The sequence below is a fragment of the Labrus mixtus genome, chromosome 11 (genome assembly GCF_963584025.1).
Source record: "Labrus mixtus chromosome 11, fLabMix1.1, whole genome shotgun sequence".
NCBI classification, from domain to species: domain Eukaryota; kingdom Metazoa; phylum Chordata; class Actinopteri; order Labriformes; family Labridae; genus Labrus; species Labrus mixtus.
In genome coordinates, this window is record NC_083622.1 from 11135363 (window position 1) to 11279541 (window position 144179).

The 144179-nt window shown below is 41.6% G+C and overlaps 6 protein-coding genes and 1 long non-coding RNA gene across 9 annotated transcripts in view; 2 read left to right on the forward strand and 5 right to left on the reverse strand.

Moving 5' to 3' along the window:
• Positions 1–326: 326 nt before the first annotated feature.
• Positions 327–95792, reverse strand: gabbr1a (gamma-aminobutyric acid (GABA) B receptor, 1a). 2 transcript variants are annotated; one of them, XM_061049989.1, is made up of 25 exons: positions 95407–95792; positions 94948–95000; positions 90320–90406; positions 89963–90027; positions 86101–86239; positions 78126–78311; positions 75812–75829; positions 66669–66829; positions 58366–58500; positions 48335–48505; positions 45680–45781; positions 45336–45401; positions 44945–45136; positions 37684–37929; positions 34503–34566; positions 33444–33521; positions 23134–23284; positions 17784–17916; positions 12290–12406; positions 10811–10921; positions 8601–8694; positions 6960–7087; positions 4145–4273; positions 3062–3205; positions 327–2417 (listed from the first exon to the last, which is right to left on the reverse strand). In XM_061049989.1, exons 3-25 carry the CDS (start codon positions 90396–90398, stop codon positions 2133–2135), a joined length of 2994 nt encoding a protein of 997 aa, XP_060905972.1. In that variant the 5' UTR covers positions 90399–90406; positions 94948–95000; positions 95407–95792; the 3' UTR covers positions 327–2132. The 2 variants fall into 2 exon arrangements, with proteins under 2 accessions (XP_060905972.1, XP_060905971.1); XM_061049988.1 differs by lacking the exon at positions 94948–95000.
• On the forward strand, positions 66816–98438 carry LOC132983613 (uncharacterized). Its single transcript, XR_009674855.1, has 3 exons — positions 66816–66955; positions 78196–78325; positions 98308–98438. It is a non-coding gene; the product is annotated as an uncharacterized LOC132983613 (long non-coding RNA).
• Positions 96401–104538, reverse strand: sh3bp5la (SH3-binding domain protein 5-like, a). Its single transcript, XM_061049991.1, has 6 exons — positions 103725–104538; positions 102682–102744; positions 102147–102275; positions 99862–100026; positions 98809–98982; positions 96401–98571 (listed from the first exon to the last, which is right to left on the reverse strand). The coding sequence occupies exons 1-6, from the start codon at positions 103965–103967 to the stop codon at positions 98026–98028; spliced, it is 1320 nt and encodes a 439-aa protein (XP_060905974.1). The 5' UTR covers positions 103968–104538; the 3' UTR covers positions 96401–98025.
• A 905-nt stretch (positions 104539–105443) lies between these two features.
• Positions 105444–108754, reverse strand: mgat1a (alpha-1,3-mannosyl-glycoprotein 2-beta-N-acetylglucosaminyltransferase a). The gene is made up of 3 exons (XM_061049990.1): positions 108550–108754; positions 107247–108182; positions 105444–107052 (listed from the first exon to the last, which is right to left on the reverse strand). Exons 2-3 carry the CDS (start codon positions 107877–107879, stop codon positions 106354–106356), a joined length of 1332 nt encoding a protein of 443 aa, XP_060905973.1. The 5' UTR covers positions 107880–108182; positions 108550–108754; the 3' UTR covers positions 105444–106353.
• A 2413-nt stretch (positions 108755–111167) lies between these two features.
• rnf183 (ring finger protein 183) lies at positions 111168–117745 on the reverse strand. Its single transcript, XM_061049992.1, has 3 exons — positions 117535–117745; positions 111553–115762; positions 111168–111459 (listed from the first exon to the last, which is right to left on the reverse strand). Exon 2 carries the CDS (start codon positions 115718–115720, stop codon positions 114761–114763), a length of 960 nt encoding a protein of 319 aa, XP_060905975.1. The 5' UTR covers positions 115721–115762; positions 117535–117745; the 3' UTR covers positions 111168–111459; positions 111553–114760.
• A 1301-nt stretch (positions 117746–119046) lies between these two features.
• Positions 119047–132848, reverse strand: dhx16 (DEAH (Asp-Glu-Ala-His) box polypeptide 16). Its single transcript, XM_061049987.1, has 20 exons — positions 132637–132848; positions 132262–132494; positions 131799–131988; positions 131635–131691; positions 131235–131489; positions 130891–131124; positions 130075–130266; positions 129309–129419; positions 129004–129119; positions 128672–128882; positions 127161–127259; positions 126271–126423; positions 125900–126040; positions 125286–125448; positions 125029–125147; positions 123997–124064; positions 122664–122826; positions 121868–122029; positions 120160–120333; positions 119047–119846 (listed from the first exon to the last, which is right to left on the reverse strand). The coding sequence occupies exons 1-20, from the start codon at positions 132832–132834 to the stop codon at positions 119718–119720; spliced, it is 3168 nt and encodes a 1055-aa protein (XP_060905970.1). The 5' UTR covers positions 132835–132848; the 3' UTR covers positions 119047–119717.
• Positions 132849–136063: 3215 nt separating this feature from the next.
• LOC132983611 (lysosomal thioesterase PPT2-like) overlaps positions 136064–144179 on the forward strand; it is an 8205-nt gene continuing 89 nt past the window's right edge. The window contains exons 1-8 of one of the 2 annotated variants that reach the window (XM_061049993.1): positions 136064–136432; positions 137299–137452; positions 138726–138821; positions 138981–139088; positions 140789–140872; positions 140976–141060; positions 141770–141824; positions 142010–144179. The exon at positions 142010–144179 is cut by the window's right edge and continues 89 nt beyond it. In XM_061049993.1, coding sequence (XP_060905976.1) covers positions 136274–136432; positions 137299–137452; positions 138726–138821; positions 138981–139088; positions 140789–140872; positions 140976–141060; positions 141770–141824; positions 142010–142153 — 885 coding nt within the window. In that variant the 5' untranslated portion in view covers positions 136064–136273 and the 3' untranslated portion in view covers positions 142154–144179. The remainder of the gene's footprint in view (positions 136433–137298; positions 137453–138725; positions 138822–138980; positions 139089–140788; positions 140873–140975; positions 141061–141769; positions 141825–142009) is intronic. The other variant, XM_061049994.1, reaches the window with a different exon arrangement.

Sequence of the window (144179 nt, forward strand, 5' to 3'; positions counted from 1 at the left end):
ATATGAAGCTATGAGCTAACCAAAGTGTGCTAACATTAGCCTGCTAACAACAATGCAGGCCACAGGTGATTACAGCTCGAGCAAAAGACAATGTTGTCCGCCTCTTATGCTTAATGGTGCTTAATTATGGTGCGTTCTAATTCATAACTCGTGTGAACGCGAGCGGAGAGGGGTTGGAGGAGAGCAGAGGCTTCTATAGCAAAGCTGCAGCCAAACAAAAGATTGTTTTAGTTTAGTGCTGGTGCTCAAGGGCGACATCTACTGGATCAAAAAGTCGCACATCGTTCCTGTAAGTGATGCGAAAAGTATCCAAAAACAGAAATATACCCAATGAAAAAACAATGATTTTATTTATGTTACCCATATATTTGCATACACATACTCTGAAATATATCAACATTTATGATCTTAGATATAGTGAATACAAATATCCCCAAATCCATGTATATTTTCATATATGTGCAAGATAATAGAACATTTTCCTAAATGATTTCTGCATTCATATGTTACACTATCTGATCCCGGTACTGCACAGTTAATAAATATGGCCTATTTCATTCATTTCTGTCCTGGCTGGGACTGACCTGCTCCAAACCCTGAGCTAACATGTATTAGACTAACTTAAAGTGGAGTAACCATAGTGACGTTCAGTTTAAAGTGCACACTGAAATATAGAGATTTTAAAATATCTGACAAAGTATTGTTTTTTTAACCTGCTGATAAACCTGTGCAGGTATCATTGCTTTGATAAAATCTGGATATAGCTCATGAATGAAATAGTACATCCACATTAACTGCTGAATAAATACAGTATGTCACATTTCTGTACGTATATATCCTCCTTTGATACATTTACAACTTATCCAAAAGGCAAAAATGGGAAATAAGAGTACAAAAAAGGGGAAAAGAAGCATCCATCCAGATTGTCTGATATGGAGAAACATAAAAAAAAGATCCCTTTAAAATAAGAAAAATGGCGATCACAGAGTCCCATGTATAAAATCTTGAGGAAAAAACTGTGCTTTCTTTGAATATTTACAGAATTAGCCATCGTAAAAGCACCTCATCTCACGGCTCTGCTGCAGAGAAATGTAAATGGTCTTTCATTTCAGGAGGCAGAAAGTAAACATTCTTGTTCAGACAAAATGGAGAGAAATTTAAGAATCTGCTGCAGAGATCATTTCTGCAAAAACACATCATCAGACGCAGGATGAGGGATTTTAATTGATGGCTATTCCTGTGCTCTTCTAATAAATAGATACAACACAAATCTCAAAAAATACATTTTAAAACATTATTTTCAAATGGCAAAACTATCAAAATTGTCCTCGAATGCGAGCAAGCTTCTCTCCTTTAAAAATGGGGCTGGATTTTTTTTCAGATGCAGTGTTGTGCTGAAACAAACATCCTGCAAACAGACATGCCCAGCTCGATGGCCTTTGATAATTATGGCTGTTTGGTAATGCACATCACCATTTATGAGCTGCTGATCAGAGGAAAAAAACTGTACATTGCTTTGTCCCTTTGTCGAGTTTTTTCAGTTTTCACAACTCTCCTGAAAAAAAAGTAAACAAATAATTCAACAACAACTCCATGACAAAACAGGTCAGAAATTACAGAACAATATAAATCACGACTGTATGTGCTTGTCTAGTCAACAAACTCCAGCGACGAAATGTGGAGAGCAAAAGACACCAACACAAACTATTTCCTTTTTCTGATTCGACGGCTCCACAACGGAGCGAGAGAGGAACCAAATGAGGGAGAGGAACGATGAAGAGACGGGTCTTTTCACTTGACCTCGAGTGCTGCGAGTCTGAGATGTGCTTGTGTCCGCGTAGTTGCTGGGTTGAACACAGTGAGATCAAAGCTGTGAGGGCGGCGTTTTCCTGTGAGATCTCCTGCAAGAAGCTGCCGAGTGGAAAGCGCTCCTTCGTGAACTTTCTTCTTTGTGCTTTCTCGTCGTATTTTTTAAAAAACAGTGTCACTACACCGCTGTGCTCTTCAGCCAAACAAGTGAAAGTCACAGTGTGTCATTGTGTTTGTGTCCCACCTGTGCACTGTGCCACTGATTCCCCCCCCCCACACACACACATACACACACCCTCTCCTCCCCTGCACCCGCTCCCCGCCTACTTGTACAGCAGCGGGATCTGGCTGTTGTGACAGTGGTTGCGGCTCATCTTGCTGTCGGCCGGGTACAGGTTGGAGGAGTTGGAGAAGGAAGGAGGGAGGGAGTGATTGTCCGTGGTGGGGTTGGGGTAGCCGGGCGGGGGGAGCAGAGACTTGGGGTCCGGCTGGGAGGAGGGCGGAGGAGTGTTGTGGTTTTGGTTCTGGCCTGAGGAGGGTCGGCGGCGGTTGCGTAGAGCTTGACGCTCGGCCAGCTGGTTACGAAGCGCTGACACCCTTTCTTCTTTCTAAAAGCACAAAGGAAATCATCTTTTTAAAATAATGAAAGGGTGACATTTAAGTCCCACATCCCCAATTCAGAAGTAGTCTTTGCAGAAGTGAAACAGTCTATCGAAAGATTAACCACCTGCAACCAGATTGATATTTAATTAGTTGGTTGGTCATTTGAAGATTCCAGCTTCTCAAATATGAGGATTTAATGATTTCCTCATGCAGGATACCTGTCCTTTACTATCAGTTAATAACTTTCTGGGTCGATACAAAAGATTTCAAAACTTTTCAAGAGTGTGATGCATGTTCTAAAGCAACTTAAGTAAATACATTTGCAAATAAAGTTGGCAGCACAATGATGCACAGCAGCAGCAGCAGCAGCAAGAAATGGACGAGTTACAGCTCAAGGCTTTTTTAGATGTTAATGTTAAGCGTAATAAGAAACATCAGAGTGCCAATTTCACTGGTGGTGCGGCCCAGGTTCGAATCCAACCTGTGGCTCCTTTCCTGCATGTCATTCCCAACACTCTCTCTCCCTGATTTCAGACTCTATCCACCCTATCTCTCAAATAAGGTCACAAAAAGCCCCCCCCAAAAAAATAAATCTTTAAAAACAATGATACTTGAGTTTGTGAATGTTATTAAAAAATAATGTCCTCACCTCCTGGATGATCTTCTGCAGCTCCCTGTTCTCTCTCTCCAGCTGTCGTGATTTCTCCTCGTCGTTGTTGTTGGTGGACGAGCCGGTCTTCAGAGTGTCCTGCTGCTCCGACTGCCACTCCCCGCGGGTGATTAGACGCCGCATCTGGACCGCCACAGGAACAGGAAGTCAATAACCAACAAAGACAGGCCTGAGAATACAGCGTGCTGAAGGAATAATACATCTATTGAGATATATATGCTACATATTCTTTAGCATGTGGAGCCCTTTCAGCCAGATCTTTTTTTTTTTTTTTTTTATGTCTAAGAGTGGACAAAGATTTATTTCACTATAGTCGACTTTAAAGTGACAAAAACACATTTTCTTTCTTATTCTGGTGACATCTTTGGAGCTCAGTGTTGCTGCTGTGCGCTTCCAGAAAAAGATTTTTAAAAAATCACACAAATCTTACATGTATGTTTTCTCTTTTTCCCCTGAGATATTCTCATTTTAGTGAGGTTTAAATCTCTGTAGGTGGCGCTCTTTCCTCTTTCTAACCAGACCTCAGCAGTGCTCATGTGCACTACCAGGCTCGTCTATTCCTAAAATAATCATCAGAGCTGCTGCCAGACATGCAGCAAAATATCTCACTTTGTTTGTGCCAGGAGGATTTTTTATTCTGACACGAATGTTGACAGCAGCTACACATCAAAATGCTTCTAACTGTACCGACGATTACCAAAACATTAAATGAGGAACAGATGAAAGATCATTATTTTTATGAACCTAACTTTTTTTCATGTTAAGTTACTTGATTTCTGTTTCTCCTATACGTGTGTCTTTTGAGCTCTAAGAAGCTGCTGTCCCTCGAATAGGATCAAAACATTCCTTCTGTCTTTCTTCATATTTGAATCAAAGCCAATCCTGCAAGTTTTATGAAGCAGAACTTTGACACATAACAAAATAACGTGTCTGAACTTTATGATATCCGTGCACCAAGCATGACACACAGATCTTTCTTTTCCTTGCTTTTCAATACAATATAAGTGTTGTTTTTATTGTGTGCAGCCGTTTCTTAAAGGTGTCAGTGAAGAGTCGGAGCACCTTTGGCACAAAAAGCACCACCAGGGTGATGTAGGCAGAGAAGACGATTGCTAGAGAGGCAAAGGCAAAGGAGGCGTCCTGCTGTGAAGTCAGGATCATAGTGACTGGAGCCGTGATCAGACACAGCACCTGCAGAGAGAGAGAGAGAGGGAGGGGGGGGGAGAGAGGGAGAAAGAGAGAGAGAGGGGGGGAGGGAGAAAGAGAGAGAGAGGGGGGAGAGAGAGGGAGAGAGAGAGAGGGGGAGGGAGAGAGGGGGAAGGGGAGAGGGAGAGAGAGGGGGGGAGAGGGAGAGAGGGGGGAGAGAGATGGAGAGAGAGAGAGGGGGGAGGGAGAGAGGGGGAAGGGGAGAGGGAGAGAGAGAGGGGGGAGAGGGAGAGAGAGAGGGGGTAGAGAGAGAGAGGGGGAAGAGGGAGAGAGGGGGAGAGAGAGGGAGATAGAGAGAGAGAGAGAGAGGGAGAGAGAGAGAGAGGGAGGGAGATAGAGAGAGAGAGGGAGAGGGGGAGAGAGAGAGGGAGAGAGAGAGAGAGAGGGAGGGAGATAGAGAGAGAGAGGGAGAGGGGGAGAGAGAGAGGGAGAGAGAGAGAGAGAGGGAGGGAGATAGAGAGAGAGGGAGGGAGATAGAGAGAGAGAGGGAGAGGGGGGAGAGAGAGAGAGAGAAATGAGAGAGAGAAAGAGAGAGAGAGGGAGAGGGGGGAGAGAGAGAGAGAGAAATGAGAGAGAGAAAGAGAGAGAGAGGGAGAGGGGGGAGAGAGAGAGAGAGAAATGAGAGAGAGAAAGAGAGAGACAGGCAGATAGAGAGAAAGAGACAGACAGACAGATAGAGAGAAAGAGACAGAGAGAGAGAGGCGGCAGGGTGAGGATTGTCGGGGGGTTTTTAGAGGAGAGGAGGGGGAGAGTAAAGGAGTATATGAGAGCGAGAGTATGAGAGGGGAGGAAAATCACATCCATAAAAGCATTAGGCATCTGTTTATCATTCCGAAGAGGGCTCCCGTGTGAAAACAGCATTAAAAAGTCATGAGTGAAGTTGCGACGGCGTGCTGACAATCACCACGTTGTCATCTCGTCGCAGCCTCGAGCTCACAGCTTCGCGACGAGGAAGGAGGTCCCTTTACGGACCCCATTAACTATTGACATCGTCATAAAAATGAGATGTGTGTGTATCGTCAAATAAAACAATAACATTAGACTTGTGGCACATTATGAAAGCACGGGATGAAATGAGCACACGGGCCGCGTTCACCGCTCTCATAAACAAACTACGAGTAATGACGATCGATGATGAATTCTCATATTGATGGACGACGCGCGTTCAATCCATTTATTATTACATTGCAACAAAGTGTTAGCTGATGAAAGTCCTCACGCCTCCTGTGACTTGTATCCATAAAATTCTGTCAGAATGGACGTTAACGACTGAAAACAAAGACGGGGAAATGTTTGCTCGCTTTGGATCAAAACAGAGAAAACTCTCATGGCTGTTAATGCGTCAGAAAGCGTTCTCCCGAGACATTTGACATCAATTACAAAGTTACCCCGTGTCGAGGGTGTCAGGGAACGGCAGCGACTGTTCATCTAAAGTGGCTGAAGTGAACTTAATCGCAGCTATTCCCGTGTAAAGTGCATCCTAGGTGCGCCCGTTTAAGATGATTCACCTGCTATTAACAGGCACAGACAAATGTTTGACAGATGGCAGATTTAACCACTGTACTTCACAGACTAAATGGGTTTTTTTTTCTTCACTGATTCCTCCTATAGGGCAAAGTAACATCTTTATAAACTGTGAATCTTCTTCGCAATCTCTGTCGGCCCAAACACAGATTTCTTCTCATATACATGCTCAGGACTGAATCATAAATCCCCAGCACTCAGGGCCCTGCAGCAACAGTAACAGTTTTCTACTCACCCTTTTTCATGTTTTATTGATTTTATTTAACATGTTCTTCACCAGAAAGTCCCCCCCCCCCCCCCCCCCCCCCCGGGATCAAGATCTCATTTCATAAAGGAGACCTGAGATACGACTGTCAGTATCACCGCACCACGGGCACAATAAGCGTCAGAATTTATGATTCATACAAGACAGCAGCGTGTGCTGGCAGTGTAATGATTTGGACAGAAATGCGTTCAGGGATCAGCATTTTAGAGAATAAGAATCTCACGGCGTACTCGTAGAAAAGGCTTGAATATTTCATATATACGAGCCCATCTGTGTGTCGTAAGGGTAAAACTGATCATTATACCAACATGTCCTTTTCAATATTTTATACCAGACTATCAATGTTCAGCACATCTCAAAGGTTGTTTATATTCTGTTGTTCCCACAATGCACTTCTTCTTCTTGGTGTGATGATTTTACTGACTTCCTCCATTGGAAGTATTTCAACGTGTTTTCCTGTCACATTTAACCAGTTATCTGCTAAAATGAGAAAATAAAACACACCAGAGCGGCGCTGAGAGAGCATCAAGTTATTTATAAACTCCATTAACTTTTACTGCAAAGAGAAAAGCCCTTGAGAATGAAGCTTTCAGGATCTTGCAGTGGAAATGTCTCCTAACTGGTCAGTTTCCTTCTTCTCTCTGGAAGTTGCTTCTTAAAAGCCAGAAATCACAGCACCAAGCAAAGTAAGCATGAAGCATTGATTAACCCCCCCTAATGATATACTACAGTACTTTTGTTCTATGGGGCAATAAACCGGTACTTATGCCACTTTAATGTTGTTGTTCATGCTGCAGAAAGCTCTTTGCAGAGAGCTGCAGGACGCAGAAAAACAGGAGCATGATGGTGGTGTTGTGCTTTTTGTTTTTTTTTGTGACTCACAGCGACGTTGTAAATAGCCATCCCCACAGCCCGATGGTCATTGATCTTCTCAGTGGAGACTGACTTTGTCTCGTAAGCCAAAAAAATTCCTAGAAGCAGCAGCAGACCCTTGTAGCCGTAAACAACACCTGCAGGAGGAAACAGGGAGAGAACGCGGGTAAGACGAGGAAGGAGTGCAGCCATGTCTACATGACAATGTTGATTACATTATATGATGTGTTTGCAGCAGCTGATAGAGTGAAGCACAGTGTATGTACACAATGTAGAACTAAAAAAACAAGGGGGGGTGTTTTATTATTTTTAAGGACTTAAAGATTGAGAGATCAGGGGGGCCGGTAGCCTAGTGGCTAGTGTTCACGCACTATGTGCAGGGGCTGTGGTCCTCCGGGTGGGCAGCGGGAGTGGAGAACGAAATACAGGAAAGGGGCCACAGGTCGGACCCGAACCTGGTCTGGCCGCTTGGTTGACTACAGCCTCTGCACATGGGGGCGTGCACCAGTGCACCAACCACTACGCTACTGCCACCCCAAGAAATGAGGGCTTTTACTGACACCAGATAAATGAGGAGTTTCTTTGAGCTGCTAATCAAGCAAAGATACTCCAGAGGTTTCACAGACTGACAACATGAGAGGTCAAAGATGAGGATGATGTGACTTATTTCAATCTATAGAAAGAGTCATTCCTTAAGGTCATGGTCTTGTTTGCTTTTGTAACCAGCTAAAAACTACTTAAAAGAGCTTTGACACATACTGTATTTACACTGAATTTACCACGTTGTTGTCTTTGGCGCCACCTATAGGCAATGTTTATACAGGCTCAGAGAGCTGATGGACTCTCAGCATTGTTACCCAAAAAATCCTATCTCTCTCAACAAGTGTAATACTTAATTACTAGAGTACTTCAGAACGTACAAATCAATCTCATTATGGGATTTGTATAATCATCGGATCATGTAAATGGCAAAACATGGCTTTAAGAGTAGGAGACAGTAACACTGTGAAGAGCTCGATGCAGCCGCAGAGAGAGTGAGTGTGAGTGAGTGCAGTGGGAGAAACTAAAAGTGTACTACAATAGATGGAAGAATATGTTAAAAGCCTGTCAGAGGCAGGCAGGCTGACAGAATAAAGAGAATATAACAGTGACAGAGAGGGAAGCAGAGGAGCAAAGAGAAATGTGTGACGGAGTAAGTTGGACACTTCTTCAGACTGTCCATTGTTTCTTTACACCGCCTGATATTAAGGCACCATCTTTTCTTCTCTCTGAAAGGAAATGCTACGGGGCAATGGCCCAGTTTGTGACCCACATTATTTGAATTTCAGCACCATTATACTTTCATAAGAGCTGCCACGCTAAGAGAGACAGACATGGAGGGAGAGGGAGAGCGTGGGCCGACAAAAAGAGTGGGAGAAAAGAGGAATCAAACGTAAGGGGGGGGGGGGGGGGGGGGGGGGAGAGGGAGGGTCTGAGGGAGGAGGCTGTGATATGAGACCTGTTTAATTCACAGTGAATGAAAGTGACGTGTTTGTGAGTGTGAATATGTGTCTGCATATGTGCATGCGTGTGACAAAGCACTCATAAACCAGAGCGGGGAGAAGAGCGATAAAGAGACAGATTGAAGTAGGAGAGAGTTGAAACCAGTACCGAGCCATGTGTTCATTTTCTCCGAGCTGCAGTGCTCCAACAAGGGCTGAATCAGGACATCCTTATCTTCTTTAGGGGCCTCTTTAGTGAACTTCTACTCACACGGCAGACGGCAAGACGAGGGTAGAGAGGAGTGGAAGGGTTGAAGAGAGATGGAGGGAAAAAAGAGAGAAGAGGAGATAATGAGAAAAGATGAGACAGCCTGGCAAGAATGCTGAGTAAGCATAAGCCGTACAAACTGCACGCTTGATCCCCTCAAGTAAATAGGTCCCTCCCGTGAGTCAGATATAGATGACTCTGACTTAAAAGAGTATCAGATATCCAATAATATGAAATATAGCTTTTTAAAGATTCAATTCAAGGTTGGACTGGAGTCGATGCAGTGCAGATAAAGGCTGATGAGGACGATGCAGCTTTCTGTTACAGCTGAAACAGTGCAGCCTACATGCATGGAAGTATATGATTTGTACCAAATCAAGGTTTACATGACGTTTACATGATATTAAAGTGTCTTTCAAATCATTAAAACAGCTACACATAACATCACCATGCCAACAAAAGACCCCATGACAGTGAAAAGCATCAGTCACAGTGCTAACACCGTTTCTCAGCAGGTCCACATACAGCAGCTCTGTGGAGTGTTTTAACATCTTTCAGCTTATGTTTTAGAGGTTTTTTTTTAAGCCTGCCACTTTACTGTTACCGTTCACTTGTTCTGTCTTCAGTTTTTTTTGTTTTTAAGTTGTCGCTAGCAGCCGTTTGCTCTGATAATTCACTGTACTCTCGCTACTTAGCAGTAAACAGCAAACGGAAAAGTTAGCATCTAGCTCGTTAGCCTAGCATTGAGCAGCATCTAAGGAAAAGCGGGCAAAAAAATCTGGTAACAGTTGGTGGAGAGATGGAGAGAAAAAGCAGAGCTAAGAGGAGAGTGATTATTCAGCCTGAAGTTATCAGTCAGATAAAAAAACGACTCAAAATCAAAGCTCTCTTTGTAATTTCTGATTAAGCTAACAGGCTAATGTTATCATTGTAAAGGTGACACTTCTATAATAAATTAGCTACATGAGCTATTCAAACATCTTTCATACTATAAAAAGTTTTATTGTTTTATCTGTATGTGTAAGATCATTGGCTGGCCACTAGAGGGCAGACAACTTTGAAAACAAGCAGACCATGTTAGCATACATGACTTAAATGTTTCCTCCTTGTCCAATGAGAAGTTACAGCATTTATTTTGGGTTGTTCTTACTACTCGATCAATCTTAGTTGTGTACTCTCTCTCTCTCTCCAGTTCTACTTTGATCTCCACCAAATCTTGACAGAAATATCTGTCTCTCAAACTTCTAAATGTAACACTATTTCAACCAGATAGTCTGGTGTTTTTCAAAATAGGGGTCCTTGGAGGTCCCAGATACTTGGGGGGAATGGAACAAAAATAAATTTACAACATCATATGTGAAAATGACATTTAAGAAAATGTGTTTGAGATGTTTTTAATCACTGCATATTACATTCTGTTCTAATATTAATTGATGGTAAATCAAAGATTACAAAAGACTGCGTACAAAAAAAGTTATTGAATTAAAAAAACATGATTATTAATTGTTAATATAAAGAAGAAAGTCCTTGGCTTGGCAAAGTTTGAGAACCCCTGAGCTAGTCCATTACAGTACCTGCGTAACAAGCCTACATTATATGTGCTGTAAATCCAAAACAATGGGCAAAAGGGACCTAAATATACCAAAGAGCTGGAGACTTTGTGAGTTAATGGGTGTTTTCTTTTATGTAAATGGGTGTGTCCCTTTTCCCGATCGTTAAAAAAATGAAAATGTGGATAAATGCAAGACTAATTAAGTTATTGGGACCTTTGAAAGATACATTTTTTATGAGGCAGGGAGTTGATTCAGATTTGCTGCCACAGTCAATGCCTCGGGGTACCTTTAGAGGTGCTTATAAGACAATCAAAGGCGAATAAAAATAATTATTCAAGTCATAAATGTCAACGTTATAGCACTGCTGTTCAGACAAACACATGCTCTTTCTTTTTGTTTCACACTGGGGTCTTTGGTAATAAGATAAATCGAATTAAAGAACATTTTTTCAAACAACGTCTCATTTCTGTGTAAGTGGCTGGTTAGTCGCTGCATAAATCGGTCTGTGCAAAAAGGGCGATGACGGACAAATGATCTCATCTGTCTGTCGTACTTTACCTCATCGGTAACATGCAGAGGATCCACAATCTGCCAGATCATGAGCGACAGGAAGTCGATAGACAGCAGCACTCCAACTGTTGCGTAGAGTTTCCATGGCTCCAAGTGTTGCTGTGCGAGCAGACACACACACACACACACACACACACACACACACACACACACACACATTCACAACAATCATCACTATCCATGGGCATCATGAGCCAGTCCATAAACAAAGACAAACAACCAGGACAAATAATACGACGGGCGTCCTTGTGATTTCTGGCTGACTGGGCGTGAGATGTCTTCTCAATGTGTGTGTGTGTCTCAGAGTGTGTGAGTAAAAGTGTGTGTGTGTGTTTGCACGTGTATTTTAGGAGCAGTGGAAGTTTGTGTGTGTCTGGGAGCTATATTTGTGCTGCATCCTCAAATCATCATTCATACACTCTGAGATGACGCCGCTCATGTGTGGACTGTTCCCGAAGCGACTGATATAAACTGTATTCTTCTGCTTAAGTTAAGCTATAAAGGAAGCAATGCAACCGTAGCAGAAAACAAGCAAGGCAAAATGAGCTCTCCCGCTGCGTCTTTCCACACGCCTTTTTTTTTTTTTCCCACCACGCCGGCTTACTCCCAGCACCTCCGACATAGTAACAGCCGTTCAAGCGTAGAATGACTAGAACTGAAATATAAAATAAAGAAGAAAACACATTACACAGTCGTGAGCGCCTCTACACTTGAGTTGCATGAAAAATGATTTGAAAGGCATTCATTCTCTCCTCCGTGTGTGAAAGTTTCTTTAAATAATCGCAGGGAGACTCGCTCTCTGGGAAAATGTCCTTCTGTGGACACGACGGGACATGAAAGTCAACTTGATTCGATGTGCTTTGGCTCAAATAATAAACCCCCCCGAAGGATGGATTTCTATATAGAACTTTAATACTCATCCATATGCATACATATTCCATAAATGGCTTAATCTCTTATTCTTCTGATTAGGTCTTGGAAATTTCCACAACAAATCGCAGACTGGCACTATCTTGTTGGCTCCAGGATACACTATTTTTAAGACGAAGCACACACACATACAAAAAAACACACACCCACTCATAAACACACCAGCATATAAATAAAGCTGCTGACGTGGGTATCAGGGGCTTGGTTATTTGTTTAGCATCTGCATGTTTCTCTGCATGCATGTGTGTAGGTGCATGTGCTTCATGTGGTCATGTATTAAGCACAGAATCTGTACATCTGGCGTCCTTATCCCTGCACTTTCCGGTATAACCTCGCCGCAGAGAATGATGCAGAGCTGCCCTCTTAGAAGCTTATGTTACTAAAAGCCCTGCGAAGTTTTAAACAGAACTCTTTTTTATCAGCCGGCACCACACATGCTGCACGGCCCGTCCCTCCCTCCCTCATTTTCTCTACTCCCCTGAGAACGCTGAAGACTGAGAGGCTTATCCCTCATGCCCTCACACTCTTCCTCCCTACCTTCTTCTTCTCCTTCTTCTCTTCCTTCTTGGTGAAGAGGGTGTGGACCCACCATATCTTGGTGAACATGCTGCCGTACGCCAGGCTGAAGCCGAGGCCGAGGAGCCACAGGCGGAACTGGAGGGGAGGAGAGGAGGAGAGGAGAGGAGAGGAGAGGAGAGGGGAGGAGGAGAGGAGGAGAGATGAGAGGAGAGGAGGAGAGAGGAGAGGAGGAGAGGAGGAGAGATGAGAGGAGGAGAGGAGGAGAGATGAGAGGAGGAGAGATGAGAGGAGAGGAGGAGAGGAGAGGAGGAGAGATGAGAGGAGGAGAGGAGGAGAGATGAGAGCAGGAGAGGAGGAGAGATGAGAGGAGAGGAGGAGAGGAGAGGAGAGGAGAGAGGGAAAGGAGGAGAGGAGGAGAGGGGGAGAGGAGAGAGGGAGGGGAGGGAAAGAGTAAGATGTGATGAGAAAGAGAGGAGAATTTTAATTTAAAAATACCTTCATTCAAGGGCTTAGGTCAATCCAGTCAATTTTATTTATTAATGCAAAATCATAACAGAACTTATCTTAGGGCACTTTTCATATAAAGCAGGTCAAGAGAGTACTCTTTATATTATTATTAACAGACAGCGGACAATTCCCACCATGAGTGAGCACTTTGCTACACACGTCCTTTTACAGAAGGATAGTGTTGTAGTCAAGACCAGACTAATCGAGACCAAGACATACCCGAGACCAGAGCGCTCCGAGACCAAGACATTTAGGAATTGAGACCAAGTCAAGACCAAGACCAAGACCAAGGCAGGGCGAGACCGAGACAAGACCAAGACCATAAATATCAATGAGAAATCGTCATCTTGTGTGCAGCGGGCGTGTCACTCAACCGTAACAGAGGGAAGATTGCTTTCCTTTAGAAAGGGCGTTTTCCTTCTAATCACAGCAACAACTTGGGAAAATCGCCTTTCAGTGGTGGTCTTGACTGGACTTGATTTAACATCCAGAGTCTGCCCAGTCCAAGAACAAGACAAGACTAAGTAAAAATGCTTTTGATTCCAAGACGAGACAGAGACCTTCAAAAAGTGGTCCCGAGACCGGTCTTGAGACCAAGAGAACTACAGACAGAAACTATGAGCAGAACCAGGATCTCTGGATGGATGACTCTTGGAGAACTGGAAAAAATAGGTTTCAGTAAAGAAAAAATATATATGATAAATTAGCTCAATAAATAGTATATATATATATAAACCTATTAATCAACTTTTTCTGAAATAAAAATCCAATGAAACTTGCATTTTTAGCTTCCTTTACATTTGACAATAAATCAATCTGTCAGTCTGGAAATAATGATGACATTGGTTGATACTTTCCCACATTATAACAATGACAAAAAAAAGCATCACAAAGAATAATTTTTCCATCTCTGCCTTGATGTTGCAGAAACTCTTCTTTAACTTGTGTTGATTTTCATTGACAGACATGATAATCTCCTATTTGCATCTTTACTACAAGGATCTGTGCTTTACTGCAAGTGATGTTTTATTCAAGCACCTTCAAAAGAGAATTGTTGCTCTGAATAAAAAAAAGCATGTAGAGGAGATGGAAGTATTTCAGTTTCCAGGTCTGAATAAGTCTGCAGGTTTTCCTTTGAGTCAGAATACATCCCCAACAACTTCCACCAACAACGATTGCAAACCGTTCTGTGCACCTCTCGCAGCAGCTCCTTAAGCTCAAAGCTCTGAGCGCATTGTAATAAAACCTGAAGGTATCTCAGATCACAACTATCAATATTTCCCAACTCCTCTCTCTTTTTCATTAGGATCTGAGGGGAAGAGAGATTTCAGTAAGAAAATCAACCTGAAACTGGAAAAGTAAGAAGGACAGAAATAGGATTGTGAAAAGTCTCCTCAGGGGAAATTAAGCCCTTCCCTTTCATTAAACTACAAAAAAGACCGAACAAATATCAAGATGTATTCTCGCATTCTCCTATTAAAGCCAGAAAATTAGAAAAGTTTGCATAATTGATACTCAGTCACAAATCCAATTTGTGATGTTTAAAGGAGAAGGAGATGAAAAGAGGAGAACGAGAGGAGAGCCAGATCGACAGCTAGATTACTGACAGACAGACAGACAGACAGACAGACAGACAGAGAGACAGAGAGACAGACAGACATAGAGACAGACAGAGAGACAGGCAGACAGACAGAGAGACAGACAGACAGACAGAGAGACAGGCAGACAGACAGACAGAGAGACAGACAGAGAGACAGACAGACAGACAGACAGACAGAGAGACAGGCAGACAGACAGACAGAGAGACAGACAGGCAGACAGACAGAGAGACAGACAAACAGACAGACAGACAGACAAAGAGACAGACAGACAGACAGACAGACAGGCAGGCAGACAGACAGACAGACAGGCAGGAAGGCAGACAGACAGACAGACAGACACACAGACAGACAGACAGACAGACACACAGACAGGCAGAGAGACGGATGGATGAATGGATGAATGGACGGATGGACAGACAGACAGACAGTCAGACAGACAGACAGACAGACAGACAGATAGACAGACAGACAGGCAGAGAGACGGATGGATGAATGGATGAATGGACGGACGGATGGACAGACAGACTGATAGTCAGACAGAGACAGACAGACTGACAGACTGATAGTCAGACAGACAGACAGACAGACTGACAGACTGACAGTCAGACAGACAGACAGACAGACTGATAGACAGACAGACAGACAGACAGACAGACAGACTGATAGTCAGACAGACAGACAGACTGATAGTCAGACAGACAGACAGACAGACAGACAGACTGACAGACAGACAGACAGACAGACAGACAGACAGACAGACAGACAGACTGATAGTCAGACAGACAGACAGACAGACTGATAGACAGACAGACAGACAGACAGACAGACAGACAGAGAGCAGGAGCCAGGCAGAACTGAGCATCAGAGGGAATAACTGGACAGGGACAAAGAGCAGTGAAGCGACAGAAATGGAAATCTCTCTCTCGCCTCCACAACAAAAAGGACTCAACATGGGTGACAGAGAAGTACTCCCACTCCTCATTAGTGCTGGGATCCCACTGCTGTTCTATTCTGGCACCCAGCAAATCCTGTCTGAACCACCACACACCAAAAATACACCCAAATACTTTAGGAATTATTTCAGTGTTTAAGCTTTCCCCCGTCTTTCATCCACTATGAGAATTAAAACATGAGTGATTGTTCTGCAGGTGTCTGCCCCCCACAGACAAGAAAATCAAAACTGTCAGGAGAAGACAACACCTAAAAGTAGGTTCGCTTAAAGAGAGAATCAAATTTCACAGTAGGGAAGCTTTTCACTTGAAATGACAGATGTACCTGCAAAGTGCAACATTTGTGGGAAAAATAGGATTTCTAAAAAAAATCATATTTCAGAAGCTTTTGACAGAAGTATTCAACTTTTGGTTTCTTCATTTAACCCTCCCTGATGTGCAGTCATTAAGAGTCAATGCTGTGCTGTGTAACTTTGTTTTAAATTCTCGTGAAGATTCTCAACTTCCAAAGACATCCAACGTGTCAGGCTGACTTTAGAAAAGTTTGAAATGAGTTTTAAATCATAAACAGGACTTGTAGAAAATTCCACTTGTATATCGAACGGTGCAATAATACAAAACCTGTGGGTTTATATTTACACATTTCCCTCAAACGTCACAGAGCTTTAATTAAGAGCTGGAACAAGATGAAACACCATATGTTCAGGATGTGACACCGGCACACACCCTGGCAGACGCTGATAACCCCAACCTTTCAGCTAATTACGACCAAAATAAGAGGAAGACTGAATATTAAAGTCCAACGGAAATTAGTTTTCTTCTCGCTACAGCAAAACAAAATTTATTTGAATATTGCATAAAACCCAAAGGAAAAATAATTACACTTAAAATATTTTGTTTTTTTTGATGACCTTCATGAGTTCAAGACTTCTGACCGTACAGCTAATCAACTGCTACACAAAATAACAACCAGACAGCAGCCTGCTACTTAGCGTTGTTGTACTCGAAATCTGCCTAGGTCTCAAGACCGGTCTCGAGACCACTTTTTAAAGGTCTCGGTCTCGTCTCAGAATTGAAAGCATTTTCACTCGGTCTCGTCTCAGAGAGGGCAATGTGATTAGAAGGAAAATGTCTCTTTCTTAAAGAACAAATCACTTTAAATCTTTCATCATTTTATTTTCAGCCATGGTTACAGCCAAAGCCTTCTCTGTGTTACAGTCTGGATGAGTGACACGCCCACTACACACAAGAATATGATTTTTCAGTGATATTTATGGTCTTGGTCTTGACCTGGTCTCGATCCCTAAATGTCTTGGTCTTGTCTCGGTCTAGGAGCACTCTGGTCTTGGGTCTCGGTCAGTGTGGTCTAGACTACACCACTGCTAATCAACATGATTGAACAAACGTTGAATATGAACCCTCAGCAGATTTCTTACTGAAGTTTTCTTTGCATCTAGCAAACTAAAACAAAAACGTACTTCTGGTCCTGCTCCTTAGCTTCTTGATTAAAGCGATAGGTCTGTATTTTTGAAGTGGGTTATGTGAGGTTCTAATTATAGTGAGTGTATTAGCCACAGAAGATGCCGGTCGGCATGGCCACTATATTAAGAAACCAGACGGAGCACCAGCACAGAATCTAGGCTACACAGACGGGGCCATATGTGCCATGAAATCGAGCTAATGTCAAGAAAAACTACCTAAACATCGATGACAAGCTTATTGATGATAAGTGTACACTGTGTCTAGACATTTTCAGCGATCAGGTTTCAGGTTGAGTCTTAACACTGTAGACTAAGTGCACAGCAGGCGGATCAACACATACCCTATGAGCTGACGTCGTGCTAAAAGCAAACAGGCTCGCTGATGGTAAAGTAAAGCACCGAAAAGATGGTTAGCTGCAGCACATTAAAACAGAGTATGAATAACTTGTAAATTCAAAGAGAGTCTCTTGGATGCTTGTCATCCTTACTCGAACAACACACTGCACACCCCGCGCCTGGGAGCGACGGCAAAGTTTATTTTCCCCTTTCATTTTCTGCAGCTGCTCAGCCTGCAAGCTGCTGTCAATCATCCAAACGTCCTTTTTAAAAAAAAATGAAATCATTCTAACAACATGTTTAAAAACACTTCATTTTTGACTGCAATATGATGAAATAATTTGTATTTTAGTTGAGCCAAGATATGGAGTAAGAATTTGCAATTTAAGTTCTTGATTCTGGTAAAGAATAGGAAGCAATCCATAAAATGTAGAAAAAAAAAAAACACTTCCATATTTTTCTTGTGATGACATATTGAGCTGTTTTGGTAGGAGAATCAAGTCTTAATGTTTGCAACACCCAGTCTCTACTCTTCATCCTGTTCTCTGGCTCTTCTCTCCAACCCCCCCTCTCCCCTCCCCCCTCTCCCTTTCATGTCTGCCTCTCCCTCCCTGTCGATGTCTCTTTCTTCTGTTACCTGGCAGACGACGGGGAACTGTGAGCGGAGGACGTGGTGACCGTCAATCCCCAGCGGGAACACTGCAGCCAGAGCCATCATGCAGCCCACCGCTGTCATGTTGTTCAGGTACGGCTGGGAGTTCTGGATGTAGCTGAAAGAGAGGGACGGATTCACACAGGAACACACACACACACACACACACACACACACACACACACACACAGAGAACACACACGTTTAGAAAAACACGGGTAATTATGGTTTCTGCTTAAAGGTAAAATTTGTGAATTTGTCTGTGTGCTGGTGTTTTTGCTGTCACTTAGAAATGTCATCAACTGATGTTAATTGCCTCCTGATGTTTTTTTAAAAATAAAAAAAATGTATTTTATTCTTCCCCTGGTTAAGACAGTCTGCCAGTTTTCTGACACACTACTAAACAAAAGGTCCAAATATGGAACACTGGTCCCCCCGGGGGATCTCCTCAAACGTGTGACTGACAGTCATTAGTTTAATTAGTGTGAAGTCATTACACTAATGACTAGCACGGGTGAAACATCCACTTGTTAAACATTTTATGGGTTACATTTCAAGTACAGTTGAAACTTTGGCTTGTTCCAGCTTCTTGACAAGTAAAAAGGTTTGAACATTTTCTTTTGTCATTTCTGGGAGAAGATAAAGAAGAGTCTTTGGAGATTAATAGGACTTTCACACTTGCAGAAATCTCCTGAAAGACTCCTGATATTCCCAGGAGGAGCTGTATGTATGTGTGAACACAAACAGACACATTTTTCACTGGGACTTCACCCGGAGTTTCTCCTGCCAGTACCCATAGCCAGTAGCCAGGATTAAGTCCTGGAAAGTGTGTGGCCCGGGTTTGAATCCATCCTCCCTTTTCTGCATGTAACTCCCCCAATCTCTCTCTCCCGGATTTCTGAGTCCATCCACTGTCCTGTCTCTAAATGAAGGCATAAAAAGCCCAAAAATAAATATATACAGTATATGGTTAAATGCTAGTATTGAAATGTCCTCAACACTCCATATTTGACCTGTGTGTTCAACATAATCTGCACCCACAGACTGAAGCTCGTCCTGCAGCAGTATATATGCTACCGTTGAGCTGCCCTTTTATTGCCCTGAGGCCACAATACTTATTTAGCGTACAGCCTCACACTCATGCTGCCTGCATACAAAGACACATAAACGTACACACACACACAAACACACACACACACACACACACACACACACACACACACACACACACACACACACACACACACACACACACACACACACACACACACACACACTGGCCCCAATCCAACCTTTGATACCTCTGAAAGCCTTTAATGCTGTTACACACCATGAATATATGATGTATACCGCGCAGCAGGAGTCTTCGTTCTGATGTGAGGGTCTGCTTTCTTCCCTTGTTAGGCGCCATGTCTTGCGGACGCTTTGAATTATGGGCGATGGAGGCTATTATGAGAGGGGAAATGCATCTCTTTCTGTAGGTTTTGGGGGTTTTCCTGAACACCTTTTTTTTTTTTTTTCTAAAACACCCTCTGCTCCTCCTCATCCTCCAGGTTATCCCACCTTTCAAAACGAAACACCATGACAACCGTATTTTACAGACGACTTTGCACCTAATAGGAGCTAAGTGTACGATTTAAGTTATATCATCTGTTGGAACTATCTCAGGTAAGATGTTAGTAGAGAGTAAACTCTGTCCTAAGTCAAAACATCCGTCCAAACAAGGCTGTGTTAGAACTTATGCAAAGCTGGTGCAACCAGGTACTGGTTCTTTGGCTGCTTTCTGCCCCTCTATGTCAAAAAGGTTTGCTGCAAACTGTGAGAAAACCAACTACAGCTGCCCACTGCAGCTCAAAATAATGTAACGAGGGTCTACTATATCACTTAAGTTGCAGGCAGAGCAGCAAAACTCAAGCTGATTAATAACACTACAAGCTTCTCATTTCATGCATTCACTTATTTTTGCTTTATAATTTAAAGGGGACATATTGAACATATATTTGGGTAACCTGAGTGTCTACTGACCCACAAAATGTGAAATCAATCCATCCAGTCTTTTGTTTGTGGTCTGCACAAGTCTTACAACACAGAGAAAAATGCTCAGTTTCAAATTTCCTCTCCTTGTGATGTCAGAGTGGGATTCTGGTTAAAAAGAAAATACCCTCCCTTCCCCTGGTATCTCCACCCATGGACGCACCCCCAGCCTAGAGCAAAACTTTTGAGCAGTTCTGCCATTTTTATTCTCGCTACAGAGGAGTGATGTCTACCAGGAAAACTCAGGGGGGGGGGGCTCATTGCATTTAAAGAGACACACACACCAAAACGGAGCGTTCTGAGAGAGCTGGTTTATACAGGGTCACAAACCTCCTCTGGTGCTTGATTCATTTTATATTTTGACCAAAGCACAACAAAGATGTTTCATTTAGACCACAGTGGATTATTGAACAGGTGTATAATATGTCCTCTTCAAATCATTTGTTTTAAAAATGTGCATTACAGCTGCTTTAATTGGTTCTGTCGTGTTTCAGTCTCAAGTCTGTGATTGTGTTAGACTCCTCTTGTTCTTAACGTGAACTGGTTATGTATTTTGTCTCCTATCAAGACAGCTGGTAGCAAACTTGTTTTGTAAAAACAGCTTACCAAATACATTTGATTTGATTTGATCTGACTCAGAGTGTTTTGGCTGCAGAGAGCAGCCGTCGGTGAAACTGTTTGAAATATAATCAAAGCTGGAAGAGGGCCTAACTGGCACATTGGAGCCAGCCCGAGATCCCCAAAGGAACAAACCGCTCCAGCTTTCCCCAAAAACTCTTGATAAGCTTGTGGACTTATGGGACTTTAAATCACTTTGACTCAGGTCAAACATAAAAATACGATGTTTAAAGACTTCAGAGATATGCTTCGGCGGGTTCACAGACATGTATTAAGCTTAGAAATCCGAGATCAAAAGACATTTTTTAAGTCTATTTGCATTTGGTTTGGGGCTACGCTTAAACTGCGACAATGGAGGCAGCTGCTGGATCCAGAAAAAGCCACACCCAAATCGCTAACTTTGTAGTCCCAAAACTCAAAACCCAGCTGTGCCGTTCAGCGTTTACAGGAACCTCAAAAGAGAGACGGATCTCTTTTGAAAAAAGAAATATTTTTTTTCCCTCTCTCTCGTATCCGTAAAACCCTCGTACTCACACAAGAGAGAGCAACAGTGTGCTGCTTCTGAACAGCTCTGCTGGAGCAGATGGAGGTTATTACATGAAATCATTTCACCACTCAGAGCCAATGCAGCTCCTTAAACAGGTGACCTTCATGTAACCAAAGCATGTTTTCAACCTCTGACGCCCACTTTAATTCATCTATCAGTTCTCATTATTGTCAGCCATTTAAAAAAAATCCTTTTAACAATGACCTCCTTCTGCGGAGGACAACTTTATTTTACAATTATCCCAAATATGGCACATCCATAATGCCTCTTGGAAGGACAAACATGAAGAGAGAAAAAGCCAAACAACAACAGTCCAATATTTCACTTGAGCAGATGGCTTTGAGTTTAAGCGTCGTAGCTCTCAGGGAAACACATTATTAGTATTATTCTCTTTCATATTCAGAGATTCTTATAAAGATGGTTTGGTGATGAAAATGTTGAGCACACTTTGGCTGGGAGCTCCTGAGCTCTCTTGTCTTGTAGGTTCCTCTGGATCGTTGGTGGGGAAACCCAGCACGGTTTTGGTAGATGGCTGTTCATCATGAGTCTGGTTCTGCTCGAGGTTTCTGCCTCTTAAAAGGACGTTTTTTTCTTGCCACTGTAACTTTGCTAAATGTTGCTTAGTGCTCATGATGGATTAATGTTGGGTCTTTGTAATATAACAATGAGTCAGGTATTTTTACCTGCTCTTTTTTAAAGTGTCTTGAGATAACGTTTGTTATAAATTAGCGCTCTACAAATAAAGTTTGATTGATTGATTGATTGATTGCAGTTCTGTAGAAAGTTTGTGGATTTTTGTGCTCAACCACGGCCAACCTCATTCATGCACCGCCTGCTCCGACCTCCACCTCAGCGGTAAGGAAGTGTGGACAACAGGAACGAGTGGAAGACAAAGGTGAAATCCTTCCTGCATATTCAGTTCAGTTCAGTTCAGTTTATTGCCATTTGTAGCATGAAAACCACATTGGAAAACATTTGCAAGAGGTAGACAGTACAATTGGACATGGACACAGGACAGTGAGTTTAAAAAACAGGCAATATAAATATTAATATAAATAAAAAGGAAGAAGAAAAACAGAGACAGTAAGGCCACATGAGAAACATGGCCGTGAATGTTGCAGGTTTGCTCAGGCCGCGCACAGCCCATATGCTCTTTTTGTAAAGCGTCTCGAGAGAACTCTTATTATGAATTGGCACTATACAAATAATGATTGATTGATTTAGTGCTCCTTCAGAAGCACTGACCCCAATATTTAAGGACTCAAAAAAAAGTCTCAAACAACCAACTTATAACGAGATATGCAATAAGTCAGTCTCCACAGGAGAAGCAATTTGAATAACTATGACGGGGTAGCTCTGCTCTTCTGGAGCGAGGACGTGGACGAGTGAAGGGTCAGATCAGTCTGTGAACGCCTCCTGCTGCTTCAAACATGTTGTGTCGCTCCGTCCAAGTCACTTTGTTTACTAAATGTTTTTCTTATTGACAGAGTCGAGGCCAGTAAAAGCACATGTCTTTATGAAAACAACGCGAGCACACCATGAGGAGATATTCACTGGAACCGATTTAAGTGTACCAGATTATGATCACACACCACATCTTTAATTAAATTATATAAATATATATAACATTTATATCTAACAAATTCTAACAAAGTCTGAGAGTGTGTCATTAAATGTCTTCTCCTGTCCAACCAACAATATTGAAAACTCAAAGTTTACTTCAATATAAATCTAGTAAAGTGGAAACTAGCTATGGACTAGCGGTTAGGTCGCACCCCATGTACGGAGGCTATGGTCCTCCGGGCGTGCAGCTCGGGTTTGAGTTCGACCTATTGCTCCTTCCCTGCATGTCATTCTCTGTCCCAATTTCCTACTCTATCTGTTCTATCAAAAAAAAAGGCAAACCCAACAAAACATATTTTAAAAAATAGTGAAGTGGAAACTGTAAAATCTCAGAGGTTCAAATAATGTCATGTCTGCTGAAAGAGTCTTTTTTTCTTTATCATATTGATTAACAGGCTAACTGTTGCAGCTTGAATAATTACATCATGAGGATAACAGTAATCCTTCAATGGCAAGCCTGCAAACGAGATGTTAGAGCGGGACTTCATTCTCTTTCAGCGTTAGCAGACTCACCGGACGTTGCCGTTGTAGATGTTGAAGGTTAGACAGACGATGCCGAGCAGGATGCCGAGTCCAGCGAAGACGGACACGGCTGCAAACAGCTTCTGAGACAAGAAGCGGTACTCTATAATCACCACGGTCCGATCAGCCGGAGGTCCAGCGCCTGAACAGAGGGAGGAAGATAGAAATGAATTCAAGCGAGAGAATGTTTCTGAACCCCGAAAAGAATCTCCGAGAGATACACTATCTCACTATGTTCCTTTTTTCATAATCTGTCGGCTCTGCAAACATCTTCTTAAAGGTGGTGAATGCAGTTCTGGAGAAAGTTTATTTGATTTGTTTAAACTCTGCAGCCTGGATTTGCAGAGTCCAATTTCTTACGAGGAGATTTTCTTCTTCTTCTTCTTGCCACTAAAAAAAGTAAACGATTTCTCCTGGAAACCTTTTCTGATCATTTTTCTAAACGTGATTAACTGATAAGTTGACTTGTAGAGAAAATAGTTTCGAGATGAACTGATAATGAACATAAACTTTAGCTTCAGCCCGACTGTCTATCCTCCTTCTATTTCTAGCGCCACACTGGCACAAGGGCAATCAATACTAGACAAGAGTATCAGAAAGTTTTGCTGTTGAACTTTTCATTAAACCAGGGAAGTATTGCTGAGGGGCAGGCTGCACTTACACCCACACAGTTATACATGCTCACTGAGACCTTTCTGCAGGCCGCCCGGCAACTCTTGTGGAGCAGTTTGGGGTTAAAGTGCTTTGCTGGAGGGCAGCTCAGCAGCAGGAATTAGTAGGGGGACAAATACTGTTGTTTCACTTTCCTCCCCCAGGTTCATGTTTCCAAAGCAACAACTGGCTCACTTCTCAACAATGACTGGAGGATTCTCTGGAGCAGCTGCTGCACAGTCTGACCCGGAGTGCGAAAAGTTGATATAAAAAGTAGAAATTACTGCAATTCAAATGAAACTCCTCCTAACTTTTTCTGATGACTGGGTCAATGAAGCCCTCGGAGACTGAAGTAGATCTTTAGAGTCGGACTTATTCATGCAATATCTGCTCAGCGCTGTTCACAGAGACTCCTGCAGCTGTGGTTCAATGTACATCAGTGAGTAGCCACAGAGTTATACAGCATTGCATTGAAAGTGTCAAATAAAGTTAACTATCAATATTCACTTTCTTTCATCCACTTCACTAAAGAGAAGATAAAAGTTCATTAATCCTGAAGGAAATTCTGGTGCCATTAAAGTATAAAAACAGTAACGGGAAAGTGTATCAGATATACCTGAAATAAACAAGTTTATTCAAGTATTGTATAGTATAGGATGGAGGTTAAATTCAAAGAAACAGTGCCTATAAGGATAAATAGAAGTATTACAAGTTAAGTCAAAGAGTAAGCTAAGTACAACAGTAATGACATTAATAACAGCAGTGTCAGCAGCTCAGACACAGAATCAGGCTCTGTTTATGAAAGCTGTGAAATGTACAATTTAATTTTCAAATCAAAAATCATTTAAAAAGCTACAGACACAAAAACAGCCTGTTCTGAGCAGGGCTGAAAAAGAGGGGTTAAATGTTTTATATAATGTGACCTTGAGTCCGTCATAAAGTTAGAATTTGATAAGGAAAGCAGTACTTCATTTGATATGAAAGTCATGCTCCATTATTCCTGTGAAGGAGTCACTTCCACTAGAGGTTTGTCCTCTCCGTCTTTCCGTCTCCCTTGTTTCAGTTTAACTACGACGTTAAAGAGGCAGGGAGTGGATTAAATGTTGTTTAAACATCAATATCTTTCACTTGAATTGAGGTGAAGAAACTCCAGGCGTTCAGCCAAGGTCAGAGAGCAGGTTGTGAAGCTGGGCTGTTAGAGCTCCACTTTATGAGCTTGAAAGGGAATAACGATACAAACATCTTCAACATCAGCTTTGTTAAAACTGCTACATGATGTTATAGATTTTAAAATGTTGGAAAATCAAACCCCGTCCTCCAACACCTTCCCAGCGGCGGAGGCCCTCTCTGTAACGCCTTTTCAAAGCGACTGTGTGCAGAGGTGAGAGAGGAGCCAGGGATTCAACTTCTCTCCCTGCCGCTATTTTTTTCATTCCTGACATGACTATTTCTGTCACTTTTCACAGGAACAACAGAGCACAAAACTGTGAATGTTTTCCAGGAGAAGCTGTCAGAAAATTTGTGCCGCTCTGTCCGTATTTTTAAACTCTGACGTGTCTCCTTCTTCTGTAAAACAGATGGTTTTTTTTACTCCCATCTTCTAGTATGGAAGCATAGAACAATTATAAAAACCTTTCCACTTGGTTCCATAAAAACATGTTGTTTAACTCTTTAAAACAATATAATAACTTAATATATAATACAAATATATATTAAGGCAGATATTTGCACATGCAAGACAAAGATACATTTCTGACTGCATAAAAAACTAACGACAAACTACGAACCATCCAGACCGTTCAGGTGGTTTCTACTCTCCGTATATCAATAACAAACTCAGAGAACTGCAGGTCTGCTGAAACTCTCATCTCTTTTAAATCGAGGTTGAAGACTCACCTGGTTACCTGCTTCCTGTCATTAAACTGTTTTAATACATTTATTTTAAACTTGAACTCTACACTGTAACCTTGACAATTCTTTATATAACTCTTTTTATATTTTACCTTTTTTTTTTACTGCTTTTATTCCTTAATTTAAATTAATTTTATTTTAATTATTTTGTTTATTTATTTTTTATTTTTTTTACATATTTTCAGATTGAATCTTCTCTCTGATTGTGAATTGTTTGTTTTAGACATTTTTTAATTTTCTATTTTAATGTTTCTTTTTCTTCTGTCAGATTCAGATTCAGATTCTTTATTGTCCCACAAGGGGAAAATTTGCATTGTCATGATGCTCTTGACGTATTGTGTGAAGCACTTTGCTGTATATAATAAACTTGCCTATCCTTATAAAAGTAGACAGTTCATAGCTTTCAGTTACGTGACTGGCACAGAGGCCTGGAGGTCAAAAAGACTGAATATAAGCTTTAAAGATAAACTACATGTTTTGGGCACATGAGTCGCTCATACAGCAAAAAACAACTATTTTAAGTCTCGCCAGACCTTCACTTCTGTGATGTTTATCTAGATTTAGGGAGTCCTTCCCCTCACAGAGCCACCAGGTTAAAATCTGCCTAAACTACGCATGGCTTTATGTATTTTTGATGTGGCTGGGTCAGTAATGCTTCCCTTTGGGAGGTGAAGACAAACACATTCTTCATCATCAAAGCATAAGTGAGTGCTAATGAGCTAGCATCAGCTAGTTAATGTTACCTAACGATAATATGAGGATCAGTGTCAGCTGTCACTTTCGGTCAGTGTTCTGGGGCAGTAATGTGAGTCTAAAGGCTGTAACAAAGTTAAACACAATATTTTATGGCAGGATTAGGAGAAGTCCGTTATTTTGTTCCCTCAAGGGACAGCGGAGCGTCTAACAGCATTAATCCACAATCTCTTCCTCTCTGTGGGTTTTCTTTATTTTCAGATGAGATTCTCTAAAAGACCAACCCGAGCTTGTCTCCTCGGCCGTTAGTGAACCAACTTTTGTGTTCATTCAGAGATGTAGAGTCAGGGTTTAAAAAGTGTGTGTTAATACTAACTACCTCATTAATCATGCTCGTGCAGCTATAGGGCAGATTGAGGAGAGGGGCAGATGGACGGGGACGCTCCTTTCACCCTCAACAGCTTCTGACTCTCCGTCTGCAGGAACACGGGACTGCTCGCAGGTCTGTGTGTGCGTGTGTGTTAACTTCTGTGTGTGCATATGCCAAGGTTGACTGTCTTTATGCTGTATGCACGTAGGGATGACTGAATATGCTGCAGCGTATTCTCCTCATGTAGAGTGAAAGGGAGTGTTTCTGTGAGCATACAGTATAAGGTGAGCGTGCGACCGTATCAGAGTGTGTGTGTGTGTGTTAGTGAGAAAGACATAGGCTGTGTGTGTGTGTGTGTGTGTGTGTGTGTGTGTGTGAGAGAGAGAGAGCAAGCAGAGCAGGAGTGTCAGAGCTGCGTGAAGCTGATGTGTCAGATGTCAGAAGAAAGTGTCAGTGTCGCCCCCTCGAGGGTCGCAGGGTGTCAAAACGCCCATCATGCTCTGTTTAGAAACTTGTCACCGCCGTCACACAGCCGACGTGTCTCTGGTGTTGTCTGCCTGCAGTGCTCACCGAGTAAGATTCAAGTTTTCAAAGATGATTCCATACCACACAGAATGAAATTTCATGATCACAGCAGATGAGGAAAAAAACATGATGGAGAAACATGAACGATTTGGCCTTGAGTTATTGATATTAATAATGCGTTCTTATTCAGTATTTAACAGTAAGTAAAAAAAGGATATAACTATCTGAACTAATTAAACCTTGACCTCGATAAGCAGCAGCGATTGTATGCAAAGACAACACACAAAAAAAAACTATGAATACTTTTCAAATGTTCCTGAAATCAGCTCGTTGCTTCCAGCATCTGTAGTCAGCCGTTGGTTACAGCTCTGTCTCCTGTGCACACAATACAGCATCACAACAAACCCTCTTTAAGTTTCATACATCTCCCTACTGCCTGCATCAAGTACAAAAACAGTCTACATCCAACATCACTGGGACCAGTTTCACCCCAACTGGTATGACAGTAGGAGCTGTTGCATCGACAGAGAAAGCTCATATTTAAGTTTCTAAAGATTAATACTTTGAATCTACGTCGTCGTGATCAATCAATATAAATATGGACACAATCCATTCAAAATAAAAAAATCCGTTTTACAATATATATTCTAATACTAATTTTTTTTTAAAAGAGCAGAGCATGTCAGTAGCTGAATAAGGGGTTTTGTACAGACCTGGTGGAAGCGAGTAAAGATTAGCAGTGTTGTAGAGGCGAGGTGAGCGGAAAACGGACAAAACAAAATCAGTGTGAAAAAACTGAAAGAGACTTTATTCTCCGTATTCTTTACATCTGCAGCTTTGTTATACATGTTCTCGTCCTTTAAACGGGGACTTTCAGCCTCTCTGCTCCGGCTGTCGGTTTGTTGCTCGTAATGGGAGAACTAAACGCTGAAGAAACCCTGAATGGCTCCCGCTGGCGCCGTATGAATGGGATTAGTTACTTCTGATGGTCACTGTACACAGCAGCCTCTGCCATCAGTGTGTGAATGTGTAGGTGTGACCTGCGGTGTAAAAGCTCTTCGAGTAGTCAGAAGACTAGAAAGAGCTTTACAAGCTCAAGTCCATTTAACATGTAGTTCTTAGCATAAGAAATTGACGTGCAAATTCCATCATATCTACCACACTGAATACATGAGAGTCTCGTCAGCATGCAGAACACATGTTGATGTGTTGAACAGTAACACAAATGTGCAGTGACTCTGACTTGTCACATATGGGTTTGAAAAGTGTGACACATGTCAGATCTGTAACGCGCTCTCACCAAATCCAGTTAAGGGAAGCACAAAGAGAGCGGAAATGACTCTTCTATCATTCAGTCAAATGGCTTTAAATTTAATTCATGTTTTTACTCATGTAAATAGCTACAGATATGGATACTGTACAGCCTGGTAGCAGAGTGTAAATCTACAGTATGTTGTCTGGCTCTCTTCGTGTGTTTAGTCTCTTATAGCTAAGAATCAAACAAGAGATCCGAGTGTTACCCTCGACAACCACATCAAAACATGACATTCTTCCACTTTTTACCGTTTAAAAAAGTCACTGCTACAGTCAGAGGAAAAATGTCAAAGCAAGACCTTGAAAGGCTTTTTATTTCCAGGACATTAGATAACTGTAAGGGTCTCTTTTCAAAACAAGCTGCTCAGCAACTCAAGCTTATTCAAAGAGCAGCTGCATGAGTCCTGATGAGGACTAAGGCCACATTACTCCACAGCTAAGAATCCTTCACTGTCGAAGTGTTACCGCCTGATTTCATCTCAAATGTTCTCTGCCTGTGTATAAGACCCATCGGTGACCCTGAGGACACCTGGGGGCCGGGCTGCTGGTCGTCCACAGAGTTAGAACATAACAAGGTGAAGCAGCGTTTTGTTGCCATGCAGCTCAGAGACCTGGAATAATCTCCCAGATGATGTTAGTGTAGCCACAGCTCTGACCACCTTTTTTGACACTGCCGTCTTTACCCTCTGAGGAAGCAAACTTTTATTTCAATAATTCAACGAATTGTAAGGTTTAATGTAAATGTCTGTATGGTGTTTTATTACTCTGTAATATATCAGAAAATAACGCTGCGTTGCCTTTACTGTACATGTATATTTGGAGTTTCTGGGTAAAGTAGTCAGAAAGTTTTCAGCACCAATAGCATAGCGGTTATGTTACACACCCCACACACAGAGGCAAAAGTCTGCATCGTAGCAGCTGTGGGTTGGAATCCGACCTCTGCCCTTTACTGTAGGTAATCAGCCCCCCTCTCTCCCCCTAACATTTCCTGTTTTTCTTCAGCTGCCCTATCCAATAAAGGCAAAATGGCCCCAAAAATAACTTTAAAAAAAGATTTTAGGGAGATAAATATTATAGGTTATTATTATTTATTTATTTTTTGTAAAAACCTCTACTCATGCTTTTAGTGAATGAGGTTTCAATTTGTATTTTAGTTGGATTTAATGTTATTTAGGTACCACTTATAAACATTCACTGTTGTATTGAGTCTATTAAATTAATTTATGTAACTGTTTTTGTTCATAATTTCACATGAGCACTTGTCTGACAAATTATTTTCACAATGAATACTTTTTATCTGAAGCACAACAAAAGGCATCTAAACACCTTGAAGGGGTAATGTAGAACCGTTCGTTTTTATGAATGAATTAAGACTTCATTCTGTGTGTGCATTTGTGTGTTTGTGTAAATTCACATGAACCATTTCAACCCCCGTCCTTCATAAAAGAATCAGGACAGGATGTTGCCATGGAGACCCAGCTCTATAACAGTTGCCACAGCGATAAGGAGGAGAGCGGAGCTGAAGTGGTTGTTAGGGCGACCGAGAAGAGAGCGAGAAAGTGAGGCAGGGAGGCGCCTCGTAAACATGCAGGAAAACAAGCAGAGGGGTTAACATGCGGACCCCTGAGTGTGCTCCACCCTGTCAGTGTGAAGCAAATCAAGCATAAAAAAAAAAAAACTTTCCAAAAGTGAGTCAGCTCCAGAAAACAGGAAATTACTCATTTCCTTCCAACAAGAAGATGTCAGAGGGAAGCGTGTTTCTTTGGTAAACAGTAAAGTCCAAATCAAGTTCAAAAGGAGGATGCAAGGCCAACAAGAAGTTAACAAAGTCTCCTTTGACAATCTAGAGAGCAAGACTCCACTCAGCGGGACTCATTCACCGCCTTTTAACAGGAGAAGATTTCCTCTTAAAACCCACTCATGCAGTTTTTAAGGAAATGCATTCATCCCTCATTCTCCAGCCAGAACAGAAAGAGCACATATAGGCATGTGTGAGTACCCACACGCCAGTGCAAAATGATTGGCTATTATGTTTTCCTTTACTTTGCTCTATTATTTTATTAAATAAATACATGAATTAAATGTAACTTGAGGACTGATGGGTGCCCTGTGCACAGCCGTACTACTCATCCGGTGTGCAGCTAGAGCAGGAACAGACAGCTTTAATCCAGCGCACACCAGGAGTGAATATAAAACACTGAAACGAACAAGGCCTTTTGCCAGGTAAATCTGAACAATGCTGGTGTGCGCTGATCGGGCTGTGTAGTCCCTCAACCACCGCCTGACGCCCAGCCACCACCTTCGGACTGTGTTGTCACCAAAACCGCCGCCGTCCTCATTCGTGCACGGCCTGCTCCGACCTCCACCTCAGCGGCAAGGAAGTGTGGACAACAGGAACGCGAGGAATACAGAGGAGAAATCCTTCCTGCATATTATCCCATATGCTCTTTTGTATGCGTTGTTAAGCATATGATCAAATAAATAAAAGTCACAATCACAATAATCTTGGGGACTGTTTCTGACCCGTGATTCACAATTTAAGCAAATCACAAATTTGCTTATCACACACAGCGCTATTTAGCCACGCTGGATCATGACATCCCTAATATTATCATCCCTTTCAAAAACTTGAAATAAGTCTCAGAGCTCCCCAAAACATGTCTGTGAAGTTTCTTGTTCTGAATCCACTCTGATCCTGTATTTGATCATGTCTATAAACCCCTCTATTTCAGCCCTGCTCAGAACAGGCTGTTTCTGTGTCTGTACCTTTAAATCTAAATGAGCTGTGTCTGACCACGCCCCCTCTCTTGAAGGGGAAGTGGCTCGGGCTTTCCTGCTCCATGTCCTATTGTTTACAGTGAGAAGGCAGACTCAGAGGGCAGAACAAACACCTAGCTGTGGGAGTGTCACCCACCTGGGGGAGGGGTTACTGCCCTTTGTGATGTCATGAAGGGAAAATCTCCAAACGGCCTGTTTGAGCACACATTTTCTGAAAAGTGGAGCAGGCAAAAGACGGAGAGGATGGACTTTTCTCATAATTGGGGGGTTTGTAGACAGACTAGGGACACATATAAGTGTTAGACAAACACGGTGAAGTGTATTTTGAATAATATATGCACTTTAAAAACACAGATGTGAACATTCCAGCAGCTTTTAGATAGGATCATAACTCTGACTTCGACTTTCTGTTTTCTTAAGACTGTTAATGAGGTGAATGAGGCCCAGTGTGTTTTAACTGGGCTAACACAGAGTCCTCACGTTGCAACAAGCCAAGCTAAAGAGCTGGCAGCCGGCCCGGTGAAGGACACGTTGCCTACATGCATACAGGTCAGCGGTCCCTCGCCACCGATGTTGACCTGGAATCCCTTCCTCCTCTCGGTTCAGCTACGCCGTGGCAACAAATCATTTCTTTAAAAGCCTAAAAAAAGGCGTCCCTTCGTGGGCCACCGAGGCGTGCAGGATTGATTAGTGGCACACTCTGTCCAGGCACAAGTATGTCACCTCTCCAGGGAGGGCAGGGCCAGTAAACATCCACTGAATTGGTCTTGGTGTCTGAGGCAAATCAGCAGTAATAGGTTTTCACAGCAAACTAGAATATGGGCAACAGGAGTGAGAGATGGTTCTGCTGTGACGTGAACTGAGCTCTCTCAATAAGCAGAGGGATGTACAAACAAACTCTAAGGTTTTGTTGGGTTAATGCTTTTCAGATTGGAGGTGTCGAGGGAGAGACTTAAGCAAAGATAAGCTAAAAGAGGCAGTTACACAAATATAATCAGAGAGTGAGTGTACGTGGGCAGCTGATTTTTCTTCCATTTTTCAGCCCGGTCAGCAGTTGGAGCTGCAGCAGTATAACCGTGACACAAAATTCATAAAGGCAATGAAGGTGCTGCTAATCCTTTCAGCACCCAATCGCTCCAGTCTCACTCCCTGAGTAGCCTGGTAGCTGAGTTGTTGCAGCACATGCGACATACACACAACACTGCAAGTTTCAGCTCTGACCCGCGCCTCTTTTTTAAACGTCTTTAGCCCCTCTCTCTCTCTCTCTCTCTCTCTCTCTCTCTCCTATTTCCTATCTGCCTTCCAAGTGCTGTGAAATCAAGGTAGAAGATCACCTTCACAAACAGATTTAAAGAGTGTGGCTTACAGTCCCTGAGTATATTACAAACTTCAACATCACGCCCACACAAATGTCCATAACTCTTAGGAACATTCCTTATTGGCCTTGCAAATCATCACATTAGTACGTTCTCTTCAGTCTCAAAGTTATAGAGTGTTAGTTGCCTTCACTTTAAAGTTTTCTTGCTAACATGAACTATTTTATGTTGATTCAGCATTATTTAAATAGTGCTTATTTGAAAAATGTTCATAAAAGTGGGCTTAAAAGAGCGTTGTAGGCCACACTAATTCAGCAGGGCGAGGGGGTGTTGTTGGGGAGGTGCAGTTGTCTTGATTTCGTCTGAGCGGGGGGGCCCCCACAGACTTTAAAAACATGTGGTTTAGCCAATAATACATAGCTGCTGCCTTGTTTTGATTACCTTGCTTTGCTATGCCAACATTTTAACACATGTTGGACGCTGAGTGTGAAGGCGGTTCATTGCGAGCAAAGCGTCAGCGGCAGCCAAAAAAACAGCTCCCACCGAAAACAAGCGGTTAGAGAAAAATCCGGGATAATTATATATAATTTAAAGAGTAAGGCGGTCTGAATAAAGCCGTGCTGAGGAGGTCTTACGTCACAGCGGTAGGATGTGACCCTGTTGACTCATGATAGCCTCACTGACAGGACACAAAAAAAAACACAGAAACAGGAAGCCCGGTGAGAATCATTAATCAACCTTACCGATCCAAACGTCATTGTCAAACCAGGAGAGGTTCTTCTGCGAGCTGTCATAGTAACCGATCTTCTTGTAGCTTCCTCCTGTATGATTGAAGGAGGAATGAAAGAGTGAGAGGGAGAAAAGAAAAGAAAAGTTTAATTGGCATTGCCTGCAAAATTTCATTTCCTCCCCTGGTGTTTTTGAGCTTTAACAAAACAACAAAACTTGACAGAACTGATTAACATTCATAATTCATTCAGGCACCATTAAGCTACTTTTCTATCATTCTTGTTTTCATATCAATCGCCTGAGTGGGCACAGAAATATAAACACAAAAGAGGGGATAAAAGAATTGGAGGATGAAAAGGTGCACAAAGAAGGACAAACAAAGAAGTACCAAGGGGAGAAGAAGGAGAAGAGGGAAAGGTGGAGGAGACAGTGGTGGTGGTGGTGGGGGGGTGGGGGGGGGAGCTTATGAGGCAGCCTTGACCAGGAATACTGATGAGGTCCCACAGTGATTCAGGGATGCAAGTCAGGTCGCCTCATTGTGGATGTCAAATTACCTCGACACCACAACAGGAAATATGAGACAGAACAGGAGGGGGGAGGGGGGGGGGGGGGGGGGGGGGGGGGAGAAGAGGCAGGATTATAAATTCTCATCCTTTAGGACGCCTAGGAGAACAGAGGTAGAAAATAATCCTCAACCTTATCCTGCGCGAGGAAACTCATTAAGTCACCGGTGACAAATAGGATGCCATTTCCAGAAACGGCTTAAAAAACGAAGGCTTGTGCCCAATTAGAGCAAAGCTTTGAGTCAACACATTCCTGCATCAAGTCTGTTTCGGATGCAGCGTCACCGGACATTTAGACCAGTCGCAGATTGGTCAAGTGAAAAAAAAGTACCACGACCAAAAAAAAAAAAAAAAGAAGAAAAGAATCATGTTGCTCTTAAATGGGCTCAGAGCAAAAAAAATCAATACATGATGAATCCAGTCAGAGGTGATTAATTTGATGAATGAGCGACAGTACAGTACAGTACAGGCCACATTCTGCAACACAACATCAGTGTGGGAGTGTTTTACCTTGCAGTTGCTCGATAAGAGTCATTGCCATCCTGGAGCCCTGAGCATCAAACACCACTTGGCCCTGAGACAAAGACAAGAGGAAGATTTTTTTCACCCTGCATCATTAACTCCTCTCTTGAAGGAAAAGAGGGACATTTTGATAAATACACTTATTAGCTCTCTCGCTCAGGGTAGTTCTAAAAGAGGAATACAACTGGCACGTCTATACGGTAAATATAACGCAGCAGGCAGTTAACCTAGCTCGGCACAGAGAGAGGGAAAAGTGGAGAATAATCCCTGGCCATGCTAAAGCTGTACAGGAATCTGTGGGGAAAAAAATGGAGGATGACGAGATGCAATCACTGCAGTGGTGTCTCTTTACAACGACTGAAGATGTTTATAATGTGTATGGATGTTATTGAACCAATGTTTTAAATCAATATGTACATGTTTAAGTATTAAAGGCAGGGTTGGTCATTTTTCGAAAAACCAGCATGATTTCGATAGTAGCATTCCCTCAGTGCTCCGTCTACACCCACCCCCTCCCCTCTGTGCCCCCTCAAAAGAGACGCCCCCTCACTTAAATGTACGAGCGCCGCTGTTTCAGAAGCGGACCTCAGCTCACCGCTTGCGTTGTGTAGAAACTACGTCGTCTCATATCTCATTCAGCGCTAAGTAAACACTAAACTTTATCATAATACATATTTTTTTTAACTTGACTATTTTACTACTCACAACAACAGACTCACAGTTTAAACTCTGCCATCTGTGAAGCTCTTTGAGTGTGGTCTAGTGCACGCATGGGGTAGAGAACGAGCAGTGAGGCAGGGAGTCGTGTGATTGGTTCATCAGATTGGTACCTCGTGGCAGACATTGGTACAGGCTTACAACTGCTACAGATGACACATTTTACTTTGTTCCTTTTTCAGAGCACATGAGTTATTAATTTCTGTCAGGACCTAAAGATAATTTCAACCCAAATCTTGAAAAAAAAAAGTGCGTCTTGAGAAAATTACCGACCCTGCTTTTAATTCATCTCCAGAAAGTGTTCTAAACCCTCTCTGCTCTGTCACATGAAGCATGGCAACAAAGCTAACCTCTCCAAGAACTGGTTTACAATTTATTTCTGAATTTGCTAATTTGTGGAGGCAGTAGAGCTTAGCCTGTCAGGAGTCTGATTGGGAGCCAGAGGGTCATCGGTTCAAGTCCCGATCCTACCGAAGTATGGAAATTGGGACTGGTTGCTGCAGATGTTTATATTCCTGGCCTATGTGTGTGCAGCGTGTTCATAAAACACAAGAGGGAAAGATATGAATTTTTTCTTCTTATTAATTAAGTCCCAACAATCTTCAGAATATAACTGAGAAAAGTCATGCGTCATGTGTGCATTAGTGGACAACATGGAAGGGTATATTTTCCTCTCAGCTCATAAACTCACTCGGCTCTACTGACAAAAGTAAGGGCTGAAATCTGGGACGGTTGCCACATCACTGACAAGACTTTCAACCTGGCAAGAAATAAAACGAGAAAAGCTGAGACGTGATTTAGATAAATCTGTCCCCTCTAACTTTTTTTTAGGTTTATTAAAGATTCTACCCAAAGTGATAACGCAAATAATCCATTGAAAACACCCATCACAGTGTAAAGACCTGTTTCATGGTTCAGCTTTCGCCTCAAACCCTGACATCAGCTGTTCCTCCAATCACAGCTTGTTGAGAAGGATTTGCAAACAAAAATATAATCTGTGAACTTTTGGATAGTTAAAAACCCAACTGATTATCTGAATGCTTATTTTGCACCATCAGCCTCACATACGGTGAAGCTGCAGAGTTCCTCAATCTCAGGACTCATTTAGCATATTGTTATTATCAGAAATCAGATTATCATCAGAAAAGATGGCCAAGAGTACCAAAAAGAGAAAAACATTTCCTTTAATCGCACAATAAGACCTTAATCAAAACAATAAAAACGATGATGTCGGTCGAGGCTGGCGGAGAAACATAGGAGTGATTTTCACTGCTACTCCCGACACCCCCCCGATCAAAACAAACTCTGAGTTGACTGTAGTCGAGACAAACGGGCAAACGTAGGAACAGAATAAATGTATCAATGATTTAAGCTTTTTGATGTTCACAGACATTTTTATGAGGTTGTATTTTGTGACTTTCTTTAGATTATATTTCTGATGTGACTTAAAGATATTTTTTGGGCCATTTTTGCCTTTATTTGATTATTTGATAGGACAGCCAGAGAGAGACAGGAAAGGTTAGGAGGAGAGAGTGTGGCATGACATGCAGCAAAGGGAAGAGGTCAGATTCAAACCCATGTTAGATGAGATGAGGGCTATAACCTCTGTACATGGGGCGTGCTACATCACCGCTTGGCTATTCGGTGCCTCTATTCCTAATGTTTTAAAATGTTTTGCAAACGCCATTTTCAAAACATGACTGGCTAAAGGTTGAACAAAACCTTGAAACTACAAGTTTCATTAACTTCCGATATGTTGTGAAGCTGGTGAATTGCTCCCTCCCTGCTCCACTTTTCCTCCTCATTTCAACCACAAGGACTCTCCTGCTCCCTTCTTCTGTTTGTTCTGAATCTTAATAAAGTCTTTGTTTTTCTTTCCTGTCTGTGTCATATAAGGACGTGGAGCCACAGTCTTAACTTAAACACACACAGTGGTAGTGTATGAGAGTTTCACACACATACCAGGGCGTCACAAACACAGAGCATATGTTCAATGCAGTAATTATATGCTGTAGAAAAGGGAAATATGAAATGACCCACTCTGATCGGTCACTGTGTTATGACTGTAATTATAACCATTAAAAAAAATGATTTTGACATGATAATTATTAATGGTTAACATTAAGTATGTACGAGATATATTGGAGTTGCACATTATTTTTGAAAAGGTCTGCCACATCTGCTACTAAACACTATTTTCCATCCCTTCTTTCTTCAGCCTGGATAAACATTTCACATTAAAGACCTCAGCAGAGATATTTAAAGAGAGAATATTTGCATTTTTAATCACCGTGAAAAGCAGTGACTGTAATTTTAAGGATCAAAAATGTCAAGTCATTGCATATTCATATATGATAAATAAAAGTGGAGCACCAAAGTTAGGGAACAGACTGTTTCTTCTTTTTAAATCTCTCTATTTTTTGGTATTTTCTTTCTCATCATGTGGCCTTACCGAGACCCCTTCAAAGGAGCTGGTGTTCAGGGCCCTGTAGATCTCGGAGGTGATGTCATGGTTGTTATAGTTGAAGTCCTCAAGTCGGCGGCCCTTGGCCTTCAGCGGTGCTACGGTCTTATTGAGGGCGAGGGCCAGAGCCCAAACTGCGTCGTAGGCCAGAGGAGCCTCCTGAAAGCCGCCTGTCTCCTCAGGGTTCATCCCACCCAGACGAGACATCAAGGCGGCGATGAACTCCTGCGATGTCTGATGGAGACGGGAAAAAGACAATATTTCAAAACAAAGGCACTTTGAGATTTGTGAAGAAGAAATATTAAAGGCATTTACATCTTTCTATTTTAAGACAAGAAGATGGATGAGACTGAGCGGCGAAGAGGAGGAGACAGTAAAGAGGAAGCAGCGGTGGACCATCTGGAGGATTTATCGGATAAGTCAAACTCATCATTATCAGCAAAAGTTAAAACTTGAAGGTTTTTATAATATGAGAGATCGTGTTATAAAATAAAGTTAGGATTTCAAACTGCATTTCCAAGGCTTCCAAGTAAATGTACTCAGAGTGACACAAGTGATAACCCCTCAGGTCGGAGATATAGAACCCTGACCTGGAAGAGGGCACGCTTCAAAAAGAGCTTTGTCCCCTCATTGATTGAAGCCCTAAACAAGCCTCCACGCTGACTGGCCCCTTCTTTGCTCGGTGTTTTCTAGCCTTTGTGATGGGTTTCTACCTGCTGTTATTTGTTTTCTTTATGTGTACCGATCGGCAAAGCTGTGAGAACAAATTTCCCCCTGGGTGACAAAAAAGCGTTGTATTGATGATGGAATACAGATCAATCTTTCCTATCTTGGCGCAGTGGTTAGTGCACGCGCCCCATGTATGGAGGCTATGGTCCTCCAAGCTGGTTCAAATCCCACCTGTGGCTCCTTTCCCACATTTCCCTACTCTCTCTCCCTGATTTCCGACTCTATCTACTGTCCTATCTCTCCATTAAAGGCACAAAAAAATATATATATAAAAAAAAAGAAAGGGTGCACCATTTGCAGAAGCATAGTAAGGGGTTAAGTTTTTCCTTAAGGTCACCTCAGTTTATCTCTTGAGCTTACAGTGGGAGGGGGCATCTGGACCACGGGAGCTCTTGGGCTGACTGGAGGGCGTTTGGCATTCATTAAGGAAAATGCTGCAGGTTGACATTTATAAAGGAAAAGTAAGGACATTTTGTTAATGACTCTCGTTAGCTTATTTTGATGAGAGTGAGGTGAGCGGATTGTTCCGCTCTCTCATGCCTGAACGTGTAGCGTGAGGATGGAGTCAGCAGGAGATTAGCCTAGCTTAGCATATTAAGAGGCTAGTCTGTTTTTGTTGTAGTTTTGAAATAGGTTTGTGTGTTGATATTTTCTTTTAAGGGATGCACTGAGTTAACAAAATCCACGACACTAGCTGGGGTTTTATGTGCTGACATTTTTCATGTCCTTAAAAAAAGTCTTCCTGAAATTGAAAAGGGAATTATCTATGGTAAATATCCCAATATTTACACTTTGTTTTTTCATATTAATAAAAAAGTAAGACATCAAATATATTAGTATAAGTTGTGTTAAAGGTTAAAGGTCTACCCGTACAAAGAGCCAGAGGCAGCTGATTTCCACTGTTTCCAGCCGTATGAAAAGCTACAGTAAGCTTATATCCTGCTGGATGTAGCTCCATATTGAGTGTACAGATATGAAAAGTGGCACCAACACTCTCATCTTATTAAAAAAAAAAAATCATCTTCAGTATGATGTTGAACCTTTAAATACTCTGCACTGCTCTTAGAAGAGAGCCAAGATACACTTTCACAGGTTTGTTGCACACCGTGCTCGTTTTCTTCTTATATCACACCCTTTTGCTGCAGTCGGAAATGAGCCAAGAGTAGGAAGGAAGAAGTGATGTTACTGTTAGCTCCTGTAAGATTTTTTTTTTTATTACTTCACACCTTCTAAATGACATTCAGTATACGTTTAATACGCCCAGGCCTGGACGCAGGTGGTAATTAAGAGATTCAATCATAAAAACTGTCAGACATATGGCATATGGCTACAGAGGGAGGAAATACATCCTGTGGCACATCTCTGCTTTGTAAAAAAAAAAAGGAAACCTAACAAGTTATTCATCCAAGGTTTGTCTTTTCTCATAAGTGTACATTTAAAGCTGGGGTAAGCGACTTTGGGTAAATATGCAAGAGTAAGCTAGATTTTTAAGGTATCAAACAAAACAAAAAAATGTTGAAGCAACTTCCCGGAAACACACGAACATGCACTGCCAAGCATCATGATGCACTTCTCTGTCAGCACTTCTTTAAGCCCTTTTAGTTTCATACACCATCTCAAATCTTTGGTCCTCTAGGACTACTACAATTCTACAATTCACTATCCAAAGCGACGTACATCAGAGAGTAAGAACAACACAAGCAAGGAGCTAGAAAATAGGAAACAATGTCAGTAAGAGCAAACGATCAGCTTTGAGTCTGATTGGACACACAGGTGCTGACAGGCAGAGCACAGAGGCAAAGCACAACATTGAAGGCTGTTCTTCAGAGCTCTAATCAGTATAGAAACCATCTTAAAATCGTCGTATTCAAACAAAACCATCGTCTTCATCATTAATAATATTGAGACCATCGTCATCATCGTTGAGGTCGTAGGTATTCATGAAAGAGCTGGGTCTTTAGCTTTTTCTTAAAGGTGCAAAGGGACTCTGCAGATCGAATGGAGTTTGGTAGTTCGTTCCACCACCGGGGGGCGACAGAGGAGAAGAGTCTAGTTAGCGTCTTAGTTGTGAAGGTTAGATCAGACACCTTTCATTGTCGGAGGGAGTGTAGACCTGGATTATAGAGTTTAGGTTAGGTTTAGGCTCTTGTGTTGCCTGGGTTCTTATGATGGTTTCTGTGATGATTGGGTTAAATATGTTTGTCTGGTATCTTGCTGTATGGGTTTTTTTGCGGTTGGGTTGTTTTTTGTTGTTCTGGTTTTTTTGTTGTTTATATTCTTTCTGTTGTTCAAGTTCTTCTGTGTTTGGGTTCTTTTGCTTCGTTCTTTTTTATGCTTTGCTGTTTGTCAGAGCACTTTGTAAACCCGTGTTTTTAAAGGTGCTGTATAAATAAAAAAGTTACTACTATTATTATTTATCACCGACCGCATCCCACTATCTTTCTCCCTGGTTTTTGTGGGACTTGCTTGCTCGCTCTTACTTGTGGAGAACCTTGTCCATGCAAAAAGGAAGAGAGACAGTTAGGCCATCTAATCAAGTCATGTGGTCCAAATGAAATGATCGGGCACGCTGATCACAGACCTGTAACCGCAACTAAAGACTTCTTCTTTCTTGGTTCTTCTTTTGATTTTTAATTGCTGTCGGAGTTTCACTCAAAATAAGAAAAAAAAAACTGGTTAAATAAATTGCCTTTCCTTTCTTTTAGCTATTAACTAATGTGTTTGTATTAAAAAAAACGACAAACATGATCCTTCTCCTGAAAGCAGCGATACATGTGTGATGAGGGATTTTTGCTAACAATCATTAACGGGTCTCTGTGGAGTCTCTGAGGCCAATTAGGCCTACAACCCCCGATGTAGTTCATTGAAATTCACCTCATTGAAATTCCACCTTGGTGTTCGGCGTTTAAATCTGCCACTGCCTTCTGAAATCTAGCTGACAAAGTGATATTGCAGACCCCGCAGTATCAGGGTCTGCAAAAGCCTGAGCTTCATCTGAGCGCTCTATCTAGAAGAAATACGCCAATTTCAAAGTTGGAAATTGAATTTGAATAGATTGACTATGTGCTGGAGTTCTGGCTGTAATTCTCATCGCCCGTCGAGCAGCACGTCAACAACTAAATCAGCAGGTAGTGACAGGTGCTGTATGAATATAAACAACAGCTGCTGATGAAGTGCGAGAGACGGGGAGGAGGGTGCGAGGGGAGGAGAGGGGAAGATGCGGGGAAAAGGTGGGAGCGGGGACATGTTAAGAAGAAAGGAGAGGAGAAGTGGGTTAAAAAAAAAAAGAAAGAGGAATGGGGGAATGATAGGAGCGAGGAGCAGCAGAGTCAGAGAGGGTCGAACAATGGGAGAGAAGAGGAGAGGAGGAGGCTGTTTAATGGGATTAGAGAAGGTGAAGAGAGGAGAGCGACGGGTGATAGAGAAGCAGAGAAAACGACTGGTACCTGAGAAGCTAAATGAAGGTGAGGGAAATAATACATGGAGATGCTGAGGAGGAGTGTGACAGTAATACACATCTCCTCTTCTCCCATCAATCACTTTCGCTTTAAGAAACATAATATTGATTCGGGTCGTATGCAGTTCACTGAAGCCATGAAATCGAAGTTCTCAGTTTTCTGGTCTTTCCTTGAATAAAACTCTATTTCATGGGAATCGACCCATTTTTCATAAATGACAGAAGACGTTACGGTTAGGAAAGGAGAGCTGAGACTTTACAATGAGGAGTGATAACCATAATGCATGATAATCAATGAAGACAGGTCACGGTGCAATGCTTTTACTGAGTGACAGGCAATGACAGTTCAAGATCACCACTGCTCTTAGCTTCTTTTAACAGAACTGAAGAGCTCAAACTCAAGTATTTTGTCTGTTTATTTTGTTCCTTAACCAAAACAAGGTGTGCTTAAGGCTGGCCCACGATTTTATAAATGGAGAGACTCTACACATAACGAAGAATAATGACAGATTGAACAGTTTTGCTCCTTTAGCATGTGGAGAGCAACAAAACTCAGGAACAAGCAGAGTCCTGTCGTCCAAACTGGAAATGTCTCTTAATGTCTTGTGGTCATAAGCAACTTTAGAGGGGCAGAGGTAGCCCTCCAGGCGGGCAGCTGAGGTTCAAATCCGACCTCCTTTCACCACTCTCTCTCTCCCTTCTTTCCAACTTTATCCAGTATCCTATCTCTACAATAAAGACACAAAAAGCCGCAAAATAAATCTTAAAAAAAAACAACTTTAGAGTAAACTAACGTGGCGGACAACGGGCAAAAGAATGATGTTTTTGTGCTACTCTTTACTGAAAAAAAGAAAAGAATTGTGGCATGAACATGGGATGATTGCAGTGGTGCTGGATTCATACCACTCTGTGCACCAAAGAGTGCATGCTCAACCATGAATCCAGTCCTCACGTTTCCCCCATAAGGTTCCCCCCACACCCCACCACAGGGTATTGGATCGTAAATTATTGAAAGGTGTAATATTTACGATTTAAAACCGGTGCAGCCGCATCATTTTTCTTGATTGGATGAAGTAAAATCCCTTTTAACAATCCTCACACCACAGGAGAAAACGCCTGGAGGTTGTTTAATTTTTTCAGAGAGGGAGACTCAAGCTCTTAGGACAGTTAGCATGCTAACACGCTAAACAATAATTATATTATCAACCTAATGTTTATTTTGTTTTTTAGGAAATCCCAAACTTATTTTACAAGTATCGGTTGCAGTTTGAAACACTCTGCGGGTGAGACTCCGTAACATAAAAAGTGTCACATTTGGCACCTTTATATTACCACCTAACGTGTGCATGGAGCCATAAAACACAGGTGATAATTAGTGTAAACCATGTTTCTGTTTTAGCATCTCCCTTTTTTTCCATCAAAATCAGTCAGAGGAGTTTTACTGCAAAACTTCACATCCAATCCCATCCCAAGTTAAGGCCCAGTCCCTTCCACTAGACTGGTGTTACCAACATGTTTAAGCAAATAAAGGCAGGTCTCAATTGGAGGCCTTTGGGCCAGCACTGCACTCGATAGTGATTATTTGAACAGTGAACTCTTTCTCTCTCTTCCCTCCCCCACAGTTCAGCAGGGTCGGGGTTACTAATCGAGATCAAATTGGTGATCGTTGTTTAATTTGTCCATTGATATCCTAATTGGAAAAAAGTTCAATATTCTTTCTGGTGTAAATGTACAATTGTATAGTCTTTCCCATCTTGCTACACACAAGTTTTTTATTGAAAATATTTAAAGGAGCTTCTTATATTGACCAGGTTATTAATTGAAGTTTTACGGTATGTTTGAAGGTTGTAAGGATTGCAAGTCATAATGGATTTTAACATGTTGTTTCCTCACTTTTAATACATCTCATATGTGATAATTCTGATTTACAGAACGCTTTTTTCTTTGATTGCTCCTCGTTTATCGTTATACATTGTTTCTGTGCAGTTTCCTGTCCACAGAAAAACACAAGCATGAACTCCATTTCTCAAGTGCACATGTGCTCGATCTGGTGTCATTAAAAGCCCATTAAACACATTGGACCGGAGTGCTTTAAGTATTTTGCAATGCGCAAGTATTTTTATGTGTACCCAGTGCTCTGCAAGTCCCCCTTTTTGCAGCCATTACAGCACCGAACACGAGGCACTGTGTGTCCTGACACATTCCTGTCAGCATTAACTCACTCAGCAATTTGAGCTCCAGAAGCTCTTCAGTTGGATTGGACCACAGGGGCCAGCCATTGCTCCCCACGCGCATCACCACTTTCCCTTCCTCAGACCACTTTTTGGTAGTTACAGATCACCGCAGAACCAGTCTTCTAACCATCACTATTCGGCGCTTGTCAAAGTCGCTCACATCCTTACCCTTGCCCATTTTTCACGTTTCATGGGGTGGGAATCGCGGGGTAGCTCAAGATATGATACACGATACCTAGCCTATTATAACGATAATATCACGTTCAGCTGTACTGCGATAATCAATATATTGCAAGGTAATCAGATAACAATATATCACAATATCTGATTAACTGAACAATACAGAAAGGCCCCTAAAAAGGTAGGTTTATTAATTTAGTGCCAGTGTCAAAAACTGGGATGACACGATGCTAGTATTTAGCCTAAGAGCTACTGTTCTTCTCGTTGTCCGTGACTACAGAGGGTGTAACTTCCTTTCTCTGCTGTTTGACTTCACTCACCTGTCTCCTTCTACTCTAATCCCGCAATCAGCTTCTTCATTGGCCAATTAACTTCCTCTTTTGTTACACTCACTGTATGTTAGAAGTGCCATCGCAAAGGAGTCATTGGCTATGGATGTGAGTCAAATTGGCAGGGAAGTTTGTTTAGAGCGCCACATTTTAAATTAAAATATCAATATTTGCAGCCAGCGTATCGATAATTGGATCACACAAGTCAGGATGACGATATATTGCCGTATTGATATTGTGTCTCACCCCTAACAAATTGTTCACCTGCCTCCCCATACTAAAATGATTTTGAGAGACAACAGGGTTTTTTGAGTTCCCACCATGTTGGAGACGCCGCGGACGGTCTCAGGATTCAGCATGACGATCTCCGTGGTCACATGTCCCTCCACGGCCTCCGTCATGTTCTCAATCGTGCAGTTGATGGCCGGGTCTTTGATCTTGAACCAGTTGTCTGCGTACCAGCCGATCAGGAACCACACATACTTCTTCCCATAGAGCTTCTCCTTGAACACCTGCAGCAGGGCGGGAGCGAGACAACGATAAATAAAGCATGAGGGGAATTATTCCCAGAGATGTGTCGAGCGTGTTGTATCACTGCCAAACAAGGAAATTCATTCAGACATTCAAAGAGCTCATTACAGAGCTCCATTTCTGCTAATAGCCAGTCAGGTTCAGTCTATTGGGAGAAATGGAGCAGGAAAAGGTACTAACCTCACAAAACACTTTCCTGGCTTCGGTCTCATAAAAGAGGCCCACAATGATTCTTGCATCTTGGCGCTGCATTAAAACAAGAAAGCAAAACAACTTAGTTACATCAGAATGACAATAAAACTTCTCTATTGCACAGCTTGATGTGGCAGCACAGCGAGCCAAAGTTCCTGCTGCTTCACAGGACGGCACGTACTGCTGTTCAGGAGCTGCTAATTAGCATGGCGCATTAATTTCCTCTATCCAGTTGGCTCTATGCTAATGGGATCGTGTGCAGCTGTGAGCCGGAGAAGGAAGGAGAGGAAGAGAGAGGACCAGCAGCTGAGGTGAATTTTTAATCAAAGCACCTTCAGGTTCTTGACAGCGACAGCCGGGTCGGTGAGGAAACTCTGACGAACGCTGATCTCGATGCCCGCCTCCTTCGTCCTCTGCTCCAGATCGTCCAGAGTCTGTGAGATGAAAGGGAGGGACAGACAGGGAGAAGGAGGGGGGGGGGGGGAGGTTAGAGAGGTGGTTGAACAGAGAGGGACAGGGAGAGGTGTTAGGTTGAGATTATAGAGAAAGACAGCAGAAAAGTCTGAAGAGTCAAAAGAAAAAAAAACTAATACAAAAAATCTGAAGTGTATATGAGAAACATCAAGAGGGGGACTGACAGCGTGGGGATGTATGATAAACAAGTGAGGCAGCAGATTTCTAGACAAAGAACACGAGTGGAAAAGAAGAAACGAAGAATGCGAGGAGGGTAGAGTAAAGAATGGGCGAGCGGGATCATTAACTTCCATTACAGGAACCAACCCAAATGTCATGGTTATCGACCGCCCTCAACCGAGAGAGATGTATTGCTTGATCAATATTTCTCACAACCAATACTCCAACAAATTACTTCAAAAATCCTCCATCAATCGGCAGGAGAGATTGCTGCTGGAAGGTGCAGCCTAAGAACACAACAGCTCTCGTAAACAAACACAGAGAGGAAGGAAGGCGATCGGGCGAGCAGCCATTTACGTAATGACACAGAGGAAGTGATAACAAAGCATCTGAAAGGGAGATTAAAGGAAAGAAGAAGGAGGAGGAGGAGGAGTTGGAGATAGAGTGCTTTGATAAGTATTTACCCCCTTTAGATTTTTCATCATTGACAGAGTCACAACCTGGAATTCAAATTAATTGGGATTTTAACCAAATAAGACCACGAGGATTAGAATAAACGCTTCTTTATATTTATTTTAAAGGATAGATAGCAGTCACTTGGTCATGTCGGAAGAAGCACAAAGACAGCAATCACTTTTTTTTTTTAGTGTTTACGCAGCAAAGACTCATAGCAGATGTTTGAGTGTTAAGAGGAGGGATGCACAGATCTGATCCTGATATCTGATCTATACAATTTAGTTCTACGCTATTCTGTGTTTACAGCAACTACAAGCACGCACTACTACAAAAATGTCAAATCTCAAGGGTCACGATTGGAATGAAAATTGAGTTTGGCTTCGAACCTGTTCCTGATTCACAATACGTTCCCTTTTTGTAACAAAGGTGCGCTAATTTCAAGATCTACTCAAGCCTGCGGAGTGCTTAGAGGGTCCAGACTTTTATTTGACATTAGAAAGCACAATAAAATGTGTTCAAGGTAATGCAGCTTTTATTTGAAGCTGGTTAGCTGATCGCAGAGATGAAAACCTAAAACACAGAAAACATTTATTAGTGCTTAACTTGCAAAATACTTTTTGGACTGAAACCAGCTAACAATCAGAAAACAACAACGCTGTAGGGGCGCAGTGTCACATCTCCAGGATAGTATAGTTTCTATCTTCTGTTGTGCTTCCTTATTTACTAAGTGTTTGTGGAGTCGTGCATTTGGGTTCTTTGTTTTATCGTTCAGTCTGACATGCAGGTGTTTTTAAATGAAACAGATGATGGATCTGGTTATATTTACTGTCCGTTCAGAATGGGCTGGCAGATTGGTAAAGTGCTGCAGTTTGTGCTGTTGGCCGGTGTTCCACTTATTTCATCGTTCCCGCAGTACTTCACTTTCATTTTGCAGAGCCTGCATGTTGAATACGTCGGGTCAAGCTTCCTCTCTTGAAGGAGATTGTAAAATCCAAATTGAGCTTGAACCCTTACCCCTCCATGAAGAAAGCACTGGCTGAATGTCTTAAAGACGGCGCAGTCAGTGATTTAGTATGCCAGACACAGCCATACATTACCATTGCTGAGAGCTAGTTCATTTTAATAGCAGGGCGGACTAGCAGCGACCAACACACACCTGCTTCATCGCTGACCCAAGGAAGGTAGAGAGGGTGCAAAGAACGAAATGTCAGAAGCAGGTTTGTCGTGCTCAAACTGGCTTCAAGTGAAAATTTAACTAGAGCAATAGAAATGAAGTTTCTTAAAATCGACATTTGGATGTTTTAAATCTATTCAGGATGGTAGAAATTAATAATTGTAATTCTGACATGAAGCTAATAACAAACGGGAAGCAGATCAGAGTCATCTCACCTTTGTTAGGCTGACTACTTCTATGGCTATTTGCAATATCTGAATAGTGAATGTTTTGAGGGGCGATGGTTGCATTGCCTAACACAACTAACTCAGTCAAGCATCTCACAAAGCGTCATGCCAAAAAACTTTATCAGTATCGAGACTTTAGTTTAAATAAAGATTTTTTTTTGTCAGAAAAACTACTTACACATGTACAAGGCAAGATCATCAAGATATAAGATGTACCTTATGTAGTCACATTATCTTTAAACTGAGGGAATTGATTGAACCCTTGTAGTCTTTAGGGGGGAGGGGGGTTGTCAATCATTTTGCATTGTATTATTCTTCCTTCCACTGCAAAATGATGGAATATTATGTGTCGGTCCATTACATACGACCCCAATTATATGCATTTCATTTGCAGTTGTAACATGACAAAATGTATAAAAGATTAAGAAGGGTGAATGTTGATGCAAGACTCTGTAAGAGAAAGGTGAAAAGTGTCAGGCGAGATGAAAGGTACTGACCGAGGTGAAGACTTCGGTGGTCTGCTGGATGGTGGCGATACGTGTCCACTTCCACTTCTGGAAAAGCTGCACCCTGGTGGGGTTGTGGAGGGTGGCTGACGGGTGGGTGCGGAAGAAGGTTGGGAAGCGCTGGCGGTTGGACAGGGCCGGCGAGCTGGATCCATAGGAGAGCTGGGAAACAGAAAAAAAAAAAAAAAAAGTGCAAAAGAAATATAAGAGGAAAGCAATGAAACAGAAGTGCAGAAGAAGAAAAAAATAGAAACAGACGGAAATACACTTCTAAAGGTCCTTCTAGGCATCAGCTGTAAACAGACTTCAATCAAAATGCATTCACATCAGAACTCTCTTGTTCTTTGCCTGTACACAGCGTGCTTTGATGCCAAATGGTTCAAACAGCAAGCAACAGAGAGGAAAACCCGGCACAAAGTCGGAGAACCAAAGAAACAATCCTCTCTCCTTTTTTTCCTAATTTTCATCCACACTCCCTCCTTTTCTTCTTTTAGCTTCCCTCAGGCTTATCAGGTGTGCCGATAAACTTGGTAATTTCCCTCAAAAAACACAACACTTCATGCAGGATTTCCCATGCATAGATTGCCGTGAAATTGTGATGACACATTCTGCTATTACAAACAGAGGAAATTAAAAAAAAGGATCTAATCATTGTTGTTGCAAACCCTAGAGATGGTTGGTTTCTTTCATTTGGGCCCACATAATTTGAATTCTCCGGCACAATTCCCACCAGAGGCACAAACCGTAAGATGTGTGTCCAACGCAGCAGGAGAGAGAGAGAGATGGTGGAAAATGCCAACAGAAACAAGGAGAAGACGGTTCCTCGAACAATTAGTTTCACAGTGACAGCTGAAGATAAAATCCTCGGCAGGTCCCCTTTTAAAATGAGGAACCTGGCGTTAGGGACCCATTACAGACACAGCCAGCCGATCCTCCGCCACAGCTCTCATCTCAGCCCCATTACCTGAACAGCTCTGGGATGTTCACAACTGGGAGCAAAAAAGGAGGCTTGATGAAAGATGTCAAATGTCTCGTACTATGTGGACTAGCCACAATAACAAACCCCTCGCGGGCGCTAGCGGGTGGATGATGGCATCCAAACGAAGGATGGGGATCTATACAGGAAGTGACAGATGATCTGCGAGCGGCGGTAAAATATGTGGAGAAACCTGCAGCAGCTCTGATGGATGACATACGCTATAATAATAAACAAGGGAGGGGTTCATCTTAACATACATGAGGGTATGACACCGTCAGAGAAGGACAAACATTTTGTAGAAGTTCTGTTGAAAGAGATTCTGCTTGAAGTATAAAAACAGACTTAATGTCTCTTCTCTGAAGTAAAAAAGGAAACTACAGGCTCTTAAATGTACTCACAAGATAAAACTACAGCACACCCTGAAGGACAACTTAAATGGCAAGTTTGTGCAAAGCTATCTGAACCTCACTATTAGGGAGACTATTAAACTTAAATCATTCTGACTTCAAATAAAAAGACTAAAACCATGGACTGATAACGATGAACACTTTCTGCAGTCAAGCTTTTCCACTTTCATCTGTGCCATACAGCTGCTAGAATAATCGCTCTCCCCACACCCGACCCGACAGAACTCAACAACAGGGCCATCACACGCATTGCAACCTCGACAGAACAGGACATCGCACGTCCACTGAACACCCACTTCCCTCAGGATGGAGGTACGGACAGGAAAAGCATGATCCATGATGCTAAGGAACCTGACACACCAAGCAGACGGCCAAGAACTAGTGGCGACAAAGGCCACCTGTGGCGTCGCCTCATGTCTTGGCCAAAAAGTTGCACTTGAACACACCGCAAAGACTACAGCCGACGGCCAACCACCATGTACGTTCTGCGCATGTGTGAGAGGAAATAACTCTCCATGCCAGCAGGCGGCGGTAGTCTGTTGTTATGACCATTTTCACACCGCTGTCGGTAACCACTGGTATTATAGGTAGCCTACTAATGGAGAATAACGTCTGATAAAAAGTTGAAAATGGCACTGGCGTTGGCAGCCCTTGGTGGAAAGTGTAAAAAGAAAAGAAGAGGCGGAGGTGACAAATAAGGAGAAACCGCACTAATGGGTGAAAGCATGGATACTACAGCGGCATGCTCAAGGGGCTTTCCTGAATGTCGAGAGCTGGTGGTGTATCCTGAACTAAAGGCCTCGCTATACAGGCCAGAGTGGGAGCTTTTGATTGTGGTTTGACTTTGTTTGTTTTATACCCTTTGTTTTGTGTATGTACTGGTCTTTGGTGGGTTTTGTCTGTTGGACAGAAACGGGGCTGTGGAAAGGAATTTCCCCAAGTCTTGATATGCTTGATATGAATTTCAAGTGTTTCACAATTTTCAAGTGTTTCACAATTTTCAAAACTTCAATATAAGGTTGTCAAATTCTTCCATACTTCAATATTTTTGGATACAAAGTGCTTTGAATCAATATCTGCTATTTTATCGGTATTTAGTCTCAAAAAGAGCTTAAGAATTTAAGAGCAGGTGGGGGTTGCCGGTAGCCTAGAGGTTAGTGTGTGCACACCCCATGTATGGAGGCCACAGTCCATCAAGTGTGCGGCCCAGGTTCGATTCCTTTCCTGCATGTCATTCCCCACTCTCTCGCTCTCTCCCTCATTTCTCAATCCATCCACTGTCATAGCTCCAAAATAAAGGCATGAAATCCCCAAAAATAAACCTTTAAAAAAAGAGAGCAGCTGTGGTGCATTCAACTCCACAAGTTGACAGATACTGACATTTCTCAAATATTTTTGGTGTCTCAAAAAACAGTTTTTGTTTGTGTCTCTTACAAGCACACCGAGAGCAGAGGAGGAGATGCTGTCTGAATTGAACGAATGAATGGGCAACAATTTGGACGTTTTGGCGTCATTTTTGGTCATTCAAAACTAGAAATCGTCGGCCTATCACTTCTATTTTTGCCACCGTGGTAGGAGGCATGCATTGATACTGCTTTTCTAGTATCGTTTCCAAGTTTGGATTCTCGTATCGTTACAACTCCACTTCAATACTGTTCCATACTAAGTGTTTTCTAATAGCCTACAATCTTTAGTATTTTAAATACTGATCAAAAAGCACAGATCCTTTAAAAAACTACAGATCTTCAGTCATATTTGTTACCTAGAGCTGCTGCATGTAAAAGAAACGGAGAAGTGTCTTCATTTCTGAAATCAGTGGTAACATGCATGAGTTAGAGTGCAATTCTAGCTGGTAATCATAATCAAGAAAATACCCAATATTGGTAGGAGCAGGACCAACTATTTTTGTTGCCATGGTAACAAACAGGTAACACTATTGTTGGATTTTTACTGGTATCACATCTAAGTTAAACGTTCTGGTATTGTGACAAACCTCAGGTCTCTTGTGACATTTTTATAGTTTTACATCAGTCAGGCTGGCTCGATATGCATGTAAGGAACACCAAAAAAATAATCCTCTTTTCTATGTCTGGTGTATCATTCATTGAGGTCAAAGTTGGTCTTGAAGTGGGAAAGGAAAACTACAAAAATGCTGAATAATTTAAAACCAATAATTCCAATAAAAAGCATTCAAGCTAACAAAAAGCCCGTTCTGAAAATGGAAATCGTAGGTTAAGATCATTGTTTTTAAATGAATAGGGTAAGTAAAAAGTTAATTGTATAAATAAATACTCCAGAAAGGTGGCGATATCTGAAAACTGTACCTTATTTTAGCAACAAAATAAATGTACTAAATGACCTCCCACCAGTGGACGCAGTGATTGGCAAGCTCCACAACAGAAAACAAAACATGTTTTTCTTAAAGTAAAGGTCTGACTATACTCTGTATTTTTCACTTTGACTAACTAAAACAAACGATTCATGCTTCCTTCTGTATTAACATGTATTACCAATTCAGACAAAGCTGCATTTCCACAGCCACTGCGACTGTTCAGCAAACAGAGATGTGCACAGACTTGGCTGCACAGTAATTGAAGGCAATAAATTGTTTACTTGCTCGGAGTTCAAAACAGAGTTCTGCAACAGGTAATCTGTCAGCAAGGGCAAACCAGGTAGGCGGGAGAACCCTGAAACAGGCTGTGATTGAAGAGGCGCAGGCAGAAGATAAAGACTGGAATGCTTAAACCGGGTAACACATCGCAGTACATCACTGCTTCTCAATCTGTTTCACATCAAGGTACATAAACTGCTAAATTAGACCACTGGCCCAGTTTATAGAGGTTTTACATGGTAAGTGTCTGAATCCAATATCTGAAATGGTAATACTTTCTGTCATAGAGTTAATCATGGATGGATTTACAGTCAAAGTGAGCTGCTGGGGCAGCTGATAAGAAACCACCAAGGTACCTCAAGTCTCACTAGACCCCACTATGAGAAATATCTGCATTGGATGATCTGGAGAAACACTGGGGTCTGGTATATGCATGCAATATGATGGGAAAGGGTGGAAGGGTAAGAAGTCAATTTAATGCACTGGGAGATGTGATGCCATTTTGGTTAATCCTGAGTCACTTCTGCTATGAACTAATACATTTGTAATTATTCATTGCATGTTAATGGACTTTGTATGTTGGATAAATGAACTATGAATAAACTTATCATGAATAAGTAAGTCATGACATGCATGCAGCTACAGAGCTTAATGCTTATGCTGGTATTATTGCCTGGATATAAAAATGGATGAAATGTCTCAAATCATATCTATTTCATTTATGGAGCAAGTTTAAAAACTAGCAGAGTTGACCAACAGTAAGGTAACATACATAGACAAAATTAGCACATCAAACTCAGGGGTGGAATAGGGAAATGAGTGTGTCATCAGTCTGGTCTTAAGAACGCCTACAGAAGGGTAGAGGAAGACTATTCCAGAGAGTTCTTGGCCGCTACAGATATGAACAATCGCCCTCTCCCCTTAGCCTCGACCGAGGAACAGCGAGGAGCAGCTGGTCTGATGACCTCAGAGGTCTGGGGAGAGAGAGGGGGAGTAGGAGTTCAGAGACGTACAGGGGCAGGCCATGTAAAGCCTTAAATATAGTACTTGACGGGGAGCTAGTGCATAGAAACTAGTACAGGAGAGATGCTTTGTCTTTTCCTGATTCCCGGTAACAATCTAACTGCAGCGTTTTGTACCATCTGCAAGCTGGACAGGGACGACTGACTGATGCCAAGGTAAAGGGTATTATAATAGTCCACCTCCTCCTGTAGGACTGCAGTCTGCAGTATGAGGTAGTACTGGAGCCATGGGGGGGGGGGGGGGGGGGGGGGGTACAAACAATGTTTAGCTTCACTTTTGGTCTTTGGTAAGTATACAAGCATGCTTGCAATGGCAACGCTAACATGTTGATGAAGGTAATACTTGCCATGTTCTCCATGGCTGTGTCCGAAACTGCATACTTCCTTTATTTATTTAAAAGGCAGAATGCTGAGAGGCCAAAATCTTTAACTCAGAGCAAATCAAACCAAAAAATAACTAACATAGCAACTTAAGCACTGAGTGAAGTCAATGTATGGTCTTTGTAAATAGACGATTGAAGGTAGGGCCTGACCGATATGGTTTTATTGGTGCCGATACCGATACTGATATTATGGAGAGAAAAGAATCAGATATCTTTGTTAGATCTTTCTTCAATCTTAAGAGATAGACCGATAAAAATATACAAACACATTTATTGCGTTGATCCCTCAAACACAGTTATCAAACACTTAAAAAGAAAATAATTATAATGAAAATTAGATTTTTTTTTTTTTCAATTTACATTTGAACAAAAGCCTTTATTGGCCAGAATACCAACACTGCACTGAAGCACTAATTTAGAATTTAGAAATGTACAATTGTACAAATAAATGATGCAAATTTAATAATAAACTTAGATTGAATAAACCAAGTGATATTTGCACATATCGGAGATAAAACAAGCCGCTACTGAGAGTAACGTGCTATGCTAATTATCGGCCAGCCGATTACTCAGTGGGGCTCTAATCAAAAGACAAACAATTAACAACTAAGACACATCCTGCTTATAAATTCAGTTTCAAATTGAACATTTTCAGACTTTTGCTAAACCCAGGCAAAAAAGCGTTTCTGGACAAGGTACTGATTCTTTAAAACGCCACGTTGTCATGTAAACCTACAGTAAGAAGAACTGAGGTCCGTTCAGCTCGGCCTTAAATTCTTTAATAGCTAAATATCATTCCTATAACTGAAATCTTGAAAATAGCTAAACTAGAAGCTGGAAGGTTTTTTTGTTATAAATCTTTACAACATGAAGAAACCTGAGATGGAGCAACAAAGCTGTTGTGGCAGAAAGATAAGGATGTAGCAGCACTCGACAAAAACAAGACAAAGTTCCACATCAAAGCTTCCCAAAAAACCACAAACAATATCTCTTGATTCTCAATTTCCTCTGTTCCCTTGTAGCCTTGTCGTTTAAGATCAATGCCTGTCTATGTTTCAGGGAGCTTTTAGAAAGAGAGATAAAATTAACAGTGTGCCAAGAGGAGCCGAACAGGAGCCCCTCCTTGATCAGAGTCCAGAAATGGAGGTAAGCATTTGCCTCCCCGGCGCTCTGATGAGACTGTTTGACATGCGGGGAGGCTTCTGCAGGCAGCCAGCGTACAGAAATAATTGAGTGTGGCGGTTAGGAGCTTGTGCCAGTGGTGGCGTGTAGTAAAGGGAGACAGATCCCTTTGTGTGTGGAGAGAATCGACTGCTGGAGCTGAGGGAGCGAGGCGGAAACGTAGTGTGGGAGAGAAAAAGGGGAGAGATGGAAAAAGGAGGAAGGAAGGAAGGAAAGAAGGCGTGCAAGAAAAAGGGCGCTGAAATAGAGAAGACCAGCTCCAGGCATTGACAGCAGGCACAGAAAAGAGGAAGGAGAAGAGTCAGAATGTGGAAAAGAGTTTTTAATGATGAGGAAAGAAAGGGCCGACAAAGAGAGAAAGACCAGCGATGGCTCATGCCAACCACTAGAACTGATTGTTCTCGATGACTAATCTCTGGATGAAACTTCAATTACAGGACAAAGCCAACGAGAGGAGCAGTGTGAGTGACAGAGAGGCAGATCAAGAGAAGACAAAAGAGTGAGATAAACAAAATAAACCGACTGATGAAGGCATGAAAGGCAGAAATGTTTTCAAAAAGCAGCAGATCTTTAGCTGATTGAAAGATCTGGGATGTGTTCGCACTTGTCACAGATGTATTGTGATGCAGTTAGTGAAGTCAAACAACGTGTTTTGTGCTGCGCATAGTGTCGCTGTCAATGCGGGATGGTGAAACTGCCTCGTCTAGCGTCAGTGCTAATCAAAAGTGCTGTGTGAAGAGTTTAAGAATCAATAAACAACTACGCCATTGATTTGGGAAGCTAAGTGTAATTACTACAACTACAAAAGATCATTATTTAAAATGGATGTCAGCTTCAAACAGAGCATTTTAAATCGTTTGCCTGGACTAAATGCGAGGACGTTATCCTTTTAGCAGAAACAAATCTAAAGACTTCAGTGTCATTGTTCAGGTTTCTTATCGTCTCAGCTCCCTCTCAATGCTATCCAGAACAAAAGACCACCAGGGACAAGAGGGGATGTTGTCCTTTAAGCTGTTTGGCTTCTTGCTCCTGGGCCAGACAAAGGACCAGAGCAGTTCTTTAGGCCTCTTTGGACTTAAGGGTCTGAATCCTACACTCTAACAATAAAGTGAATATAGCCACCATCAAGACCTCGTTCAGTGGTGGAAACAAGAGAGAACAAGAAAGATCTTAAAGGTATATTATCTAGAATTTGGTTGCTAATGTTTACATTAAAATATGTAAATTAATTAAAAATTGACTAAAGCAATGTTACATTGAGGACTTGCATTAAGTCAAATATTTCCAACAGTTATCAAGGCCAGAGAAATCTGTAATTTTATATTTGTAACGGTCAGTGTCTTGTAGGCAGCCGTCGTGATGACACAAAATGTGTATCGTTGCCAAGTAAACACCGGATATTATGTCAAAGACCGCTGCATAAGCTAGCGGGTGCTGCTACTGAAAGCTGCCGTACTGTTGGGAGGGTGAGGGGCATGGCAGTAGCAGAGAGCCTGGCGCCATATTTACTTCCTCTGTGACGTCTCTCCTTCAATATAAATGTCACAAAGGTGTAACGAGGGGACGAAGGGGATCCCGCCTCTGCGCCGCCATCGGAGGGGATGGAGCTACAGGGGCGAAACAGGATTGACCGTTAAGCGAGGGAGAACAGTGCTGTGTGTGTATGTGGAGCCCATAATGTTTGTTTACTCGTCGTGATTCAGCATTCACCATAACAATATTCAAATTTACAGGGGCGCTGGTGGCGCAGTGGTTGGTGCGCGCGCCCCATGTATGGAGGCTGTCGTCTCAAGCGGGCGGCCCGGGTTTACGTCCCACCCGTGGCTCCTTTCCCGCGTGTCATTCCCCACTCTCTCTCTCCCTGATTTCCGACTCTATCCACTGTCCTATCGCTCCATTAAAGGCATAAAAAGCCCAAAAATATATCTTAAAAAAAAAAAAAAACAATATTAAAATTTACAGACAGGGTCACCAGTATTACACCGTTGGATTATCTACTTCTACAGTAGATTAGGTAGTCAGGGGTAGGAGTAACCCAATGCTTTATCGTTTTTTCTCCTCTCTATATGGGAAAATATCTAAAAACAATCATTTTGGTAATGAAGGAAAATGTGCAGTAAATCAACCAGGAAGAAGGGTCATTTTGCTACTGTAGAAGTAGATTAGGGAAAATGATAGTTGCTGGTAATAAAAATGAAAGCAGGTTAAAAGCATTAAATCACGTTGCGTCAGCTTCCATCTCCAGCCATGTCCTCTTCTTTTACGGTTTAAGATCCAAATTTCAAACTCGTCCTCAACAATGGCAGATTCTGCTCCGATCGTCTGGAGCAGTTTGAGGTTCAGCGTCTTCCCCCGAGGCACTTTGTCAGGTTGACAGACGGAGGCAGGGATCTAACCTTAAAGCCTGGGATAAGTGGACCATTCACTCTACCTATCCAGCCACAGCTCACACATTAGATTTAAAGGATCATTTTTAGCCAAATAACAGAAATACGATACAGTTTATTACATCAGCGAAGCGGCTCATCTCAAGTTGAAAGATTTCTCTCTCCAAATAAACATGGCAGAGGTGACCTTGCTGTAAAGTTGTTTTTATTGAAACATTTTTTTTCTACTGAAGCAGCAGTCACTATGAAATCTGTTTACGGCGCGCTCGGTAGAGAAACTGTGAAGAAGTGTTTGTGTTGAATTTCTCAATGTCTTCCTTAAGGCTCTGAATCTCTGAAAACAAAACTCCATTCTTCTCCAGTGTTTGGAGTTGAGTGACTTGAAAACCTCTGGGACAGAAAGTAGGCTCATATAAGCAAAACAAAGAGGATAGTTCAGGAGGAAAGTCAGAAAAAATGTTGTTTTGCAATCGGTGTAAACTGACCTATCAGAAATAATGTATAATTTGGCTTTTTGTTAGGTGGTTAACCTCAGACAGCTTTAGGATACAAATAAAGACCCTGTTTTTTTAGCTTATATTTGCACATAATTTGTCAAATTGCTGAAATATTGTGTATCATTGTTAAAGTTTAGAGTTAGGCCATGTGTTTTTGTCACATTCGATATATGAACAGGAAGCAAAACAAACTTATTAACTCATATAAGAGTTAACTGCAACTTTCTGCAGCATCCCTCTCCATCCGTTGGCAATGTTGTCTTTACAGAAATAACTTTCGCATATCCATCATCTCTTCTCATTGTTTCAGCCTGACAGAAGCAGACAGCTGGCGATCGTACCTTTTAGTGCGTAAAAAAAAGTGAGCTTAACTTAGCTTAATTTAAGCTTGACTTAACAGAAACAGTTCATATCCAGCTTTGTGATATCCGATATCTCTAACTGGGACTTCAGGCTTTGTCGAGCCAGCTTCCTCAAAGATGGGTTACAAATTAGGAAATACATGGCCTGAAAATTGTGTATTTGATCATGTTTAAATAGAAAAAGACACCCACCACTATGAGGTTCCACATGCGAGCGGCTTCGGCCACAATGGTGGAGACGCCGCTGCAGCCGGGCATCAGGACGATCTTGATGGGCTCGGTGTACAGAAGGTCGTACAGCAACTTGGTGGATTCTCCCGGGTCACACTGCAAGGACAAAGTGATAAAGCATTATATGGATGAACAGATGAACAGATGGATGGGTGGATCAATAAGAAGGCAGAGAAATGGATTGAAGTGTTGCAAACGAGGGGGGAAAAATTGGAGAGAGGAGTCAGAGGGAGGAAAATGAGAACGATAAGGGAGAGGCAGACAGATGGGATGAGAACAGAGGGTGAGGAAGAGGAAGAAACAAATAAGCAATGAAGTGTGGTAGATGGAGGCGACTGTAAACAGAAACAGAAAGTGGAAAACAGAAGGGAGTAGATAAAGTAAAAGGAAATGGCATAGGGGTAGCACGGAGCGACACAAAGGCCAAAACAAATGTGAACGGAAAAGACAAGTCGGAGAAATAAAAGGACAAGTATGGGAAATGAAACGAACAAAACAGACGAGGTCGAGATGGAATAAAGGGAAATGGCACAAAAAGGAGCAGGAAGCAGAAAATAACGGATGCAAATGTGACAAGAAATGACAAGCTGGAGGAAGAAAAGAATACCAGAGTTCACGTCCAAACACAGCGAGTAAGTATGATCGAAACACAACACAATGTTTACAGATGAAAAGAAGAGAAAGACGGGCAGAAATTCAAACAAAGATGAGCCTGATGACCGAAGCAGCATCACGAGTATCACAGCATCACAAGTCATTACAACCCTTCAATGAAGTCATTTACAGCATGTCGAGGTGGCGAGAGTGCAGCTGGAATGATCCATCACCGCTCCGTCAGCCAGATTACCGACAGGCCGTCACCGCCGCACTGCTCATCAGAGTCGCACATAAACTGGCCTGACACGTCTAATGATTCAGCATAGGAGAGGAGATGTGGCTCACAAACACAAATACACACACGCACATGTAGAAAGAAAAAAAGACAAAAAAACTCTATAGATGAGTGTCACAAAGAATCACACCACGGCTGATGATGGCGGCTACCAATACGGCTCCTAATTGGGGTGTTTGTCTCCACGGCTGAATTGTCTCTTTGTGATTTTTTTTCTTTTTTTGAGGAGGTAATCACCACTCAACACCCTGCAGAGTGTAATATCTGGGCTTCTTATTGAGTGATGTGTTTTCCATTAACTCTAGATTGGGTGGACTCATAGAGGTGTCATGCCATCCCTGGAAAAGCCACAGATAATAGATGATTCAATCTGAACCCTGTTAAAGCAGAGCCCTGACTGTTGACGTTTTCCACATAAAAGTTAAAAGTTCGGCTTAAATCACTGATGCTTTTGACCCATTGATTTGTTGGGTCGTGCAGGTGATCACTGCAGACTGTAGAACACCAAGGTCACAGCCTCTGCAGCGTCTCCTGCATCCACATTCAGAGCTTGGGCAACCACAGGCTTTTGAGAGCGCCCACAAAGAAATATATACTGTGAGGTGAGCATATAAGGAGAAAGGCTTTCATAGAAAATAAAAACCATCAATACAATAATCACTCTGACAAAGACACAGGAAAAAAACTCATCTGTGGCAGTCTCAGGCCTTCTATAAGGACGAAAATACATTAAATGATTGTATAAATGTGACATTTATGACACGACGTATGTGCTCACACTGTACAGTCTGATTGACAGAATCGACCTGAGCCCACACACTGTATATGTCAAATCAGGATGGATAACCAAAACTCCCACAGACCATGTCGTAGTCAAATCTATGTATATTTCAGTTGTCCCCAGTGGTGTGGCGGTGCCTGAAGAAGTTTTACCCCTAATTTTTACCCCAACTGATTATTTTCAAGTGTCCACTTCAGAAGAGGATAAACAGCCTCTGTTATAAACAGTGACAGGTACGACTACTCTCGCATATTTGCCAAATAGAGACAGGGCAGGGAGGGTCGTCTCTTCACCAGTTTAGGAATAAAATTGCAGCACACTGCTGAATACTGTCAGTCAATGTGCTCAATGGTGAGAATCAGACGGGATTTAGACTCCCCCACGCTCACTTCCTTCAAGAAATCCCCAAAAACTCACCTTTGCATCACTGCCTACAACCACTGACTCTCATCCTCTTCCCTCGACACTACTTCTATGTTGTATTGTTCTCTTAGTTGTTGCTTTGTTTTTTGTTGTTTCCTGTCAAAGCGTCTTGGAGTATTTAGAAGAGCGCTATATAAATCTAATTTATTATTATTATTATTATTATTATTATTATTAAAGAGACTGAAAAATAAGTGGGTACACTCCGTATACCCTGCACTACACCACTGGTTGTCCCACATGCACGGCTCAAATACAAACACAGTCTTTGCTCTCTCTCACACGCACACACATTCAGTACCGTCTACAAACACAAGCTAGCTTGCAAACTAAATCATAACAAATATGCCCCTTCAGCCGGAGGTCTGCAACGTGTCATACGACGCTCACATCTTTGGTGATAAGAGGGGGAAAAGGCAATACACCAAATAGGCATGCCTGCTGTTGCCATGGTGCTTTCAGATGCTGTCTGCCAGTTTGCACAGAGGCAATTAGGGGGAGAAAAGCCTTGCAGTTGAGGAATGGGCTGGTGGCTCTGCTCTCACTGTGCGAGTGTGTGCAGTCCAACAACCAAAATCTCAAACATTCCAGAAATACATCCAGCCTCATTTGGAGCAGCTGATTGGGTTACTATTTGACCTCATTAGCTCTAACAAGTTTTAGAAAACTTTCTAACCCAAAGCTGTTGCATTAAGTACTCCATTCATTCAAAATCTATGATTTTGAAATACGCTGCCGAAGCATTCAGTTGGATTCAAGCCTGCAGCATGTTGTACAGAAAACATTTGCCTTTTCTTTGTAAAACTTATAGCTGTGTGTGTTTTATTCCTGTGAATGAGAGACAGATTGACACAGAGAGCTTTTCTGAATATGTCTTTCCCACAGGTTGTTTATGTTCTCTTTCACTGTGGCTGTGGGCTGGCCTCATGCTGAGAAGAAGCTTGTTAGCTTTCCGGTGTTACAGAGTTTTAGCTTTCCTCTGATGAGCTGTAATTCATCTTCAAGCTGATTATCTGTGAAATGTCAAATCAATCTGTCATTACTGTTCAACATCGCATCTTTTGACAACAATTTTTCACACATTTCTTGATGAATCACCGTGTACATGGTGCACAACTTAGAATAAAATCAAAAAGGTACAAGAGCTCATCTTCCAGAGGTGATTCAAATATGATCGAGGCACAGAGCTCTTTTCTCTCAACTTATCACTTTTTTCATTCATCTTTCCATCAGACAGATATGTTTACTTGAACGTTTTATAGAATTTCATCAGAGCTTCAACTTGAAAACAGCAAAATTATAGTTTCAGGCTTGACTGTTAAATATAACGGCTTGCTTCAGTGAGAGACATCGTTTGAGTGGGTGGTCAGTCAATGCCAAACCATATCACAAGTGAACAAAGCACTCTTAGAAAGCTCACCATTAGATCTTTGCATCAATGGGTGAAAATGTCCCTGACTTAGTGAGATTATTGAACGCTCAAAGATAGACTTTCCTTTTGCTCTTAGAACATTTGTGTTAGTAAGAGCAAACTGAAGATCCTATTCACCTTAAAATAGATGTTTCCAGGCACCGGATAGCCTCATAGTTATGTCGCACGCCCCATGTATGGAGGCTATAATCCTTGTCACAGCAGCCGTGGGTTCGAATAAGACCTCGGCCCTTTGCTGCATGCCATCCTCCACTCTCTCCTCCCAACATTTCATGTCTCTCTACAGCTGTCCTGTCCAATCAAGGCAAAAAGGCCCAAAGAATAACTAGGAATAAAACCTTTTAAAGTCAGTACAACAGCTTTCAACGGGGAGAATGGTGTCTCTCTAATTTCCACCGAGTGCCCTGGTCAACAGCTTTCAGCACTATGCAACTTTGGCAGCGAGCGGCGGTTCTCTCACAAGAAGTGCATTCTGCTTTACGCCACTAGCTCACACGCCAATCTTCAGCTGAAATGACGCCAGTTAGACTGTCTCTGTTCTGTTTGATACAAAAGCTGAGGCTAAGAGAGAGAAGAGGACGGTGACGGATGAAGCTAAGAAGAGAAAAAGAGAGAGTGACCGAGCACCTTAAAAAGGTTTTTTTCATTCAATTTAGAAAGAAATCACTATATTGGTTGCCATATGGGTACCGTGCTTAAATTGTCCTCTTAAATCTGTAAAGTACAGGGTAAAAAAAGTCCAATGTTTGTGGGTATTCAGAACACTAGGAGGTGCATAAAGTGAGACTTCTTTTTGGGGAGAAACATAGAGGCTCATTTCAGTCATTTAGCTCCAAACCATGTGCTGAAAAAGCTGTAAAATGTCTTTAAAAAATAAGGTTATTTTAGAGCTCCAGTTAGGAACTTTTGGTTTGCATCTACTTTGACAACCACTGGGGACAAAGCTGTACCTTTTATGTCTTTGCTGGTCTTATCCTGTAAGTAGTGCTCCTGCTGTCTTTCAACAGTCAAACATAACACTCACTGTGAATCTCTCCGATGGAAAATCTAAAAAGAAAAAATATATATAACTTATGGCAGTTTGTTTTAACTCACTTTGTCAGACACATACCTAGTGGCAGTGGTTACAGGCGTTACAAATAAAAATGTAGACATTTTCTCTCTCGTAGCTGATGGTCTTGTTTGCTTTTGTAGGTCACAGAGACTTGTACTCTAGTTTATTTCGATCAGCATTTACAATTTTAATCTCAGCCTGTTTCATAACCAGATAAAAACTTCTCACAGCAGCTTTAAATCTCCAAATGTAATAATTACTGTCTTCATTACAGACCATTAAAGCCATTACACCCTTCAATCATTTATGGAAGAACCAAACAAAGGAGTAAAAGCAACAACTTTAACTCGACTTTGGATCTTCAAGGAATACATTTAAACCTCAAGAGTTATTATTCCATGCTCATTCCACCTTACTCTTAAGAAAGACAAGGTTAACACGCTATGAAGGCGTTAAAATGAAGGGAGTCTATTCTTAAACAAAACAGCAGCAGACTTCCCAGTTCAATCATTCAAGTGCTTCTGTGAACAAAAGAAATGAAACCTTTGATTACAAAATGGGAGCACACAGCAAGAAGTTAAAAAAAAAAAAAAACCACACAGTCTCCCTTATGGAAAAAAATGGAGAGAAAACAGAGGTGTTGGCAGGTACGCAATAAAGGCTGAGGCATCTCTGTTGCTGTTCTTAGAGGTCTGTCTCTGTAAACCTCCGGGGTCATCAGCATTTCCACTTTCATTTCGGGCCCTCCTCGGCTCATGAGAGACGGGGGTTTATGACCCTGGATGCCACTCAAATACCAAACGCACTCACCAACACAGATACAAGCAAGTGTGTGTGCATACAGCTACACACACATGACATATGGCCTGTGTCGCTGTCCTTGGTGCTGAAACTCCCAGAGCAAATATAAGTAGTGTCCATGCCTGTGTTGCCTTTTCCAATCAGTCAAGCTGCCCCCGTAGAAATAAACGGAAGGTTCCCTGAGCAGAGGGGGACGGGAGAAGACACGGACCCCTCCTAATACACTCTCTAATTACACTCCAGATTGAATGATGTAAAAAGAGTGCAGAGAGGGGATACGATAAGGGCCTGGGGGAGAGCCTATGCGTTGAATCTCAAAGCATGCAGAGCTGCAGATCATAATTTCTTCTTAATTACGTCTGGCAGCGAGGTCCGGGCTCGTACGCCAAGCGGACATGCATGAGTACGGGTGATGAATACTGTTTGTGCCACAGCGGACGGGAAATCGTGTCACGGCTGCCAATTAAAATAAAGGGCGGAAGTGAGGGAAGCACCTTGTTTCACCATTTCTCTGTATCCCCACTGTCTCACTCCGTCACTGTTAATAATTGATCAAAGTTTGCAGGCTCGGCTTTGATATATCCATGGCAACGGCCTGCGCGGCGTGTGTGTGTGTGTGTGTGTGTGTGTGTGTGTGTGTGTGTGTGTGTGTGTGTGTGTGTGTGTGTGTGTGTGTGTGTGTGGATCTCAGAAGGCTGTAAATAGTCTGATGCTGTCGCCAGGATAGCCAGAGAAACAAGCCGCTCTGCTACCACAGGGTATCTGCATCCATTAAAGGGACAGGCTGGGATTAAGTGTTGAGCTTCATGAATATTGTATGATGTTGAACAAGCTGAGGACATCGCTTCATACTCCCAAACCTATTGGTCGGACACTGGTGTGTGTGTGTGTGTGTGTGTGTGTGTGTGTGTGTGTGTGTGTGTGTGTGTGTGTGTGTGTGTGTGTGTGTGTGTGTGTGTGTGTGTGTGTGTATACGTGTGTGTGTTCAGGCACCTGTTTGCTTACTTTATTCAATGCATATCTTGTATTCAATATTCAACACTTTAACGACGCAATAAAAGTTCCTTATCCTGATAAATTCAGGTCAAGACGACCCGCTGAATAATTACTCTTTTCCTGCCTTGATCTTGAGATGCAGGCAAACAAAGGGGCCAGTGGCGCCCTTCTCTTAATCTCACAGTTAAACAAAGACACCACGAGACGGAGATTTGTTCTCTGACCAAACAGGAACGAGAAGCGAGTTGTCATAACCGGATGTAAATATGATAGCTAATTAATCCCTTTGTTATAATTGCTTCCCTGCTTCTCAGAGGGTAAGGTCCTCATTACTATTCCAGCCAGGTGAAAAATGTTTGCAATCAGAAGGTGAGAAACCTCATTCCAAACACAGCGTACCCGGAGCAGGAGCAATAAAATCCCCCCTTGACTTAATTCAAGGAATTAGCCGGCGTCAATCAAACAATGTTATAGCAGCTCTCTGTGAGCTGTTCTATTCAGAGGATCTGCATCTATTTCTCGAGCCCGAGGCGCCAGCAGCAACTCCTGAAGCACGAGGAGTGATGGCTCCCAGTCCCTATGAAATCTGTTCATGCTACTGCTTTATCTTTATGTTTATGGCAGCTACATCTGCGTCTGCCTGCTTCACTACACTTGTAATCAGAAGATGCACACACACGCACACACACACATTTGATCTGTTTGATGCAAAGAACAAGATGTACGCACAACAGAATGTGAAGAAGCATGTACTGCACAGCAAGCTCTGCATACATCCAGCATATGAATTTGCACACATATTTTCACAGAGCTGAAACCTTATTTGTTTCTGAGCTGTGCTTCAAGAGTAACTGTGTTGCCATGCCAACTCTTCCTCTCTCCCTCTCTCTCTTACACACACACACACACACACACACACACACACACACACACACACACACACACACACACACACACATACACACATACACACACACACACACACTCTCCCTACATCTCCCTGCTATTCTGTTTAACAGGATTCCAATGCAGAGCCGAATACACCAATCAGAATAAAGCTTGTATGAAATTTCTAACCAGCCCCGGCACAGTTAACCATTTGGTGCCCCGGCTGCTCGCCAGGCGTCCGTCCTGCAGAGTGATTGATAATCACCCTCAAAGGAGGCGACAGAGAGGGCGATCTGGTAATTGTTTTCATGTGACTCTTGCTGAGGGGAAAAAAATGCTCCTTTTGGGGGCCAAACTTTGAGAATAACAATTAGAAAACACAGCATAAAGGCACAAAGAGAATGATTTTTCACGAGGATAAATGGCTGGATTTTTAATTAAAGTGTATGTCAGAGCAGTGGGTGGTAAACCGGAGGGGAAATGAAACCAGTCAGGGGGCGGATATTGGATTTATAGTGGTTGATAATGCTGACATTTTAAAATACCACACTGATAAATGATTGATGAGCAAGAAGCAGCAGGTGTGTTTGGTCACTGAGCACAAACTAACACTGAACAGGGAATAACAGCCCCGTTTGTCAAGGAGAGGGAGAACTTGAGGGTTATAGTTATCAGCACAGTGACCTTTAATGAAAGCTCTTCTCTGAGATGTGTGACTTTGTGAAAGGCAGGTGTAACTAAAAGGGCGGCTTCTTCTGGTTTCGGGCAAAGTTGGAAAATAAGCTTGAACATGAATTGGGCTGCATCAAATCAGAAAATGTTGCAAGAAAATGAAAGATAACCGTGATGATAACAGTAATAATCCAGCATGCTTAAGTTGACAACAGAGTCAGTTCCTCCTGAGAGGAGGATCATTATTTATGTCCCTCACTGACTGACACCACACACCCCTTAGGTGCGCGTCTCCTCTGACTCTCTTCCACATGCACACACTCACCATGCTGTCGTAGTGGATCAGCTCCAGCTCGTAGTCGGGCAGGATGTCGCTCCTGTTGTTAACCAGGTCCAGGGCCATCTGAGCGGAGGGCATGCATGCCTGCCCGCCCGGCCAGCCTCCGCTCATCGGGAACAGAGCTCCGATGTACAGCTTCTTCTTTCCTGCGGACGGCCGAGGCCAGGAGAACAGGAGAAGGACGATGAGAGAAACCCGGAGGAGCATCGCATGATTCCGGGCAGAGCGAGCTACCCGAGGGGGATTTCTGCAAAGTGCCAGCATGGTTCAAGGTGAGCAGAGCTGGAGCCAGTGTTTTGCCCCTGGTGCTGCAGCGGAGAGAACCCGGACGCAGGTTATTTTATGCGTGAACTGAGATGCAAGTGAACGCAACACGTGTTTGGGAGCAGTTTAAATCTTACGTCTACCTTTGCAGGTATTGCGGAAACAAACTGCTTCGCTTTAATTGCAAGGGTTAAGCGACTCGAGTAAATAATTTAGTCGGGATATAATTGAATACAATGCACGGTTAATTATGCATGGCATGCTTGATATTTTCGGGACAAGAAGTCAAAGACAGGTCAGCCAGTTTTCACTCTGAAGTGATCAAGTGAGGAAGCGACGCTGCTCATCAGTCAAGTTTCAAACGAACCTCCTCGATCCTGCAGTCCAACACGTTCTCGACGCAACTCCTCATATTTGAATACACGAAACTAGCCTCGCTTTCTTTTGGCAATCAGTCATGATTATCTGACATGACAGCGCGTTACCAACTCACGACTTTTACGCAAGAAAAGACGCGCGAATTTGACGCCGGAGTCCGCGCAGAATAATACGTCAACCGCGTCAAAAGCGTGTGGACTGGAGCTGAGGCTAACAGAAATGAGACTGGAGTGTGGAGTGAGAGCTGCAGCACTGAAAATAGCAGGCTACATATTTCCTCCCTGTAACGCAGCGCAGCCCTTATTCCAACAGATGAGACGATTCGCCGCGGAAAAGCAAGAGCGCCAGAGCTCTGCGTCTGATCCACTGCAGCACCGGCAGGCTGAGTGTGTGTGTGTGTGTGTGTGTGTGTGTGTGTGTGTGTGTGTGTGTGTGTGTGTGTGTGTGTGTGTGAGAGAGTGTGTGTGTGAGAGAGAGAGAGAGAGAGAGAGAAGGAGAGAGGGAGAGATAGAGAGCGAGCGCTAGGGCAAGTCTGAAATGTATGCCGAGAGAGAGAGGAAGGGACAGATAGAGAGAAAGGGGATGGGTGGAATTGGGGGCTCTGTGCAAAATCTCCCCAAAAGGTATTCTAATGAGTTACACACTGAGTTTAACTTAAAGAGTGCATCCATTCCACAGGAGTCATATAACCCGCACTGTCACATTTTGTTATTTGCACAAGGCTTCTTCCTACTAACTGCAGCCTCTGACTTGCACTGCTCACTGGTGCATCCATACGTTTCTGACCAAGGCATCAGAAACAAAACTGAGCTCACGTGGTTAGAGATAGACAATTTAACAAACTAGGAAACACAAAAAGAAAGAGGCAGGGTTGTTTTCTCCAATATTCTCCAATAAGGATGACATTTCAGGTAATTTGCATGAAAAGGTGGTAAAATGTGGTGGAAATAAGAGTATAAACATCAGTAATAAAGACTTCTTATGGTAGGAAAGAAAACTGATCAAACTAATGTTTGAAGCAATAACTCTATGACTGAATCTGTTCCACCGTTCTGCATCCTATTAAACAGCAAATGTTCCATGATTCTTTTCATTTGTTTTTAATTAAGATAACACAATGGCAGCTCACTTTGTCTTGATTCAGTTCCACTAACGATGTCTAACAATATTCAATCAGCGCTGATTCTAGACATTAATATTGGCTGAAGTAAATCATTTTTAGAGGTTAAGGTTATGTACAACTAATAGTTTTAGGGCTTATCATATTTTTTTTCTTTATTCATAATGGAACAGTCTGTCTTTTATTTCTCATATTAAAATGATTCAACTTCAGTGTAATAAAGCGTCACATGAAATCTAATTGAAAACAGTCAAATATATGCATCAATAAGATATTAACTTTCAATGAAGTCAAGCTCTGTTGGAAGATTAGGGAGCCCTATTTCAGTTGCAAAAAAAATTCTGTCATTGCCGAATCCATGTAGTTTCTGTTTATTGGACTAAACTAATTGCTTTCTGTTGCATCTGGTGATTCTGAGTAGAGGAAAAATGCTGCTCGTCTCTTTGGCACAGCAGCTGGATGATACTGTGGTAACCAACATGAACAACATACTTGTAGTAAGTGCTCACAGCAATGACTAAAGTAAATAATGCAAAATTAAACATCCTTCTAAATGTTATAAACAAAGCTTGTAGGTCAGGTTGTAAATAAATGAATACATGTTGTGGTAAGAGCAAAGCAGTACACGCTGAGGACTTGTGTAGAAATATTATTAGAGTCATGCAAGCAGCTGTTAGGCTGCAGCTATACACATACTGGCTTCTCTAACAACAATGCAGCAGACAGTATGTCCTCCTCCTAAGTTTAGATTCTGGTGCAGAATGGTTTGTTTTTTATTTGAAAAGAGAAGTAGGTGGGTTTACGGCACCCCCATATGGCCATTTTGCCGTGCACCTTGGTTTGCCAGGCAAATGAATGGCTGTGAAAAAACAGGCAGAGTGAACTGGTTCAGGTAGAACTGATTCTACCCGACCTTAAAAGCATCTGCTTTTTTCTAATAAGCTCCACAAGCGGAAACGTGCTCAAATACAAATTGGAGATGCTTTTAAAAAATGGAGAGGTTAAAACACAGAAAAGGTTTACAGACTGATGAAGAGCTGGCTAAACACTGAAGCTTCAGTGATGGCAACCTGTGTTAACATTGACTCTAGAGAGGGGAGGGGGGGGGGTGGGGGGGGCAGCTCTCTCTAATGTTTTGAATTTGGACTGCAGTACCCATTTCAAACGCTAGGTGTCAGAGATACATATTGCTCCTTTAAGTCTGTTACCCTGCTCACATTTGCTTATTAGCTGTAGACAAAACGAGTGCATTGTTATTTGTTTCGCATTAACTTTTCACAAATCATTCTTAGGAGAAAATGTCTATTACATGTTATAACAAACCAAGAGTTTCAATATTTTACCAACACACATGTGATGCTCAAAGAGGAAATGTCAGGGGATCATAAAGTCAAGAGGATTCCTCCTCGACACCTGACAAAACGTTCAGTTTCTACTAGATCTAGCCTGGTTTTAACCTCACCTTCCTAGAGTCTGTTTGACCTGCAAATCAATAACTCCACACTCACAGGGCCGACACACACACACACACACACACACACACTCACAGGGCCGACACACACACACACACACACACACACAGCTCTGTAACAACCTCTGCTAATCCATAGACCATTTCATATCTACCTCCCCTCCTCGGCCAAGTCTATAAAATGCTACAGAGGCTGCTGCTGAGAAATCAGCAGAAAATGTGGCAGCAGAATCAATCATGGCTGATTTTATTTGCTCTCATTTCAAGAGTGGAAACAGTGAAGTTACTTTTAATACGAGAGAGACTGGGCTCCTGTTTGAACCCTCAGTTAACATCCAGTACCGCCTGTATCTGTCACTCTCACACATAGAGGCATGTGACTATGCACACACACCTTCTGACATATTAATGTGTGCAAACATTAACACCAGAAACACATAGAATTAAGGTTGTCAAACTTTTTGATGCAGAGGAGAGGGAATGCTGTCTAACTTGCACAAATATGTTGGCAACGTTTCTGTACTGAATCAGGATAGAATTAAGCGACTGGACGCGATTTAGGCTGGCCAACATGACGGAGGTGGATGTAGCGCAAGAGAAAGGAAAATATAGTGAGGCGAAAGGCCAAGCGGCTATGGCTCTACAAAACGAGGGTGAACCTTGTGTTGGCTTTTACCAACAGACGCAGTGTTGGACGGCTTTCTGTTGGACATGCAGTTGCTAAACACTGGTGGTTAGCTTGTGATAGCGTGCGGTAGCTTGCTGTGTAGGTTCAAGCAGTAAACATACACACTACGTCCTGCAGTGATTGTGTGCTTCGCGGGGTTGATAAAACCAGTTTGAATGTTGTAGAAGCTGCAACGAACAATGCTACTGACTCTACATAGAAAATTATCCAATAATGGCTACCTGGGACTTCTATTTTTGTTGCTATTGTATCAAAACCAAGCGGCAACCTCCGGTCTTGAAAAATGAAGGAAGTGCAAAATCCTGCAGTTCTTCGAGTGTCCACTTGAGGCTGGCTGCAGGAACACCGGAAGTCACATACACACAACAGGCAAAAAAGCCGTTTTAACAGCATAAATAAACATGTTACAAAAATAAAATAGGTCTGATTAGTTATTGTCATCACTGGCACACACTGTACGGGGGTGGATTTTTTTTTTAAACCACTCCATTTTGATTGTATGAACAGATGTGTTATCCATAGTTAGGCGTGTAGCTGACATGATTGACAGGCGGGTGCGATGTAACGGTTTGTTAAGAGGCTTAAAACCCTCCTCAGCTCCAGCTCCCAGACTGCCGATGAGCCTCCAGAACCCCCTGCAGGAACAGATGGCTGACGTCACTCAGGCTTTGTCCATTAATATTTACAGTCTATGTTCGAAACAGGTGTCGATATTGTTTGATTTTTACTTGCATCGTATTGAAGTTATCAAATCTGGTATCGTGACAACCCTTCATAGAATCACACACATAAACCTGAGACCTTCAGAGTCTCATTTATTTCCCCCTCTTGAAGTAACTTTTGATCATTTTGAAAATACATTTGCGAACATTCGTCAATGTAGATTGATCCTTTGAGAAATGTTACAACTGAAGATGAACAGAAAAACAAAAAGTAATTGCGGAGGCACTTTTGATGCCGCCTTTTCGGATGATTAACAACAGCTTCATTCTGTTTTATGCTCATGTTTCTGTAGTTCCTTTGTGAGCGCACTAATTGCAATGTCATGTTAGTGTTAAGATTCCCTTTGCAAAATTACTTATTACAGCAATTGAGAAGAGGACCATTATTTCTCCCGTCTAAATTAAAAACCCTCTGTAGTTAGGCGATGGAATATGACTATTATATAACCCTGGTTCATTACCCAAATCTCATTATGTGGATATCTCCGTGCAGCACAGAGCAATTCAGATCAAGCTGCTAACAAGCCCTCACAGGCTGAGGTGAGTGTAGTGATCATCTGCTGGCATTTGCCTTCCACTTCCACCTCCTCATCCTCGCTGCCACCCCGTGACCCCTCCAACGCACAATCAATTATTCAGCTGTGAACTTTATCTGCTTCCCCCCCCACACACACACACACCTGCTCCATAATCCTGCAGCAAAACACATCAGCACCGGGCATTGCAGTGTTAACAACCCCGTGGAGGCAAACTGGCACATTCAGAGACGACATTAGCTGTGACAGAGCCTGGAAAAAAAAAAAGATGCAATGGAGGCATTAGTGCTGTAACATGTTGCTGAGCTGCTTTAATGAGGGCCTTGTACTGTATATTTGTGTGTGACTGCGTTTTTGCACACTGGGCATCCTTCAGGATAATGGCCTGTTTCTCTCTTAGCAGATGTGTTAGTGGGAAAATACTGTTTTGAATGTTCCCTTTTTAACACATCCACCAGATGACAGTGTCCTCCCCCTGCAGCGCATATTTTTATTCAGGGAGGAACCCAAATCATTGTGAAGAAGCTCAGACAAAATGCATCTGGTAATATGAATCAGAGTGTTTCAAATCCCAAGAGGCTGATATTGTGTTGATGTATTTTCTTGCATTTAATGCTGACAGTTTAGACCATAGTCTTTGTGCAGAGATCACACTATATTCAGAAAACACATTACAAAGACCTTCCTTTGTGTCTGCTTTACTTTGTTTTTAGTACCAGATGGTCCAAGTGAAAATGAAGCCTTATTAATGCATCACAGGGCCGGTGTTTTTGGATTAATAGGTACATAAAAGTTGGCCGGTGTTGCAGAAAATATAGTTAATCCTGTGACTTTGAAACAGTATCATCATTACTTAATTTGTCCAGCAGCAGCACACTACACACTATCTTGTTTCCAACACAGCAGCCCAGCAGTTATTAGAGTAATACATCATGCCTGGGTAACAGGGTGGAGGGGAGTTAAGAAGAATAAGTTCATTGTTCAACTGTCTCAGGGCAAGAACTTTGGCGCAACATTTGGTAACCAACAGTGTATAAATATGAAGAGAGTTATGAGATAAGGGGCAGCTTCTGCTGTATCATGTTTAGTTTATGATGATTAAAACATCACTTTTCTCATCATCTCTGAATTCCATCATTGCTTCAGATTCACATCCCCATCAGATGAGAAGCGTGAATAAACCACATCCTCCTGATGCGTTTTGGGTATCTGCTGACACAGAGACGAGTATCGATGTATCACCTGTTCTCATTGGCTTAGCTGGTTAATTTATTGGTAATATATGTGTCCGGGGCTGCTGCCATCCGTTGTTGAATTGGCTGAGATGTTTGCACATAACAGTACAAAATGGAAAATTCTGCCTTAATTTTAAATTGTTGCCCCCTTTTTAAAAGGATGGATGTTAATGCTTCTCATCATGTTTGTTTTAGTCCTTTGCTATTTGTTTTGCACCAAAACCCTGAGTCAAATTCCTCGTAAGTGAAAATGTACTTTGCACTAAAAAAAATATTCTGATTCTAATTTATAAAAATCTTGATCATTTTGGATAAGTGATTGCGCTAATTCTCTTCTGAGATTTTAAATCGATTCATAACTTCTAATAATCGTTGTTGTTGTTTTTTGTGCTAATCAGTCACTCCCTGCTAAGTGCTAATGCTAGCTCTTTAGCTCAGTAAAATGCCAAATAGAGCAACAAGAAATTCAGCCAGAAATTCACAGATGACTGGAGTAGATCCTGAAGTATCTACTAATTCATGAATAGACTTTGAATCCATGAATTGTTTTGAATTGAAAAATAGATTCTGAATCGAATCGTGACCCTAAGAATCGAAATTGAATCAAAGTGAGACACCCAAAGATTCCCAGCCCTAGTATGTACTGTAGATATGTTCATTAACACATGTATTCATGGTCATGTTCATAGACTAACAACTTTGTAAGCTTTTATGTCCGAGTTGTTTTCAGCTCGGCATAGATTATATTCACTGGGTCTGTGGTTTGTTATACTGTACATGGAGAAAACAGAAACTCGAAATGCACTCATACCGCTCTCACACACACACACACACACACACACACATCGAACACACACACACGTTCACATAGGGTAGAGCAGACACAGACAGGAGCAAGGTATTAACCTTTCTCCCGCTGAGGAGGCAGCAAGTGGGTGGTGATGGCACATGGAGAGGAGAGAGAGGGAGAAGAGCCAGAAGGAGGTCAGTATTGTGACAGGAGATGGAAATTTCTATTCGTGGAAACACTGTTCTCTGCTGCTTTGTTAATTGTGTGGTTGTCAAGTCTTTCTGTGACATTTGGAAAGATTTTATCGGCAACTTCATGGGATAACTTACATAAAACTAGAGGTCTATATGGAGAGTTAAGTGTTGCATATCGTGTGTGTGTGTGTGTGTGTGTGTGTGTGTGTGTGTGTGTGTGTGTGTGTGTGTGTGCACTCAGTGTTTTGCTTTTGAAAGGCCAGCAGGGTTCTATGTGTAATTCACAGGCGTAACAGTGCAGTGTTTTAAGCCTTCCAAAGATTGTAAGTGCATGATTCAATATCTGTCTAATTTCTAATGTGGTGACATAACAGTGCAAGAGGGTGAGCCATCCTGTAATAGAAACAAATGTATTCATCGTTCCTGCCAGGGTTTACATAAAAATGGAGGTACAAGTAGATGTTTTGACCCTTTATTATTTATTTTTTTACAGCAAACGCTGACTTAGCACAATAAATCCTTTTCAAACTGCTGCATTTTCATGTTTTTTTAACACAGTTCTGATATGCAGGGCCGAAGTACGTAAGCAGAATATTCAACACCTGATTGTATTTATTCCTGCACGCCGACAAACACACAGCTACACTCACATATATGCTGTTAACCATCTCCCTTTGTAGTCTTGGAAAACAGCAGGACAATACATACAAAATGGAAATACATCTAAAAAAGAATAGAACATTTGTGTTCAAACTTTGCAAATCAGGGGGCACCGGTAGCCTAGTGGTTAGTGCGCCAACATGTACGGAGGCTGTTGCCCTCTAAGTGGGGGACCTGGGGGTATTTTATGGCAAGTAATCCCACCCACCCCCCCCCCCCCCCCCCCCCCCCCTCTCTCTCTCTCTCTCTCTCCCTGATTTCTGACTCTATCCACTGTCCTATCTCTAAACAAAGGAATACAAAGCCCTCAAACAAAATGTTAGAATTGTTAGGTTAACTTGAAATGCTTCTTCACTAATGATGCTTGGAAGCATTAGTCTCAATCTTGTCTCTCGCTGCATTAACTCTTGAATTTAGGTTTTGCTTGATAAATAATGGTTCGTAGATGTAATGAGCTGGTGAGGAACTGTGGAAATGCTGCGAGTTCTGTTTGAAAATGAGATGATTCCCCCAAAGAAGCTGATTTTCACAGGTGGTGAAAAGTGTTGAACCTTCAGGGGGAGGAACAATGACTTTTTCAGTGTGCTGGACTACTGCTGCCCTCTTGTGGTGACTGTGCACATTGCACCAGCAGCAGAATTTCATTAAAAAAAACATCAGATATCTCAGTTTGCGCAGTCACACTAAGGTACATATAGCCACTAGCTTTAGAAACAGGCACGTTTAATGGCCTCTGTGAAGATAAGAGACTGTTTATGATGTAATTAATCTATGGTGACATTTCATGTGTTATTATTAATGAATGCATGATGATTTAAGGGCTGCACTTTTAAACAGAATACCCTGTAATTCTTTGAAGTTTTTGTCTGGGTGGATATTCTTTGAGGGTTGTAACATAAAGGGAATCTTGCTTCTTGTTGGAGAGTAGTCTTAATTATAACTGTACAACATAACCAACGTTATGTAAGAGGTTCACAGTCTAACAACTGTGAGTCAATATGAGCTTGACGCTTGTGCATAAATATTGCAGTGTAGTATGATGTGGTTAGTTTGCAAATGAAATGTCTTACCTGTGTAGTTTCTGTCATCTTTGGGCAGCAAAAAGAAAGAGGAGAAGAAAGGAGAAGGAACAGCTTGTCAAAAAAAAACGTGTCATTGTTCAACTACATCAGTTGACAGATTCACATGTAGCGTTGAGAGAAATCTCTCCTGTAACCCTTTCAATTCAATAATTCACATTTATCATGTTTAATTTGAAGAGTTTTTGGTGCAGTTAAGGCTTAAATCCATGTATATTTTCCTCCACTAGATGGCAGTGTTGCTACGTTAGAGTAGAGACATGCAATGGTGGTTGGATGCTGAGCTGTAATTTTCTGGCAGGAGGTTCCTTACTGAGGAGGATGTTATGTAATCCTGTGATCATGTGCATGCATACCATGAGAGTAGATATAAAAACGGTCACACCTCGAATGTTTTGTACAGTGTAGGTATCCTGGAAATTCTTACAGAAACAACAGGAGATTTTGACATTTTCAGAGCGTTTAATTCTTGCTTATTTACAAATAGAAGCTAATCATAAAGTCTTTTACACATTTGATTATTACACAATAAGCAGCCTACTTTTGGACGCCTGCTCCAAATGCACAGATAAATCCCTCTTTTATCCTTTTAATACTACCATTTCCATAGCAACTATACCGGTTATCATGCCAGCTCCTCTGATAAACAGTTGGCAATGTCATTACTTTCAGTTCTTTGTTTCATCTGTGTGTGGTTTTCCTTTAATCCTCTTCTCTTTTTTTTTGCACTAATTTGGACAAATCCTTTCCGACTGTAAACATGCCAACTGTTGTAACGGAGAACAGGGATATCACACATTTCCACTCACGCTCCCTTGTTATAATCCATTGAGTATTAATGCTGTGTACAGTATACTGTCAGGTTTTACATCGGTCTGTGTTCATCGTTTGTTTTACCTGCCTGAGCCAACAGTGCAGGCGCTCCTCTGTGGATTACACTCTGATTGGATGGATCATTTATCGCCTAGCAACCATGCTTCACCGTTGGGACAGCAGGTGTTTGTAATTATCTGTCATCTTTAAAGCCTTATGTCCTCTTTTTTGCGAGCCAGGCTGTAACAGCAACGTGAGTCATGCCCATGAGAAGAGATGGCACAGTGTGTGGCTCCTGTTTTATTTGATTACAATACGCTTTTGTGCCAAAAAGAAAAACTAAGTCAGAGATTCAAATTTAATCTAAATTTAAAATCGTTTTTTATTGTACATTCAATTTTCTCAATTCATTTATTGCCTCTCGCCCAATGGCAGCTGGGATCGGCTCCTCAGCCCCCATGGATGGATGTATGGATGGATGGATGGATGGATTGATGGATGGGTGGATGGATGGATGGATGGATGGATGGATGGATGGATGGATTGATGGATGGGTGGATGGACGGATGGATGGGTAGATGGATGGATGGATGGATGGATGGATGGATGGATGGATGGATGGACGAATGGACGGATGAATGGACGGATGGATGGATGAATGGACGGATGGATGGATGGATGGATTGATGGATGGGTGGATGGATGGATGGATGGATGGATGGATTGATGGATGGACGGATGGATGGGTAGATGGATGGACGAATGGACGGATGGATGGATGGATGGATTGATGGATGGATGGATGGGTAGATGGATGGATGGATGGACGAATGGACGGATGAATGGACGGATGGATGGATGAATGGACGGATGGATGGACGAATGGACGGACGGACTGATGAATGGATTGATGGATGGATTGATGGATGGGTAGATGTATGGATGGATGGATGGACTGATGGATGGATGGATGTTATCAGAGGACCAAATTCCTGGATTAATCTTAAATACATATAATTTAAAATAACTGACGCCAAAGAGAAGCATCTCAGGTGATGTTTGAGAAGAAGGGATCAGAAAATAACATTTTCTTTTGTGAATTATTGACATATTTGTTATTCAACATATAGCCTTTTTGATTTTAAATATGAGTTCTAATAGTCAATTCATCTATTATTGGAGTCGTTTCAGATCTGATAGATTAGCAAAAACTACACCATTTTAATATCTTCTTCAATTTTACATTATAAATAAAGTGAGGAAAATATGACCTTCAAACACAATGAAACACTCAACACATTTTGATATTTGATTAGGTTGAAATGTCATTGCTAGCATACACTTTTACTCACTGCAATGATAATTTAAATGTCATTACCATCTGTGTTAGTAGACGGCATTCAATTTACAAACATCATTTTCTTAATTATATTGTAATTCAAGTGGTAATGTGAAATCTGTCCTTGTCACACTGACTCAATAAGATACTCACAGAGACAGGTGGGTTTGGGCGCATCCCACTTGCCCAGTTTAGTGCAATGGCTGATGTTTCTGCCCTCCAGGATGAAGCCGGCGTGGCAGCTGTAATGGAGCACCGTCCCCTCCACTGGAGGTCCAGGCGGCTTCACCGACACCCGGCCGTTTTCCAGAGAGGTCCACACGCGTGGACACAGCAGCACTAAGAAAAGAAAGGTAGAGAAATGACTTTAAAAAAGTAGAGTTGAAGTTACACCACACTTCTGAGCAGCAAATGTGTTAGCTTATAGTTAAGCAAACGTGCTGGCTAGCTAGCTATCTTTGTGTGGCCACTTGGGGGCAGCAGACTAAGCTTCAAACACAACATTTTGATTTTATCAGCACGAAGTTATGATTATTGGTTAGCTATCTGTTGCATCTCTACAAGTCACATATAGCGGAGAAACATTAGCATTTGTTTGAAGGTCATGAGGGGGGGGGGGGGCAGTAGCTCAGTCTGTAGGGACTTGGGTTGGGAACTGGAGTGTTGCCGGTTCAAGTCCCAGCGTGGACAAAGCCTGGAAATTGTTCTGGTGGTCAGCTAACTTCCCGAGCACTGCTCAGCGGATTAATAAAGTATATCTTCTTCTTCTCACATATTGCACAACAACTGCAACAACACAGCATGAGAGATGAAATAACAAAGGTAAGGAACAACATGACGCTATTGCACAACCCACACAGACTTAGGAAACATTATTCAGAATTTTGACTGACGTGGGTACAACTAGAAGGTGAAATAAGAAGAGTTTTTTAAGCGGTTCAGTCTACATCGGGGGACTCTGTATCGTCTGCCAGAAGGTAGAAGCTCGTACTCAGAGGGGAGGATGTGAGACGGGTCAGACGACACTCTCTGTGCCAGCCTGAGAACAGACTGCTCATAGACTGTAGGGTGCAGCTTTCACAAGTCAAGAAGTGGTGCATAGAAATAATGCAAAAGCAATGAATGACCTCATTTTTAATAATTATATTTATTTTTGATTATATTTCTAATAAATTCTTAAAGACTGCAATATAAAACAACAACAACAACAGCAACAATGTGCATGAACTTGAAGTAGATATAAATATATAAAAGGCACTAACGGGTGAAAAGGATTGTGCTCCAGTGTGTTTTTAAAGTCCATTGTCTTTATATCGTTATAATGATCTCTACAGCAAAGAGCCTAAACAGCCTGCTGTGAATGTTTTTTATACAGGAGTCAACAAACTAATGAGGGGCTTCCACACAGCTGGCACAAAGACATCATTTGTCCAAAGCGCCGATAAATGACTTGCCGCCATCTCGCCTTCACCTCAGGTTCCTGTATCTATCAGCGGCATGTAAAGGAAGTGAGACTGCCATGAGCTCTGTTCCTGTTATCTTTAGACAGTATGTAGAGGTACTAATTCAGTCGTGACATTTCCATCTATAGTTTAAGTTTCAGATCTTGAAGACAGAAACGTATTTCTTTGACACTCCATTGCTCCTCTAAAATGTAATTATGTAGAATGACCAACTGAAACATGGAAATCTACATAAACTGCCTCAACGCAGCCTTTTGTCATTGTATTGATTGAGAGCCCCCTGCTGATGGGATTTACATACTGTGACTTTAAGAGAGCATTTATTACCCTGTACACCACACTGGTCATGTCCAAAATGACATATGAATAGTAAAACACTTGTAACTACAGGATAATGACACTAAGACCCATGCCATTAGCTCTAATACCACTTTGTGCAATTTACACTTTCAGCACTTTTCAATGATGTGCAACACAAGAGCACTTTAACTCCTGTTGGCTCAGCACCTTCACAGTCACTTTATTGTGTGTTTTGAGCAAAGCTGCAAAGCCACCCTATGTTTTGTTATATGTGTGTCTTTGTCAACTAATGTAATGTAGTTGTTTGGTTTCTGCTTGTTGTTCTAATAGCTGACTGTGTTTTCTGAGGTTCTATGTAAATTTGCCTAAGTGTCTAATTTTGACCTGATGGGGGACCACAGATTAGGCAGAGCCATTTTAACTTTAATGCCGACAAAAGCATGACAACACACAATCAGTGACACTGCTTACATGCATTATCTTCACAGTGTTATTTTTTATCATGTTTATTGTCTTAGTTGTAGCTGCATGCTAACGCCTGCTGTGAAAGACAGCCGAGGTTGACAAGAACGTGGTTACATTTATGTTTTTATTCTTGTCATACAAATTTATGTACAATCAAAAACTTCAGCCTCAGTCATAAAGGAAACTGGTTAAAAAGCTTCCTGTTTTTCTAAAAGTCCTCTCTCCTCTAGCTACCGCTGCGGTTGACTTTGGTGTCTTATAATATTCAGACCTTCTCACAGGCTTCAAATGAACGGATAATGTTAAACAATCATGTTTCTTAAACTTTAAGCCAGCAGTTAAACAGGATGCAAATGAGCAGCAAGGTAAATATTTGTGACAGCACAGAAGCTGAGAGGAACGACTTCCACGTCTTGAGGTGGTGTTCCTCTGGGAAATGTTTGCAGAGGTGCAGAATATTGAATTATCTTTCTAGTCATGCTTTATGTGATTGTAGTGCATCTATACGAGCACAATGGAAATAAATACTGAGACGTTCAAACTCTCAAAATGTGTGAGGGACAAAGTTATCCAGATGGAGATTCTCTGGAGGTCATATATAACCCGACAGAAATGGAAGAGAATGAACCGTAGTGTTTCAGATTGGGGCTGATATGACTGACTGTGGGGGGACTGGCTCTTTTATGCATCAACGATGGCTCAATGTGGAGATTTATATGCAAAATATTGGATATAAATAATAACCCATTATATCCAACAGTGGGTCTACTGGGAGGAAAGATAGAGGGAATAACAGTAATCGACCAAACCCTTTTTTGAAAGTTTAAACTGTTCAAAGTTTGTTAAAGGGTACGAAAAAACAGGCTCAGTTTACAAAACCTGAGGGCCCCAGCCTAGTGGTTAGTATGCACGCCCCATGTACAGAGGCTGTAGATCTTAAAGAGGACGGTCCGGGTTTGAACCCAGCCTGTGGGTCCTTTCCTGCGTGTCGTTCCCCACTCTCTCTCGCTCTTAATCTCTCCAGTTTCTGACTCTATTCACTGTCCTATCTCTATAATGAAGGCATAAAAAGCCAAAAAATAAAGATTGCCTGATTGGATTAGCTTTTCTATCTGAGAAACTGACAATACGTATTAATTGGAATGTGAAGACGCCAAACTTTCTAGAGACGGACGACTTGCTCAAACATTATTTGGAACTGGTATCCATGGAGCACGCAGCATCAGTTCTTGAAGATCGGCGGTATACTGTTGGTTGTTGATCACCCCGAACAGAGTTATAATAATATATAGGTTTTATATAGCGCTTTACTGAAAACTCAAAGACGCTTTGACAAAAACTCAGAACAATAAAACAAAACAAAAAACGATGAGGACAGTACAACGAAGAAGTAATGTAGGTGGAGGGGGGGGGAGTTAGTGGTTGTAGGCAGTGATGAGGAGGTGAGTTTTGAGGGATTTCTTGAAGGAGGTGAGTGTGGGGGAGTCTCGGATGTTATTTGGGAGTGAGTTCCAGAGGGTGGGAGCAGCAATGGAGAAGGCCCTGTCCCCCCAAGGACCGATAGTTTGTCCTGGGAGTATGACGGTGGAGGAGCTCAGACAGGTAGGGGGAGCCAGGTTGTGAAGGGCTTTGTAGGTGAGGATGAGGAGCTTGAAGTTGATACGCTGTGGGATGGGGAGCCAGTGGAGGTCATGAAGAACAGGGGTTAATGTGGTCTCTGGTGCGGGAGTGTGTGAGGAGACGAGCAGCGGAGTTCTGGATGTATTGGAGTTTCTTGAGTGAGTGTGATGGTGATCCGTAGAGGAGACTGTTGCAGTAGTCTAATCTGGAGGTGATGAATGCGTGGGTGAGGGTCTCGGCAGCTGAGAATGAGAGTGATGGGCGGAGGCGGGCGATGTTTCTGAGGTGGAAAAAGGCTGTTTTGGTGATGTGTTTGATGTGTTTGTCGTAGGAGAGGACACCAAGGTTAGGGATGTGGGGGGAAGGGAGCACTGTAGAGTCGTGTTTAAGTATACCCATTTGATATCCTTACTTCAACCAAAATGTACCTACTACATGTGTATACACACATTTTACCCTTTCTCTGTACATGCATTTAGAAATCAGCCCCCTCGTCTCCCCGTCTGAAGCCTTGTCCTGTTAAAGGTGGCTGAGCCTCTGACCTGATGGTCGACCAGGCAGGTCTCCAGTGCCGCCTCACAGAACCAGACTGTCACCGATGTTGATCTGTTTTTTTATGTTGTTGCTTTGTTTGTGGTCGCCCTAGTTTTAGATGTTAGCTTACTACGCTACAGCCTCCACATAACTTAACTTTGTTCTCCTGGTTGGATTTCCCGACAAAATGGCCCAGCTCTGAATGTAATTGGGTTAGCTGCCGAGTTAGTTGAATCTTCCTCCCAGCATGCGAGCACATAATAAAACTGCAATCTGCACATTGCAGCTTGCGCCGTTACATAAGCCAGAGAAAACAAAAAAAAAACGTTCTCTTGGGAAAAAATAACAAATTCCACTGATGTTAAATGTGAACTGAAAGACTGAAAGCAGAGATATCAAAGGGATTTGATTGGATTGCCGGCCTTAGTGTTTGCTCAGTGATTGCAGAAGCATTGTCGGTGTCGTCTGAGGAGAAAGGACATGAATGCCTCACTGAGGATATGTTGGTGTGCAGGCATGTATGCATAAAGAATTACACTCTTAACATATGTAGAAGCAGCAGAACAATTAAAAAGCTGTCAGGATGAAAATGTAGAACAGACCACATATTAAACACAGATATTCGATTAACACATATGGAAGCTGTGCAAGCTTGCTACTTTATTCTTACACAATAATCACAATGTAATCAGTCCAAAGCAATAAGCAGCAAGCAGCAGCCAAAATTATCCTCTGTGGGGGTGTCACAGATAAGTTCACATTTACATTTATTTATTTATTTATTTTATTTTAAGCCCACAGCGCACACACGCACCTCAGAAAACACAGACTAATGCGATTATTCGTAATTAACTGGATACAGCAAAATAACAAACCTGTGTTTAGTGAGAGTAATCACAAGCTCTGGATAACCTTCAAAAATTATCCCAGCTCAACTACGGATGTGTTTTTCTTTCGAATTCTTTTTTATTTGCAATATTCCCGTCGAGGTACAATATGTTGTTTACAACAGAGGGACAGCAGCATAAATAGTTCCACACAAAACGAGCAGACAGCCGACTAGAACAAGCAGGAATGACGTCATCAATAATCAAGCAGCGTTCAAAATCACTTTCTAGCTGTTTATAAAACTTTTTTAAAAAGCAGCCTTCATAATGATATGGATCAGGGGTCGCCATGTGAAAACTCAATCATAAGAAGGAGGGGGATTTTAACCCTTATCATTATTCCATTTAGACCTGATGCCACGTCTGAGTGTATATACCTTTAAGACCTGAGGTAACGCCTGAGTGTATATACCTTTAAGATCTGAGGTAATGTCTGAGTGTATATACCTTTAAGATCTGAGGTAATGCCTGAGTGTATACACCTTTAAGATCTGAGGTAATGTCTGAGTGTATATACCTTTAAGATCTGAGGTAATGTCTGAGTGTATATACCTTTAAGATCTGAGGTAATGTCTGAGTGTATATACCTTTAAGATCAGAGGTAACGCCTGAGTGTATATACCTTTAAGATCTGAGGTAATGTCTGAGTGTATATACCTTTAAGATCTGAGGTAATGCCTGAGTGTATATACCTTTAAGATCTGAGGTAATGTCTGAGTGTATATACCTTTAAGACCTGAGGTAACGCCTGAGTGTATATACCTTTAAGATCTGAGGTAATGTCTGAGTATATATACCTTTAAGACCTGAGGTAACGCCTGAGTGTATATACCTTTAAGATCTGAGGTAATGTCTGAGTGTATATACCTTTAAGATCTGAGGTAATGTCTGAGTGTATATACCTTTAAGACCTGAGGTAACGCCTGAGTGTATATACCTTTAAGATCTGAGGTAATGTCTGAGTGTATATACCTTTAAGACCTGAGGTAACGCCTGAGTGTATATACCTTTAAGATCTGAGGTAATGTCTGAGTGTATATACCTTTAAGACCTGAGGTAACGCCTGAGTGTATATACCTTTAAGACCTGAGGTAATGTCTGAGTGTATATACCTTTAAGACCTGATGAGATGTTGGGAATATGTGCAGTTTTTAAGGTTTTGGGAGATTGTTTTCAACCATTACTCAGGTTTTAGAGGGTGTTTTTTTTAGACGGCCTTAGGTCTAATTCAAAGATGGTCTTTGCGGTTAGATGTAGTATACTATCTGTCATTGGTTGAATCTAAATAAACGACTTTGAGACTTTTCCTGCTCCACATCGAGAGTGAATTTTTCTCGTTTTCTAAGTAAACTGTATTTGTCTGCTCTTGGTGCTAATTCTGTTACTTACAAGAATCATGAATCAAGAATGTTTAGGGATTATGTGTTGTAACACAACGATCCCAAAGGTCAAGAATTTCCATCCAACTGAATTGAAAGTGGATTAAAGTGGATTTGTCAATTATTTCAACATAACAACGCCCCTTAAATTAAGGATATTTTTCTTTTCTCCTTCACAATTTCCCCTTTAATTTTAATTCAACATACATTATTTAAAGTGACAAAATTCGATATTTTTATAAAAATGTACAAAGATTTCATAATTACAAATGGATCACTCGTTCTGTTTATCCAATGAGAACGATCCGCAGCTCCCCGCAGCTTTATAAAGCTTTATAGAGAATTTCAGCTCATGGATTAGCTCAAAATTTGCCAAAAACCATGCTGTTGGTGTTTACTCTAAACTTGGACGTAGTCTCAGTGATGTCACCTATTGGTTTCCGAAGAAATGTTTGGAAGCTGAACGATGGCAGTTGCCATATTGGAAATTATGTCATCACCTAACTTTTGATTAACTTAGAGGCAGGTAAATTATGCATAACTTTTAAAAGGATGAGTTAAAAAATAAATGCACCCGCTATACAGTATACAGAATCAGTTATTGAAACCATAATATAACTTTCAGTCGACTGAAAACATATTTATTTCAGATGTCAAAATGAACATTTAACATGGGTGTTAATGGAGCCAGCCTCAAGTGGACACTCAAGGAACTGCAGATTTTGCCCTTCCACACTGGCTTCATGTTTCACTTCCTGTGGTTGCTGCTTACTCTTAATGCTATTTTAATGTTCTTTTCAGTCACAGTTTACAATGAAAAAGCTGGAGGAAAACATCCACTGTACACTTCCAGCTCATCAGCACCATAAAGTAGACAAACAACAAAAAGCAACAAGCTGATGAAAGAGAAGCATTATAGAGAAGATACTTAGATTCTTTAAATAATGGCTAAAAACACAACTCAAATGTTTTGCTTTATAATTGCTGGATGTGTAAAAATCTGACCGTTTGCTAACAAGTTTTCCTTATGGACTTAATAGTGATAATGTGTCACATTTCTTGTTCTTATTAGCATGGACAGATACATTAATCACGGGTTTAAATCTGATGGGAGGTAAAAGCCTGTAGATTGATTTCATGCAGCCTCTATTGAGGATTACATCACTTTTCTTAACTGTGGATTTTCACATTAGTACTGTAGTGGATAAAAAATGACTCCAATCCCATTTCTTCAAAAAGTGCAAGTGAAGGTTGCACAGAATTTCACACTTTCCTTCTGTGTGTAGTGTAAGCAGGGACGGCAGTAATGTGCTATCAACACAGTTTCATTTTATTATCTTTGGTCTTTTTTGTGATGTTGATCAAACAAACAGAGCATTTGAAAGCTGAAGATCTTTTTTCTGGGACATTTGTTTTCAAATGAAAGAAGGTTGGAGGACAGGTTAAAGAGAGGGTGAAATATAGACCACAAAGAACTTACAACATCTGCTGTGCAGTGTGATGTCCGTCCATGTGCCGTCGGGTAAGCACTTCCTGACCTTGGGTCCCACGATCACCCGGTTTCCTCTGCAGATGTACTCAATCTCATAGTCCACGGGCAGGATCTGCACACTGCGGATCTGTGAGGGACACACAGACACAACCGTAATTAAAACATGATTGATGCTTTTTAGTATTTCTCTCCCCCCCCCCCCCCCCCCCCCCCCCCCCCCCCCGCCTCGTTGTGTCCCAGAGCGATGGACTCTGGTGACATATGGCGGTAAAAATGAAGCTCTGCTAGGAAGAGCATTTGATGGCAATACTGTATGAATTGATGGGCTGTCACACTCTGGATCATACCAGGAGGAGAATCTGGTCCCGGCTTTATGTTCCTGTTTCATGTTTTATTGTGTGTGTGGTTGAAGTGTATGCGTCTTTTACTCATTTAGCAATACATCCAAAGTGGTGCAATCAGATATCAGTCATTTCTATGTCTCAGGTGAAGAGGTTTTTTGTCCTTCTTGAACTATAAAACAGCATCAGGCATTCTTCTAATTTTAGTCTTGCTGCAGTATGAAATTGATATCAGTCTTTTGGGCTTTAAAGTCCCATTTGTCTCTTGTTACTTCACTTGGATGTGTGACATTTAGTGTGCAGAACGATGCAGTAGAAACAAACTGTAAACCCCCTTCAGTGCACAAACACAGAGGATGGATGTTGTACCCAGCAGTTAAACTTTTGAAATAAACAAAATTTACATATGCAAAGCTTCTGGATTTCTCAACCAGGGAGAAGGAGAGAATTTCAAACTCGATAAAGCCTCTGTGAGCACAAACAGTGCAAACAATGTTCACACCCATCAAGCTTTATTTTAAATTCTAATGAAGACCACACATTATTCAGAGACAGAAATATTCCAGGCTACATTTTGGGGGGGAATGTAAGAAGAATCACCCACGAGATGAAATTATAATTTCCATTAGATGTAAAGATTTTACTTACATTAGACCAGACCACACAGAAGCATTTACCACATTTAAAACTATTTAAGAAAAAGCAAAGGGGTGAAGAGTTTGACAAATAAATCTAAACTCAAGATCAGCTTCTTCTTGTTTTTTTCCTGTCACTGTATCCCATGTGCTTCATCAGTAAATACAACATGAGTTAATTACTGATGATTGTTTGGGTTTTTTTTGTCATAATTTGAAAGGACAGGCAAAGAGAGACAGGGCATGTATGGAGAGAGAATGGGAGATGACCATAGACTGGAAATATTAAGGCTGAATCCTGAGTGACCCATCTGCTACTGCAGGGGGCTTTGGAGTCTCATCAGCGGCAGCCCTGGTTTTAAGCCTCCTGACAAACCGTTCCATCGTGCCCACCTGTCGATCAGATCAGCCTCGCATCTAACTATGCATAACTCGTATCGTTCATAAAATCTAAAAGTAGCCGTTTTTCAAAAATGCACCCGAGTGTGTGCCCATGAGGACAATAAGTAATCAGACCTATATCATCTTTTGTACCAGGGAGTAAACATGTTAATCTTTGCTGTTAAAACTTACATTTTTGAATGTGGTGTTTATGTGACTTTTAGGCAGTGGCGATTCTACACTCCATTGGGACCCCAGGCAAAAATGTATCGAGGGCCCATCAGAACAGCGTTCATAATCATGTCTGCCAGTGTCCTGATGCTTTTTCCTCTTCCTTTCTTTTTTTCACTTCCAAACTCAATGACAAACTTTGTTTTTCACAGAATTAAAGCATGCAACACTTAGCAGAGCAATCGCAGTGAGTGCTGTCACGACTTTGATTCAAGGTTGGTCAGCCCACACGGGGCCCCCTACTGGCCTTGGGAACCAAGCAGTTGCCTGCCTTGCCTATTGACCAGCAGCGCCTCTGCTTTTAGGGCTCTTGAAAACCAGCCTCAAGCAGACACCCGACGTGCACCAAATAACGTCGGGGTCTGCATTAGATCCTGAGACCAGTATGACAAGGTAGCCTCTGCACATGGAGGGCGTGCACTTCCAACTAAACTAAACCAGCACCCCTTTGACTAAAGATTTTTAGAATTAATGAAGTTCATGCCAATATATTCTGATTTATACTGTCTAATATGGGTCAAGGCAAAAAAAAACTCTGGATCCTACATTTCCCATGATGTAACTCCATATTGTCCTTTCATTAGACCATCCCTGCCTTGTGAAACAGCTATTAATTTCCCTGCACACTCATTAGTGATCTGTATTCATGCTTGCTCTTATCAGACTCTCCTTGTCTCACTGGTAATCCTCTGGTGTTTTTAGATTAAATCCGACATGTCTGCTTTATTGAACCGCTCGCAGCTGAATAAGACGAAGACAGACCAGAGGGACAGCTGGATGTCATGTGACAAAGGTCAAAGGTTGCAGCTGATCCTGGAAGATGGCCCTGGTAAAAACATGAGCCAACAGACCAGCAGATTGCCTTGTAGGAACGGACTGTGTGCAAGCTTGTAACCTGATGTCCCTTTAAATAACACAACAGGTCAATATATTGGGAAATAATTTCCTTACTTGTGGAGAGTACGGCCACAAGTTGTCAGGTTAAAGCCCCTGTGAGGGTTTTTTAACTGGCTATGAAACAGACTGAAATTAAGATTGAAGCTTTTTTTTGACATACGAAAGCAAACAGGAATATCAGGGACAAGACTGACTGTTTCTTTATAGTAACATTTTAATGTCTGTAACTGCTGCCATCGGGTAGGTGTGTAGAAGTAATTAACAGCATGCTAAAGGAACACATCAATTGTTGTTGTTGTTGATTTTTAGCAAATATTCACAGTGAGTGATATGTTTGAATGTTAAAAGAAAGCAGGATGAGATTTTTGTCAAAAACTGCTTCATGCTGGGGCATTGATTGGCCTAGCAGTTTGGACGAACCCCATGAACGGAGGCTATAGTCCTCCAATACCGGGTTCAAGTTTGAACTACGGCTCCTTTCCCGCATGTCATTCCACACTCTCTCTCTCCCAGATTCCCTACTTTATGCACTACAGTAAAGCATGGGTTCTCAGGGGGTCTAGATTAGATTTGCTCGTATTAATTAAAATCATGATAACACACTAACTGGATGGTTTATACAAAGGTCTTTGTGCTAGAACAGGTGTCTTTAGGTCTAATCTGTTGGGATTTAAATTGTTGTACATTTTTGACAGCAATATATAACTTTTATTGTATGATCCTGGGGGGGGGGGGCTCTAAGGGGAAAAAAAGTTGGAAACCACTGGAATAAGGCATTAAAGCTCAACAAGAAAGTCTAGAAAAGAAAACATAAACATTACATACCGATGTTGTGGGCGAGATTAGCAAAGCGATAAGACACTTTGTCTCGTTTCAGGGGAAACCAAAATCCACACAAAGAAGTTTCCTTACATGAGCTTTAAAAGGAGGCTAAATGAACTACAGTTAGCTTAGCTTAGCATAGAGACTAGAAACAATAGACTGATAGCCTTGTGCGGTCTAATGGTACCAACATCTGCGGAGTAGCTCCTCTAAAAGTAGCTAAATAACACAAAATGTATCCTGAAGAAAATCTGAAGGTTAAAAGTCAAAGTGGTGGGTTATATTGGCTGAAGATGCAATGTGCATACCGCACAAATGCAATCTGATGGTGTAATTATAATGTCAGCTGATACTGTGACAGCTTAACAACTTTTGTCACTACTGAATTTTCCCAGACTGGCATGTTTTATGTTTTAAATTCAGTGAGAACAACGTTCAATCAGAGTGAGCTGTAATCTCAAAGCAAACTGAAGTTGAATGTGCTTGATTTAAAGATTGAATTCTGTTATTTACATTACTTCTCAGTCAACCAACTCTTCATACCTGTTCTTGTGTCAGACCTCTGTAGCGGATCCCTCCATCCCTGGGAGGCCGGATGATTGCACAGCCTGTAAAAAAAAAAAAAAAAAAAAGAGGAGGAAGAAGAATGAAGGAAGAAGGACGACAGGAACAGATGGGGAAAGCTCTCCTTCCAAACAGTGAAGATATATTACAGCTATATGTTATATTGTCAGTGTAACTGATGCCTTTCTTGTTGCACATTTGATAGTCCTTCATTTAGGTCACTTAGTAATCGTTGCACAGATATGTTTGTCCATTAATGCATTTTTATATAAATACACAGACACACAGGAAACACACTGACAGATTCATGCAGAGTCACACACACACACAAATTACCTCCAGTTGATGAATTATGTATGGGCACAACAGGAGATGGAAGAGCATAGAGAACAATCAGAAACAATAGCCGTGCCATCTCTGGATCTGTAAGAAAAGGAAGAGAGAGGTAAAATGGTTATAAGTGGCAAGGAGGGTGAAGGCTTTGGGAAATACAGAGTAGGAAACGAGAAACTAAAAAGAAAGGGTTACTGAGAATAGTTTCAACAGTAATGAAGCTACACGCTCAGTCTTCAGATTCAGCCATTTTCGGTCCACTGCTGCCTGTCCTAAAAAGGATGCATCAACTTTTTGGCACTAAAGCTTCCTTTTTCAGCTTGCCCGACTGCGCACGGAAAGCACGAGCTGCAAGATGAGTCCACTTTTCTCCCTCTGCCTCGTTTTGTATTTACAGTGCAGACAGCCCGTGCTCAGTTGATAGCCAGCTTGGCTTCATTTCAAAGACCCTGTGTACACGGTTTCAGCCAGGGTTTTTTGATGGCTGATACTGATATTTTTCACAAAGTGGCTGCCCATGGAATCATTTCACACCGAGGCACCACTCAATAGAGTTCTTTTCATGTCAGGGTAGAATAGCACCTGGGGCAGCTTGAAGTCTATGTTAAAAAAAACTCTCCTTTTGCACATCAGAAAGTATCGTGACAGCTTTTTGAAGGCAAAATAAACCACCCCACATTATTATTGGCAAGGAAACTCTCAGGCAAATTAAAATAGGAGGATACAGATTTAGCAATGCACTCCTGTAACCTTCTCTGCCTTGTGATGGAAACCTTTATAATCACAACTGATTCATGAAAATCATCTTTTTAAATTCATGCATTGTTTTTCTTTGTCAAAACCTACTGCAGCTTAAAGTACCCACAATTCAACGACCTGGAGCTAACTCAGAGTTATGGGTGTGTAATGCAAGAAGCACTTAACGTTGCCTGAAGCTCCTGGCCTCAAACAGAGGAGTGTGCAACAAAGGCCAACTGATGCTGACTCAGGAGGCTTCACTTCAGCCAGCATATTAAACTTCAAGCAGCCTGTATATGTGAGGTGGAAGTAGCTCCTTGCTTTGGAAAAGTGAAGCCAGTGTTGAAATATTCTTTCATACGACCAGCAGGGGGCGACTCCCCTGGTTGCAAAAAGAAGTCTTATTGAAAAGTAATGCTGCCCAATCATCACTTATGGGCCTCCATACATGTGTGGTGGTGACTGTGTCTGCGGAGTCCTCTGCCTTGATTTTGATGTTTTGTAGTTTTGGTTGACTGGTGACGTTTCTGGGTGGGGAGTGGGTGGATTTCCACCAGCCAATGACAGCACGCAGCTGAGTTTAGGAGTGAATACAATCCATCAATTGGACGCAAAATTCCAAGCATAAAGCTTGTTCCAAAACAAGGTTTAACCTTTGGTCAGTTTTCACCCGTGGACCCGGAGTTGGCCTGCTTTCTGTTGGACAGGCAGGAGCTAAACACCAGCAGTTAGCTTGTGCTAGCATGCAAAATTATCGGCTTTTCCTTTAAAACAAATGTTATAGGCATATTCTCAGGTATCTCTCAGTGTAGCTAAAGGCAGTAAACGTTAACGCAAAGTCCTGCAGTAGGTGTGCACTTCTGGTGGCGATGGCCTCAGTTTGAATGTTGTGTTTACAATCTGCAATGTTTGTACTGACTCTACCTTTAAATTTTTAACTTAACTTTAACTTTTAACTTACTTCAGGTCTTCTTCAAAACAGCATGATGTTATTTTGATGTTTGATGTAACTATTGTACATTATGGCTTCATTTAAAGAGAGACTGACTATAAAGCAGGGGTGATTTCCTGTTAGAGACGGAGCAATGCGATACCCCTTTATCCGTACAGAACATAGATGTAGTCTCAGTAACATCATGGAGGCCGCCATAATAGAAATACTGACTCCACCTAACTTTTGATGGGTCAAGCAGCAGGCAGAGAGGATGAGTTGAGGCAAGCCTAAAGCCTCCTGGCAAGAAGTAACAACATAGCCCACCTGTCAGTCAACTCAGCCACGCCCCTAATTATGCAAATGTATAGAAACAATCTTATACTTAGGTAAGCAACAACTTAACCTTACTATTATCAGAATGGATCAGTTACAAAGAAATTCAGCGCCTGTATAGTGTGTAGAAGTAAAGAAATTAGCTATTGAGGCCCAAAATAATTTTTTGTACCAAACATGATTATTTATGGGACGCTGGTAGTGCGCGTGGCCCATGTACGGAGGCTGTAGTCCTCCAAGGTTCAAATCTGACCTGTGCCTCCTTTCCCTGCATGTCATTCCCCACTCTCTCCCTCCCTGATTTTTTTACTCTATCCACTGTCTCTAAATAAAGGCCGAAAAAGCCCAAAAATAAATCTTAATTAAAAATATATTTTTTTATAAATCGCTTCATTCGTGAAATATAAAGAAAGATGCCATGCATACAAGTTTCTAGCCATTGGCTAATTTGTAACCCCTGGTTAAGCTTTTAGGTTAACAACTGAAGCATTAGACTTAAAGAAAAACAGAAATAGAGATATAAATACAGACATTTTAAACTCAATAAATAAGAGACTTCTTAAGAACAAACAGTAAAATGAGGATTATAAGAGGAAACATACTTGTGTTTTAAAAACATCAAACCTTTTTTCATTTCAGTGATGTGTGTCCCAGAGGTGTGTTCCTCTTACTGAGAAGGCTGACTGGCCAAATTCTGCGTATTTTAATATGACACCTGATGGCTATTCTTTGTTTTTTTGGAGCCAGCCCTCAAGGTATAACTCGAGAAACTGCAGTTTTGTTTTTTTGCACTTCTGCCTTTGCTTCATTTCTCAACCTTGAAGGTTGCTGCTTTGAAATGCTCTGTTATCCAAACATGTTCAGCTCCAACTCCAAAAACAAACAAACAAGATGGACAGCCAAAATATCTAACTTTAGGCTTCAAATCAGAAGTCCACAAAGCAGTGGATCACGTAACAGTGGCTAGGTCTGCTTCTTAAATAGAGAATCTGGAAACAAACACTGAATACAAGTGTATATCCAGCAGTACTCTGTTTGTAAAAAGAGTTACCAAAAGAGTCAACCTTTAAATTAAGGGTGAATGACAAATCAATCCAAGAATAATATCTGTCACATCAGCAAATAACACACAGAGCAAACTGTTACAGTAACTTGTAGAAGGGTTGATCTAGTTTAAAGCACATCAAGCAAAGCCAATTTTTGTTTTCCATCCCAAAAGATGAATTTGTTTCATATGGCTAACAGTAAGCATACGACATTGTCTTTCCATTGACCCTAGATATTAAAAACTCATGTAAATTACCCTTAAGGAGGGGGGGGGGGGGGGTCGAAGTAGCTTCTGGGGGAGCAGTAGTCGTGTGAAGGGAGAGCACAGTCTTACAAAAAGTACAAATTATGGCAGATACATGTATCTTGTGAAACCTAACCCATCCTAAACCTCATGTGCAGATTTCACAAGACCAGAGAGAGCGTTGCTCAGCGAACCAGTAAAACCTCTTAAGACCCCTGAGTCCTGTGAGCCACAGTGCCTGGAGTACGGGTGTGAGGGGAAACACAAACACACAGACAAACACGACTCCCGTTATCAATGATAAACACTCTATATATAGCTGCTCATTTGCAGTTTTTAATAATAAATGTTGCTTTATGAGGCTTTCACACATACAAAAACATAAACAGACCGATACACTCACACTTAACAAGGGTAGGGGGGGGAGGTGAAGTGGATGGGGGTTGGAGGGGGCTGGGGGGCATTACAAAGCAAAGATCTACAGTGAGGGAGACAAATGGCAGCGAGGCTCGCTTGTGGAAGACAGACAAACTCTGCTGGATACTTCATTAGCATTATCCAGTGTATTTATAGAGTTCACTGACAAGAAGCATGCAGGAGGTAGACACCACCAGAGAGTGTGTACTATGTGTGTGTGTGTGTGTGTGTGTGTGTGTATTGGTGTAGGTGTGTGTGTTGGCAGTGTACAGTGTGTGCTTTTGTCCTGCATGTGTGGGAAGGAAGGAGGGAGGGGAGAGAAGAGGGGAAGAAAGGACGGCCCAGCAGGATTCATTAATATCAGTGCTCACACACTGAGCTGGATAAAAGAAAAATACGTGAGTGAGTGTAGCAAAGATGAGGCAGCCTGAGCAGCAGTGAGGGGGGGGGGGGGGGGGGGACCTGCTAACACCACCAGCTATGAGGCTGCAGTAGCACTGAGCAGAGAGAGGGAAGAGGGTCTGTAAAACTACAGTATAGCCTCAAGCTTTAAACCCAATTAAGGACTTCAGCACCACGGACAGCGCCTCAGCGGCTCCAAAAGCATTGCAACACCTTCCTACAAAAACACCTACAGCCCATCTAATTTCACTTGCACCTTTGATGCCACTCCTGCACAGGCACTGCCTACTTCCTTGTGTGCTTGTAATGCCGGAAGCTGCAAAGGAAAAGGGTCCATTACAGCCGCAAACACAGCTCACACTTCACACTGAGATGCATGTAGCGGCTATTTTTAAGCAGGGGACAGGTCCACAGGAGGGGGAGGGGGGGTGTGCACACAGACTCAGATGCTGTATTTTGTGCATGGTTAAGCATGAACTATTGAGATGTGAGGGTCACAGTAAGGGTGCCACCAACCGTATGCTGCCGGTAGTTACTTGTCGGCTGTTGACAAGGGAATCCGTGATGGCCTGTGGAGGAAGGCCGACCATGTTAACAAGCACGTATAGCCCACATATGCATGGCTCTCTAAACTAGCGTCCAGAATAACATGACATCTGCGTATACTGGCTGACTGTTGCTTCAAGGAAAGATGTGAAATATGTTATGTCAACCTCTTTATTTCCAAGGCGTAAAAAGATGTAGACAGGATGGTGGTGGTGGTTTTCTTGCAAGAAGGAACTCGTTACAAATCTGGCCCGTGCTTATCGAAAATAAATGGCATTCGCATACAAAATGATGAACGAATTTAGCGTATGTTCAGATCATCTGCATGGGGAATTTAGTCTTTTCTGGATACATATGGTCTAGTATAGCGCCCTACAGTAACAGTAGCATGTAGCCCCCCTGAAGCAAAGCTGTAGCATGTGTACTTACTATTACTTTCGATGAGCCCAGTCAAGATAACAGTGCGTCCTCCGGATGGGAAAGCCCTGGGTCGGATTATTTGGTAAAAATATGCATCTTTGCAACGATTCTTTTATGGCTGTAATTATATGGCTATAAAGGTGCAAGCTGCTCCGTTCGTAAACAGGCTGTTAGAAAAACAAAACGTATCTTATTCCGATTTCCTCCGTGTATTGCAATTACGCATGGCAAAGGTAAGAAATGGCAAAAATCCATACAAAAAAACATACATGCACTATATACAAACGCATCCCCATACACGACGAAACACCGATTCACCACACTCCCCTCCTTTTTTTCCTCTCTCCCTCTACGATCTTGAGCTAATTCACGACGTCATGATGGAGACGCACTGTGCGTAACAGTCCCTCTCTCACGCATTATCTCCTCTTTTTTTTTTTTTTTCCTTCTTTCCTACCCCCTCCCTCAAATATGAAACACGCTGAGGTCCAGCACCACAGAAGCAAAATATCATAATGAATCTCACGAGGAGGATTTGGGTTTCAGATAAGCTTGCGGGTTTATCCTCCTGTGAATGATTATAGCACGGAGGGAGGACTAGACACGGATGGAGGTGCAGATATGGCGCTGTGGTATTAACAGTCACTACTACTTTGTTAAGCCTTTTTTCGTAAGCTCTTTGGAGTTAAGTCAATGAAGCTGCAGTCTGTTATTTCTACAACACTGGTCATCTATTAAATCAGAGCGTGCTCGCCTCCTTTCTAGTCACCCACCAGCTCTGCTCCTCTTCTGCCATCTATTCTGAGATCAGCATCCTCCTTCATATTTATACATCTGCTGAATAATTGAAAGGAAGGCTGGGGAAGACATAACCTCTCTCTGTCGCTCACCATCTCTTCATGTATCTGTAAAACAGGCCTCACCCTGTCCTTTCTCTTGACATTCAGCTCACTGTATCAAGCCATTAAATGACTATCAAACAACAGCAAACAAAGAAGCCAAATAAGTACTATCTGGTTTATTTATTCTAGATATGACAATGCATAAGTTGGAAATAGTGAGACATAATTCACATATGCATCCAAAAAAGTTGAAGCCTATTTCTTAAGACAGGAGTGAAGTGGAGGTGTTTCAGATAAACTGCGACCATAACATTGATTTAAATAACCTGTGGGTTTACAGAACATCTGTACAATCAAACGAGTCAAATATTCAAATCAGCAAAACACATGTAACTGTACATGTCAATATTTTCCAGCTTTGTAATAATTACATACATTTACAAGTCATTTCTTTGACTTCAGCATCTCACACTTTGACAATCAAAGTACAATATCATCATAGAAGCAATAATCACAGGATTCAAAAGAAACAGAAATTCAAGTGTCACTTGGAGATGGTGCCCTGGCGATCAGATTTTTAAAATAATTTTTTACAAATTATATTTAAAAGAAAAAGGGCACAAAGTTGTTCTTTAAATGGTTCTAAACAGAACTACAGATGAGTTTGCAATAAGTACTACTCATGCTAAATGTGTTGCTTGTTCAGTGTAAAGGCACACTTCAAATAACAACAAGGGCAAGTTTTGTTTTTTTAAAGGCAAACTTAGGAAGAATACTTTTTTTAAATGCAAACAATATCCAAATCATACAAATTTCGAAGGCGTTTACACCATGAGACTAAAGCATAAAGACGTAAAAAGAAAACATGACTAAGCGTTATTATTTTAGTGTCAGTGTTTCTGTCAGCACATTACCCCAAATGCACGTCATAAATGTCTTTTTAAATAGCCAACCGGGAGTGCATGCTGTTGGAGTGAAGAGTGAAACAATCGTCTTCAGACTGTGTTCACTCTTGTCATCATCGCAGGAATTTTCAAAAAACGCATTCTCTCGTGCCAAAAATACCGAAGCACCTCTTGCAGCATGTTATCGGAAATAAATACATGAAACGTGAATTCAAACATGCTTTCAACTCTGCATCGACAGAGAGACGTTTTTGTCATTCTTTCCTTCAAACTAACTGAGTAAAGGGGGAAATACTTTGGAGTATGGATCTCAGTGTGTATGCAGAGACCCTGCACCCCTCCCCTCTGTACGTGGATGCAAATGAAATGACACGACTCGAGGGGGAAACAACAGAGGGATTCGTTTTCACCAGTCTCACCAAATTAGATCAACGATTAGCCTGGGAAAGAAAGAAATTATGCTTCTTTTTTTATATATATATTTCTGTTCGAGCAGGGCTTTTTGATCTTTCTCTGCTTTTTTCTTCATGCTCAGGGAACAAATTCTACCCAGAAGCCCTCACAGGGGAGTGAGTATACAGTTTATTTGTCCTGGAGGGCAGAAAGCTCTTTAGATGCCAGAAGTAGTGTTCTAACTAGGCTGCAATGTTAACTATTGATCAGCTTTAGGTATAATGTCAGTCAACGCACATGAGCTTATTTACACCGAGTGTTGTGCGCCTAAATCTGCAGCATAACTCAAGTTTTACAATTGCAGCTAATTTATTCTATTATACTTTGGTTCGTACCGATAGGACAGGGATGTTAACCCTAATTTGTACTTTTCTTAAACCTCATATTTGACTTGTTTTGCATTCCTAGCCGTTATATCTATGAAAGCTTCACAAACTAAAGCTTCGGTGGTGCTGCTTGTAGAACTGCTGCTGGCGCTCTTTGGCCGCTGATTCCATCAGCTTGTCTCTTCTATCCATCACTGCACCTCTCTCTTTCTCCCCCTCATCCCCGGTTACGCTCCCTACGTCGCTGAGATTCCCAAGGTGCTCGATGGAGTCATATTTCTCCAAGTCGGAAGCAATGGTCTGTAGGCTGAAAACCGACAGGGAATCCGACCCCGCCCGCTCCCTCTCCTTTTCATTCTCTTTCTCCTTGTATTTCTCCACCAGGTTTGAAGCTGCATCCACTCGATCTGTCCCTGTTGCACCACCACTGCACGCTGCAACCTCCTGCTTGACTCTGGTGTCAGACTCAGCTCCGACAGGAGGACTTCGCCCGCTGCACGCAGTGGGGCGGCATCCCTTGGCCTGGTCCGTCCCCCTCTGTGCGTGGATCTGCTCGCTGATTTGTTCCAAGTTTCTCAGGGCGATGGAGTAGCGGGTCTTTACTTTGGCGACGTGCTGTTCCAGCTGCAGCACCTTGGTCTTGTTTTCCTGGAGACACAGAGAGACACACCCTCATTAGTTTCAACATTGATTTTATGCCATAACCTACCAGTAAATATTAAAGACAGAATATAATAACTGCATTTTCACCAGCTCAGGAACATCTTTGCCAAGCTAAAAAAGCTGGTCTTTTTATGTGTGTTTATTATAAAGTGGAATAAAACTTAGTACACTTGACAAACATTTTTATATGAATCATTAATTGAGTCTGGATTTCTGTGTTACCTCCAGTATGTGGTTGAACTGGGCCTTGAGCTCAAAGTAAGGTTTGGATTTCACAATGACTCTTTTCAGGGACTTTTGCAGCATCTGAACACGAGCTTCAGCTTCCTGACAGGCGTGCGTGACGCGCATGTGTTCCCTCTCACTGCGCAGTCGCTCCTCCTCAGCTTCGTTCACCTGTGAAAAACAAGTAGGAGGACTGTGTTAACAAAAAGCATGCGCGCACATACACACACACAGAGCCAAAGCTGGTGTGCTCAAGGACTGCAGCCCTTTCTGTTAATTACTCCACTGCTATTAGTCAAAACCAAACAAATAAGAGGAGCACACTGAGTAGCTCCATATCACCTCTCCCTCAGACTGTTGAAGTTAAAGTGACATTTTACACATCACCAAGTCTATTTACAGGTCCTGGGGAGTATTACTGCACTTGTGAAGAAATAGGGTCGGTGTTGCTCAAGGCTACACTCGCCAGTATGAGAAAAACAAAACCCAAATCTCTGACTGAACAGGCAACAGTCAAGTTGTGATGTGGGAAACGTAGGCAGCAGTTTTTAAAAAGGAGGGATCAGAACCAAAAATACTGAACTGTTCCCAATCAAGTAACGAAATATAAGCATAACAAATAACTAATAAAGCAGAAAACAGGAAACACAAACAACAGCAGCATAATTCACATGGACAAATAACGATTGAGTGGGGGGAAAAAAACTCATCTGATTCTGCTGATGATTAGGATCGTTTTCTAATGGTCAACTGTGAATCTGTCAGCGTGATGGGAGCACTCTTAACAAGGATTTTTATAGTTTGTTTACAGTATGTTATAAACAACAAAAAACAAGCAAGTAGTGCTCTACACTAATTGTGCTTTATTCATTCTTATTTCTGCATTCACAACATTTTGCATTCTTTTTTTTCTCTTTAGTTTTAACTGGCTAAAAAACAAGCGTCATCCCTTTTAAGGAACCAGGACCATGTTGCAGTACAGTACCTGACCTACTTAACCCAGACCTGGAGACATTGAACAGCATGTGTAGCTCTTTCTTTCTTTCTTACCTTGGAGGTTGCATGATTGAGCATCTCCTGCCAGGTTGGGTCGAGGGTGTTCTTGCCATCAGCCATGAGGCCCTGCTCTGCCACGTAGACCATCTCCCTGGCAGCCGTGTGCATAGAAACCGCTCTCTCATAGCTCAAAGCCGCCTTCTGGGTCTCCTGCTGAGCCTAAGAGCACAGACAGATTATTACAGCGTGCAGGAGTGGAATATCACAAAGACACCAAGCCCTTCCTGACTCTGCCAAATATTATTTTGTTCCACATGTTTGTATATCAATTATATTGACCTGATGGACATGATTCCATTTAAACTTCACAGGGACGTTAAGAGAGAAAAAAAACTATTGAAGACCCTTTTATTGTAAAAAGAATATTAAATAGTTTAAAATGTGCAATCATGCAAATATCAAACAATTAGTGCTTCTAAAGGGAAATTTATTTAGCTCATATTCCAGACATTGTGTTATTTTCAGTTATGACGGGTTGGAGACAAAACCTTTAACTGAATCAATCTCATATACAAATGAATGGCCAGGTCCAATCAAAGGTTTTGTCTCGTTGCAACATAACAAAGATTTGAACATCTTCATTCTTGCCGACATAGTTTTCCAGCGGTAAAGACAAGTTGAATTATTGAAGGTATTTACGGCAGCATAGGGGGGCTCTTATTAGAGAGTGTAGAATCACTACTATGAATGTACCTGCAGTGCTCTATTTATGAATATCAATACACCTGAAAATGTTTGCATGTAGATCAGCCTCATATTCTGCCCTCTACACACAAATTTTACTTTTAAAAGGTCAATGCAAAGCATGAGCCAGGAGATCAAAATAAACTTTCTGACAGAACTCAAGGTGAATGAAGTGATAGTTAAGACGATGATGATCATTTGTTTGCTACAACAGGATGATCACAAACTTAAGAACACATCAGAGAGTGAGGCAACACATTGGAAAACATCCACCTTTCATCATAACACACGAGTGTCCCTGCAGTGCTTATACATTAAGAGGCTACCACTCTTCTTTAAAACAGAGGTTTTGATTGTTTAAAGGAAACTTTTAATTTCAGGTTTATTTATAGCAAACTCAGTCTGAGGATATGTAACGATCGTGTGAGAGCTGTCCAGGCTTAATTTCCTCACTTGGCTAATTTTCACAAAAAGTGTGGGAGGGAGGTGTCACTGTGGGTCTTAGCCTAAAGGAGCAACCTTTATTAAAACTCAAACCCCACTTGATGACATATGCACAATGTTAGAGGATATCAGTGAAAAACTACTGCCGCTTAGGTCCACAAGTTTTTTTTAACTTTAGATTTCTACATCTATGAAGTTAGTAGACAGTCCGGTCATCTGCGCTTCAGCTAGTATGAATGAAGGTTAGGAAATGCATATATTGCAGACCTTTTGAAAAGCAATGTTTATTATTTCTGTTCATATTGAAATGTTCTTATGGAAAACTGTTGGTTTTATTAATCCTGATGATGTGACAATAAAGTTTGATATTTTGTTGAATAAAATGTGTGCGAGGCGTCATTATATCACCTGGCTTCAATTCACCACCTCACTCTCTGTGTCACCAATTCCTCCTCCCTCCAACATGTTTATGCATGGGTCAGAGTTTGGGTCATGTGCGCACATTTTACCCCTAGGTTTGTTTTTATTGATCACAAAGTTTCAGGCCCTGTTTTGTGTGTATGCAACATTTATAAATGAGACCCCTTAGGCTTTTGTGGATAGGCCATTGGTTCCGACGATTGATGAGATGGTTGGTTATTCCTACACCGATGTAAAGGCAATTTAAAATTACTTCCTATCAAAACTAAGATTTAAAAGAAAAGTCTATTTGAACCCTGCTGTGAATTCAGTCCTTTTTAAAGGTGGAGTAGCATGTCTTGTCCATCCACTGAGCCCTGGTGACCAACACAAGTAAGTTGATTTAAACTATGTTTAGACCAGATTACTGCCTTGTTTTCATGGATCAGCCACCTCATATCCACTAATCTGCTCCCCCAAAAGTTTGCTCTACAGTCCACAAGAGTAGTTAATGAAAAGACATTATGTGGATTATGATTTCAAAAATAAGATCTTGATCTCAATGGATTAACTACCCGTTTAAATAAAGGTTAAATTTAAAAAATCTTGCATCTCTAAAAGTAAATTCTATCTCTGATAAAGACATTTGTTTTTAAAAAGGTCTTGATGCTACAGGACCAGCTTTTGACAAAGCGACATCTTAACCACAAAAGACAAATGTAAACTTTTAAAAACACATAGTGTATAAATACCTCTTTTGCAAGACGACGAGCTTCATAATAAGGTCTTGCTTTCTCAATGCACCCACCGAGCTGAGAGCTCTGAGCATTTAGCTTCCTGGCAGACTCTGTGAGAATCTTCCGGTACCCTGATCTGGCATCCTGAAAGGTTAATGCATGAAAATGAGGAGATTAGATTTAACTGTATTAGAATGACTGCACTATTACATTTCACACAGGATTATGGCTGCAACCGAGCACCAAATTATTAGCACAATTACATTTTCTATAGTAAGAGTAGAGTCGTTCCATATCTTTTGCTTAGAAATAGAGAAAACAAAATAACAACATTGATTAGTCCCTTCTGGGTAGACAACTAAAATATTCAACAACAGAGACAGACTCTCAGTCATATCCCAGGGTGGTAGTACATAATCTTTCCACATTTCTCAAGATCTTAGTGTTGTTCAAATCAAAGCCTTTTTTCCTTTCTGTTTTCCATATTATTCAGTTTGATATGAATGATCAAATGTCCCTATTTGGGTAATGTGTGTTTAATATCACTTACATCCAACTGCAGCTCCAGTCTGTTGATTTCTGCACTGGCTTCATTAAGATGCTCCAACTCTTCCTGTGAAAACAGATAAATAATGTATTGTTTTAGACCATTAATAAGTACCGCAAAAAACAAATCTAACACATAAAGTCTTCATAACAATATTTCCAGTTAAACGTGTTGTCATTAATATTGACATATTAAAACACATAAAACACTACCCACATGACCTGCTTCATTATTATCATTGTATTATTGTATTATTATTAAGCATCAATATATATATATATATATACATATATACTGTACATTCTATATATTTTTATTATATTATTATACTAGTCCATATTATATAACATTTCATTATATTACACTATATTGTTCATATTGCACTATATTATACTACATTATATTATATAACTGCACTCTGCATTACTGTGGTACAACACTGCCTCTCTTCTCTGCTGTTTACATTGATCACTTTATCTTGTCATTCTCTGCAAATACTGTCTCAATTCTCAATTCCCCCCAGTTAACTTCATCATTCATTTTGTACTGTATATACCCCCTGTTTTTATTTTTATTTATCTTATCTATTCTGTTTAATGTGTATTTTTGAGCTTTCTTGTCTGTGCTGCTGTAACGCCCGAATTTCCCCTCTGGGGATCAATAAAGTTTTATCCTATCCTATTACATTTAAGGCTGCACTTTTTAATGATGAGAAGCTATGACTATAAGTTAATAATAATAATAATAATGTGACTTGAACTCTGTGACCTTCACGTTTATTATGCTATTGTGCAATGGTTATTGTGTGATAAAATAAGCTCTGTGTTCTTCAGAGAGGATTAACATTCATTAAAAACAAAACACAATTGTTCAATTTAATGACACAACACACTCACAGTAAGGCGTTTCCCAAAGCAATCCAGTGTTTCCCACCCCGGTTCCGTTATAATAATAATAATAATAATACCAGCCTGGTTTATTAAACTGAAATCAGAGCTTTATGGAGTTAAATGATCACAAATGCGTCAAACATCAGGGTCTCATACCTGGATTCTGGGGTCCAGTTCCTCCTCGTAGGGACTGTGTAATTGTTCTCCCACGCATTTGTTGTCCTCGCAGGTGTCTCTGTCCACCGTTTCCAAAGGGTTTCCATTAGTTTCCGTAGCTTTAACCTCTTCCTCCTGCTCCTCCTCCTCCTCCTCCTCCCTTCCGGGAATAACCTCCCTCCAATCCCCAGCATCTGACTCCCCGGACCCGGCGGGGCTCTCTCGCAAGTCCCCTGGCTCCATTCCAGGCCTGACAGTTTTTTTTTTTTTACAAGCAGCACCGTTAACTAAGGTGTAGCAGATTTTTTTTTACCCAGCAGCAATGTAATGTTATTCAGCAGTGTTAACTAAGAAAACAAATCCCGGTGTTGGGAGTGGTGTAGAGTTTGCAGTGTGCCATATCAAAACGGCACCGAAACACGAACCCACTGCAGCTAGCCTCGCTGTAGCTTAGCGTAGCCTAGCAACCTACCAGGCTAACGTCGCCAGTGAGAATTTAACGGTTCCTTGGCAACAAGAAAGTGAGAACAAATAGTCATCGTGAGATTAAAAGTAAAAGGGGGGGACATTACACTGACCCCCATCACACGTGTTCTCTCCTCCATCCCTTACCGGTTCTCCATTACTTTAGCTAGGCTAGCTAGCTAGCGTTTTCTGTCTCACATCATCGTTACAAGTGAAGTAAACAGAGCACTGTAGAACACGTTCCAGTGTTTTGGACCCGGGCGGCTTCCGTAGCTCATCGTTTGAGGAATCAGTCTGTGGTAAATACTAAGAAAGAAACAAGTTTATTTCTGCACTTACACTGTAACACAACTTCTCTATGCCTCTGCCAGTGTCGCCACCTGATCCAGTTCAATCTCCTTTAGGTAAAGTATGTTTTTCTGCCTATAAAGGTAGAAATTCTACAATCAGAGCATTGTTTCAAGAAAGCGAAGTACCTCCTCCCACAGCAATTTTTGGAGTAATTTTATTAGTAATAATAATGACTGGGGGGAAAAAAGTAATTTATTCTAACAAATAAAGTGAACGACGTTTCTTTCAAAATGATTTAAGATTCTACCTTGATAAAGAAAGGGCATTTAAGACAACATGTAAATTGTTCTTTGTTTTAAAAGCATCCTGAAACAAACTCTTATTTATGTTGTTCTTGTACATTTTCATACAAGTTGTGGAAAGACTCTTTCATAGTTTAAAAAAAAAAAAAAACATCTGTCCTGACTTTGCCCTTCACTACAAGAACATTATCTTTGGCTGTTTCGATTATAGCTGTAATTCAATTTGATGATGCTTTTTCACTCCACAAACACAAATGTAAATTCACAAACCCCGAAATCCCCAATGCTTTGTGTTGATGAAGGAAATGGAATTATATGTTTATTGATATTTATATTAATCTTCTTTATGTCTTGTGTTTTTTATGTAAGATCTGCATTTGTTACTTTGAATTGCTGTTTGTGTCTAATAACGTGTGTATTTACAAATAAATGTAAATAAAGTAAACAAAAAAAAACACTATAACATAAGGTATTGAATGTATAACTACTCCCATACGTAAATAAAGGTGTTTATATTCACACACAAACACATTATCCCTCTGTTACAAACATTTACTACACTGAACTGTCATTTGTCCCAGCTCTATAAAACAGAATAACAGAATTATAAACAATCAAAACGTTTTTTTTACACTTTGTGAATTCCTCTGTTTTGGTTGCATTCATGAAATATGATAGATTTATTTAGAATTATATTTAATCTGCATCTGTTTTTTGGCTGCTTCATCACATATTGTCTTCATACAGTGTTGGAGCTTTGCTATAATTCATAATGCTGTATTATGGGTTTGAACTTTGACTGTACAGATTGAGTTTGTAATAACTCCCTGAGTGGATATCAGAATGGGTAATCTAAGTGAATTAGATTATATGAACTGATAACATGGTTCTATTTTTTTCAAAAAGCGACACATTGAAAGGATAGCTGTGTATTGTTTTTTTTTATTCCAAAAATATACAAACACACAGATTTTGTTTGCAAGGTAACGAACCTGCAAGCAGTACTGCCATTATAGAATCATTACACAAAATCATTTGACATTATAATTTGAGCAGGAAGAACCGATTTCCATAGAAGACAAACACTGAGAATCAAATGACCGATTATACTGCAGTTATGACCAGTCAACACTGCCATAAGCAACCATACCACAGATTATGTTTTCATATTCTTAAAGGACATAAACAGTTCACCAGAAAATGAAAATAATTTAAACAATAGCGGCAAAATAGCTCATTGCATTGAATGCAGTAATGAACAACGTGTGCATAATTTGCATAATATAAAAAATAGATCTCTGATGAATAACAGCAGTTCTTTCTCACAAACTGTTCAGGCAGTATCCTACACTGTTAGAAATGTTTTGGAGTACAAAAAAAACCTGAGTGGCACTGGCAATAGCCCCAACACCAGAAAGAGGGACAATCCATCCTAATGATCATGGACATGAAATCAGAGTACATATCATTCAATCAAAGAACGTTTAAGAACATCAGTCTTTGGTCTGGAATGATTTACCTAACTGATGATTACAAAAAGTCTACTTATAAATTGTCCTTCTTCTAGGTTATCAGCTCCAGGTGGTATCATACCGGGTCCATCCAGGAGGAGGGGCCAGGTAGATTCTCCGTCCCCTTGATATGAAACTGACAACCCCTCTGTATCCTGCCCTCGGGACTCCAGACTTCAGGTCATCCATGATTCCCAGGTTTTTGGCCATCACTTTGAAACTGTCTTTAGTTGAGTATTGAAGGCGGTAAGGCCCTTGTCCTTTTAGCTGCCCCTGTTTAACTTCTTCATATGTTACCACCGGAGCACTGTAAACCTCCTTCTTAAAGTTTTCTCTGTAAATCTCCTCCTTCAAGTAACTCAGGTCTATCTTGGTGAAAGGCACAAATTCGGTATTCAGTCTGATGTAACGCAGGTACTTGTCATAAAACTGACCCAGACTCACGCCTTGCCGACCGAAGGTCAGAGTTCTCGAGATCTCTGGACGTATGCAGGCACGGTTGCGGCGCTGGTCGGGCTGACGCATCCAGTCGTCCCAGAATGAAGCGGGCCACTTGGGCTCCAGCTCCTCCCACAACTCCCTGCGCACCATCCACCCCAGACCAGGAAAGAAGTCTGTCCTGTAAAGCAGGTTAGCCTTGCCTGGGTCCACGTAGCCATCTCTGCCATTGTCATTCCAGGCTGACACACACCACAGGCTGGGGTCAGATTGCAGGAGAGGCAGCAGGGCTCGGAAGTACTCAAAGAAGTCTGGCGCCACCTAGAGTGGGAAATGAATAATTCATATGCAAGTGAAACGAGGGAAATGAACTGATAACTCAGGACACCTATGAAATATGGAACCCATTAATATATTCTTATCAATTGATTAACAAAAAAAAACACATTTAAATGTTTCCACCAGCTTATAATAACTTTAGCCCATAAAATGTTGTTTATTGATGAAATGATTACCTCCAGATCATCCTCTACAATCACTACAGAGGAGTGGGAGAGGGTCTTGAACACTTGGTTGAGAGCCCAGCGGTAATGCCTGGAGATTTTGTAGTAACCCTGAAACTTCTTGTGCCCTGGTTGCACAGGGATATCTGACAGGTCAGGCTGCTTCAGATGGGTCACTTTATTCCCATAGGATTTAATCACCTCAGCAGTCTCGGCGTGTCCACAGTCCTGACTGACGATGATTGGGTAGAGTTCTGCTGAAGGACGGTACTCCAGGAGTTTGTCCAAGCAGCGCCTCACAGTGACCCTGTTACAGGCGATCACCAGGATAGGAATGACAGGCTGACTGGGGAAGACAGCCTTTGCTCTGTCTTTGTTTGACGGATCCCACAGCGACTGGTGATACTGGATATCCACAAGGATTTTTTTCTGCCGTTCAAGCTCAGCTTCAAACGCGTCTGCCATCCGGAGCACAGCTCCCACCGCGTCATTGGTGGGCCTTACGACCACTTTTCCCTCGCCTCCGCCAGGCTCCTCCGTCTGGCTGCTTGGGGGTCTGCCCCACAGCAGAAGCACAAGTATGGCATTCCAGGTAATAAACAGGAACGTACCACAGAAAATGACAGAGCCTCTCTTGCGGAGCATGGCCCAGAAACTCAAAGGGAGGGAGGTTGGGAAAGGGGGACAGGATCTGAATAGAAAGACTTGTCCTTATTACAGACAATAGGAATGGGATATGGGAAGGGCAGCATGTGTATCATCACAAGTGCATGTTTGGGGATCTGGAGCCACACCTTGCTGACTCTGTGCAGTTACAAAAGTTAGACGAAGGACACAGTGCAGTGTCACTGGAGGAAACGGTTGTTAAATTATGATGAGGGACACAACGCATCTTGGAGTTGAAGTTGTGATTCAGGAAGAGCCTCAACTTTCACTACCGCCTTCCACCTGAAATGACGAGAACATAATGTACTATTAGACGACAGATAATGCAATAAAGTGACATACAGAGTCATAAAAAAACAGCGAAAGCAGAACATCTTGGCAAGCTTATTCATACTTCTGCTTCTGTGGGAAGCTGCCTTCTGTGAAATGTAGTGATGAATCACCAAACTCTGCCTTATCGATTTTTTTTCTTATCACCTGTGGCTGCCTCGTCAAATGAGATAAACTGTTTCATATGAAGACAGAGAGAAACCCGTGTGCACTGAGTTTCGACTTAGCTGAACTCCTTGTTTCTTGACGGACTAGTTTTCCTAACAGCCTGTAAATACTGTAGCTTATTGAGGAGGAGCGTGTTGAAATTAGCCCTTACCTTGACAGTGTGAGTACTTCTCCGTCTTGCAGCCATTTCCCCGCCGATTCCTCTCTGACAACCACTAAAGTGAAACGACAAGAACCGAGAGGCCTGGTCGATCCGAGGTAAAACTGGTCTCCTGCTCGTCGCCCACGCACACAAGTGCAACTTAACGTCGCTTAGTTTGTCTGGTTTTTCACAAGACTGAGAAAGGAGGAGGAGGAGGAGGAGGAGGAGGAGGAGAAAAGTAACACGACGACTTCCTGGGCAGCGCGCAGTCAGAGGAAGTCCCGCCCTAGCTGTCACCTTGAGACATTACGCAACACTTTGACGCGTGAGCTGCTCTGTGGAGCTTATTAAGCAGCATATGATGTCTTTGTGAAGATTCATTATGCATTTATTGTCTGCTTCCACACACTGTTCTCTTGTCTGTCATGCTGTGTTTTTGCAGATCGTGCAATAAACAGTATGTTGTGTTGTTCTGTATTGGTATGTGCCTTTTTTGTTTATGTGTGTGTAACCCAGGTTAATTTAATTGATTTAGCCCTCTATTTTTTTTTGTCTTTTAGAGAGGAGTGACCTCAGTGAACCTCCATAAATTATGATTAATCGTTTTTCATTTTATTTTGTATTTATTTATTTCCCGGCCACATGTTGATTCGAGTGGAAGCAGCTGAATGTTTGGCAGCAGTTTGAGTCCAAGACAAATTTACCCAAGGGGACAATAAAGTGTATCCTATCTCGTATCGTGTTGTAGGCTACTTTGTTTTTGAAATATGGTTATGAAAGGCAACAAGGTGTTTTTCTGCCCGAGCTGCAGAGAAGTGTGAGTAATTTGCATTGGTCTCCGGGGAAGATAGGCAAATTTGTTTTGGTTCAGTGGCTACATATTCTGTTCCTTTTTTCTACAAAGAGACACACATAATGAGGGAACACTGAGTGATGCTTTATCTCTGCTGTTTCAGCACAAAAGTACGATAACTCAAGTCCTCACTGTGCATAATATGCATAGACATTTTAAGATAATACTATGTTTAATTTCTAGCCAGTCTGTCGTTAAATAAATCTATTAAAACAAGCCAAACAATACTTAAAACTCAAGAAATTAGATATTACACTGAGTGGCAATTGTGGAGTCTGTGAGGGCCTTAGGCAAAAATTCACAGGGGGCCCCATAGGCAGCGTTGATCACCGTTATGTTATTAATTAACAGACACCAACAGAGAAAGAGTGTGAAGTTTTACATTAGCATTCTTTTCAAAATATAAAGAGAAAGAACAATAAAAGTGACAAAGAGATAACAACCTAGAGTGATGCTAATGGAGGTCATTTTTTTGACTGACACTCTCACATTAACTGCTAGACTAGCAACTTTCAGTCAGTCATTTCTGAGAAGTTATTAGGGAGGTTTCCAACTGTCACTGCAAGCTTTGCATATTTTGATATGTTGTCATCCCTTCTGTGTGTGTGTGTGTGTGTGTGTGTGTGTGTGTGTGTGTGTGTGTGTGTGTGGATTGAATGTGATTTGTAGACGCTTTGAGTGGTGAGAAAACAAGAGAAGTGCAACCCATTCACACTTTCTCTAATGTAGCACATACCACAGTGATTAATACGGCTACTGTGGCTCAGTTGGTAGAGTCTCATCCTGAAGGTTGGGGGTTCGATCCCCAGCTCCGGCAGTCAGATGTCCGATGTGTCCTTGGGCAAGACACTTAACCCCAAGTTGCTCCTGCTGCTTCGTCGGTGGCGTATGAATATGTGTGAATGGGATTAGTTACTTCGGATGGTCACTTTACATAGCAGCCTCTGCCATCAGGTAAGTACGTAAACTTATCAGAAAAATATTAAAAGTTTAACTAACAAAAGTGAGAGATGCAGAACATTCTTCTGAGTGTTATTTTACACGTATATAAATGTGCATTGTTGTGCTGCAGTTTATGTTTGTTGCTGGTTTAAGAAGGAGCTTCTGTTACTGTGGAATATTTTTAACTATAGACTTACAATCAGTCAATTTTTTGTCTAAATGTTTACAGCTTATACGAAAGCTTATTCTTTAAAGTTACTAAAACTGTCAAATAAATGAGAGCTTTCAGAGCAAAGAGTAGAACATTCAGTCTCTAATGGATCAGAGCAGAAGTACAAAGTAGCATTATAAGTTTTACTTGAGATTCGTTATGTTGATTTTGATGATAAATCTTGTGCAAACTTGAGTTTTTCAAGTCGTCACATCGCTGCCTTTTTAATGTAAATGATCTCAATATGTCTTCCTGGATAATTTAAGTGATAATGACGTCCTATTTAAAAGGCAAACCCTAAAAACCTTTGAAAGTACAAAAGTAAGCAACTTTTATGTGAGTGACCGTACTGGCACTGAGATCTGAGAGGTTCCATATTTTTTAGTACATTTGACATAATAACAAAGAAAACATTGTTCAAAGTTCACCAAACGTTCTGAGATCTGTACTCGTTCTTATTTTGAACATTCCTTGTTGATATTTACTTCTTTGCTGTGCCATAATGTTCTGCAAAATAAGCTTTTGCAGGACACGCAAGATGAGCCCAGGAATGAAAAGTGCTAATTATTTTAAGTATCCACCAGGAGGCCTAAAATACATTGTGTCAAATATAGGACTACAAACAATGCAGGTGTTTTATTCTTACTTTGCATAGGTATTTATTGTTACAGTCTTGCTGACTTTTCCTCATGTACTAAAGGAAAAAAGTGCATAAATCTTCCATTTTGGTTTTTCTTTTACGGCAGGGGTTGAAGTCCAAATGTTGCTTGTGTTCTGTAAAAGTCAATAAATAAGGTAAGAACACAGTGCGTGTTTTTTTCTGTGCTGAGGCCTTGGACTCTCAGTCAGGTCTGTCCTCTGTGTTCGTCTGTCCAGATCCTCTGTTGTTCTGAGTGGGTGTTTTTCCATTTACCTGAAAGAGGAGTTATACAATTATTTCATATAGTATTTTATACATTGACACAAATGTTGTGCTCTTGTTGTAAAGGTCTTTTATGACGCTCACCTGCAGAGTATTGTTTCTGCTGTTTTTCCCCTCCTGTTGGCTCTGGGGGTGCTGAGGAGCATCACCAGGGCTGCTGCTGCTCGACCCACAAACCAGCTTCAAAAACATAAACTGCGACACAAGAGCAGTCAAAGACAAGCACGTGCTCTTCAGTGTGGACCAGCCAGATAACACGTAAGATGGTATTTGTACCGTCTTTTCCATCAAACACGGAGATGTCATGGACACTTTAAAAACTCCAGCTGGGAATTCACTGGTTTCTTGAACAAAAACTATTTTACAGATATGTGCAGCATTGGTTTCATATTTTATCATTCGAATAATTTTAGAGCATTTATCTATCCCGGGCAGGTTAGGTGTCAGTAAGCGTGCCAGCTGACGCACGAGCGCGTTTTGGACACCAGGCACAGCTGAGCGCGCGTGCTCTGAAGATTGCGAAAGTTTTGGATGATATAATTTATTCATGTCCCTTGATTTTTTTCCTTTCTGCACTTTAACATTAACCAGAGGAGACTCGAACGCTACAGTCAGTCTTCTTCCCTCATCACCACGCTCTCCTTGGACAAAAGATTCCCACGACAGCGCCTGGTTTGTGCGGCTGCGCTCAGCTGGAAAGTCGCGCACCACGCCGCCGGCCAGTCCGAGGCTGTACGCCGAGGTAGCAGGCCGCTTGGTCGGCGGATTCCTGGCCCAGATATTCCCGCGACACCGGAGAACAGCAGACAAGGCCGAGGCAGAGGGGGTGGAAGCCATAATGGCACAAAATATTCACAACAGATCTCCGTCCCTTTTTTTTCTCTCACCCGTTCAGGGTTTCAAATGCTCCTCTTCTGTCCAAAGCAGTCACATAACGCATAAAGGTTAATGTGCGTAAGAAGTGGATTAGAGGAGGGGGCTCTCTCTCCTCTGCTCAAGTCCACCTGACCATATTTGCCTCGATAGTCCAGGAAGGGGGCTCGTGAGGGTGTGTCTTTATGCAATGAGAGGAAAAGTTAGAATCCTTTATTTAAGTTAAGAAGTTAATCCAGCAAATAGTGTTTAAGCATCAAACATAAGGTTCCTTTGAACAAAATAACCCATTTAGAGTGTTATGGTGCATGTATACATCCACTGTATTAATTAGTGCAACATTATTGATGCTTGCATCATATTTTACAAGCTCAACTTAGTCCATAAGTGGACTGATGGCAGAGATTTCACAGTGAAATGTTTCATGCACTTCTGTCCCCAAAAGCACAGAAACATACAAATACAACCGCTTGTTCGTCTTATATTCAATCTCTCATCTCCCAACCCTTTGGTGAGAAGCACTGACCTCTCTAACTTCACCTCAAGTCCATGAAACTTGCAGCACCTGGTCCAGCTGTAGCAGTAAAGTGCTTCTTATTCACTGCTGCATCCCTAGCAACACTCTCATAATATGGACTCAGTTGTTTCTGCAAAATTAGTAAGTTTTACAAGCTTAGTAGGATGCTCTTTACTTTCACAGATTCAGGACTGTGAGCACTTTCACATTAAGGTATTAAGGATCTAAACTATTTCTAAGCTTATAATAGACTTTCTTGGTAATATGTATCTCCAGAATCACAAGTACAATATCTCCCTCTGAACTGCAGGAAGAAAAACAAGGAGCTGCATAAAATAAAGATATTCAAAATTTGATCTTGAGTAAATGAACTTTCACTTCTCTCCCTTGCTGTCTTTGGGGTCAGTGTAAAAGTCTACATTTGTCAGAGTTAAATAAGAGTTATTGCATAATACAAGCACCTACTTTTACATAGAAATGCAACATTTAACCTCATAGTCAGAAATGTAACATATACACCAAAAGACTTCTTATGTCATTCAGTTTGGAAGAATCAGATATCTGGTCTCATTGTCAGAACTCAGAGATGAACTCTTATCTGAGTGGGCCGGGCCGGAGGGCGGGGGGGTTAAACACGATAAAGGTAAAGTCACTCGAGCTGTCAAACAGGTTTGTCTGCATAAAGAGCTGAGAGGCAAACTAAAGTCGACATTCGGTAAACACAAGCCTCCCTGTTAACTGGTCTGTTTACACCACTAGAGGGTATCAGGTGTCCGAAGAAGACATGCAGGTTTCTGAAAGGTCTCAAAGCAGACTCAGCAGAGGACACACGTGTCAGCTAAATGAACAGGAAGTCCCCGATGTACTGTAAACAGATAGGGAAGGCTGAGCCGTTGACAAATAAGTGGGGCATTGTTACTCATCATTTAAAGCTCCTTTGAAGAGTTGTTAGCTGGTTATGAAACTGAAATGAATATTAATGCCTCTATATGAGCTACAAAAGCAAACCAGGCCATCAGCATGAAGATTGATTATTTCTTAAAGATTCATTTTTAAAGCCTGAAAACGCTGCGGCAGGGTATAGGTGTAAGACGAAGTGATCAACACAACACTGCCACATTTACGTTTTCCACAGCAAAGATTCTCTGTAATTGATATATTTTCCTGACAAAGCAAAGCGAGATGGGGTTGTTTTGTTGTTGGAAAAAAAAACGACTGACACATGTCCAGGACGAGATAAACAAAGAGATAAGACGTACTGCTCATTGCCCACAGGGGGACACTCCAATGAAACACGTCGTAAAAGTTCCTCACAGGAGCTTTAAAAATTCCTGACTAGATTGTAGAAAAAGTATTGGCATCATGTGTTTTACAAACGGAGCTGGATATCAAAAATCACTTTATTCAATAAAAGGGAAAACATTCATATGAGGACAAAGAGAAACTATGTACATATATATATATAAATCATCTCTGGCTATGTACAACGTGTTGGTCTTATATACTTTGGATGAACTAGAAACCCTGAACTTGTTTTGGTAATCAGCCTAAATACTTAAGTATACAGAGTTTAGTGCATTTAAAAGTGTACAGCTTATCAATCAGTTTTGTCTTTTACAGATACTACTTTCACAGTAATCACAGACTTGTTTTAAAAATAATAATAATAACCTCCGTTTCCTTCATGTTCAGCTTTAGACCTGTGTGTCCTTTGTTTTAAAAAAATGTTGTCGTCCTTGTTTCCCTTCATTTCTTCACAGTGAGCCTGCTTGAATGTGTCCGAGTGCTTTATTACTTCACCTTAACTCACCGAGGCTCACCGAAGAGTAACACAGTAACTTCTGTGTTTAATATTCCTTTAACTCAAGTCTCATCTCTGCAGTCCATCCATTTGTGTTGTGTTCAGGGACGTTCCCCTGGACCACTTCCTGTCTGGTTCCCTGCTGGGCCCTGGGGCCTCTGGCGGACAACGTTGGGTATGATCACAAAGGCCAGAATCCCCAGCAGCATGAGCACCACAGTGACGGTGACGATGGACGCCACCACGGCGTAGTAGCACTGATCTGAGCGGAACAACCTGCGCAGGCGACCTCTGACTCTGTTTGGAGGCCTGCCTACGTCCACCACTGTGGCTTGGGTTATTCCCTGCTCCATTGTGTCCAGGTGTAGGTCCCCGCCTGCTGTCATGGGAGTGTCCGGATTATTTTTGGGCAGGTTGAGGATGCCAGGCCTGATGAGACTGCTGGGAGGAGGGTTCTTCAGGAGGAGTTTGCCCTTGCTGCGCTTGAATCTGATGGACAACGCCCTCTGCATGTCTGGTGGCAGTTTGCCGATAATGTCCTGGTTGTTGCCCAGCCGGGGGAGGTCCTGGCCGTGGGGGAGCTCGGTCAGCTCTCGACAAACGGGGCAGGTGAGGGTCTTGAGCTCAGGCGATGTGACATTGATGCGAGCCAGGCACTCCAAGCAGAAGGTGTGCCCGCATGCAAGCAGCTTTGGGGTCTTGAAGACGTTATCATATGTGCAGAAACACACGGCACACTCTGTCTCCTCCACATCGTCCTCAGGGGGCCTCACCTTCCTCCGGTCACTCTCCCCCTCTCTCCTGTCTCTCCTCCGGGCCTCCTCACTCCTGCCCCTCTGCCTCCTCTCTCCCTGGCGACGGTCTCGTTCTCTCTTCCGGCCTCTCTCCGCCCTCTCCGAGTCATTGCTCCTGGATCTCCTCACTTTGGCCGGCTTCTCGTTCTTCCAGTGGTCCGCCTTTTTGTTCTGGCTCGGTTTGGGTTTGACGTTTTGGGCCTGTTTAGGTCTGTGGCTGTGGCTGTGGCTCCTTTCGGGCCTCTGTCTGTCTCTGTCATCGCTCATGTTGGAGGGATGATGATAGATCTCACGGATTCCAAACAGGAGCTGAGGAAAGTAAGACATTGGATAAGTTTGAGTCCCTGCCTGTTAATATAAATGTATTACCACACAGCTCTTTTTCAATAATACAGTTATTGAACATGTACTAAGATTCATACTGTTGAAAAAACAGATTTTAAAACAAGCTGCTGTAAGGCATTGCATGCCGCAGACCCTTACTGCCGTTACTATCTCTCAGAAACTAGCAGAGAAGGAAACAGTCTGTAGGACTCGCAAATCCTTCATAGGAGTTTCTGGATGATGAAACAACCATTGCTATCTTACATCTCTGTTGTTTTAAAGCTGCTGTGAGAAAATCTTTCTTGTGTTGAATTTGGCGACCCCTGTGGACAAAGTGTTACTTCTCACCCCTTTGCTGATATTATTCTGTACATGTGCAGGAAGTGCTTTCTGATAAAAGAGCTCATCCTGCTTTCATGTCATGTGTATCACTCACTGGGAATCTTTAAAAAAAAAAAAAAAAAAAAAAAGCAGCTTCTTCAGCGTGCTGTAAATCATATTAGCCATTTTCACTAATGCCCTTTAAATCTTCCTGAGTTGGCTGTTCACCTCACAGGAGCAGACAATCTCTGTCAGATGGAAGGAGGGATAAAAAGAACGATGTGGAAGTGGTGAACGGAGCAACATACTTCGACGCTGTGGTGATTTTTTTTTTTGCTTTCATATCAATACTACATGTAGCTTGACTTATTCTCAATATCAACAAAAGAGTGGAGACACTACTGATACTGATGAACAGAAAACATGATGTAGAAGTTTCATTTCGAGAGATCACACCCATCACCCATTAGGTAGTGTGCCGGGCACAGGACATAAATGTCATTACTCTACCTTCCACTTCATGCGGTGAATTTCCCTGAACATCTCCTGCTGCGATCTCACAGTGGCTCACCTTAACTTAATGCGGGGAATGTACTAGAGGGCAGGCGGGATAATGACGAGGTAAAGTTGTGTTGTTTGCTTTTACACATGCAGCTCACCCTGAAAATGTTAGGAGGTTTTAAGGAATTTTGTGCATGTGTGAAAGCACCATTTCTGTGACACCCTACGCCATAGCAGTGGTTAAAAGCACACACAAAAATACAATCCATAACTGTTGTCGCTGGCGGTCTGGTTTGCTTTTCTAGGACATAAAGAGGCATCTCTTCCAGCTTCAGTCTGTTTCATAACCAGTAAAACATTTCCTCACAGGGGTTTTAAGATAACATCTGTTGAGAGTTTCCCATTCTTTCACCATGCAAGGGTTCCTGCTGTCTTTATAATGACTCTCTGTATTTATGTAAGAAGCTTCCCTACATGTCTGCAGAACTTGATGTGCTGCAGAAAGGTTTGAGTTAGTGGAGATTCATCTGATTCTGCTGTCTGAAAAAATAATTGTGGGGTGACACAAGTGTGTGACAGGGCTTTGTTGTTTTGAAATGTCATAGCAAACATTCCTTCATACACTTCCATCTTACAGAGTTAGTCATTTACTTATTTTAACCCGAGGGAGGCACAGCACCATTCATATAGAGTAGCTGATTTCAAGTCAAATTTAAGGAAGTGCATTTTCAATTTTGCAACAAGTTTAGATCGAGTTACACTTTTCTGGACCTGAAGGGCTCAGCTGCTTTAAAAGAATAGAAGTTGTGAGATTACAAACTGAGAGCATCAGAGAAAAACAACTGTCTCAAAGAACAGAAAAAAGTCAATCATTGTATAGAATCTGTAGACACACACAGTCACACACACTCCCACCCACACACAGAAACACTGACCCGTGGAGGTAGATGAATGCCAAACCACGTCGTCAGGGATGATCCTACTGGTAAAAGAATCCTGTAGAGTATCAGCGCAGTAAAAAGTCACACATCACCCAACTTCATTCCGAAAAAAAGACAACTCAAACTTTCCTGTGGAGGAGTTTTGGTCTGTCTGCAGTCCCTGTTTCTCCTCTCCTGTCAGTATCTGTCCTCTCATATCTTGTTTTTTTTTGTTTTGTTACACAGCACTGCCTCTCCTGAACCCTCCTCTTTACCCTCCCTCCCTCTTTCTTTTTTTTTTTTTTTTACCTCTTCTCTTGTCAGACCAGTTGGACCAGCTGTAGTTAGCCAGCGATTTTTGTTTTGTTTTTACTGTGGAGTGTGAAACATGTATCAGGTCATTTACGTAGATTCAATCTCATGCGTCTCCATCTACTCAAACAGCAGAGTCATAGTTACTTTTAAGTTGATGGAGGATGACATTTCAATTAAACTTATACATCTTGCCTTTTTCATTATTAAAATATCAATTACGACGTCAGGGGTGGAAAGGGGACACATGTTTAGGAAGCAGTTTTTTCCCCCCTTTAAGCGACTATTGATATATGAATCAAGAAATACAATAGTGGCTGTTGGGAAATTTCCACTGTCGCTGCTTTAAGAGACAAGTGTCAACACTGCACATATCAGCACCTCATACCTGTCATACCGCCATCGCTCTGCTGTCACCCTTTCTAAGTAAATGCAAGCTATCTAACCTTTCATCACCGCACACTACTGGTGACTCCTTTTTTTAATCTCAACTATCTGAGAATACACACAGACTAAAATGACAATAAAAATAATAGGTGGAAGCCAGAGCCAACAACAGAATCAAATATCACGGGGAACTTGAGCTTTTAAAAAGCCCTCCCTTAAAGTAAGTGAAGCGTCACAAACATGCTGCTGTATGAGCACCTGAAGGGCCTCACATTCTTAAGAGGATGCATATTGAATTCAATGTTTAGCACTGATTTACACTTTGAAAATTAGCATATTATTAGAAATATATACTTTTAAACTGTCTCATGGGGATTTTGTAAGAATTGAATCGGGGCGCAGGTGGTCAAATGGTTGGAACGCGCGCCCCATGTACAGACGCTGTAGTCCTCGAGGCGGACTGCCCGAGTCAAGCCTGTGGCTCCTTCCCCGCATGCCATTCCCCACTCATCCGGCTCTATCCTCTGTCCTATCTCTACAATAAAAGGCATAAAAAAAGTCCAAAAATAAATCATTAAAAAAAAAAACTAAAAAAACCTGAATTCTTAAATGTGCAGAAAAAGTTAATTTTGCAAAAATACTGCCCTGTAAGAAAACGTTTCACTTTGTTCCTGTATTTATGAATAATTAAGAAGATTTTCTATTCAAATCCTGCATCTAAATATAACCTGTCCAACTTCCTGATGCAATCCAAAAACAACGGTCCTGTAAGCAGGTTAATAATACTACGGCGATGACTAATAATTTAGCTGCAAACCAACTCATAAAAACAAGTGATTGTAAAACTTTATTGGTCTAAAAAAAAATGAAAATAAACAAGATAAGGCGCCTCACACACGTGAGTGAAACTGAATGTTTGAAAACTCGTCTTCTTCAGCTGGGTGGAGGCTCCTTGGTTGTGGTCCATGCATAACTTTAACAGTGCTTCTGTTCCTTCACAAAACTGTGAAATAATTTGACAAAGCACCTTTACTCAAAGGAAAGAGTCCAGCGGGCGCTCAGCAGCCCGAGAAACAAACAAAAAGTCTCATGTTCATTCACGAGATGAAAAATGCAGGAAACTCGTCTCCAGGTGAAAAAAATTGTTCCTCCTTGGAACGTCATGGCGGGGTTATCATTAAACCAGTGATGTGTGACCCACTTCCTTGCATTCATCTCTCTGCTCCATGTGTTTATCTTCAAACTATTTTCTCCAGATTTCATTCGTTGAATGTTGATACTGCTGAAGACAATTTCTCATGTGGAGGACCAAAAACCTGTTTGTGGACTGACTTGGTGCCAAACAGCTATTTCCTGTTTATTTTAACGTAGCGTGCAACATTTCTCAGTCATTTTTCTGTTTTTCTTCCCCCCGTGCACTTAGAGAGGCAGGAGGAGTCTTTTTTTTTTTTTTTTTTTTGCCAAATGTTGCAAAAAGGACCTGAGCTTTGTTGTTGTCTTTATCCCAGCTCCTCTTTTGTCTTCCCCTGCTTGCGGGGCATCTTCTTGCTGCTGCTGTCCTCCAGCTCTTTGCTCTTGTAGTAGTGAGGAGCCACTTCCAGCAGCCAGCCGCTATCTATCTCAATCACCTGCATGGGGAGGGAGGGAGAGATTAATCAGAGTGATGACACGGGCAGATTAATACCGTCAGGAAACAGTTATCACACTTCCTTATTATTGTGCAGTTTCATTCTCGTAAGCTGTTATTTGTCAAAGCTTTCCTCCTGGACTTTGGAAAAGTGTGACTACCTGTTTGGGTTTTAGATTTAAAAAAAACAAAACTTTTCACATTAGCACACAGGTTTCCCAGAAACAAACTTCAAATACTAACACTGCTAATATTTGAGAAGGGTTTCGAGGACGCTTCAAAGATAAACACAGTGGTGTCGGGAGCAGGCCGACCTGTCTCATGAACTCCTTGGTGGTGAAGACGAGCTCGTGGTAGATGAGCCAGCGGGGCTGCTCCTCGAACAGAGAGCTGTTCGGATGGACGTAGACCGTCTGCTGGTGCTTCACCGTCTTGTAGCCGCCTTTGCTCAGCCGCGCCGTGTGATAGAAATATCCTGCCGTCACCGCCTGGGAGAGGGACGAGAGAGGGGTTTATGAATGTTGCCTGCATCGCCAGGCAGAAAAGAAATAAAGCGACCACGGAAGCAATTAATTCTTGTTTCTTGCGCGTGTGTTTCTTTGTGTTACTGCAGACGAATACATGTCGTGCACTTTAAGATTTGGTCATGTGAAGTCTGGCGGGGCTGATGTTAGAACACAGTAGGTAAAACGCAGGCGTATTCACCTCAGGCGAGTGGTTGATATAAAAGCAAAAAAATGCCATAGCGTCTGACTCTGTTGCATCATCCACCACTTCCTGTCATGTCTAGCCCAGATCAGGAGGATTTCAAGGGCAGTCCGTCTGAAATTCTCTAGACATTTTCAGGAGTGCATATGTGAAAACGTCTTCGATGCCAGATCCCACAGCTCACCCTCAAAAGGTCTAGTAAGGCAGTGTTGTGGCTGAGTCTTGTATGTTGCATTGTATTTCTGAGTCTTATTCTAGGACACTACAGCACAGCATCAGGACACAGGAGAAGCAGATGATTCCCACGGTAACGGATACATTAGCATTCCCTCCTTAATACGACTGCTAACTCATCCACACTCAACGTTCAGACCTACTTTTCAAATTGTTTTTACAGATGCACACAAGCTGTTCACACCTGCTGTTAACTAGGCCAGGTGTGTTCTGATATTTTTAAAGGGCAGAGCGAACACTGACATTCAGCTGATGGATCACATCTGTCACTCGGTCGTCATGCGGAGGGGAAAAGGGAAATCTACATTTGTCATTACAAGTTAAAGTAGAACATCTTCAAAAGACCAACTCCCTTCCCGTCTGTTTTCATGTCGGCATGGAGTCATCTGAGCCCCCTGGTTTATAACAGAACACACTCAATACTGCTGAAGCAACTCAACAGACATACATGTCAGAAAAGTGATCAAAAAGTAGGTTAATTTCATTAGTTTTGTCATACTGGTATTTAGCTGCATGACTTCTGACCCACATGAAGGAGGAGTGTGATGATAAGCAGTGTTAACCTACCAGTAAAACAAACGCCCCTGCTTATCTCAAGTAGACTAGGGGTGCGTTCACAATAAACACACTGACCTTGATATGAGAACAGTGTTCACGCAGCCTCTGTGCAGGGACGATTTACAGGTTTCCTCTTTTATTTTTCAGATTTGCAGTACTTTCTATACTTTCACCCGAGCATGGTATTATGATTTTAAAAAACTCAGCGTCCACTGGACTTAAAAGTTTCTTGTGTAGAAAACAGGAGCCCTTTCTGAGAATAACATTTGACATGTGGACTAAATTATGTCAATTAAACTAATCGAAGGACAGAAAAAACATCAGCAGCAGCTTTTTCGATTTGAAGTTTCAGTGTTTTGTGAGTTCAGTTGTCCACTTGGTCCAGTCTGAAACACTCAGAAGAATCTTGTCTTCGGCCCTTTGTCCAGTGTAAAGCCTGAGGCTGAGTTAACCAAACAAAAAGGTGAATATTGAATCAGGGCGGGCGAGCAGTCTTTTCCCGTTGCTTCCTGTATCACTGACCTTACGAATGGGTAAGCTGTCTCCCTGGGAGCTGACCACCTCCACCTCAATACGATCCATCAGACCCTCCAGCTGGTCCCGGACGTCCCGGGCTCGCCTCATGGAGCGGAACTGGATGAAGTTCTCGTAGCACCACTGAGTGGAGTATCCGCTCTCCAGCCACTGAGGAAAGAAAAGACATCATGACCGCAGTTAGCAAAACATCCGGGGGTTTCTAAGAGTGAATATCTCAGAACGACTGCAGTGCAGGCATCAGCTGTGAAACGGTGGTTCCTAACCTGTGGGTCGTGGGCCCACAACGGGTCACGAGACAATTCTAGCAGCTCCAAAGATGTATAAAAATGAGAAAAAAACACATATATACATTTTTTTATTTTCTTTTTTTCTGTTGTTTTCAATGTGGAGAGGACGCCTTCTCCAGCGTCAGGCGGCGACCCGGAAAAATGTGCAGCGCATTTATTCTCAGTGCAGAAAACTAATGTTTCCTGACCTAAAAAGCCTCAACGTAGCAACCTGCGTGCACATGGACTCTAGCGAGGAGGGGGCGGGGGGAGGCAGCTCTCTCCAATGTTTTGAATTTGGACTGCAGAACTCATTTTAAATGCGACGTGTCAGAGTTACATATTGCTCCTTTAACAGTGTGTGGATTCAATATTTGCATACGAGGTCTTAGGTCACGTAGCACAGCGCTCAAATGTACTCAAAGCTTAAAGAAAACCCTCAGACATATTTACACAGTATCGGCTTCATAAGGAGATCTAAAGCTCTTACAGCTGTTGACCAGCCGTGTTCCCACCTGAGTGTAGACGTTGAGCAGCACCAGGTGGTCTCCTCCTGGAACCACAAAGTTCATCCTGGCATTGTCGGCGTGGACCACCTTGTCTTTGGGCCGATAGAAAATGGAGTTGTTCACTGACAGCATGGCGGCTATCGTCAAAACTTCCTCTGAACATTTGTACCTGAAAGGAGACAGAGACCAAAGAGATGTAGAGATATAGAGAAGATGCAGACAGGAATAACAACCACTGCGATCAAGCTGTCGTGTATTTGAGTTCTTTTTCAGATTCTGAAGCATTCAATACATTAGTCTTTAGTTTCTTTAGACACTAAATATCAAAATTTATTAAAAATTGACTACTGCTGGCAATACCTCAAATATTTCCAACGGTTATCAAAGCCAGAGAAATCCTGAATCTTATAGTTGTTACGGGACGTGTCTAGTCGCGGCGGCTGACATGACAGACAGAGATATACAAGTTTCATAACATCATGGTGTAGGATATTACACCAATTATTAGTTACAATTGTAAACTGCGGATCCCATAAAGAATAGCTTCTCACTATGCTGAGGCTAAATGGGGGTCCAAATAAACAAACAACGAATCTCAAAATAATTGAAAACAGAAGGTTTTTTTCTTAGGAGGGTAAATGCCTAATTCTGATCTAACTAAATTGTATGCTCTTAATTTGCACGATTCTGTGTTTTTTTTTTAACACTTTCACAGTTGAATTCCATACCAGAGACAAACAAATTAACATTGTTTTTTTAACCAACAATTTCTATACTGTGTAATATACACTGCTGCAGCCCTAATAGGCAATTTGCCAGGAATTTCATCAAGACATATTTTTCAGTGACAGAATAATTTCACTGGTGTTCTGCAGCTTTTGTTTGTCAAATCATCTTTAATCTCAACAATGATCAATTTACAAACCCTCAATTTTCTCCAATTCGTCATTAGGCCAAAATTTACAGCTCTCCATACTAGTGCCTCGTCCAGGGCTCCTATTACCATTTAATGACATTTACATATTATTGCAGCTTGCCTTGTGAATTGCCATATAGATTTACTGATTCCATAACCTTGTGATACAGATACACCCTGCCTCTCCTGTTAACGGTAAGCTGAAGCATACGGGATGGTCTGACTATAAATAGTTTTAGTCTTAAGTTACTTTCAGAGTCTCAAAAACTAGAAGTGAAATAAAAAACAGGTTAAGAAGCCTGACAGTTAGTTCAATACCTCGAATTGTTCTAAAACACGTTGTGCTTCTTAAAGTATTGAGGCAGGTAAAGCGCCCTTTCAGAACTAATATGTCATGAAGGCTTATACTCATGTCAGACTTACTGCTCAGAGGCCAGGATCATCTTGCTCAGCATGGGGTCCACCGGCAGCTCAGCCATCCTGCGACCCAGCTAAACCAAGACAAAGAAGAACACACAGTTAAAGACATTTAAGCAATGAAATACTTTATTCACTCATTTGATAACCTGAACTTCAGCCAAACACTGAAAACATCCTTCACATCCTTGATTATCACTGATTAACAACGTCAGCTCGTATAGAAAAGCTTGAAGCTGGAAACACAATGAGTCATTGTTCCTGTGTTTCAACACTTCAAGGATCAAGGAAGTGAGTTTGGAAGCCATGACAAGCTTCAGGTATGTATTGTGTAAAAGAGCATGGGATCAGAGTGCAGATGGACATGTCAAAGAAAAAGGTTTACATCATTTAAGGATGTAAGGAGAGTTTCTCCTGCCCTAATGACCCTGTTATGATTTGACTGCTTTAAAGAACTTCATTGATATAACCATAATTATAGCAACGTAATACACAGTACAATTTTAAGCACGATTTGGACCCACATTTTGAGTCCATACAGTGTACACTTTAGACACAATGCGACAGGAAGTTATTGAAATGAAGCTTTGTTCTGGGGAAGTTTCCAGCAGTTGAAGCCAGAGTTAGATCTTGTACTTTTGCTAGCATGACTTATAACCCAGCAGCTCCATTAAATAATTCGAGGTACTGATTTGGGTCTTTGAATCCCTCACCCTGTACCGCAAAGACTGACAGCGGATCAGTCAGACGACACACCAGCTGGGTGATGGATACAGCCTAGCGTACATCACACTTTCTCCCCCCACTGGCTAGCAGCAGTATCACCTTTGGATGCGAGCCTTCCCTGGAAATGGCAATCCAGTTATAGTAATTCATGAAGCTACTATCGCAGTGTGTGTGTGTGTGTGTGTGTGTGCAAATTAACCAGTTGACCGACATACAGAAAAAGCCAAAAATGTTGGCGATTAACCTACATGACGATCCAACTAACACACACTGTAATTGTACGTTTGATAAACAAAAGCCTTTGTTGTATACCTTTGTTAGCTCTCCCAGGTGGTTTAGGGCTCCCAGAGCGTAGAGCTGCTCCAGCGCCAAGACCAGAGTCTCATGAGGAGGAGGGTCCATGAAGTCAAAGTGAATGAGGTCATTTATTCCTGCAAGCCAGATATATTTTGTTGAATATCCAACGGTCAAAGCCACATGATATTGACTGTGAGTGCTTCAACTGAAATGTATGAGTAATATAATTTAAAATATAATGAAACTCCACTCAGAGCACTTCTTTCACTCACCCAGACTCTTCAGCAGCAGGACTACATTTCCCAGGTTGGTCCTCTGAATCTCAGGCACCGTCGTTTCCTCCATCTCATGTTTGAAAGCCCATGCTGTGTACAGCCTGAAACATTTCCCAGCAGCCACTCTGCCTGCACGTCCGGCTCGCTGGTTGGCTGAAGCCTGAGAGTGAGAAACACACAGCATGACTGCACATCCATTTACTCTTAAATGATCCATATCACTTGTCTTTCACCTTCCATTTTCTGACTGTCTGATGTTGCGTTTTAATGTGATGTCTGAGTGTGTGTGTGTGTGTGTGTGTGTGTGTGTGTGTGTGTGTGTGTGTATGTGTGTGTGTATGGGTGTGTGTGACCCACGTCCCTTTTCGGTTTTGACTTGAGCTGGGTGGGTTTGTGGGCGGTGGGAGAGGGACGGGTTTACCGACACACTGCTTCACAATCGTGCCTGATCCGTCAGTGTCATTTACAACCGTTTGACAAAATCCTGTGTGAGATCATGCTTGTGTTTCTAAAACTCGTGCGTTCACTCACTCCTGGATGAAATGACACAGCACTTTTCTTCAACACAGGCGTCCTACTTGTTCAACATTAAGACAACAAAGGGCAGTTACCCGTGAGCAGGGCGTGACGATGAGTGACTCCATGCCGGTGCGGGCGTTGTAACTCTTCTGTTTGCAGAAGCCGGGGTCGATGACATAGATGATGCCGTCTATGGTCAGGGAGGTTTCTGCGATGTTGGTGGCCACCACCACCTGGAAACACAGAACACAGAGAGAGCTCAAATGAAGGAATATGAAGATTCAATCCAGCTGTTACTCAACAGGATAAAAGAAACCCTGATACATACTTTAAAACAAACATTAAGTCTGTCAAAACAGTGTTAAAAAAAAAAAAGCTCAGGGGAACCACAGTTTCTCTCATTGTGCTACAGCTGCCTCTATTGGTAAATAACAGCAGTGGCAGATACAAGATGTCGTCTCACCTTGCGGGCTCCAGGGGGAGTGGGGTTAAAGATCTTGGCCTGCATGTCTGATGGCAGGTTGGCGTAGATGGGAAGCACCAGCAGCTCTGCTATCTTTGAGCCGAGCCGCCGGCATCTCTCCTGGAGCATCTCACAGCACGCTTCGATCTCCTCCTGCAGGAGAAGAAGGTGAAGGGTCACAAAGACACAAAAAATAAAAGTGTGTCAATGTTCCTTTTTTAAGGAATTTCTTTCAAAGACACTGGGATGGAAAACAAGATACCTTAGGTCGCTGTCACTCCTAGTTAAGTTCATTTGATCTGAACCAAGAGAAAAATCCTAAACTCATTGTTGCCTTTTAGCATAAAGACACTCTATGTTGTTGTATATTGTAGCTTTTTATTTATATTAATGTATGCACGAGAGAGAGAGAGAGAGAGAGAGAAAGTGAGAGAGCTCGGAGGAGGAGCCGCCAACTCGGAGGACAATAGCCTCTGTACATTGGGCGTTTGCACTAATCATTAGGCCACTGGCCCCCCTTCACTCGGGCTCTTTATAAACACACCAACAGCTGTGAGCTTCCTTTCCAGGCAAGGAGCTTGTGAAGATCAAAATGATGCAAAAACTTCTTAACTTAATGGAGGGACAAGAGCGGTTTGACGGTCCCAACATACAGGAGTGAAAGCGTACTGAAACATCTTCTTTGAGGTGATTTAGAGGCAAACAACGACACTTCTCTGTCTCCAACATACACAAATATAATGAAATGAATAAATGAGAATGTACCATAACACGAGGTGGTATAGATATTTTTTTTTTCGCAGAAGGAAACTTCTGAGCTCCCGTCTCAAACTGCGTCTGAAAATGTTTCCTCTTTAGAAATATTTGGAGAAGTCTAACACAAACAGTACCTGTCCAGTGAGGAATACCAGACAGTCTCCAGGAGCCTGGGTGACGTGGATCTGCAGCACCGACACCACACAAGCCTCCAGGTAGTCTGCCTCTGGAGCCTTGAATACAAATACAGCAAGAGAAACGTTTAGGGGGATCAACTCACTTTAAAAAGATAGATGCATATGCTTAATAGTAATTAATCATTAAAAAACAGAAATAAAGTTACAAATCTATCACCGGCCTCTTCACGCTCTCTGTCCCAAACACTCGGACAGATATTGGTAAAAGGGCTTTTGGGTATTCTGCACCCTCAGCCTGGAATCTGTTGCAGAGTGACTTGAAACTCAAGGAGCTGGTGTCCTTAAATGTCCAGGAAGCAGTTTCTAAAGGATTTCAATGTTTTTAGCTCACCTGCTTGAACTACTGACTGGCAGATTTGACTCATTTAGGGCTTTCACACTTTCAGAAATCTCCTGAAAAACTCCTGATATTACTTAGAGGAGCTCTGACTTCACCCGGAGTTTCTCCTGCCAGACCCGTAGTATATTTTCCGCAGCAAGTCCGAGTTGGCTGATGTGAGAACGCAGCAGGATATTTTCCGGAGAATTCACCACCAGCCAATGGGAGAGGGAGTGATGCTTACATCCTGTTAATGCTGCACTGTATATAGAATGTATACACGCGACCGCAACGATCTCTGTGCTCGTAATTAAGCGGCTGCTTTATGTTTTGTGTCAGTATGTTGTCATTCCGTTGGACTACACGTAGCATTAAAATAAAGGCAAATATTCTCATTACAGCGTCATATAGCAGACTCTGTTGCTTTACTTCCATGTAATTTCTTTTAGACCCCCCCCCCCCCCCCCCCGCCCCCCCTCCTGTCTGACAGGGATAGTCTCCCGCTGTGAGGAGCATATGTGAACAGCCAGGTCAAGAGAATCTCCAGAGCAGTCCTCCTGAAATGATCTAGATATTTCCAGGAGTGTATATGTAAAAAACGGTTACAGATGGTTGTCTTTTAATGCTTTTATTGTTTTGTAAATTGCACTTTGTCTCCTGCTGTGTCTCCAACTGTAACTTTGTGCTTTTGCTGCTGACTGTCTCGACCAGGTCTCCCTTGGAAAAGAGGTTCTTAATCTCAACGGTACAAACCTCATTAAATAAAGCACATAAGCTGAGAGTCTGCACAGATAGCTGAACAGATAAATGGCCGAGAGGTCCAGTGTTTACCCCTTTACCAACCTCGATTGAGCCGTGATGTTGTCACTTATTCGATTGTTATTATTGTTTTAATCCAGTTTCCTTTCTTTATTTTATCAGTCATCTGCGAAAGCCTTAAGGTCTGGGAACCTTTACAATCTTCTAACTCTCTAGCACTGCTCGTTTGAAAAAGCAAAGAGAGGAATCTGTCATCATCAGTCAGAGTTTTTATATAGCTGTTGTTGTACGATGAGGCAGAAATCACAAAACTAACTAATAATAAAATAAAATGTGTACAGTGCAAAGCATCTACATAAAAGGTTCTTACTTTAGTGTAGAAGATATCGACGGGGAACCTCCTGCCAGGGATTCTGAAGACCGGCGCTTCGTCAAAGAAGCAGGAGAAGCGCTCGGTGTCCAGAGTGGCGCTGGCGACGAGCACCTTGAGGTCCGGTCTGAACCTGGCGATGTCCTTGATGAGACCGAAGAGGATGTCTGTGTGCAGGGTGCGCTCGTGGGCTTCATCTATGATGATCACACTAGAGAGGGAAGGAGAGAGAGAGAGAGAGACAGTGAGGTAAATACGATATTTTTTAGGAGCGCATGAAGGCAGCATAACTCCCCACAAGGACCATTAACCGGTTCATGTGTTTAGGTTACCTGTAGCTGGCCAGGTCGGGCTCGGTGAGAAACTCTCTGAGCAGCATGCCGTCTGTCATGTACTTGAGCACTGTCCTCTCTGACGTGCAGTCCTCAAAACGAATACTGTAACCCACCTACAACAAAGAAACGTCTCAAATGAAAAAACACTGATTCAAGACGATTTAAACTGCTTTGAGATATAAGCATTATAAGTATAATAAGTAAATTAAAAGCAGGAGAAATAAACTTCACACAGTATTCATTAATGCACAGAACAGAAGTTGCATCCTTTAAAAATAGGTTCAGAAACCGCCGTGTCCCACCTCATTTCCAAGCTTGACGCTCATCTCCTGAGCCACTCTGGACGCCACTGACATGGCTGCCACTCTGCGAGGCTGCGTGCAGCCAATCTTCATGCCTCCTTCAGTGTAGCCCTGAGAGAGGAGTTCAGGGTTCAGACTTCAAGGACTTAAAAGCACAAATTCTGTGTAGAGGAGGCTCTAATAAATTCAGCCGACAAAAGTTTTCTTACACAGTAAAGATAGAGTTTAACACAAACGGCAAACAGGGGGCAAAAAGTTAGAGTGGGTCTATATGGAATATGGTTTGTTGCGCTTTGGCGCCAACCGAAGGACTCTAAGTGCAACTGCACTGTTGTGAGACACACTGCCGTTAGTCCTACCCCCTCTTACACAACGGTATTTGTTTACAAACAGAGGGTGTAAACGGCAAAGACGCTGTGAGAACGGTTTAGGTGAAGGTCCAGTTTATGGCATCAAATATGGAAACAAAGAAAGCATAATGTCTAACTTAGGGAGCTTTAAAAGGGCTTCTTTACATATAATACCTCAGAGATCTTCCAAATTGGTGAAATAAAAAATAAAAAATCTGATAAGAATCAATACAGCATGTTGGCTTAAGGTCTTCGCAGTTTATTTTTTCTAAATATATATCAATGGGTGATAAAAAAAAAACAACAAGCTAAGGCGGTGAAAAAGGAAAGTAAATAATATGACAGGGGTGAAGCGTTAACGAGAAAGATGTTCTGATTTAGATGAACACGCAGGTGTGATTCAGGTTGACACTTACATTTTCCAGGAGGTATTGAGGGATCTGGGTGGTCTTTCCTGAGCCCGTCTCCCCCTCTATGACCAGGATCTGGTGCTCCTGGATGGCAGCGAGCAGGTCCTCTCTGTAGGGGAAGATGGGCAGGCTGCGGCGGACCTCCTGCATGGACTGTTTGTTCTGCTCAGCCTGTGACAGAGCCGGAGCCTCCTGTTCCTGAACACAACACAGTCACAAGAACTTCAGCTGCATTTACACACCATAAGCTCTTCTTCTCTTTCTTTGTTACAGCTGTATGCTAAGAGAAAGACATTTTTTAATTTTTAAATCGGGCTGGATCTAAATAATTTTGATTACATTTTAATATCACGTATCATTTTTCCTCAGGTCGGTTTCACCTATTCATCTTGACTACTCTGAGTTAGTTTCCATGGCGGAGAGAATCACTCATGATTCCCGGCCATCTTTTTTATTGTATTGATTGAAAGCCTCCTGATGGTGAAATTCACATACTGTGCACTTAAATTCAAAGGTCCTTTAAAGAAAATGATTTTCAACTTGAGGGTTTTCCTTCTCCTCTGTCACAACTGGTTTAAATATTGGACACCTGCAAAATGAGCATGTTTTTTTTTTTTTGCTACTTTCAAAGTTTATTCAGAATGACAGGCAGACTCAGGATCTCATCAGAAAACTAAACTTCCCCTCTGAATGAGGAATACTGATTAATGGTGGTAAAAGGGGGATTAACTATAGATTGAAAACTGGGGAGACGTTTTCTATTCTCAGGAAAGTCGAATGAAAATGAAAACACAGATGCAGATAGCATTTGATAAGCTCCACCTTTTCAGCTCGGGTCCCCTTCATCGTGATGGCGGTGCTGACAAAGTCGATCATCTCGTCCTCCTCCAGGATCAGCTGGTACCTATCCTGCTCCTGCCTCATCCCCTGCTCTCTCTCCCTCTTGGCTCCGAAGCTGAGCGAGGCCGTCTTCAGCCTCTCCTCCTCCCACCGGCCCTGCTCTCCTCCCAGCTCCATGGGAGTCTCCTCCAGCTCCAGGTCTCTCTGAGGCACATCCTGGTCAGCAGGAAACAGAAACAATTGATCACTTAAATCTAAAAAAAAACAAAAAAAAAAAAAAACTGTCTCTGTGCGTATGTTCCGTTTGTGACATCCCTACTTCCTACCTTGCTCCGCCTCTCTTCCGGCATGTAGTATCTGTTCTTCCTCTCATCCTGTTCTTTTGCCCCGGCCTTCTTGTAATCTTTGGCCAGGTCGCGGAGGGTGCGTTTGTATTCCAACTCTTTTTTCTCCCTCGCCGTCAGCTCGTCTGTCGAGAAGAGGTACTCATCATCTCTGATCTCAGCCTCCAGATCTTCCAGCTTCTCTTCCTCTCTCTTCTTGAGATAGTCCCAGCGAGAGCGCTTCCTCAACTCTGGCAACTGGAGAGGGGAAGAAGACACTTCATTACACTCTTACAGCAGATGTATGCCGTCTTTATTCCTAAAAAAAAATACATTCTAACAGCTAGACATATGATTCCTGAGACATCTACACGTGATTGTGACGAAACTCTTGAGAACACACCATATTCTTCTGATCCTCTTCAGCCATCTTCAGCCTCTTCTGAGCCTCCTCATACGCCTGGAGAAAGACAAACAGGAAGTGAAAGTGTTAAACTACATGATGCATTGAAGGATTTTTTTTGAAAACAAAAACACAAGCTGTGTCGTAATTCCCTCGACTCCCACCTTTTTGTCCGTCCTCTCTGTTATGTTGCGGGTCTTGTCTTTGTCTTTCAGCTTCACTCGCTCGGCAAAAGCGTCTCTCTCTTCGATGTCCTGCTGCCGCTCCCTCTCCTCCTTCTCCCACTCCTCCTCTTCTTCCTCCTCCTCCTCATCTTTCTTGACAGATTTGTTCTCCCTTTGGCCAGAGTTGCCCCTGATATTGGATGAAATATGCATCAAGCCACGGCTTCTGTACAATATTCCAGTCCACATCTCGACTCTGTACTTGGTCAACTGTCTCTTAAGCGCCGAGTATTAAAAGTGCCTCAAGTTAAATAAGTTGCTCCTCTGATGATAAAAAGGTTTCCACTGTTTTCTCAGGGGTTATTCTCAAAGCTAGATATCGTATGTTACAGGACAAAGTTGAGTCGATTCATGGGTTGGCCAATAAGAGGCTGTAACAGATAGATCAGTACATGTTACATACCCTTTAGCTGCTTCGTCCTCACTTGACGACTCACTCTCTTTCTTCCGTCTAATGTGCTTCCTCTTGTTTCCTTTGTCCTTGTTTTTCTTTTTGTCTTTTTGCTTCTCCTTCACTTCTTCCCCATCACTGTCGCTGTCCTCCAGTAACGTGTACGTCCGATTCCTTCTGTCCATTTCTATGGCCTCCCGCTCCATCGCCCGGGCCGGTTTCTCCACCACCTGTTTGCGAGGAATCTACAAAAAAAAAAAAAAAAAAACAGCGGTAAAAGATTGGTGAATGTTTTATTCCCCACACAAACTTCACATGCTGAAAAGTGAAGCACCTTTTATTGTTGGAGTTATTTTGGAGGGTGGTTTGGATAATATATCGATATACCTTGTCAAAGAGCTCCTGCGCAAAGGAAATCACACTCTGGTCGATGTCGATTGTTCCAGTCTGCTCGAGGCGACTCACAAAGTCCTGATGGCTCGAGGCTCTCCGTGCAGTGCCGATCATGAACTGAGAAACGTATCGGTCACTCAACCCCAGGATGTCATGGAGACGGTCATTCACCCACTGCTCCAGATTGGCCATGGTGCCTGTTGAAAAAAAAACGTGGTTACCCTCATGTAGCTTTGATCCCTGTCGTTACAGAAACGGATTTCTGCAACCGAACATTCAGAGGTCAACTTTAACTGTGAGCGAGCCTGTGTGCCCAAAACACCAGAGGTAAGAGTCAAACTGCTGTCATTTTGTCAAACATTATAACTCATAGCTTATCATAGACACACGAGTAGTCAATGTAAGGTTTTAAACGTTTTAATCCTCATTCAAAAATGTTGATTTATAACTTGTTGGAGCTTCACAGAAATCTTCTCCTATGCCACATTCAACACAATCTGTCATTACATTGTTTTTTTGGGTGTGTCATTTTTACCAACTAAGCAAGAAATGAAGAGGCAATACATGGAGATCCAAAACTCAATTTGGGCAACAATAATTAAGTGATTTAAGTAGCTATTGAGCAACAGAGGAAGAAATCCACATGCAAAACCCTCTCATTAAAGCTAACAATACAATAAGACCTGGTAAATGTATTTTGATCAATTTAAGACTTTAATAATTGTGATTCACTAGATAATGCTGGCAGCCTAATTCAAACAGAAATGTTTAAACACAAAGCATTTTTGGGATTCCTTATATCTGCATTGCTTATGGTTTGGCATTTTATGTATTCTATTTTGTCTCTTAAGGCGCAGCGTGGATCTCCCTGTAGTCACAGTGATGGAAAAGAACGACACTGCTGCATCTTTGAATGTCTCATCAAAAAAAAGCTCAGCTGACAAGTCCAAAGTAATATCATTTATCTTTTTTAAAAATCTTTTTAAAAGAAAAGAAAATTAGTTTGTTTGAGAGGCATGTGAGAAAAATGAATCTTTAATGTAGACTTAAAAAATAAACATAATAGATCAATGAAAAACCAGACAGTGCAATGAGTGGTTAATTAAAAATATATATATTTTGAAAGAAATGTGCCCTCCTAATATCCACCTCATGACATCAAACATTTAACTTTCTTACTGTTACTTTGATTTATTTTATTAGTTTTTGATCCGTAACGACTTTTATTTCTGTGGTTAAATCAATGTCCTAAACTTCAATCTACGAGAAGGTCAGATAAAGATAAAGATAAACTTTATTGATCCCCCGTGGGGGAAATTTGTGCATTACAGCAGCTCCAGAAAACAGGGGACGGGAATATAATTATTAAAAATAAAAATAGAAGTTAAAATCAAATCAAACATATTTACATCAGTCAAGGTCATTACTTTAAGACAAAATGAAAAGCATGTTAGAAGTCAAACAAGTAAAGCCCTCTCAGTTTAAGACAAAAAAAAAGCCTAACAAATTTAATTTTAAAATGTGAAAGAATGGAATTTCACACATGCGTTTAGAAATTGGGATTCATCGCAATTAACTATCTGAAATGTATTATTAATCACGATCACAAAATTGCACACGCCTGACAGCCCTGACTTGAAAACATCAAGTGTTTATGTTTATTTATGAGATGAGATTCAACTTTATTGTCATTACACATATACAAGTATAGAGTAACGAAATGAGGTTTGGCCTCTCACCAGAAGTGCAACAATCTGTGCTATGTACAAGTAATTACAAAATTTACAGATGTAGACTAAAAAAATAAAATAAAAAAGTGAATTATTGGGTATATATTGCTGGATTAATGGGATGCTATAAATATAAATAAATGCGATAAATATAAGTATATTCTTTAGATTATAATATAGAGATTAAGGTGCAGTGAGCATGTTATACTAGTTTATAATATACAGAATATGAACATATTTTACAGGTCGATAACTTATTGAGGTGATATCTAATAACAGTAAACAAGGGGACACGTATCAGAGTATTGTTGTGTTTAATCCAGTTCTCTATGTTATAAAGTACAAAGCCTCAGCAGTACAAACTTAGTCTGTAAAAACACTTTAACACATCAGTTTTATTCTGCATGTTGTGAACAGGTGAATTAATGTCATACTTTTATTAATGTGAAAGTTATGAGAAAATAAAATCCAGATTTATACTAGTGATATTTTATTTATTTTTTTACTAAATTTAGATTGAAGAGAAATGAGTCTTTCATCAACTTACCGCTTTTTAAAAGGTTCAATCAACGTTGTTGTTGTGGTTCGTTAACTCCAGCTACAGATGAGATCTTAACTTAAGAGTTATCGCTCACAACTTTACAGAAAAGGAAACTCAGTGAAACGAATATTACTTCCGAACCATGCAGAATTGTTTGTGTGGTGTTCTTCATGAAACACTTGTTTTATTTAATGATAACTTTCATGTTTTGCTAAGGGCAGGTTAGCTTGACGCACGTTGAAGTCGAAAGCGGAAATGCGTCATTTAAAAAAAACGAAAACGAAGAAGAGCACAGCTAGAGAACACCCTGATGCGCCTACCGCCCCCATGTGTCCGAAAAACAAACTACAATCACCGACTCGACCTTTTGTTGTCGGTTGTTATGACTGCACAATGAATAATGATAACAATTAATAAAGTCAATAGCAGCTCATATCGGTATTGTTAGAAGTTGTTTTTCACTAAGTATTCGATCTTTCCAATGAGTAATATAAATAAACACATCCAAATTACATTTAAAATTCAGCCTAAATATTAAAGATAAAGATAAAGATAAACTTTATTGATACAGCAGCTCAAGAAAACAGGGGACGGGAATATAATTATTAAAAATAAAAATAGAAGTGGAAAATCAAATCAAACATATTTACATCAGTTAAATAAAAAAATACAATAATGTAAAATTAATTTGCCAATTTCCACAACTTACACGTAAACAAAAAAACAGCTTAACTAAGATTACTTGTATCTAAATGTATGCTGTGGTCATTTCTTCTTTTGTATTGTATAGACATACAGCACATAGCCTATTAAATAATTTGATAGGCCTATGAATAGTAAAAATGAAAAGTAAAATTGTATAACCTAGATTAAGTGTAATTATTTTATGTGTATATATCTTTAACTCTTAGCTCCAACTATAATTGGAGCACTTTTTTTTAAGTAGGCCTATATTTGTAGGTATATAGACTAAATGTATAGAACAATGACGTTTATTCTCTACAAAAGTAAGATTTTCCATGTATTATAAAGTTATTTTATTTATTGTATTAAACTATAGTTGTTAGTTCACGCCTACTGTGGAGTGATTGATTGGTTGATCTATTTTTTTAGTTTCGCTATGCTTTTCTAATAACTGCTAAGGGGATTTATGGGATGGCATAGCCTCAGGACAAACGTGAACTATCTTTAGAAAGGGGCTTTCAGCAAGGAAGCGCGCACACATGCTCATAGTCAACTAAGGAAAGAGATCAATAACCAGGCTCCTCATCACCACAGTTTAAAGGTCACTTTGTGCTCCTTCTATCGACCCTCCAGCCTGCTCGGCCGGAGGTCTGATCTGCACTGACCGGGGAGAGAGATGAAGAGTCCGCAGAACTTCCTGAGAGGATCACTGGTGTCTCTGCTGCTGCTGCTGCTCACAGGGGTTCACATCGACGGATACAAACCTGTCATCATCGTGCACGGGCTGTTTGATGGCCCGAAACAGTTCAAAACGCTTACTCAATACATTACAAAGGTAAGACACCAGATTCACTTGTTTTTCTTTGCAGAAATCGTTGTTTAAAAAGGGATTTAAAAAAAGGTTTTAAATCTGTTACTAGGGTGAAAGTTTTTATCACACTTCAAAAAAAAAAAAATCTCAATTCAGATTCTTCTTAAAAAAAATCTACTTGTAAAAAGTACAAATAAGGAAGAATGACTCAAATCAGAATAATAAATGACATGTTGTATAAGGTATAATTTAAGTTGATTAAACTGTGTTTTAATCATCTGGATCTTGAATTAACTGAATATATCTGGTAGATTTATTTGGCAAATATTCCCTGAAGGCAAGTGGAGTTGGAGTGAAAGTGCAAATAATTATAAGTAAGTAAAAAAAGTATCTCAAAAGTGAAACTGTTGAAGAATATTATTTAAGTTATAACGTACATATTCCACCTCTGATTACATCATTTGGCAGTGAGATACATGCGTTTGGTCCACTTGTTTTTGCTAACCTTCTACTCATTAACCTGCTTTTAATAATCATATTTCCTTTGGTTTAAATGTAGATTATTTGAATTGTCCAAGTGGTCAAATATCTCACCTAAATATGATGGAGGCATCTGTAAACATAAACACATTACATGTTACTGTTTTACCAGTCAGGTTTTAAGTGAAGTGAAAATCAGGGAGCGGTTTCAAGGTATCACTTTCAGTTCCCTCGTCAATTTTTTATTCCTCAAGATCAGTTTGACTTTCAGGCAACTTCTGTAAAACAGCTCACACCTGACTGAGACGGCTGGTAACATGAAGTGAAATCCTCAGGATGATAGTTTGTCAGATTCAATCAGCGATTACTCTGTTCCTGATCATCACTAACGGTTTGTTGTTCTCGCGCAGGTGCATCGCGGCACTGAGGTGAAGGTGATCAGTTTGTACAACAACATGGCCAGTCTGAAGCCGATGTGGAGGCAGGTCCAAGGCTTCAGGAGATCCATCGAGTCCATCATGCAAGAGTCTCCTGATGGGGTTCATCTGCTGTGCTTCTCACAAGGTCCTCTCCCACTCCCTCTCCTCCCTCACTCGAAATGTCTACACTCGTGGCAAAAGGGGTTTTCAGCACTTTGTAAAGCTTTCTTTACTGGAAGGGCCGGGCACTTTGTCATGTTATTAAACACTTTAAATGTACCTTGACGGGCACCTTATCAAATTTTCTCCAGTGGAATAGTGCATTAGTATGATTCTCCATTGAAAGGCCAACAACATATTAGACTCCTTTTTGGTTTTTGCTCAAAAGGCACTTTAAAAATCTCAGTTTCATGTTTCCTTCACCAGGTGGGCACAGTATAATGTTTTTTATATCAAAATCACATAAAGGATAAAAACCTGACGGGTTGTTGTTTTCAAACATGCAGGCATGTTTAGGAAAATGAGGATCTGTGTTTCTCTCACATCGAAACTTTCTCTCGATTCTCACCCGCATCTCACATCTTCCTTCACATAGGGTGCAGTTATTCGTTTCTGTAACGCTTTGAGGAAGAACATAAGAGGAAGGCGGCAAGCCCTTCCTATGAAAGACATAATCATATTAAATATTTATTTGCACACATTTGGTTCTCAACTGGGGGGTCGGGACCCAAAAGCGGGCTGCGGGGCAGTTTTCAGTGGGTTGTGGATTTGTGGTTTTAAAAAAGTTGAGCCAGAAAGTGTTCATCAACGCTGATGAAGGCTTTGCTCTGAAACGCGTCTGTTGTTGATCTGTATGCTGATGCTCTACCGAGATAATTCTAACTTTTAAGGACATTGAGTGTGCTGACTTTTCTGTTTTTTTTAAGTATTTTTTTATGCACCTGACGTTTTATTACTGTTTGAGTGTGCTTCTTTTTCTGCTGTTATTTAATGAAGGAAACTTTTTAGATAGATGTACCACATGAACTGCCAGCCAAGATAATCATGAGAAAAGTCCTCCGTCAGGTCACACATAGATAGTAAAGATTCTGAATGAGAAGAGAGGCGTCACTCAGTCGGTCAGAGACCAAGGTTATTTCTCACAATCAGATGTTTGACAAAACTGGATGACATATAATTTATACATTTTGAGTACAAGGACATCAGGGGATCACACAGATGGAAAAGGGGGCAGAGTATCTGTCTCCTGAAGGTCAGTTTAAACAATGTAATCTCCCCTGAGTTCATGCAGGAATCTCATACAAGATGGAACTTTTTCAGAGAAAATAAACATGAAACAAATCACTGCAACAGATACTCTGTGTTTGTTCATGTTGATATGCAGTGACCCTCTTTGTCTCTGCTCTTTTTTCATTAAGGTGGTCTCCTTTGTCGCGCTCTTCTCTCCACAACTCCACACCACAACGTCCACACCTTCATCTCCCTGTCATCCCCACAGGCCGGACAGTATGGAGGTCAAAAAGCTTCTTTTTTGTTTATTTTTTCAGCATAGAGATAACACTGTGAATTTCCCCGTTGTGGGATAAATAAAGGATTATCTTATCTTATCTACTTTGTTAATTTGAATAGTTCCTGAATTTAAAAATACGGGATTTCTCCGTCTTTCTCCACAGACACGGAGTATCTAAAGTGGATGTTTCCTGAGCATGTGAAGAAGACAGTGTTTCATATCTGCTACAACAGATTTGGACAGAAAGTGTCTATTTGTGACTACTGGAGAGGTGAGAATAAGGGAAAGGTTCTTAAATGATTTAAAAAGCAGAACAACATCTAAATATATCCATCTGTCCGTCCATCCGTTATCTACTGTATACAGCTTTTCCTGCTTGGGGTCACGGGGGGGGCTAGAGCCAGGCGAGAGGCGGGGTACACCCTGGACTGTTTGCCAGTCAATCACAGAGCTGACATATAGAGACAGACAACCAGCCACACTCACACTCACATCTACGGGCAATTTAGAGTCACTAATTATCATAACGAGCATGTCTTTGGATTTGGAGAAAACCCACACATGCACAGGGAGAACATGCAAACTCCACACAGAGAGACTACTGTCCAACGGGGATTCGAACCAGGAACCTCCTCACGCTAACCACTGCACCACCGTGCAGCCTGTCTAAATATTTACACCTTATATCCATAACCAATCATTACTAGGCTGGTAGGCAAATGGACATGAGACTACCTCTAAGTTCATTTGAAATGTGTGGCATTATCAGGAAGTGCAGAATAAAATGCTTCTTTATGCAAATGGACAGACTTTCAACCAATCAGAACAACAGCATGCGTGAGTTAGCAGTAGACTGCTAGGCTAGCTGCAGTTGGTACAAAATGCATACAGGCAATTGGTGCAGCCTCTAGACCAATAAACAAAAGCAAGAAATCACATCTCATGTTAATGTCATTTGGACTATGACCTGTATTCTGACTGAATAGCAAATTCAGATCCATCATCATCAGCGGCAGCCATCTTGGTTGTTTACAAAAACCAGTCATCATCAGCAACCTGCGCTGTAATCAGGCCCGGCTCTACGAGGGTGCAAAAGGATGCATTGCGCCCTCATTTTAAATTTCTGCAACCCTTAATTGAATAGACACAAAAATTGACAATAGTTTTTTTTTTTTTACTAGACGTAATAAAGGCTTTCAAATGAAACCAGTGACTCAGATCGTGTTTACTACAATCATGATCCGATGGTCATGGCAGGTGCACTTGACCCGTCATGACCATCGGGAATCGGGAAAACACATGCAGGACCCAGAACACCTACGTTATTTTTCATTGCTGTAGCCGGTCACTGTAGCTGCACCCACTCTAATCACACATGCACCCTAAGTCTTTCTCGGATCAGGCCGGGCTGTAATGGATAAAATGGTTTTGAATGGCTTGTCCGGTTCCAGGTGGGAGGGTAATCTTTCCGAATAAGATAAGGAACAGACGCATCTGCTAGAGCAACAGCAACATCAAACATCATTTGGCAGATTCATTTGGTTTCCTGGCATTACTGATGGACTATGATTTCTGAGAATGCAATTTGCCTTACTGAGAAGAAGCTACACCTGGGATGGGCAACTTTGGTCACAGCAAGGGCCACATTCATTTAATTCTCACTGCCAGAGGGGCCAAATTGTAGAATACAAAAACGATTACAGTCAATTATGTCTCAAATTTAACTCAACATATACCAGTGATCAAATATTATTATGGACATATTTCTGGTTTTCATGATTTCATGGCAGATTTTTTCATGTTTTCTTCATGTTTTGATATGTAAAAATTGACCTGAGGGCCACATTGAGGGTTGACGAGGGCCGCATGTGGCCCCCGGGCCGCCAGTTGCCCACCCCTGAGCTACACTTAACAGTTCCTGTCCATCTGTTAATGTTTGTACACTGTATGCTGTATATCTTTTCTCCACAGACCCACATCATAGGTCCCGATACCTGCAGTACAACACATTTCTGGCGATGATTAACGGCGACAGACCAAACAAGGACATGAAAGGTAACGGCGTTGTCGACTGTCACCGTCATTTTTTTTAAAACATATCGTTGTGGATCCAAAGTGAAAATGTAAAGTAATTCGTCTCCTCGATTAACCTCTTCAGCATGGAGGGAAAACTTCCTGCGCATCAAGAAGCTCGTGCTGATCGGAGGACCAGATGACGGCGTCATCACACCGTGGCAGTCAAGGTTTCAGCCCCATCTCGTTTTTTACTAATCAAGTTCTACACACTGTTGGTTCTCTTTCATTTTTATGTGTCTGTGGAAAAATAAGTCCAATGAATCGTTTGTGGATTTAATAGTGTCAGAGTGTGTGTTTTGTTCATCCCTACAAAAAGACACAAAGAAGACAAAAGCAACAGTTCCATGATAAAAACTAGAAATGGAAATACAACAAGGACACATTAGAGGCCAGTGTGCAAGTGTCTGAGGGCTGATGTGGCTCAGTGGTAGAGTTGGTCGTCTCTCGGAAGGTCGAGGGTTTGATCCCCAGCTTCCGCAGCCACATGTCTGACGTGTCATTAACTTTAACCAGTCTCAGTAAGAAGCAGTAGTCTTCATGTAGCCTGTAAGGCAAAAAAATGTGGCAAAAAAGTTTGTTTTTCAAGCCTGAGAGCTACCCGAAAGTCACCAAGATTAACCGAACATTTCCCCTCTTTTCTCTTCTGTTGATTTTGGCAGCTTGACAGTCAGAAAGATACATTTAAGCAACAACAAAAAAAATCAAATTAAAAGTTTCCCAAATGTCATTCAAATTACTTGCTTATTGTACTTGTGCGAGACAGTCAAGTGGTCGCTAATAGATTCATCTAAATGTGTGTTGACGATAAAAGGTTCTAGTCGAAACAGGTTTCAAGATCGCTTTACCAGCATTGACTGTTTCCTCTTTCCTGCACAGCCACTTTGGATTCTTTGACAGCAACGAAAACATTTTGGAAATGAGGAACCAGGAGGTGAGTTTCAAACCGGTGCATCACTGCTTCTCTTTCATACCTTACATGCAGTCAGTTTGAATTCACCTGACATAAGTTGAACATAGTAGACCTCTCTCTCTCTTTCTCTCTCTCTCTCTCCCTGTTTTAAAAATCAGTTGTTGAACTGAGTAACCCACTCTTCTCTTCTTCTCTCCCTTTCATAGTTCTACAAGAACGACACGTTTGGGCTGAAGATGCTGGACGCACGTGGAGACGTGTCGCAGTGCGTTCACTCTGGGGTGAAGCACGTTACCTGGCACTCAAACTTCACAGTGTTTCAGAGCTGCATGGAGAAATGGCTCACATGAAAACAACCCGCTTAGAGATGTTAAAAAAAAGGTACTAATCCAACTGATCAAGACTTTATGATGGAATCGTGTCACTTTCATGCATGTGCAAAGATGTACAGATGATTTATATTTTAGAAAGAGAAGACAAAAAGCAATTGTTGACCCATGAAAATTGTGCCCAAACATTTGTGATCACTTGGAGAATGGCCCACAGGTCATCACTTTCCATACCGTCCCACCGTGAGGTAAACAATCATGACCGAGAGAGAAATGATGCATCAAGTAAAGTTATTGAATAGATTGCTAGGGACAGAGATTTACACTCCCAAGAGGATGATTTACAATAATGTTGTGATCTTAAAGGCGAGGCCTAAGAGGAGGAAGTGGACGTAGTAACTGTGATGTCAGCCACTGATTTGTGGACGGACATTTTTAAGCTTTAGGTTCAACATTATGGCTGAACATCATGCAGGCTTTTTGGAGTCTTAAATGAACATTTTTGGATGACATGGTAGATACACATTGTTACATCTATACACCGGTTGTTAGGTCAAAGCGGTAGCCACTGGTCAGTCACATGTAGCCATGTCCTGAAGCAGCATGTCCTACTTTATTCTCAATTTTCAAATTTCTATTTTTTCTCAAGGGGATCAGAATTTACAAACGAACATCATGCTGTATTGAAGAAGTCCAAAAACTAGCATGTTAGACCCTTAACTAATGAGGAACATGTCAACTGTCATGCCAGTTTCTCATCTGGTTTCATTCAGTTCAACTTCTCTTTTCCAAGCAGTAAAGTCGCCCCATGCTGAAAAGAAAATGGCTCGTGTATAGAATGGACCCGCAGGGATGGTGCAGTGAGTTGAGTCTTTAATGAACATACCCTGTTTTCTCCGCCCCCAAACCTCCAGGATTATAGATTAAAGAACAAAGTGCTGGTTGGCACAGTGTCATGAAAAATGTCAGGTAATATGAAGATTTATTTGCACAATGTTTGCTGATGAGCAGGCGCTGTGGGTCTTCACCATTAAAGAGCCACTAATGTTTTTTTATTCATCATCATCATCATCAACTTTTATTATTAGACTCAAGGTCCATTTTAAAAGACATACAATACAAAAAATAGACAACACACATATACATATAGAATAAAAACATTCCCGCCTCTTATAAAAGGCGCTTATACCAATGTCTCCAAAGGTATGACTGGTAGCGTACTGCACTATAACTTGGGTTCGACAGCAGCATTATAATTACATTCTTTGAGTCATTCAAGCGACCGATAAATCTGTACATAAGGTTCCTCAATAAAGCTTGTAAGGTGTTAACTCCTGCATTCACAAATAGCTCACTTGCACTACCCCACCTTGGCTTTCTAAGTAAGATCCTAAAACAATCATTGTCAGCAACCTGAAGTCTGTGCATACTTGATTTTTTGAACTTACCCCATAAGGGGGCAGTACAGTGCAATATGCTCTAAAGAGACATATCTTTACATGATCAGAACACATATGACATTTTCTTGCCAACATATTGGCCTGGGCACATAATGTACGACACTGTCTAAAAATGTCGTCATCATCAGACATTTGATCTGTTATAAAGTACCCGAGGTATTTGGCTTTATAACAAACACAAAGTTCTTCCCCAGAAAGATAAAATTGTGGAAAGTGGAGGTCCTTATCTCCCTTTGCCCTACATATCATCACACTGCTCTTATTTGAGTGATATTGCACATCATGTTTGGCACCATATTCTGTACACACATTTAACAACTATTATTAATATAAATGAGTTTAAAAAAAGTAACTGCAACCATATAACAATAGCAACACTTATCGATGTTTCCTTTCCATACTTCTTTCCTCCATGAAGACACAGACGGAAACAGGAGCCTTATTTGTCTTCCTTGATGGAGTTCAGTTAGCAATTTGTTTAAAGTAAATATCTCTTATTTTTAACATACTGCTTTTGTAATTTGATTTTTTTAATGCTTTTTGGTGCAAGAAAATGTATGTGGCTGTGATGTGAATGTATTTGTTTT

What these genes read in the sequence shown, in the direction of transcription:
- gabbr1a (XM_061049988.1), bottom strand. Translation starts at nt 90,398, where the DNA reads ATGGCACGGCTATTGTTTCTGATTGTTCTCTATGCTCTTCCATCTCCT. An exon ending in ATCTACAACGGCAACGTCCG is followed by an intron (nt 17,917 to 23,133) that starts GTGAGTCTGCTA and finishes CCTCTCTTTCAG; the next exon opens with CTACATCCAGAACTCCCAGC. An exon ending in AGTTCCCCGTCGTCTGCCAG is followed by an intron (nt 12,407 to 17,783) that starts GTAACAGAAGAA and finishes CCTCCCCTCCAG; the next exon opens with TTCCGCCTGTGGCTCCTCGG.
- sh3bp5la (XM_061049991.1), bottom strand. Translation starts at nt 103,967, where the DNA reads ATGGAGCCAGGGGACTTGCGAGAGAGCCCCGCCGGGTCCGGGGAGTCA. An exon ending in AACTGGACCCCAGAATCCAG is followed by an intron (nt 102,745 to 103,724) that starts GTATGAGACCCT and finishes CTGTTTTCACAG; the next exon opens with GAAGAGTTGGAGCATCTTAA. An exon ending in GACTGGAGCTGCAGTTGGAT is followed by an intron (nt 102,276 to 102,681) that starts GTAAGTGATATT and finishes TTAACCTTTCAG; the next exon opens with GATGCCAGATCAGGGTACCG.
- mgat1a (XM_061049990.1), bottom strand. Translation starts at nt 107,879, where the DNA reads ATGCTCCGCAAGAGAGGCTCTGTCATTTTCTGTGGTACGTTCCTGTTT. An exon ending in TTGTAGAGGATGATCTGGAG is followed by an intron (nt 107,053 to 107,246) that starts GTAATCATTTCA and finishes TTCCCACTCTAG; the next exon opens with GTGGCGCCAGACTTCTTTGA.
- rnf183 (XM_061049992.1), bottom strand. Translation starts at nt 115,720, where the DNA reads ATGAGCGATGACAGAGACAGACAGAGGCCCGAAAGGAGCCACAGCCAC.
- dhx16 (XM_061049987.1), bottom strand. Translation starts at nt 132,834, where the DNA reads ATGGCCAATCTGGAGCAGTGGGTGAATGACCGTCTCCATGACATCCTG. An exon ending in AGGGGACCCGAGCTGAAAAG is followed by an intron (nt 130,267 to 130,890) that starts GTGGAGCTTATC and finishes TGTTGTGTTCAG; the next exon opens with GAACAGGAGGCTCCGGCTCT. An exon ending in CCAAGGAGTTCATGAGACAG is followed by an intron (nt 119,847 to 120,159) that starts GTCGGCCTGCTC and finishes CTCCCCATGCAG; the next exon opens with GTGATTGAGATAGATAGCGG.